This window comes from Sander lucioperca, chromosome 21 (genome assembly GCF_008315115.2).
Source record: "Sander lucioperca isolate FBNREF2018 chromosome 21, SLUC_FBN_1.2, whole genome shotgun sequence".
NCBI lineage: Eukaryota > Metazoa > Chordata > Actinopteri > Perciformes > Percidae > Sander > Sander lucioperca.
Window position 1 is genome coordinate 14,965,105 of NC_050193.1, and position 144,179 is coordinate 15,109,283.

Below are 144,179 nucleotides of genomic sequence, written 5' to 3' on the forward strand. Positions count from 1 at the left end.
CGTCAACAGAAGTGACCATGCAGGAACTCATTGTGCACCTTTTTAAAAACCTGAAATCAATTTCCGTAATGACTAGGGGTGGAACAGAACACTGAAGTCACGGTTCGGTTCATACCTCGGTTCAGACATCACGGTATGGTTCGGTACAATGGAGGGAAAAGCAAAACAAAAATGCAGAAGGCAATTTTTTTTATTGTGCATGTCTCAGGCTGTCCACTGATCTAGCTGTAACAGCTTGACGTGTATAAAGTAAGATGTAAACAGTAAACAATAAGTACCCTGCATCATCTCCAGACTCCATCTGGAACTTATAAACAAAATAAGACAATCAGCTAGTAGTGTGATATGGGAGACGAGCACTGCTCTCATATGTGAATGCACAGAGCAGGGGTGTTAAAAGAGCAGCTTCGGTTACACAGAGCAGTTGACGAGTTTTGGTGTTAGCTTCACACACTAATGGCGAAGCTAACAGCTAATGGTGGAGCTAACAGCTAATAGCGGAGCTAACAGCTAACAGCGGAGCTAACAGCTAATAGCGGAGCTAAGAGCTAACAGCGGAGCTAACAGCTAATACCAGAGCAAACAGCGAAGTAAACGGTCCTGGAGGCCATTTGTAGTCAAGGCGAGAAGGGATACAGCTACGTCGGTGTTTGGTTGTATATGGAAGGGACTAGTTTGCTTCGTGTGGACTCACTGGACCGACTGACTCGACTGAGCTCGGGAGCTTCAGAGCTAAGGGCAGGACTACAGATTATGTGTCCCTTAAGAACCGCATGTCTAACAGTAGTTCCGCATTATATTAATTAATTTGCAGGCAAGTTTTATTTATTTTTATACCGTGTATTCTCCGTGTAAATTCATGTACCGAACCGAGACGCCCATACCGTTTCGGTTCAGTACGAATACATGTACCGTTCCTCCCCTAGTAATGACCATCGTGCTATGTGTGCTGTATTTTTCTGACTCACACGAGTGATCCTTTAAAGGGAACTAGTACATCATATAGGCCTACCCAGTTTAGCTGCTGTTTAGCTGCAGCCTGGCTTGTTTGTGACACAGCGATCAGGTCCAACTTAGTATGTAGCTGCATTTAAAACCCCTGCAAGTTCTCGTTTAGCTAAACCACATCTAAGCTAGTCAGTGGCACAGCAGTTGTTGTATTTATAATAACTTAGTTGCAGCTGGCTTAATGTGTATGGAAAATACCTGTGTTACTTCTGCGTGTATTCAAAGTGTCATCCTCTGCTACCCTAATATTTACCTCAAGAGGTCAGCTTCCTCACAATCAATGCTTGTTGTAAACTTTGGTACAGGATTAAAAAACTGTTTTCAGATCAGTTCAGGCTGTCACCGATTCCACCACTAGAGACTTAAGAGTCTTTGTTTTCTGCTCTCTCTCTCTCTCTCTCTCTCTCTCTCTCTCTCTCTCTCTCTCTCTCTCTCTCTCTCTCTCTCTCTCTCTCTCTCTCTCTCTGTGTTCTAGGTTGCCCTGCTGGATGTAGATATCTGTGGTCCATCTATTCCTAGGATCATGGGCTTAGAGGGAGAACAGGTGAGTTAGCAGCAATACACAAACGTACTGTGATTGTTTATTTTTTTATTTATTATTATTTTATTTTTTAACTTTGTCAGTCATGTTAAGCTTTTACTTCAGAGTAGGTCTGTAATCTGTTCTCTTGTGCACAGGTTCACCAGAGTGGCTCAGGCTGGTCTCCTGTGGTGAGTAAATTCTAACAGTTAGTGTTTGTTTTGAAAGAAATTGTTTTTTTAATAAATGCATGTGTGTGTGTCTGTGTACACTATGTTGCAGTATGTGGATGACAACCTGGCAGTCATGTCTATTGGCTTCCTGCTCAGTAGCCCTGATGATGCTGTCATATGGAGAGGACCCAAGAAGAATGGTATTGTTTTTTTCAAGATTTAAAATCCTTTATTAGTCTCACAACGGGGAAATTCATAATGTTGCAGCAGCAGGGAATAGGGGCAAAAAAAGTATACGCCACTCTAAAGATAAACAAACAATAAATAAATAAAAGTCAGGGTTTCCCGCAGAAAATGTGTTAGTTAAGGTGGTAGGTCTACAATATCTCTGCAGTGCAGACTGTACTACACACTACACTACACTAAATATTATATTTAAATAATAATAAATAATTAATAAATAACCAGCTTTTCAAAATAACAGTTGCAATGTACAACTTTAAGCTCATTAAACTATTTTCAAGTGCTATAACAATTTTACTGGCATTGCTCCCATTATTCTCCGTGACACGCACTCTTCCACTTTGCCCGACAACTCTTCTCCAAAACAAACAGCTCTGAGATAACAGAGCTCAGCCCATAGCTTCACACACTCCAGCAGATAGTATGCGCGAAATAAAAACAGGACACGCAATTTCACTCTGTGTAACCGTGTATTGTGAACCGTGTGTAGTGATAAAAAAAAAAAAAATGGACAACAGTGTCTCAAAGACCAGACAACAGCCGGGACATTGAGAATCCACGCGCAAGAGGTGATGGATAGTTCTAGTCACTTCGTCATGTATTCACTTCGTTGAAACAAGAGAAGAAAGCCTCACTGATGTGAAGAACAGGACCGAGAAACATATATAAATGTTCTCTGCCCACCGTATGCCAACGCTCCGGTAAGTCCACTCACCCCGTCTCTGCCCGGGCATGCCCCAGCTGGCCGCACATTGGTTGACAAATTGGCGATTGTTCTCACGGACACAGCGATATCAACTGGCTAGCTAGTTATCCTCCAGACAGCGACGGACCACGTCTCTTTTTCTTTCTCTCATTTCGGCCGTGTGCCGCGCGTGCCCGCTCGCGGTGTGAAGCGCGTCCGCGCTATTGTCTGAGATGCACTTGACGGCCTTTTGTGCAGCGGTTTTTTTTTTTTTTTTTTTGACGACCTAGTTAAGCGGTAGGGTTCCCTAGCTTAGGCGGCCGCCCAAGCTGCAAAGTGCTGGAAACCCTGTAAGTAAAGAGAATAAATAGTAAAAATGTATCTCACTTTTTTCAAATGTCACACCATTATAACCTGTGTGGTGTTTGTCTAAAATCAGGGATGATCAAGCAGTTTTTGAGGGATGTTGACTGGGGGGAACTGGATTACCTCATCGTGGACACGCCCCCTGGCACGTCTGACGAACACCTGTCAATCGTCCAGTACCTAAGCTCCACCCACGTGGATGGAGCTGTCATCATCACCACACCACAGGTAGCACACACACACACACACACACACACACACACATATAACCCTAATATAAATAGCAATAACAGCGATTGTAAAGGGAAATTATCGTCTGTGTCTAAATTGGCTCCAACTGATTGGCTACTTGAACTTGTACTTGTTGGTGATTTCCTACATTTGAACCACGTGGAGTTCAACTGTTGTTTTTTTTTATGTAACTCCAGAGCATAATAATGATAGTGATAGTAACATTAAAAGCCACAACGGAATTAACATACCGAAAAATGAGAGAGTCACCCCCTATACTCAAAACGCAACATTGCTACAGCCGCCTTGCATTATGCAATCATCTTAGTGCTACTCCCCATGGGGAAACTGTTCTAGCAAAGGTACACTGCTATTTTTAAGACAAACAATGTGAAGTTTGCAGTAAACATTGTGTGTTGCATCTGTAAGTATTTTAAGTAAAGGGCGAGATTTTATTTAATCTCAAATGGAAAACCCCTCGCTTCTATTACTGCTGTGACTGTCACCATTCCTCTCTCCACCTACGTGTTTTACCCACAGCTAAATACAGAAAGTGCCCACCTGTTGTGGGGGGTTATGGAAAGTAGTTCTGGGAAATCTAAGTGCATGAGGCAGGTTGAGAGACAGTGGGCCCAATAAAATTTGTATACGTTAAAGTATATTTGGTAACGCATCTACATAAGAGTAACATGACACTGTCATGAACCCTAACCCTAACTCTAACCAGGGTTTCCCACAGCAAATTTGAAAATTTGTTAGTTAAGGTGGTAGGGTTGGGGGGTTTGCCGTCAGACCGGGAGGGGTGTGTACTTTGTGCGATAGACTACAGACTCTGTACTACATTTAACAATTATTTATTAAACACTAAATATAAAATTTAAATTATAATATATTATAATTAGGGCTGTCAAAATAACACGTTAATTTCGATTAATCTGAGAAAAAATAACGCGTTAAAAAAAATAACGCAGATTAATCCATTCCATATTGACGTTTGACCCGGAGCCGTTCTAGCCACCATTGGACTGTAAAATGAAGGAGGGAGACGAGAATGTGCTGCCTGGATCATTAATTGGAACATTTACTTGTAAAAATCTTCTTTCTGCCAACCCTGGCTACCGAAATCTGGTGTCACTGATATGTCTGCTCTTCTCTCTGATGCTCTGAAACAGACGCACAAACACCGCTGCACGTGACGCTAGTTAACATTATACTCGACAGCAGCTAACGTTAGCCTACCGTTAGCTAGTTAATACTATACTCAACAGCAGCTAACGTTATTATTATTATTAAATCATTTAATTTTGACCATATGGCCTTAGCAATAAACAAGCCGTTCATGGTTTGATAAGGACTTCTGGATTGTTTGTATGACAAGGAATCAAAATGTCTGATGCCATGGCAACGGTACCGACGCAAACCGACACACATATACGCATTGGCATCATAATACATATACAGTACATGCCCATATAATCTTTAATGTTGACAATAATATAAAGTCAGTGCTCCAGTGTCCCTGCTGTCTGATCCAGATCTAATGTTAATGAAGATGGGATTGTTCAGGTCTCCGGTGTGTTCAGGTTAACAATCTGTGCTTGCACTACAGTGTTTTTGGAGTAGAATCTGGTTTTATGAGAAAGAGTTTTTAAACAAATGCACTGACTGTATGTTGCAATAGATTGTAAAGTCTTAACCCTGTACAATGTTCATCACAATGAACGTGTTTACTTGTTTAAGTTGTTAAGTGTCCCTCAATCAATTTGTTTTGATCAGTTTAACTGTACTTAGTGATAGACTTAATCTGAGCAAACACTTCCTAATGCTTAAATTAGACCTGGACCTGTGAGGTCAGAGAGCAGTAGACTCACTTCCTCATTCCATCAGCTCTCACTTAACTAAAACTAACCACACACAGGGTGGGAATTACCCAAACAAAGGAGCCAGTCTTTTTAAATATCAAACGAGCTGCCAAGATCTTGATATCAAAGAGTCAAGATTTCTTTTTTTCCCCACACTCAAAACATTTAAACATATTTACACATGAGAGCTGCTCACTTTATCAGGGCTAACTGCTTTCCCTACGGGTAACCATGACAGCAGTTGTGCAGGGAAGGCAAAACAACTTTCGCTCTTGTCACCAGTGTCTTTGTTTCCTCCCCGGTCTCCTCTCTTGCTTTGCATTTCTCTTTATGTCTTTCCATTTCCGTTTGTCTCTCTCTAGGAGGTCTCGTTGCAGGATGTGCGAAAGGAGATCCGGTTCTGTCAGAAGGTCAAGCTGCCGATCATCGGAGTAGTGGAGAACATGAGTGGCTTCGTTTGTCCTACATGCAAGGTCACTGACAGAGGCACATACGCAGTGTTTTGCTAACAGAGTGTCAGACAAAAAAAACAATCTAATCCGATTAGGAAAAATCATTTAAGCAATACACGCAGACATCTGGGCAGTTTTGCCAAAGAATCATAGGACACATAAAGCAAAGAGGAACAGTGGTTGACGGTTACTGTTCAAGCAAAACAAGCTAGGACTGGCAGTTGCTTATCATCTTCTTTAATGTGTGCTATCAAGATGTTTAAACGGGCTTCCCTTGCAGTCTGAATTGGGTCTAAACACAAGCTAGCACTGTGAACTCAATGAGTGAGTGACCGATTCAAGTCATTGGTTCACAGGAGGAATGGTCTGTGTTTAAGACAGCAAATACACAGCCGCTTGGGGACGGGTTGCTAATTTGAACTGTAGCTGCAGTGACTCTGTAACCAACATGGCATCATGACTTTGCGTAAACATACACGTCACTTTCCTAAAGCCAAATGGCGTGTTACCTGTACGCATTTTGAGCTATCCGCGTATATGTCTACGCTGTATACAGCGGATGTAAACATACACACCACGTAGCGTTGCACGTGTTATCACGAGAACGTGTCGTGCTGTCGCAAGAAAAACGTCACATGCGTGTAAAAAAAAAAAAGGTTGGGTTTAGGGAAAGAACATTGGGAAAGGCTTTAGTAACACTAAAAAAACAACAAAAACACGACGGTGACCAACGTCACACGCTTAGGAAAATAATAAACGGTTGAGTTTAGAAAAAGAACATTGGGGGAGGCTTTATTAAAAAAAAAAAAAAAAAAAAAACGTTGTTTAAACACCACACGCAGGACGCAATCCCGGCTCTCCTGGGCGAAAGTCCTGTGTTTTACCCATACGCCACCCCAACCAACCTCCATCCTTTCATACTACTCGCTACGGCGATGATTCACATGTAATGTAGGTCAATGGAGGCCAAACGGCGTTGATAAACACGCTACAAAACGATTACGCGTCTTGATAACACACAAAAATGGCATACGAATTGCCGTGTCATACATACGCCACTTAGTGAGATCAGTCTGCTGTAACGGATGTAGGTGTAGTGACCTACTTTAAAAAGTGACGTGCAGCGCATCATTAGAATGAGTCATCATTCAATCCTATTGCATCTAGGGGCTCAGTAATCTATCAAAGAAACACTGTTATTTTTGGATACTTTCCAAAAACGATAGAAGCGATAATTCCATGTTTGCTGCAGAGTTAGCCGGCGGATTTAACAGATTAGAATTAGGCTGAGGCTGATCTACTGGAATTTACAGTAGCAGCCAATACAAGTTTGTAACTTGGCCTAGTATGCGCCATGGAGATCCACTCTACACATGCAATAAGAAGCCAGTCTTCTATTTCTTTCTTTTATGGTGAAACACGAGAGCAGAGGATATTAATTGTGTGTTTGCTGATAATTCTGCCAAGGCGGTTCGCCGCACGGTCGGTGTCTCTGTTCATCTTTTCAATCCTTGCCCTTATAAATGCATAATCTATAAGCTCGTTCTGTATATTAATTATTTAAAATAGCGTACATAGCGTTTGTGTTTTGTGCTGCTTAAATGTCAGCTATTACACGGCTATTTAAAACATATGTCACATGGAATATGTTTTTTCTAGTGCTGTCAGTTAAACGCGTTATAAACGGCGTTAATGCAAACCCATTTTAACAGAGTCAATTTTTTTATCACGAGATTAACGTTCTTTTTAACGCTCTTTTTTTTTTTTTTTACATGCTGTTGCAACAACTAGTAAAGTTGGAAAAACTACAACACCACACCGGATCTAGCTAGACCAGAAACTAAACAACAGGCACGCCGCACACACTTGTTTGGGCTTGGGAGCCGGCCAAAGAGTAGTAGGCTAACGTTACGTTTTGAGTGGATGGCGAGCGTGAGACACCGAAGTGGATGCCAATAAGATTCTGAATGGAAAGTTTATTTTTAAAAAGTTGCCAAATGGTTCCATTGACAAGACCAAAGTGATCTGTGTGTTTTGTCATTGTGAACTGAGCTATCATCGCAGCACGTCCAGTCTGAAATACCACTTGAAGGCCAAGCACACAGCTGATGCCAATTCTCCGCCCCCTCGCCAAAGCCAGGCGACAAACGCACAAGCAAGCCAATCCACTTTTCCATGTTGATAAGAGCATTACAATGAGTAAAAATAATGGGACAAAAAGAAATCTAGGGACATTTAGAATAGATAAAAATGTGCGATTAATTGCGAGTTAACTATGACATTAATGTGATTAATCGCGATTAAATATTTTAATCATTTGACAGCACTAGTTTTTCGTAGTAAAATTAACTCTGGTGGTGTGTATCTTGAAAAAAAAGCTGAAAAAAGCCTTTCAAAGTAACAAACGGCTTCAGTCTGTGAAGAAAAAAGTAGTTTAAAACACTATACAATGTGTCCTGTGTTTAAACCAGATGCTGAAAAGTGAGACGTTTATACACAATGATGTCATTTGTTACAGATGTATTAAAATGACATTGATGAAAGGGACTACAACGAAACGAAAGATTATGATGGATTTCAACAATGGCCAGTTTTCCACTTTTCCATTCCTGAGCATGTATAGAGTAGCACAGATCCTATGTATTTTTTGTGTCCAGAGACTCCAAAAATGCTTACTTAACTTGTCCTCTCTCTTGTAGAACACGTCACAGATCTTCCCTCCCACCACCGGGGGCGCAGCGCAAATGTGTGCAGATCTAGATCTACCCCTGCTAGGAAAGGTACCTCTAGACCCGAGGATAGCACGAAGCTGCGACGAGGGCAAGTCTTTCCTCAGTGAAGTACCTGACTCTCCTGCTGCTAAAGTCTACCTGAGTATTGTGCAGAGTGAGTGCTTACAGGAATACAAACACTCCACAAACACACACAAATACACAAGCCTCTCTGACGTGTGTTTTGCCACCATGCGCATCACATCATGTAGATTTTGCTACATTCCTTATAAAGGAAGTTAGACGCACATGCCGCTTCCAGTGAAGTCCCTCGTTATTTTTTGATGACTGGATGGTTTACTTGATGTCCCAATTCCCGATTAAATGTAATGAAAGAAGAAGTGATTCATTTTATAAATGGGAAGCAGTCGCCAATAGAGGAAGAAGAAGAGATCGAAATCAAATAACCGTACTAAAAGATTGAGATTAAAGTTGAGGAATTCAAATGTGGTTTGTATAACCGACGATCTCAACAATTTGCAGGCAGTTGATAAAAAAGCAAACGCATACACTGACACACACCAAGATCTTTTATAGCAGGTGTATTTGTTTTGTTTGTGTCCTTGGAAGTCGCCATCGAGTACATCAAAACTCCCGTAGTTATCATCGTCACCCTTGTCTCCTCTCTCCTCCACCAGGTATTAAGGACTACTGTTCCAACCGTGTGACAGAGGAGCAGAGGTCTGCCTGAACTCCCGATGAGGACGGACATATTGGACCAGAACACTGAGAGAGATCACAGGTTGAGAGTGTGGTAGAAATGATTAACTACTGAATTAGAATCCCACACACATAGGAAAGATAATACCATTAATAATGCAACATTCACCAACGCCTAACAGAATTATTTCCGCATGATTATCAGTCATAAAAAGACCAAAACGACAATGTGTTTCTCAATACCGTCAGCAATACACAAGCCCATTGGTTCATGCTGAAGATGTATGCTTAAACCCACAACAGCTGGGCTCTGTAGTTTGTACTAAATGTTACTCAAACAGGAGTAAACGGTGCATTTATTGGGGACTATTTTCTGCTGTGGATTAATACACATTTGGTGTTCGAGTGAGTGTTTCTAGCAGCAGGATGGAATTGTACTCAGGAGAGACTCAAAATAAACTGCAGGGCCCTGTTCATCATGACAAAGGAAGAGGTTTTTCAGTGCAGCAGTGGCTCAATGATTCTACAGCACAGAGGAAGTTTTATGAGGCTTTGTATTCAAATGCAATACTTCATAAATCAATTTATTGTTGTTTTTGGTCTGTACATGGAAATAGTTGACAATAAGAAAATATGTAGAATATGACCAGACTTATCCATTCACGTTAAAGTTATAGGTGGGGATCTGAGCAGTGCCAGAGACTCGGTCTGGTAGGGCCCCACATGTCATGATGACTTGTGGTTGATTGTCTCTTTGTCCCGGAATCAGACCGCTGTGGTGCGTCCTAAGATACTGACTATTTACAGTTCCTAGTTAGATGAAAATAGGTTTAGACTCTCCCTGTTGTGCTGTAGTAAAGGATATGCTATTCAAAGCTCTGATCATGTAGTAGATCAAGCAGCAGTGTCAAACATTTGACAATATCCTGCAAGGACATTTGGCAACCCTAAATCGTATTTGTGGATCCACCGGTCCTCACTGTCCATGGTTACAGTCAATCAAATGATGGTACCATCAGTGTGATGTAAACCCTAGTTGATCACATCCTCTAAATACAGAGCACAGTATCATTAGCATAGTATCAAATCTCAACTTCTCATTTGATTTAGTTTTCTCAGTAACCATTCCACATGTGTATAGAGATGTTAACCTTTCAAGCCATATAGATTGTTTGCTTTGTTTTCAGCAGGTCTAGTGAATATTAAAAAAAAATATGAAAGTATGAATTTGGGAGATCTACATAATTTACTTTACTATTAGATATGCAATCTGTGCGTGTGAGGAAACTTGACTTTCTCATTTACAGGTCGGAGCCACTGTGTTCATACGTAAAAGCTGTAGGCAAAATGTGTATTTAGTTTTCTTTCAAAGTTGACATACGACTGGAATAACGCAGTTGTCCCTGATTTACAATTACGATTTTTTTGATTAGATTATTCATTTCTTATAAAACATTGGTTTAAACACATATTGTTTTGTGTAATGCACTTGCTTTAACTGACTTGTATAATAAATTACTCAAACATGGAATCACCATAAATCATTTATCTTTTTATGTTACTAAACTATTAATGTGATATCCTTTATCTTTTATCGGTTTATAAATCAAAGATTAAAGGGGCTGTACTCGACATTCAGCACATTAATATAGCAGCTAACACATATTTGCTATGTAAAGATATACTATAGTGGAGTAATGACATCCTAAACTGAGAACCAACTCACACTCCATCTGTGTGTCTCTGTTTTTTGTGTTGTTAGCCGGTCCGGCCGTTTGTGCACGTAAGTTTGTGTGAGCATATTTGTTTGCCGAGGGCCCTGACAAAACGTCAGTATTTGGCGAGTTGGGGAACGGCCTGTGAGAGACGTGTGGAGGCAATCCTAGACCACTTAATTTTTCAGTATTTTGAGTACAGCTACTTTAATTGAGATAACATTGTTTTTAAAGGACAAATCCGGCGCAAAATGAACCTAGGGGTTAATAACGTGTACAGAGTCAACCGTTGTCTGGGATATGTTTTCATGCTAATTGAATGTGACCAGTTTTAGCACAAACCGCTAATTAGCTCATAACGCTAGTCATCGGGGCAGAGGGTAACACCACTAACAAGGCTCAAAATAGCACCACAAAGTTCTCAATGCTTCGGTTTACATGTAGGGACCCTCATTATGCTACCGTGGAAGTGTGGTGCTATTTTGAGCCTTGTTAGTGGTATAGAAATAGCGATTTATTTTTACTTTACCCTCTGACCCGACGACTAGCTTTATAAGCTAATTAGCAGTTTGCGCTAAAACTGGTCACATTCAATTAGCATGAAAACAGATCCCAGAGAACGGTCGACTCGCTACAGGTGTTAATAACCCCTAGGTTCATTTTGCGCCGGATTTGACCTTTTAATATTAAAACAATATAATAAAGAGTATTTTGCCAACATATTTCACTGCTAATGATATTGGCTATTTTCACAGTGTTAGTATAAGTTTTGTAAATGCAGTTTTAGTACTGCCATGCTTGCCACCACGTTTTATTTATGTCTATGAGTGTTCTCGTGTGTACTTTGCTATACATGGCCGTAGTTCCTCCAGGGTTCACTAGAAAACACATGTGAAACTGCATCTGTATCCTGCTAACGGCCAAAACAACAGCAGCCACACAGTCGATAGGTTTCTCACATCTTGGCTCTACTTTTATTTTATGATTGTGTTGGTTGCAGTCTGCTGAATTATGACCGAGCAATGAAATGTTTTCCTCCATGTTTGGCAATTCAGTCTATGTAGAAAAATACAATAATTGCAAAAAATACAGTCCGTTCTTTCCCCTAGAATACAAGCACAAGAATTTTAAGGAATGAAAGACTACAAATTATAATATTAATAACTAATAGATTATGACGCCTAAAAGATTTAATACACAGGAAACCTTATACAGAGGGTACAAAATAGGTTTCTCGCTAAATAAAATCATGTTTTTAATATGGAAGGTTATTAACAAGATATTTGCGCTGCCTTAAGAGTTTAGCAAAGCAGCAGTGTCTTCCATTGTTTTAAATCAATTGTTCTTAACACCGAAGAGCACCAACAGTAGTGGGTGTGGCTGGGGCCATTCAAGAAATGTAGCATTGTGTATATGAGGCATGGCATTTAGGCGTGCATTGTTTAGACAAACCAGTTCCAATGCCAACAACATACTTGTGATTATCATGGTGAGGTTTGCACACTTGAGGTCATGTAGGGACTGAAGGAAAGCACGTGCTGTGTACATCAATGATTGGTTATATGTAAACAGTATGTAGTACAGTATGGCTCTGATTTCAAACCAGTAAGTGTGTGTAAAGCGTAAAATCATGAAAATGGAATGGGTGAGTAGTATTAATTGGAAAATTTAACATGTTTTTTTCGCTATTTTTGTATTCTTTCACACAAGGAAAATGTTCCTTAATCATTGATAACAATGACTCCTCAAACCTGATTTCTTTCAGAAAATCTTGGGTTCCTGTGCAACTTTTATTGTAGACGCTCAGTAATATGAAGTATTATAAGCAATGGATAAATGAAGAATTTATAAACAAATCTAGTATATATGTACTATGGCATGAGTAGAATATAGAAGTGTATGTTGTTGACTGTTAAAATGAAATATAGCAAAATATTGGGCACCATTAGACAAAAGGATTGCTAATTAATTATGCTTAATAAACAACGGGTTATTTTTCAGAAAGATTGATCTAAACAAATGCTCTCCTTGTGTACATATAAGCTTACTTCCTAATAATATTGACATCTCCAGGCCATTAAAGTCTCTCATATACTGTTCATTCCCTCACAAAAAGCTAGACACACACTTCCCCTCAAGCCACACAAACACCTCCCTCTTTTAATGAGAACGCCTTCTGAACAAAAGCATTGTGTCCACTTAAAAAAAACAACCTGAAACTCAATCATCTCTACTAGCAGCTGTCTTTTTTTAGACATTAATGTCCAGGGAGGAGACATTGTCATCGCCGTCGCCATGCCCCAGTTCGAGGAAGTTCTGGCCGGAGTGCGGCTGGCTCTGACCTGGGCCTCTCCTGCTGAGATCCGAGCTCTGCTGGAGGGCTTGGTGACGGAGCAGATCATCTCAGAGGCCTATAGCAAGAGCTTGAGTCGCCACGAATTTACTGAGGGGATTGCGCCTACAGCATGTAAACCAGGATCTGATCGGAGAAATTCTAGAGGATCTACCACCCACTGGAACCTCAACCAAGATCAACTCAGCCAGGTGAGAAACTGTCGGTCATCAGAGTCTACAGAATCTGACCACAACCAGATCACATCGGAGTCTGTGTCGCCAGTGGATGAGCATGACAGCACAAGGTCCAGGTCAAAAAATCATCCACTCTATGAATATCACGTTATTCACGAGAATAATCTGAAACTAATTCAGGAATTGAGGGGGGGACCAGTGATGGACAAACACTTTCTTAATCACAGGCTTTCTTTTACACCGAGAGCATGTGACTACCAATGTGGGCTCGGATTAGATGATGAAATGACAGAACTGCTGAATAGTGCAGAATTAATGCAGAAGCAAGAAAGTGATAATGAAAGAATAGATGAGGGGAATTTGGAATATAAGAAGGAGTGGTTAGAGAAGGTAGAGGAGGCAGCTCGAAGGATAGCAGTCCCTCTGTGGCAGCACTGGGATAGAGGACGAAGGATGTTGCTGCCCCTAGTTCCTGGTATGACTGCTCGCTGTGGAACAAGTAAAACCAAAGTGACAGACAGTGAAGCACACTGCCCTGTTTTAAATATGGAAGAGGAAACGGAGCTTACAATTGCTTGCAGGACATTAGATTTGTACGCTGACAAATTTAAGTGTACAGAGGCGATTGCAGACCTGAACTTCACACTGGATACAGAAGGAGCACAAAAAGGCCTCTGTTTATCTACGTGCGACAGTGTGCCAACAACTGGACTGAACACGGATCATTTCAATATTTCTGGAGCAGGAAGAAATGCCTCACCTGTTCATGCCTGTGTAGCTACAGACACAAACAACAACATCGCAGACAGGCTGGAAGGCGATCTGGATGTCTGCTGGGTAGCTGACAGGACAACAGACACAACAGAAGACCTGCTCTGTTTGATGGGAGGTGCACAATGTGGCACAGATGCAAGATTGACAGAAGACATTGCACATTTATTTTCTCACGCAGATCACTCGTTACACTCCAGCACAGATCACAGCATGACATTAGACAATGTAGAAAATTTTTCCAAGGCTGCTTGTAGTACAAACACGTGCAGCACTGATGGAAAAACAGACTTTTATGAGTATAAAGAAGATGAGGAGAGGATGGATTCACACTGGGGTAGGTTTGCACATCATCATCATATCATGTCCCCTTTTAAGTCTGCTGTGTTTTCTGTTCTTCTATCATCTCTTTAGCTCTGACTGTTCATATGTACAGAGATTGTCTGGGGTAGGAATAGGTATACTGTCACTATAGCACTGAAAGAAATTTATTTTATGTCCAGGATTTCTAGGTCCTTTCCATTTTCCCTTTCATGCTTTCTTTTGTTTATTGCTGTTAGGCAAATCCCTGCAGGATTTGGTAAAAAAAAGGCATGCCTTACTTTCAGTTTCATTTTCATTTTGAGTTCTTCCCAGACTGCAAATATTTTCCAACTATGTGGGACGACAGAGTGGGCCCTGCCAGCGGCGGACTCAGGCTGTTTAAGGGGCAGGGTCGGAAAAAAAAAAGTGTACCAGCTGCATGCTTTGGGGGACCAGCACGCAGAAAGTTTTCCAGCATGTAAGGCAGCCTATATGGCACATCATCATGTTTCCAAAATTTTAAGGCCACACAAGAGGGTATTTTTTTTTTTGGGGTGGTGATGGCGCAGTGGATATGACACATGCCTTTGGTATGGGAGACCAGGGTTCGATTCCCACTGCGATACATCAACCAATGTGTCCCTGAGCAAGACAGTTAACCCCTAGTTACTCCAGAGGCATGCGACCTCTGACATATATAGCAATTGTAAGTCACTTTGGATAAAAGCGTCAGCTAAATGGCATGTAATGTAATGTTTTACTGCAGTTTCTTCAGTGGAAGAGCACTGTAGAGAGCATTTCAATATGTTTTATCTACCATAGAGACATCCAAGAGGGCACTTTTGCTGCCTTTTTTTCGAACATGGGAGCACCAAGGGGTCGGTCTGCCCCACCAAGTCCACCAGTGGGCTCTGCCCTAAACAGATGCACCAAAAAAGAGCTTTGTTGTTTGTCTGTTAGGACAGATACTATTATTATATATTAAATATTGTATACATTTTAATGCCAATCTCACATCTCTGCTGGCTTCAATAATACACCTAGTTCGAGCTTGATAAAGACAGAGAAATTAAAGGGGGGCACATGGTTTCAAGGTTTAAACAGTTGATATCGGTGTGTGTGTGTGTGTGTGTGTGTGTGTGTGTGTGTGTGTGTGTGTGTGTGTGTGTGTGTGTGTGTGTGTGTGTGTGTGTGTGTGTGTGTGTGAGGACCCATTTATCTGTCCTGACTTGGAGTTCTACCAGGTTATTATTGTTTGACTGTAGAAGGGTTGTATGGTTCAACATGAATCAACACACTGATTACATGGAAAACTCCTTCCTTTACCCCATTTTATCGAAACTATGAAGCAGACCGGGTTAATCCCAATAGCCTACTGAATAAACCATAACTTAAATTGCAAAATATACTGCCAAACCTTTTTCTTCAGAAATAATGGGTGTGTGTGGACAACACACACACACACACACACACACACACACACACAAAAAGGTTTGACAGCATTGTATCACTATGTGGGCATACTGGTAATAATGGTATGATGGTATGTGTGTAGCAGCATTGTATCATGTGGGCAGACTGGTAATAATGGTATGATGGTATGTGTGTAGCAGCAAGGCAAAGCCTAAGTGCACTGATTGGCATTGAGAAACAGGTAGGCCAGGTACTTTCCACTTTAGAGCTAAAACACCCAGAGTTTCCTTGTACAGACAGCTAAGGACACCCTGATGGAGGAAAGAGTGCTCAAAAAAACAAAAGATGAACGTTTGTGTGTTATGTAGCATGCACTTATTGAGCTTATATTTTTATTTTTTCAGAAAATAAAGAGTTCCTTAGAAATAATGGAAATAAAGGGAAGTGTAATGAGCTGACCTGGGACAGACCACCCAATAACAATAATATAGTAATGGTACCAATATCCTTAGATAACTGAGACTTAATTTAAAATAAAAGTACATACACAATACTGTATAATAATAACTAAACTGTATCAAGAATATGTAGGCTATAAAAAGGTGAATTTTGAGCAGCAGTGGAAGAAGTACTCAGATCGTTTACTGTCGTGCATTTGGGTCCAAAACTCTTTTCCTGTCTTACACTGTGGTCGACTTTTCTAAAAAGTTGCAATACTACAGTGTAGAAATAAGTAGCCTAAACGTCCTGCATCCAAAGTTTTACTCAAGTAAACGTGCAGAAGTATTAGCATCAAAATATCCTTAAAGTACAAAAGTAAAAGTACTCATTGTGCAGAATGGCCCATTTCAGAATCATATATATTAAAGCAGTGGTTCCCAACCTTTTTTCCTTGGCGCCCCCCCTACTTATGTCTAAGAAAAGCTGAGCCCCCCCTCCGAAACCAAAGTTGAGGTAACTTTCCCTTACTTTCTTTTAATGATACAGAGGAGTTATCAGCACTTTTACGTTTCTCCGCCATGTTTCGTTCATAAAATAGTGATGCCGTGGCGGCAGGAAAAACGAGGATGATAGCAGCTGACTTGATGACAGCAAGGGTCACAGGTTAAGAGGCCTACTAAGTAGCCTGCCTACAAGTTTAAGCAAGAACAAAAATATATAGTTTTTATACAGACTTTTGTATACATTATATATTCTAGTGTATTATCATAATTTCTTTAACATGTGCAAATATTTTTTTTTTTTACCTCAACCTCAAACCAGATAAAGACTTGCGCCCCCCCTGTGATCTTTGCCGCCCCCCTTAGGGGTCCCCGGACCCCAGGTTGGGAACCACTGTATTAAAGTATTACTGGATTATGATCATTGATGAATAAATGTGCAGTTTAACCTATTTATCATAATGTATTAGTTGATTTATATTTTTGCACTAATCGAAATATGCTAAGTAACTAAAGTTATCTTATAAATATAGTGGAGTCAAAAGTAATACCGTATTTACTTAATTAGACACATTGGTTAATGTGGTAAATTACAGTTATTTAGGTTTTCGCTTTGACTGTGCTCCATCACATCAAGCCTACACACAACATCTGTGTCCAGTGATTATGGGCTTTTAAAAAAAACTTTTCATGAAAGCAGTTACATGAAGATCTAAACTGAAACTGCAGTCGGTTCCAGAAACAAAATGCTGCTGCTGGTCCTTATCCGAACTGTCACAGCTTAGCTTGTGTCTACAGTAGTTGCGCAGTTAGTCGAAATGTGAAAGTAAAAGCAGAGAAGCGGGCAGGTGCGCGCCCTGACTAGAGATGCTTTAGGTTATCTGAGGATATATGCAACGTTTGATGTACACACAGCGCCTGGAAGTTCATCGCACTGGGAACACGCAGCAGGAGTTCAGCGGATCATCTAACGAGGTTGGTCCGGCAGGTAAATGTTATCCCGGCTCTGATGGGGCGACTTGGGCGCGTTTTCCCGAAGTAGGCACGCATGGTCAAGGAAAACATGTCGGGGGGGGGGGGGTTCCTTTCTTTGTTGATATGAGCTCCGTTATGGACTTATTTTGAAGTTGTTGTTTTTTTTAACTAAATTACGCACATTGATAAAAGTTTGAACTATGACTTGCATCAACCAGCATAAAGAAAATTAAGTTTTTAAAAATGCTTTTTGCTATATATATATTTTTGCTCATATTGTCTGCCTTTAAATAATATTAATTATACCCAAACTTGAAAATGACTTCGATAGGCTTCTCGCTTTCTTTTTACTGTTATGTTTTGTAAGACTTTACGCTCCAAACTTTCAGCCATAACAATGCGTGTAAACTTGATTACGCATGTGTATGGTGGCTCTACGCCAACATGTCCAACATGTGTAAAATAGTGCATAAGTAAATTAAATGAGAGGTCGTTGTCAGGGAAAGTTAGTGAAAACAGGGTATTTGGAGGGGACTTCCAGGAAATAAAAAGAAAGTTATTTCTTTTCTTAGAATCGCATGCTTCTTTGGCAACACCAAACAAATGCATGCCAATACGCAACGACCTGGGTGTGTATAGGAGTGTGTCTCGAACTTGTAGCAGCAATAATTCATTCATGAGCAACATTTAGCAACATTCAAAGGTTGTTTTTTTTTTTTTTTGCTTTCTTGCAGCTTTTCTCACCCTGACCCTGTGTGGTGCTGCATGTAGAAACGTGCTTGTATTATTTAGGTAGTTGCTGTAACAGGGCATCCAACATGGTGTTCTAGTTCCTCATAGCTGAGGTTTTTTGTTTTCCTGTTATCAGGCAACAAGTCAGCCCCACTGCTATTTTCAAAATGGGCTAAAACAGCATGTGGGCCATAGCCAGGTTTTAGAATTAGTGAGGTCCCGATTTTTTTTCTTTTAATGGAGTCTATTTATTCCATATCTGGACAAGCAAAATTCAAATTACACTTACAAACACAACCCACTACACACAAACTTATTATCTATAATGAAATGCATACAAAGGGACCTGTTGCCAACATACTTTTATTAAAGCTGCATAATTTGCTACTTTATAGTTGTATTTCCTCTTATGTCAGGAAGACTAATTGTACTGTTTACTCCACTACAGTTAATGGTAACACTTTACTTGAAGGTATCAACATAATCGTGACATGACACTGTCATAACTATGACATGACACTGTCATGAATGTGTCATAAACGTTATAAACAAGTCATAAACGTTTATGACTTCTGTCATTAAGTGTTATTCGGTTTTTGTCATGACAAGTTGACATTGTTTGGGTTGTCTTGATTATGACAACTTGACATTAATCAAAGTGACATTACCAGAAGTTGTCTTGGTCATAACAAGTTAACATTCAATCTGTTTGGGATGTCTTTGTAATGACAACTTGACATTAACCAGGATGACATTACCAGAAGATGTCAACTTGACATTACATTTCTTTGGAGTGTCCTTATTAAGACAACTTGACATTAAACAGGATGACATTATGTCAAGTTGTCATAACAAAGACAAGTTGTGATTACAAAGACATCCCAAACAAATTTAATGTCAACTTGTCATGACCAAGACCATTTCTGGTAATGTCACTTTGATTAATGTCAAGTTGTCATAATCAAGACAACCCAAACAATGTCAACTTGTCATGACAAAATCCGAATGATACTTAATGTTTATGTTGTGTTGTGTTAATGATGTTAATGTTAATGTTTAAACGTTTATGACTTGTTTATAACGTTTATGACACGTTCATGACAGTGTCATGTCATAGTTATGACAGTGTCATGTCATGATTATGTCGATACCTTCAAGTAAAGTGTTACCCATTTATTTGACACTAATAGTTACTTTTTACATTGAAAACCTATGATATACAGTACTTATATAGTATGATGCAGTACTATACTAATGTACCCAGTAGTATACAAAGTATCTAAAATTGGCTCCACATTGAAGAACCACAACATCAAAATGTTTTTACATGTATTTGTTACTGATAAAATAATATTCTATAAAAGCATATAATTTTGGGATCCCTGATAGCTCAGTTGGTAGAGCGGGCGCCCATAGTAGAGGTTTACTCCTTGACGCAGAGGACCCAGGTTCGACTCCGACCTGCGGCCCTTTGCTGCATGTCATTCCCTAACCCTAACCCCTTTCATATCTTCAGCTGTCCTGTCAAAAATAAAGGCTGAAAATGCCCCAAAAATAATCATAAAAAAAATTAAATAACATATAACACTTTTAAAAGGAGCCATTCTGCATAATGAGTGCTTTTACTTTTGATAACGTGCTCAGGTAGGCCGGCGGTGTGGCCCGGAGTCTCGCCCGCACAGATAGCTGTCGATAGCTGCCAGTTTCAGACGTTTTCACGTCATTGAGAAGCAGAGAGAGACTGTGTTTTTTTTTTGTTTTTTGTTTTTCTGAAATAATTACTGGTGACCTCATAGCTGGCTATGGCTATGTGCAACTGGTGTATTGTCTTCACAGCAGCTGGTATGTTCAGTGTAACAGGAAACTTTGATGAAGTGGTACACATTCAAGTTTTATTGATTCTCACACAGGGTTTAAAGTCCACAGCTGACGCAGCAGGGCAGGGTTTTGGCTGTCAGTCAGAGTTATGATGAGTTATGTTTGATAAAGGAATAAAAGTGTGTGTGTGTGTGTGTGTGTGTGTGTGTGTGTGTGTGTGTGTGTGTGTGTGTGTGTGAGTGAGCAGGGGGTGACTCCACTGGTTGCAAAGAGAAGTCCATTTCTATAGAAGTCTAAGACCCTACATCTCACTTGATTTATTACCTCAATAAACATTTTGATAATAAGTTTATGGTCTCAGTTGAATACAGCATGACAATTTGTAAACGATGGTCCTATTTGTTTAAAAAATTAAAAGATAAAGCAGAGATAATGCTTTAGGGCGTGCCTACACGCCGACCTGTCAATCCTGCTTAGCAATGCATATCAATGTCATGACCTGGCTCAAAGGACAAAATGACAAGATGTGGAGAACACACGTTTGCTCAATTAAATCAAATTGATTTGATAAACAAAGGTAAACGTGCCATCAGTTTATCAGTAATGTGTGTAGTGTATAGATGTGTGTAGGTGTAGCAATGTTAGAACGCAAAAGTAACTCAACACAAAGTCCAAACAAACCAAGCAACCTTGAGCAATCCAGGCACTCCTATTTATGGACACGTGTGCAATCAGTTCATCCAGGTGTCAACCATCAGTCCTTATTAGCCAATCCCCAGATCCCAGCAACCAAAGAGACTTAATAGACCTTTTTCACGGCGGACATGTTGACATGTCATAGTAGGAAAAGCACAGGTGTATTCAAGACCATTAATGATGGCTGCATTCCACTTAGGAGAGTCCCTGGTATTGTGCATGCTGACTCACTGAGATAGCTCACTGGGACACTTGATGGAATTGTGCCATCGTTAAGGTTATCAGTTTCAGCTGTGCTTTTCCTACTATGACAAGTCAAAATGTCTGCTGTGAAAAAGGTCCATAGGTCTTGAGGCCTAGGAGCCATCACAATGGCACTGTGTACATCGAAATAGCCGTGAACTAGCAAAATATTAAATATCGCAGAATTGCTGCATCATGATATTATCGGTATAGTGAGCCATGTATTGTGTATTGTATCATATTATGAGATACCCTGTGATTCCCACCCCTAAAAACCATGAAGAATTCTAGCTAAATAGAGGCAGATAGGGCAAGTCATGCCTTAACCATCCTAGGGAGAGAAAAAAAAGGAAAATAAACAATTTGCACACCCCTCAAATATGGGCCGTTTACCCCAGAGGCAAAATTGTCTCAAGATTGCCAACAACCCAGCTAAATTGGGTCATCCGAAAGTGCAGTGTTTTGTTGTACACAAATGAATGACAGCTTTTTGGTTCCAGCAGTGATTTAGTTTAACTTCCTGTTCAAGTTTCAAAGCTCATTCTATACCGTTTGATATAAAAATTTTGATATACAAAAAAAACATCTAATAAATATGGGTGTGTCTGAGGAGTCTCTACCTAAAAACCATCAAAGCTCTATCACAGCAGACAACCACAGGACACATTCGAATGTGCTAACTCTTTCAACAATACATGTTTGTCCAAGATGAAGCAGACAGACTGACATCACTGTGTTGCAAGTCAGGGCCAGTTTCAACAATCCTACATCGAGACAAAATAGCCATCTACATTTACCACCCACTATAAAAAGTTGTAAAGTTATAAATTCAATAAAGACTACAATCAAACAAATGATGTTACAGTTTGTGGTCTAACACGCCACAAGGTCCACCCCTCCAGTCTTTAACTGTTAAAACTATCCTGTTCTGAATCATACAGATTGACTCAGATAATGCATTACTGATTATGAACAATGCTGCCGTGTACTGCAGTGTATAGTCATCCCAAAACATGTCTTAGGTGCCTATCAAGTCAAAAGAAAAGAAGATAAATAGATGTTATTCTTGTATTAGGAGTAAAAGAGAAGGATCTTTACTTACAGCTGTCACTGTCAAAAGTTAACTTTAAGAATTTTGATGAGACCTAGGATTGTTATATATGGATTTGTTTGTTTGTTTCTTAGAGGTGCAGGACTACAGCACATGGTTTAAAAGTAAAGTTGCTTTCTTGTAAACTTTTGATTGGATGTTACAGCACACTATGCATTTGTCAATAAAGTGGTACTAAATGCCCTTTATTATAAATTATTATATGCAGACTTTCCATTTATTTTGCTTTCATTGTGGCCACTCTCTTATTAAAGTTCCTTTATCCTTAAGTGTCATTTTTCTCATTCTCTGTGTCTTTTATGTCTTTGTGTAGCGACTATTGTGGTTTTATATTGAGAGCAAAAAGATGCAGCAAGCCCTGCAGTAATGCAAACACATTTTTTTTAATGGTAGCTCTTTCATTTGCTGCATGTCACCGGCAGCACATGAAGCAGCTGGTTTGCGATTCAGACGATTACATTTGGCTCATGATTTACTTCTCCTTCTTCATGTATGTTTAAGAGGACCTTAACAGCAGCATTGTGTTCACATTTTTTTTATTTAGAGCAATGAGGAAATTCTGAAACTTCACATGGCAAGATGTGCAAAGCTTGATAACACAAAAGAACAGTTGTGGCTGCAATGACACTTGCCAAGACACGCCACAAACCCTTATAAGATGCTGTCTGTGGCATTAGTCATTCAGTTCAATACAGGACTCAGGCAACTTCAACATAGCCTGATGCTTTTAATTCTCATGCATTGATATCTTTGTATTATGCATTATAGTAGTATATAATACATGTATCTAATAATGTCACTTGTTTCTCCTTTGATGTGTGTGTGTGTGTGTGTGTGTGTGTGTGTTTGTGTTATATCAGGTGCCAAGATGCAGCACGTGGATCAGGACCCATTTATCTCTCCTGACTTGGGAGTTCTACCAGGTTAGTATTGTTTGAGTTTGAATTTATCATTCATATTGACTGTCTTTTCATGTATGCTGTGTTATTACTGATCTACTTCATTACCTAGACAAATATTTGCACTAACTGTATATGGACTCTTTATTATATTCAGCATTTAGACAGACTGTCTGTTCGTGTTTACTGTGTTATTACTGATCCACATCACTACCTAGACCAAAATTTAATTTGCACTATTTGTATTATGACTCTTTACTACATCTCAGCAGTGTTATAGATTGTCTATTCATGTATATTGTGTTATCACCATACCACTTTTACATAACCATCGACTTACTTGCACCTCACTTTGCGCCGGCTTTGAAATGCCTACTTAATCTGTACTTATGTAGCCTATTGTATTCTGTTTTCTTGTACTATATTGAATGTGAAACTGTATGTTGTCTTGTACGCTTACGCTTTTCTTGGCCAGGTCGCCGTTGCAAATGAGAACCTGTTCTCAACGGCCTACCTGGTTAAATAAAGTTTAAATAAAATAAAAAATTACCTGTCTAGACTGTAGAAGGGTTGTATGGTTCAACATGAATCAACACACTGATTACATGGAAAACTCCTGCTTTTACCCCATTTTATCCAAACTATGAAGCAGGCCGTGTTAATCCCAATAGCCTACTGAATAAACCAAAACATATATTGCAAAATATACTGCTAAAGCATTAAAGGTAATATAGTATGTTTAACATTATTTATTGCATCAGGATTACCACCGCCAAGCTACTGTTGCATCACATAAAGCAATAGAGATGTTAATTGATGGAATTATCGAATCAGTGAACTAATGGGCATGTTCAACAGTAACAGTACTGTAACTAGATCAAGTAAAGCCACAGAGACATTGAAAGGTTGGTCTAGGATCTGGGCTAAGGGGAAGAGATATTTAAACAACACGGGCATTGTATGCACTGGTTTTATTAGTCTACACTAGTAAAAGAAGAGGAGATGAAGAAGACATTTGTTGTTTAGAAAATGTTGACAGGTAGTGTTCTCTGCCTCTATAACCATATCCATCCCTCTGATCACCTACCACCAAGTGTGCAACTTTGGCCTTATTATTACATCCATTGATCCGAACGGTTTCAGCTGCATATCTGAGTCAGGTTCAGGGTAGCAAAGTAGCCCAGATATTGCTTCATATGGGTGCAGTAGCAGCTGGACCTCAAGCTTGTTGTGCTCCTTCTGATCATTCGGACCTGGTTCTACCGTAGGAAAAGGGTCCACAAAAAAAAAAAAAAAAAAAAAAAAGAACTATTGCAGCCTATTGTCTTGATTTACGCTGATAAAATGTTGGTAGGCTACTTTTGATATAAAAATCTTGTAGTCCAGTACAACTCAAAATACGTAATCATGTGGCCGGGTTGGTTCAGTGGGTAGAGCAGGCGCACATTAGAGCTTAGATCGGGCCCAAAAAATCAAGCCCGACCCTACCCGAGCCCGTGCACATTGCGTCCGAGCCCGGCACGGCCCGACACATTAACTGTAATTAAGAGCCCGAGCCCGATTTAAACCCGACAATTTTTTAATAGGCTACGTGGGCCGTTATAACTGACGTTCTCAACTACAATTCCGAGTTGTTTGAACTACAGAAATCTGTTTAGAATTATCTTAATAAATACCGGTAATGCAACAAGGACGAAGCATGTAAACTGAGCTGTTTGTTTATTCAGAATGGAATGGATCGCAGATGGATCCGAATGAAGAAACGTTAAAAAAAAAAAACCTCGACCATAGCTCCCTCAGCCGAATAGTGTGGGTAACAGATCAAGGCAGCAACATAATCAAAGCCCTGGAACCATATAGGAGACTTTCTTGTCTCGATCACCTAATTAATACTGTCCTTCGCCACGGTCTGCATGCTGACGCACTGGCTGACAACAGTGCTGCAGATGGGGGAGACACAATGTAGCACAGTTTACCTCACACTCAAGTCAGTGCAGGACACCCACCCAGAGCTACGGGAGAAGCTGGAGAGGCATAGCTTTCTCCCCACCGAATTAGGCTAATAAAGTAGTGATTAAAAAAACACAAATGCTTGATCAAGGGCCCGGACCGGCCCGGACCGGCCCGGACCCAGGATAGCGGCGGAAAATATCGGCCAGTGGGTCGGGTCCGGTTCGGGCTCAGGCTCGGGCAGAGAATCTAAACTCTAGCACACATATAGGCTACTGAGAGACGTAGCTACGCCTCGACGCAGAGGGCTAGGGTTCGAGTCCGACCTGTGACGATTTCCTGCATGTCTTCCCCCTCTCTCTCCCCTTTCTCACCTAGCTGTCCTATTGATTAATGGCGGAAAAGCCCCAAAAAAAAATCTTAAAAAAAAGAAAAATGTAATCATAATTGAGACTAAGCAACCCCAGAAGCAGACATTGAATTGTGAAATTTAAATGGTTGATTTTCAAATATGAATGACAAAATAGGAAAACAAACTGTTGCAAATGTTTTGTCTTATAATGCTCATTGTTTGTGTTTTAGATGATTTATCGGAATACTTAAATGAAGATTACGTTTTTGCAGGTAAGTTGCAACCAAACATCTGCCCGTTCATTAATTACAGTGAGCAGTATGTTATAATAACACACTTATTAATGGATGAAATGACTAACACATAAATACACATATTCAAGTATGAACGTAAAGGTGATCTTTTGTCTAATTCCCTGTACACTTTTCCTCACCTAGACCCAGATGCGCTCTTTGACAGTCCATTGCTGAATTATGAGGAAATCAGCACCTGCTGTAAGGAGCTCTTCTTTTGTTATTTTGCAGCTGCTGACACATAACAGGCAATATAGAAGAGTAAATGAGGAAGAAAAAGGTCTAAAACTTTAAAACAAACATGTTTATACACAGTGGACAGTGGCTGAAAAATGTATACAGACACACTGAAACATATTGATGGAAAAATTACTTTAATTAGTTTTTTTTACAATGTGTTATATATTAGTTCATGCATACTCCATATAACATACAAAACATAAAATGTTTCTAGAAAAGAAAAATATATATCTGATGTGAATATTTGGAAAAATGTTTGCAGTGGTGTCTGTGAGGCCCCAAACAGCAAGGATGTAAAGTCAATGCCAAAAAACAACAACCAAGGGTTAAGAATTAATCACATCGGTGATATTTCAAGTTACAGTTGCCCTAGGTTTTACCCTGTCTGCCACTTACGTTTTCGAATCTCAAAGATGTTTGGAGAAACATGCTTCGCTGCCCTGAAATGCATGGCAATGACAACCATTTCTGGTTACCGCGTCAGTTAACCGCTTCACTGACTCTTTTACTTCCTTTTACACGCACTTCAGGTGATCTTCCCATGGCAACAGAGCTGCTCTGCCCAGACAGCCAGCAGCAGGGACAGAAGAACAAAATAACAAATAACAGGAGCAAAAGACCCAGAGGTACGTAGATAACCAGCTGCTAACTAGAACCTAATACTGCAGCTCAGCATCTGCTCAGTTGTGTGACACTGTCCTGTGCACCCCATTGTCATATAAAACTTAATTTTAAGATTACAGCTACAACATTCTGCAAGCCTGAACTAAAGGCAAGTTTACATGTTCTATATTTCTCCTCTCCAGCTCCCCGATCACAACGGTGCACTGATGAGAACACACCATCTAGGCCAAAAAGGCAAAGAGCCGCAGGTGACCTACCCAGACTGACTGTTTGGTTTCTGTCTGTAAACTATTTAAGACCTGGCTTCAACTGTAGGACACTGTGAAATATATAACCTGCCCAGTGTCAGGTCCACCCACTAGCCCACCTAATGTTTGGCTAATGTTTTATCATTCTGCAAACCATGCTGATTTGTTTTTGAAGTCACTACGTGTTTGGTGACTGTTTAACCCTTGTAAGGTGTTCATATTTTTGTTACACAGCCAATGTTCCCAGGTCTGGTGGACCCACCACATTATTAGGCTTTTAAATCAATACAGCCATAACAATTTATGTAAAAATACTTAACAGATGTTTACGTTAGCTCAATTACCAATGATATATACATCATTTATGGTTCGTATTTTCCATTTTCCCCCTGTGAGATCACATTTATGATCATATGATCATTTTGGGGTTTTATTGTGATAAAACAAGGAAATTCAATTATAAAACAGGTACAAAAAATAAATAGAAACAAGATTTTTGATCATTATTGGTGCTTATTTCTTAAAACTTAATCAGAACAGGTGAAAGTGCTTGAAATGTAACAATTTTGTATCTTTGTGTGGGAATAGCAGGTGCAGAAAGACAACATTCCCGCACACAGACACCTACACTCAGACACACACACATACAGACGCACAGACACACACAGAGGCGCACAGACACATAGACACACACAGACACACACACACACACACACACACACAGAGGCCCAGTTAGGAGGAGGACACAGTTAAGTTTCATAGCACCTACAATTACAATTACTACAATTACAATTATTACACTCGGGTCCAGTAGACCTGAACACCTCATATGTAATAGTTATGTGTAGGGGGGGTGTACCGTGTGCAGTCATTGAAAATAAGTTATTTTCCATGTTCTTCACAGAAAATGAGCCAAGGCCAATGAGTTTGAATTAGAAGAAATAATAAATAGCATCATTTTTCTTTTAGCAAACATTAAAAAACGGGTCCCACAGACCCGAACACCTTACAAGGGTTAAGGCAGCCATTGGGTTTCACTCATATCAGTTTTTCAAAGTGATGTTATTGCTATGAGATGATACAGTGCAGATTTTTTCAACTCTTGCAGGACGATCAAAAAACAAAGTGGCTAAGCCAACTGTCACTCAAGGTAAGTTTCTAATGTTTCTGCTGTAAAATTATTGCAATCTGTAGAGGAACATTTTTTTTTTTTACATTTAAAGAGGCAATAAGAAAAATGACTCTGTCTCGAATGTGAAAATTTGCAGTAATTCAAGTTATATATATATATATATATATATATATATATATATATATATATATATATATATATATATATTGACATACTAAATATCAGCTACCACTGCACAGTAAAATGCTAATGTAATAGGTTTCATGCAGCTGTAACGTTAAAGAAAATGTTTTAAACAGACCAAAACACCCGAGCACTATTATACACATGAGACTTATATATAGAAATGACATTTTACAGACAAACCATGTGAGGCTAGAGTAGGAACATTAGACTCAAGGGTTAAAGGGATGTTGGGTGGCTATGCATGACTCGGTTCATTCAGGGCATTGGAATGCACATCAAGTAACAGGAAGTTTAATTTTGAAGTCATCAGATAAGAGGTCCCACTAATGAACCAAAAGAAGAACTCCCACCTCACCCGACTTCCTTCAGATCAGTTTGGTGCTTTTTGAATGTCCGATTTTGTTCTCACTGTCATGAAAACTCTTCTCATTCCAGATGAGTTGTTGATGGTTAAGCCCAAGTGCAATTTGTTTTGTTATTCACTTGGAAGATAAACTATCAATTTGTTTTCTTGTCAACCCTTGTTTCTGATACGCTCGAGGTTAACACAACCTGTTGGCAGGGAAAGATAAGGATGTTGTCTCTGCTTCTTTCGCAGGCACTGACACAGGATCAGAGAGGAGTTTAGCAGAGTCGGTGGGCCTCTCCCCCACTCAACAAATCCTTCATATCCATCCCTCCATTCAGTTTATCACCATCCCAGACTCTCCAGCGTATCAGGTGGTTCAGACACTGAGGCTCTCTCCTCCAGTTATTGGACTTCCACTCCCCAACACACCTGCTACACCTAGATTCATATTAGGTGAGTTCAGCACTTACATACATACATACAATGTTGATTGTGTAGAGGAACTAAAGACTCAGATGATGCAGTTTTATTTGCCCTGAAAACTGGATCATCAAGCTTCTTTTAAGACGTGTAGCCTAAATAGAGCTTGTAATTAGCAACCACAGACCTATACCAAACATTCTGTTTGAATGAAACAAGTTGTCCACCAGCAACTTTTCATATTCGTCTTAGTCTCGCTTTGCCAGACCTTCCTCCACAGCGCCGCGGAGGAGGGTCTGGCTAGTCCACACAGCATTCCCGGGATGGGAGAAAAACGTGCTCTGGTTTATTGGCATTTCTTTAAACCAATCACAATCGTCAAGGGCGGTCGCAGGTACGGTGCCGCTGCAAAATAGCCTCGGGAAGGAACTTGTTTTGGTGGAACGTGTGCACGTTCAAAAGTTGTTTTAGTCGTGCGAGAGAAAACTCAGATTGGACAGATAGTCTAGCTAGCTGTCTGGATTTACCCTGCAGAGATCTGAGGAGCAGTTAACCATAGTCCTCAGAAATCAACTGGAGTTTAGAATGCCAACACAGAGAAAGCGGACGGTAAAGAAAAGAGGCGGAATTTCTGGCAGCACCGGAGCAATCCTGGAATTGGAATGTCATGGATATAGACTATATTCGTCTAGATCCTTTTTTTGACAAAATTTTAGTCCTTGGCTTATTGAATATTATGCTGCATTTGGGTCGATTAACTATGTAACGAGATAGACTGAAACTACTTTGTTTCTGTCAGGAATTATGTATCCTGTGGCATGCAGTCTCCCAGGGCTCAATTATTGGTCATCTTTGGTTTAAAGCCCCCAGGCTTTCCCCCAGAAGGAGTGGAACATTTCTGGATTTGGCGACTGCTCATGCTTGTATTAAAAAAAGGACACTGACAAATATGCACGCCAATCCATTTAACATGCAACAGACTAGATAGAATAAACTTCCCAGAGGATTTGGCATTTGTTGTAAATCTAATTCCATATCCTGAACTCCCTATCTATGCCTGTGTTTTCATTTTCAAATGTTCTTTTACAATTCATTTCTGTCTATTTAATTTGGGTTTTATTCTGTTAAATGTGTTAAATTCCTCTTTTAATATTTAATGTATTCTGTGCACTTTGTAAAGCACTTTGTGTATGAAACATGTTAAACATATTACCTTGCTTTGCCTTGCCCGCTCATGCATGTCTGTTTATTGCACATACTGAATCAACAGAACATACTCTTACCCCTATTTCTAATATAGTTCCTGCTGCTTCACCACCCTTCCAACGCCAAGTGCCACCCCTCTCCCCGAGTGAGTAAAAAATTCTTTAAACTGGGATGTGTGTGTGTGTGTGTGTGTGTGTGTGTGTGTGTGCCAGTCTCTACTTCATGTGCATGAATGCAAAGATTTCATTCAGTGGTATGTAGAGTATAGTATTCAGATAACAGTTTTAGCACTGCCTTTTAAGCAACAACATGGAAAGCACTCTCTGCCAACTGTTGTATGTGTGAATGTAGTCTCTTAATTGTTCTTCTCTTGTGTTTGTAGTGGGCGGTGCAGTAGCGCCAGTCCAAATGAGTTCATCCCCACCAGGATCTCTGTCAGACACCGCTAGCAAAGCCATGTCTCACCCATGTGCCTCACCCCTCTCCCCCAGCAATGGTGAGTACCAGTATCTGTCTGATTTCTTTCTCCTTGTGTGTAAATCACCTTGTAGCGTTATTGCCACGTTACAAATATCTTGACGTGTTGCATTTCAGAAATGTCTACATGTAAGGAATCCCCTCTTCCTCCGTCTCCCACTGTCCTTGATATTCCACGTAAGTTAGCATGTGCTTTTATTCCCCTCTGCTGCTTTGATGTAAGATAAATTGTGAAAGTACAAATCATGTTTCGTTAAGTAGCAGGGTTGGAACTCCGTTGTGGGTTTTTTTTCAGCTGTTGTAAAGGACTACATTCAGGAAGCCAAAGCACACATGAATCAAAGCTGCCAGGATATGGGGTCAGACCTTAGCCTGACTTCTCATTATGTGAATGTGCAACTGAGCCAGAGAGAGATTCTTCGCTCTGGAAAAAACACAAACAAAGACCTGGACAAGGAGCTAGTCATCATGGGAGATACAGATCGTCAAAAAAGTTTGTTGGGGCAGAGTCATGTAAGAGTTTCCCTTTAGTTCAATTTAAACATATATAATCATTATTATCATCGAGTGCTTTTTTTTAACACAGCCAAATCCAATAATATGATGTATGAATATTTTGATTTGTTTATATCATGAGGGAAACAGGTCAAAAACATTGTTGTAATCACTTGCTGAAACTCACTGGTAACTATATGTTGGTCTTTTTCCACTCAGATCTTTAAAGGCTCAAACGGCGACAAACCCAGACGCTACATAATGCTACTCGGCAATGCTGGCATGGGAAAAACCACCCTGATCAGGAAACTGTGTCTTGACTGGTCCAGAGACTGCATCCCACAGTTTGACTTTGTCTTCTTTTTAGACGGCAAAGCACTCTCTTTAACGGAGCCGACCAATAGCCTTCAGACCCTCCTATTAAACCTTTCCTCCTTTGCCCCTGTCTGCATGGACCCCGACGCAGTGTACGCTCAAATCCTTGCAGCCACTAAGCGTGTGCTCATCATTTTTGATGGGTTTGGCGAGTTACGGGACTATGAAATTCTTCTCCAGACTCTAGAAAAAGACTTGATATCTTCATTGCAGAAAGACAGTAAAGCACAGACCTACACAGTAAGACAGTTATACTCTGCCATCCTTCAGAGGGTCCTCCTTCCAGGCTGCACTCTTCTGCTCTCAACACGACCAAGAGGCACTGCCAGCCAGCTACTCCGGCGGACGGACAGCCTTTTGGAGGTTTGTGGCTTCACCCCCACAGACATAGAGATATATTTGTCCCAGTACTTCACTGACCCTGGCCTCAGAGCATCTGCTTTGGACCGCTTAAAAAACTGCAGCTATCTACATCTCCTCTGCTGGAACCCTGGACTGTGTCGGTTGGTCTGCTTGGTTTTAGAACAATGCAAAGGTTTAGAGGTCCTACCGAGAACCTTAACCGGGCTCTGCCATCAAGTGCTTCGTCTGAAAATGGAAAAGGACAGTAGGAGCACACACTCGCAGGCTGAAGCTCAATCAGAAATATCTGTGGAATCAGTAGAAAAAACCCAGACACAAATCTCAAGTAGGTCTCAAGTTACGAGGGGTAACAAAAACACCCCGACGAAGTCCAGAGCACAGGTTCACACTCGCTCTCGCAGCCAAAGAGCGAGGGGGTCAAAAAAACAGGAGAACGAGGAAGATGACATTGATGGAGAGGGGATGCAGAGTGTTGTCGGGGAAGTAGATAGAACAGAGGAGAGAGAGTTGCTGTCCCAGCTGAGTTCTTTGGCTTGGGATGGGGTCAAAGCAAACTCCTCCATCCTCCCCACAGGACGGACTGTATCTGCCAAACTTAAGGCGTTCGGCCACAGGACAGGGCTCTTCTTCTCTTACCATCTGAGGACGAGGCAGGTTGTCTCAAGTGGCGAGAGAGAGGGAGGAGGAAGAGAGGACAGAGAAGAAATGGGAGCAGGAGAGGATGGAGAAAAGAGGGGAAACAAGGGGAGGATGGACACTGAAAACGCCGATGCCAGTGATGACCACATCCTGTTGTGGGCCAACCCTTTTCTTCAGAGTTACCTGGCAGGGCTCCATTTGTCTCTGTCAAGGTAAAAGTTTCTTGATTCATCAGAAAAAAATAGTCTTCGATTAGGATTATATAGATAAAAACAGATTAAATGAGAAGTGATTGTTTGATGAATTAGTGAATTGACCGTGTTAGGCTTTTAATCGGTCATAGTATCTTCTTCTTCTTCTTCGTGATTGAAAATGAAAGAGCATATCCCTTTCCACTCCCAGTCTTTTTTCTCTTTTACTTTCAGTTCTCCACTCTCTCTGTATTTCCCTGACTCTTTATTACTTTCTGTTTTCCCAGGACTGTAACAGACCGTGCTTTCCTTCAGACCCTCCCTTTCCAGTCAGGCCAGAAGGGACGTCGGCGACCACAAAGGGAAGAGCTCGAGCTCACTCAGCGATTTGCCGTTGGGCTTCTGTTCTACAACAGGACAGAGCTGCAGAGGCTTCACTCATACACAGAGACAGCCTTCAGAGATATGGTGGCCGCCAAGCAGGCTTTAGTAACAAAACACCTTGAGGGTCTTTCCCATGGTGACCTGAACCCCGCCCAGGTTCTGGAGGCATGTCACTATGTTTATGAAGTTAGTTCCACACATGGTGATGGTAGCAGAAACAGTGGCAGCACGCAATTAGTCGCTCACCTGGCAGCAAATCTCCCAGAAGTCCTGACATTTCATGGAGTTCCACTCAAGCCATCGGACATGTTCCCAGTGCAGAACATACTTGAAAGGGGTGGAACTAAAGGTAGACAGTTCTGTTTGGATCTGGAGAATTCTGGGATACAGATTTCGGGACTCAGATCTCTGGTGGGGCTCAACAACATCAACACCTTCAGGTAAATGTTCCAATTCACAGCTCAAAAAGCTGCTTGGTATTGATTGGGGTTGTTCCCCAAACATCGATTGTCCAATCTTAGCTTAGCAACCCTGATAAAGGGCAGGTCTGTCAAGCTTTGGATTTTTCCACAATCCAGTACAGTAGCACATAACTAACTACATTATAATAGTTATATAATTCAAATAGAGCTTTGCATTTTTTGGCAATTTATTTCTTCATCACTGTCTGATGATATTCTATTGATACCAATGTCAACCATTGGGTATCTTCTAGGGCATGCATTGCTGATGTCATCACCTTATGGGAGCAGTTAGAGCAGAGTGGCGAAGAAGGGCTCCTACAAGGGATGGTGTCCAAATTCAAGATCCACCCTCTGAAGGCCACACAGGTGTGTCACATAGAGCACTTGGCAAAGCTGGTGAACATACATACGCACAAGAAGCTGTCGGACAGGTAAATCACCGCACACGCACGCACACACACACACACACACACACCAAACACACACTCAGTTACACTTCGCAATACAAACTATGAGTTTGGCTACTGATGTGTATGTTGTGTGTACTTGTAATTCCAGCCAATCAGATTCCATCCTGGCCGAGGGAGTACCAGCTGTCAAAGAGCTACACAGGCTGGAGCTTGCGTGAGTAGACGTTTGAAATTGTAATTCATAATGACAATGACGATGACGATGACGACAATGACAACAATGACGACATTATCTTTCTTTGTAGACTTGGTCCAGAGAAAGGTCCCCTGGTTCTTCCCAAGCTGTGGGAGCTCCTGCCAGGTCTACATAACCTACAGCACTTAGAGTAAATATACACACCTTTACTTCTAGTTCTCTCTCAGTGCAGGTATCCCTCTGTCTTTATGTGTTTGTTTCTAGTGTCTGACAATCTCTCTCTCAATCTCTCTCTCTCCTCCTTCAGTCTAGAGAACAGTAAGATAGGGGACAAAGGGGCAGAGAAATTGGCTGATGCTTTAGTCTCACTTGGTTCCCTGGAGATACTCAAGTAAGTACAACATGTTCCTTTCTCGTGTCTCATCTTATGTGCAGTGTGTGTGTTGAACTAAGTGTTTACCCTCTCCTTCTGGTTTCTAGTCTGTCACAGAATTGTATAGGAGACCAGGGGGTGACAAAACTGGCAACCACGTTGAGGGCCCTGCCCAAACTGCACTGTTTAAGGTATATAATATACACACACACACACACACACACACACACACACACACACAAACACACACAAACACACAGAGAGAGACATATAACTACACAACAACACCCACAGTGGCACATACTATAGAGACCCACATCATTTGAAATGTATAGCTGTATGTATGTGAGGTGTGCATCTGTGTGAGTTCGAGTGAATGTGTTTATTTACTACATTTATTTTTATTGCTGCTAACTGGTTTCTGGACATTTTTATTGTATTCACTGTAAAAATTTGACTCCTTTATTATTTTAACTGTTAAAAGCCCTTCTAGGGACAGGTGTTGCGAATTAGCCACGGCTGTAAACACTGTGATACAGGCATCGGATTGTTCTTTATGTTTTTTTTTTTGTATCTGTCCCTATTCAGAAAAACAACAAATAAATTTCACTTCCCTCTTTTCTCACTTTTTTTTACAGTCTCTACAGTAACGTGATTTCTGATGAAGGGGCGGAGAGTTTAGCAGATGTCCTGCCACACATGGCTTCGCTCACTAACCTGGAGTAAGACCATACATTTCACAGTTTCCTTAGACATTCATGATTTCTGTCTGTATGTATACCTCTTTGTTTATTTAATTAATGAGAAAATCTACTGTGATATCCGTGTTTTGGACAGAATGTAATTTTCATTAAACCTTGAACAGACAGTTAAAATGAATACACACACACACACACATACACACACACACACACACACACACACACACACACACATCAAAGGAGGAACCAGTGACATTATTAGATACAAGTTAGATACTAGTAAATGTTGATCAGCTGATCTGTTGGTCTGTAGTCAGTATATGTCAATACAATGATGTGTTTGACATGGTTGTGTCACTATCAGTAGACACAGTACTACACATTGAAGATACATTTAAAGTGTAAGCTGTTTTCTGTTTGACAGTGTGAAGTACAACAAGCTAACAGATGTTGGAGCTCAGAGCCTGGGAGCCAGTCTGAAAAACTGTAAAAAAATGAAGACCTTGAGGTAAGAAGACCTGTGTTTGTGATCATTGTTGCTTCATAAAACACAACCGAAAACTAAAGTATTGTTATCTAATTTCCTCCCAACATAATAACATTTCTTTCCATCACATCCTATCACAGGATGTGGAACCAGTGTATTCCATACGGAGTGTTTGAGAGACTTCAGCAGCACGACAACCGGATCCTTTTGCAGTAGAATGATACGAAACCTCTACCACAAGGCTATGCACTTTTTTATCATGCATCTCAGGCATACATGTTTACACTACACAATGCATTTTCTAAAGCATGTTTGTTAAAGAGAGAGAGAGAGAGAGAGAGAGAGAGACAGAGAGAGAGACAGAGAGAGAGACGGAACTTTAACAGAAAATGCAAAATTATTTGCTGCTTTATTCAACAGTCATTTTTATCAGATTCTTTCAAAGATTCTACTCAGCGACACACAGTAATACTTCATCCTTCAGCGTTACACAGTACTGCATGTATATACTGTATGGGTTAGTGGTAATGGTACAAATTTAAGAAACACATTTGCACTACTTGTTACTTGTCTTTATGCAATTTTATAGATTTGTTGTATTTCATGTGCGTTTTTTCTTGCTATATGAATAGTGTTTTTGTTTTCTCTCTTTCTATGACTGTACATTATACATTGCCTAACACTCACCTGGACCTTTAAAAAATAAAATGTTTCATTTGTCAGGTACATTATTTTCTTCCGGTTTTTTTCACTAGTCATTTGACATGTTTACTGAGTTCATCGGTTCATTAGCAACTTCTTTTCTCTTCCTTCCTAACAGGTTTCTGTTCTCTATTTTGATGCAAACTGACCTTTAGAGTGTTATTGTGTCTGAAACTGCATAGTTGATCACATTACTTTATTTGCATTAAGCCATTTATTTCCACCAAAATGTTAGTCATAGGCAGACTTTCCCCAATTGTGATATCATGGTAAAATAAGTGGGGGAAAGTGAACTTTACTGACAACATGAATACTTGGTTATCACTTGTGATGTTCCTTAAGGTGGCCTCTTTGTGACATTAAGATGTCTGTTGTGATTTATATTACTCTTTAATGGGGTTGGAGACTGCAGTTCTAAGAAGAAAGTCTGTGTTACATTCTGGGTGGTGTGGAGTTTGAAAGGCATAGACATCTACCAGACAGGGAGGCTGTTGAGTAGCATTATGGGAAATGAAGGATCCAGTGTTTGGGGGGGCTTGATATTTGAGATTAAAATCCAATCCAACTTTATTTATAAAGCACATTTAAAACAACCAGGTTGACCAAAGTGCTGGACATTGACATGATTTAGGACAGATTATAAACACACAAGTAACAAAATGAATATTTAAAAAAGTAACAAACTGTAACATGAAAATGCAGAATACAACTCTCAAGCAGGTTTAAAGGCCAATGAATAAAAGTGAGTTTTAAGTCGTGATTTAAAAATGTGAAGGCTGGGGGCCAGTCTGACATGCGGAGGCAATTCATTCCACAGCCTTGGGGCCACGACTGAGAATGCTCGATCTCTCCTATTTTTGAGCCGCGTTCTAGGGACAACAAGGAGTAGCTGGTCAGTAGACCTTAATGACCTCTGAGGAGCGTTCGGCTTCAGTAGTTCAGCAATATAAGCTGGGGCTTGACCATAAAGAGCTTTAAAAACGAACAACAGAATCTTAAAATGTATTCTGAAGCAAACCGGTAGCCAAGGGAAGCAAGAACAGGTGTAATGTGATCTCGTTTACGAGTTCTGGTAAGGAGTCAGTAATCCAGGCGAGTTGTGATAAAAGCATGTATAACCCTCTCAAAATCAGTGAAAGATAAAAATGGCTTCAGCTTTGTAAGCAGCCTCAGTTGAAAGAAACTAGCTTTTACAACAGGATTTATGTTTCTCTAGTTGAAAATCACTGTCCATCTTAACACCAAGGTTAAAAGTCAGGATATCGGAGGTTCTGATGCTTTGGCTTGACAATGTTGATCTTTTTACCAGACTTTCGAACCACCACCCACTACTCAGATTTGTTCATCAGTTCAAATGTATGAAGTGAACAAAAATGGTAATTCAGTCTGATTATGGGGCTAATTTGGGCCACGTTTGAACATTTGAAGTTTTGCATTTTGTCACGTTCGTCATAGATGTGAACCATTTCTAATCTAGCTGATTTTGTTTCAATATTGTGGCTATATAATTGATATGAGAAGGAAGAATACAAGCAGCAGTGACTGTGTAAATGAACAACGCCATACTTAAATCTCCATAAACAGAAAAAGGAAATAGTTGATTTAGATAAATGAGATACTATTAATCCCTGTACATTACTGATAGTTCATGAAGTACTACATGAATGAATTCATGCTTTTTTATGCAGGAACACACACACACACACACACACACACACACACACACACACACACACACACACACACACTTGGTTTAAATCTTGGTATACTGTACGGCTGCATCACAACAATCTCAAATATCACCGGTATTACAGATGAACTTTTTAACCCTTTCCTCAGTGAGAAACAGCAGGAGGCTACAGCATCACATCAGAAAACGTCAGGTAATGTCAGTTGTCAACCACAGACATTATATTCCTGGCATACTCTGCAGATTTTAAATAAATCTGGAGACCAGAGGACTGCTGTGGATTTTCTTTATCAAGCCCCAGCAGCATCAAAACATTGCACCTAGCTCCTGCTGTTCTCTGGTGCACTAATGCTCTCTTGTGGACAAAATGTAAAGCGAGACCAAAAAAGCACACGCTAACAAGTGAACAGTCTGAGATCACTTTTAAAACAATTGTTCTGTCAACTGTAAGATAATCAATGAACACACGTCTAAAGTGACAGTTGAAGGAAACGGTGAAAAAGCTGGTATTTGCAGAAAGTTTATTAAATACACAGTAGAAAATAAAACTCTGTTACCATCCATTGCTTATCATAGCATGTACATGTTTCCAAAGAAGCAGATGTGGAGGGTTGACACAAGCACTGGGTAAAGGCTGCATGTTGATCTGTTACAGTCCTTGGGAAGTATCATAAGTTTCCACTAAACTAAGATGTGAGCAGAATGGATCAAAACCTGACCAGCACAGTGTGGTATCAAGCCCGGGAAATGCCACAAACTTGGTACCTTGTACCTGCAACTATAACACCAGTGATTTATAAACAGTTTTCATACAAAAGTAAGATCTTCCCCATTTCACAGCTGCACTCGCAATTGATTTTCAGAATACGATTCACTGTTCATCAACAGTGAGCCCTTTCCTTGTATTGTTTCCATGATCTTTTTGATCAGATGCCATACAAACATGTTTTACGGTATTTTAACCAATATTAGTATCCTGAGCTTTAGTGTCACGTGATCTAAATGCTGTTTCAGATTCACTTTTATCCCGCCCAAAAATAGATACACTGATTTATACAAACGCATAAACAATCCAAACATTGAAAATGGCAGCACAACATATTGCTTACTGGTAGCCTTAATCCAGAATGAAGAAATAATTTGGTTATAAGTCATAATTAATCAATACTGATTGAATTCTGATATGAATTATTTGAAAAACAGTCTTGCGTGGTAAAAGAAATCAGCTTGAAATTGTAAATATCATAGTCTGTTCATATTAAACTGCGCTGTCGTCAATGTTTTTGACAATCATATTTTAACATCCCTGTCTAGCATGTTTTTTTTCTTTTTCATTCATTTCACAATGTGGTTGTGGGCAATTATCTGGTTATATTTAGTGTGCCATTTGAAATGGCTAAGTGTTGGTGAAAACCCCATCTTGGTGAAAGGTTGTCAGGCAATGAAATCCTGGACTAAAGCTTGTTTAGAGTATGACCAGTGCATGTGCAAATATGTTTAAACGTGTTTTCTCTCTACAACGTCAGTTATTTGGTGGACGACCGTCACCACATTGCAATGACTATTTTAGTTTTATTTTGATATTTGCTTATTCTGGTAGACAGGCGCTGTGAGAAAATACTGGTTCCTCTGTGTTGCCTCCAAAAATCAATGTTAGTTAATCAGCTGGGCTATAAGTGCTCTTCACAGACCTATAGTATGTACAGTACCTTCAAGGCTTGCAAATATATTGTATTGAATTGCCTCATTGCTTGAATTCAGTTTATTATTGCTGCCAAGAAAATACATTTTAACAGAATTCCAAATTCATAACAAACTGAACAGAAGAAGGTGTGATAAAACCAAGCTCTGACAACTAAACCCTTTTTAAAACACACATCTAATATCATGCGTCACATCTTTTCGGTGTCTAACACACATTTGTAACATTAAAAAACAAAAACACGAATGCAACATTTAAAGGATGAAAAAGTCAAATATCCGAAGCACTTCTTCTGAGGTTCTTTTTCATGCTTTAATACTTGCTGTATTGCCGTAAAGAGTGTGGCAAGTGCGGTGTTTCTGATTCATAAGAGAGCTTGAAAAGATTAAGGGTCTCCTATGTTTCACAGCCTGTGTCTCGTATCAGTGTCTCGCCAGTGCACCCACAGTTTCTAACCGTGCTCCTGAGAGTGTGTACATCCCTGAAGCAAATATACAGTATGGATGACCTCAAAAGACACATTTTAAATGTACACCTCAAGGATCTATGAGCCTGCAAAGTAGCAATGCATTCTGTATTCTGAAAACTTAAAAAAAAAAAAGAACAAATAGTTGTACTGTGAGTGATTAAGTATGCAACAGACCTACAGTGGACATCGTTTTCCAACTCTTTGCCAGTGCTTCTGAGATGTCACACTGTGTAGGACGTGACACTGTGACTGAAGTGGCTAGTTTTACTTCACTTCTTCAGCAGTCGAGTACCAGATCTCGAACAGCCTGGGCAGTTGTCCAGTGTAAATGCCAGCCACATCAGGCTACTGTATCTGAACTGGCCGCAATTTAGACGATCTGAGTCATGCTCCACATCTCTGGTAACATTCATTTTACATCCACAGGGATCACTTGTCTCTTTCCATTTAGAGCACATTGTGCTTCCTTTTTTTCCCTTTCATTGTGTCTAAAGTGAACACAAATGCCAGCGCTAACTTCATGGTGTCCAATTGGAGTCAATTGCTATTAGAATGGTATCAGACTAGACCGACAGCTGATCCGGTGCAGAGAGCTCCACCCATGGGACAGTCGCTGATCATGTGGCCGGTGGTGCTGAATCTCTTCCTCAGGCTACCTTCTTTTAGAGAAAACCTAGATATGTGGCAAAAAAAAAAGTTACAGAATATAATTACCAAAACATAGCTTCTCTTACAACATAACATAAAAAGGGTGTATACAAATTTTGTTTAGAATCACAAAACCTCCTGTATGAGTTGCTCCATCAAAATACAAAGTTTGTTTGCTGTTTGCCCTGTGAGGTAACCACTGGATCGAGTAGTAATAATGTTAAATGTAATAATGTTATACTCTTAGTATCTTATTCTGACCATGAAACATAAGAAAAAAACAATACAAAAAAAAAAAAAAAAAAGAAAAACACAGCATGTCTTGTGTTCTCTGCTTACTTTTTCATTGACATGTCTGTGTGAGAAACAGCATCCGCTTTGAGGCATGTTTTCCTCACATCACTGACCAGAGTGTTTACGCTGGTCCAATCTGTCCCGGAAATCTGCATCATCACCACCGCCACTAACATTTATTTTTCTTGCTCCAGGATCGCCCTGTCACTCAAGATACCCCTCAAAAACATCCAGCTCGTTGTCCGTGTCAAAAGGGACAGAGGCCGGGTCGGACAGCACCCCGAGGTCCACCAGCGCCTGGTCCATATCCTCAGGCAGAAATACTATCCCCACATTTAGGACGATGTACTCCATCAGAAAGGCATAATAGAGGATCAGGACGTTCACAAAGAACAGGCCCAGATAAAACATATATGGAAGTTTGTCCAACAGCGATTCTACCGAATCTAGCTGGGCATAAATTGGATGTGTCATAGAAAAAAAAACAGAGAGCCGCGGTTTGGGTTCTTGCGGGGCCAGGATGTGGCGGACTGGAGTTGCTAGTGTCACCACTAGAAATCTGTCTGGGGTGATGGGGCGTCCATTTCGGCTCGTCCCAATCTGCAAACAGTGATTGAGAGGCAGCTTTTAAGTGCTATATTTGTAAGGTCCATAAGAAAACAACAGCAACACAACATTCATAGCTAAAAATAACCGGCAGAACGTATCGAAATACCCCGTTAGCTAGCTCGACGCAGTCTTGACATTGGTTCTTTGGGTTTGCAGAATTCACGCCATGCCAGCTGGCTAGGGCTAAAAACAGTAGCATGCAATGCTAGTGAAAAGAAACGCGAACATTTCTAGAAGCAAAGTTATTTGGAATTTCTTGTATACCGTTAAACATCCGTCCGGGAAATACGAAACATTTAAAAATAGACGCTTCTGCCGATGTTTTTACAGCTAACCGTCCCTAACATTTTAGCCAAGTGCATCAAAACAGTCCTGACCACGACCACAAAGCGACACCTGAAGCCTCGGCAGTTGATTGGCTCGCCGCTTGATAGGCTCTGCTGTGATTGGTCTTTGAGGACGTGTCGCGTGCTTTAACCGTCACTGCTAAACAGGAAGTGAATGTTGTAGTTTTCCTTCACTCGCTGTTGTATGCTGAAATTTGGGGAGAGAACAGCAACTCCCAGACAAACCACACACCAACCTGTTACGTAATGACCCCTCAGCGCTGCTATCGCCGCCTATCATCTTCTGTTTGCTAAGTAGCTATCTGCACGGGAAAGTGGGTGTAATGGATTGATTTGCGGACACTTACGTTTGCGAAATAACGCGCCTGTCAAAACATCACACCCCTTAAAACCACAACCATGTTTGGCCGGTCACGGAGCTGGGTTGGAGGACAAGGAAAAGCGAAAAACATCCACTCCCTGGACCATTTGAAGTGAGTGGCTAACATAAGATATGCTAACGTTATCCTCTATGATAACAGTTTGAGAACGACTGTGTCAGCGTTATTATCATTAGCTAAACGTTAGTTGTTAACAGCTAAAATAACAGTACTCAACTAACTTAACTGTAGCTGTCCAGTCAGCTAACGTTATCTCAAATATATGGTTGCTGTGTCGTTTATATTCTGTTTGGCAAGGTAGATAGACGTGTGAGCTAACGTTAGCTGTTAGCTGAAAATCCACCCTAAAACAGAAACGACACTGTAACGTTACTAACCTTACCTAAATGATTTTGGACATTAAGGCCAGTATTAACCATTAACTATCCATACAAGCTGACAATCGAAGCATCACAATGTAAAAGGCCTGCACAGGTGTTTTCAGTTCTTCTTGCTGATTAGCTAGACCTCCGCTCAGGTTAAGTCAAGTAACGTTAGGGGTGATATGGTGGCAATTACCAATTATAATGACAGAACTTAAAGTTGTCCCACCACAACAGGTGCAACAAATTAAACGAAAGAGTGAGAGAGAAAATCCAGCTCAGTTTGCACACGCCCACAGAGGCAGTGTAATCGGGCAAAATAAATAAAAACGTGTGGGTGTAACTACAGTGTATACACTAGGGGCTTGAATTGGGTGGTTAATACATTACACTACCGGTATTTGGAGATGGCCCGTTGATTCTAAATTAGAAGCTACCTTTGTAGGCTCATAGTAGTAACACATTTATATATTTTTTGACATCTAGATGGGTTTTGTTTGAATATAGGTTGTTTCATTATTATGGTCTGTAGGAGAGTGTCCAGGTATGTCTACATGACACTGCAGCTTTTACCACTGTTTTTCACAGCATCTTTCTTTCATTCATGTCTCTTTATCAGGTATATGTACCATGTCCTGACCAAAAACACCACAGTGACAGACCACAACCGAAATCTTCTAGTGGAGACCATCCGCTCCATCACAGAGATCCTCATCTGGGGGGACCAGAATGACAGCTCTGTATTTGAGTAAGTACCCGTCAATGTTAAATCCCTCGCCTGAAACTACGAATATGTAGCCTAACGCACCAGATGGTTTGTTAACACAGAAATGTATGAGAAGCTGTCAGAGAGAAAGAGAGAGAGAGAAATATGACTCATAATAATTATAGCAGTGGGAATAATGGAATGACACGATGAACAGTGGCAATTATAGTAACAGTAAAGATAATAGAACTATGACTAGTAATAATAGTAGTAGCAGTGTAGGGCGTCGAGCAGGACCACAGCAGCAGTTCAGCATCATTGCTAATAACTGATCCGTCATGCTGCTCTGATCTCTGACTGTGAACCATTCAAGACTATGTAAAACAGTACTTTAACTTTATACTTGTGTGGAAAAATGCCTTTAAAAATGTTAAGATGTATAAGGATGTAAACATATAGTTCATCAAAACTATTCTGGGTAACTAAGATGTTTGTGTTTTGTAAGCCCTCGGACTGACGCATTTCAGTCATCTCTGGGAACTGAAGCTCATAAAACCATTGTCTTTTGTTGCAGTTAGTGCTGCATGTCATCACTTCTGTTTATCCACTTTGTCACCTCTGGCTGTATTATATGAAACAGGAAAACCTATGGTGCAAAGTACTGGAGTGCTCTTGTCTTTCTAAATTTAGTATTTACTGTGATGTAGCTAGGTTTAGCCAGTCTGAGATCAGGTCCAATTAAAATTAGCTTGACGTGATAAACTGCAAGGTGTTTTAGGGTGAAATTAGCATATATCAAAGTGTAGATGCACGTCACAAAATCCTCACAAACATGATGGTTGAACAGGTTCCTGTCTTTCTTTTAAGATTAGTTGTTGGCTCGTTGCCTTTATTAGATTGCTTTAGTATTGATAGACAGGAAACATGGGGATAGAGGAGGGTATAAATGCAACAAAGGTCCATTGTCGTAATCAAATCGGTGACTTTGTGGGTATACGGTATGGGTCTTGACCACAAGTCCACCTGGACGCTGCAAAAGAGAAATATTCTTCTTTTGATAATTCTATATCAATCACCATGAACTGACTCCTGTATGTGTCTGTGTGTACTCTCCTGTGTGTGTTCAGCTTCTTCCTGGAGAAAAACATGTTTGCGTTCTTCCTGAACATCCTGCGTCAGAAGTCGGGACGCTACGTGTGTGTCCAACTCCTCCAGACCCTCAACATACTGTTTGAAAACATTAGCCATGAGACTTCCCTATGTAAGTACTTAAATCAACAATGGTTGAAGAAAAAAAATAGTATTGTATTGTAAATGTGTTGCAAATAAATAGCCCTTTAACATGCAAAACACTTTTTTAAATGTATTTTAGACTGCTGCTTTATTTATTTGTGTGGTGACTCATGGTATGTTTTGAGGCTGTGGGGGTGTTGAGAACACTTCATACTGTAATGCACTTACATTGTATTCAATGGTGTTTCTATTTTGTGTAAGAATATTACACACATCTTACTCTATCTATACAGTGAAAGAAACCCATAATAGTTATAACAGGAGTCTTGTATTGGATTGCCCTAAAATCAACAGCATGTAGATGTGTACATGGTTTGTTATGCATTTTGTAGACTAAACAATGCAAGGCATTTTGCACCGCCTTTCTTTGTTGAAATATACAATGCAGAGCAGCCTGCTGCATTTTTTGTTGTTGCTAGTTAACCAACGACTCAGTAGATGATACACTGCCATTTATACAGTGGCCTGTTATCTTGTATAAAGCAAGGTTTGCATGTAGGTTAATTGAGGTATTAAAAATCACAGTTATGGTATCATCTCAACAGGAATTAATGGTCTTTTCTTATGGTCACTGTACACAACAGTCACTGCAGTAGTCCAAACCTCACTGTTGATCTGATGACTGTAGCGCAAGAATGAAAGTAGTGCAGTGATGCTGTGCACTCTCAGCTTTAGGCGTTTAGTGTGCTTTTCTACAGTCACTGGGCTCCTGGATGGTAAATGGCAAGATTGTCAGGAGTTCACAAAAGGCCAACTTTCTAAAAACAAGTGCTGTGTGAACAAGCTTGATCAAGTCTTTTCTCTTCTCAGATTACCTCTTGTCGAACAACCACGTGAACTCCATCATCGTCCACAAGTTTGACTTCTCGGACGAGGAGATCATGGCCTACTATATCTCCTTCCTCAAGACCCTGTCACTCAAGCTCAACAACCACACCGTGCACTTCTTTTACAATGAGGTGAGGCCATAGACGCATGGGGGGTATTAGAGTGAAGAAAGAGGTAGTGAAAGAAAAGAGACTTAGAGGATCTTTCATTCAATGTCAAATACTTTTATCGTGCACTCTCCATCACAAAGAGGAAGTAAGAGAAAAAAGATTAGAGTCTTAAAATTAAGGGAGGGAGTGCTGAAATGGATAAGTAAAACCAGTGAGGCAGACAGAGAGAGAGAGAAAAATGTCTGTTGCTTTAATTCAGCAACTTAACTACTTGTGATATTTTACAGTGGTGCACAAAACCAATGTCTTGTAAATAGAGCCAGTTATTTTGCTAAAAAAATCGAGTAGCTCATTTGTCACTTGCATTTTTGTGCAAGTCGACATGTGTGTGTACTTATCAGGCTACTTCTATCCACCAGCCTTCAGCAGCACACTTCCCCTGTGAAAACATCAGCTTCCTGTGTGGATGGGTTGATTTAGCCGATATTGTCCACAAGTCATCTCTCTTTTTACCAGCTGAAACAAACACACACGTGTCAATGTTACCTTCATTTGAGGGTTTGAACGTCTCATTTATTATAGTTAGACCACAGTTTTCACAACAAGATAGTGTTTCTCTGAAATGAAGTTTCAAAACTGTTATTCTTGATTTGAAACTATTCATAGAATATTATCTTTTAGGCCTGTTGCTGTGCGTGTCTGTGTGTTGTAATAGATGGTAACACCAAAGACAACTGACCACCTGGTTAATCTCTGATGACGTCGTTGTTACCCTTCAGTGTTTCAGCAGTATCTGTAGTCCTTCCATTGGCCTGTGTGTGCTGGGGAAAGTTATTGGTGTACTGTCGATGGTAGCTTCACCCCTGAAACCAAAACCAGACCCAAGGTGTAGATCTGAGAGTAGTATGTGGTTAAATAACCTATATATATATATATATATAACTATTTTTTTTAGATGCATTTTCCTTCACTTCATCAATTAACAAGTATAGTAAAAGCTGCCTTTTTGGAATGCAAAGGAAGACAATTTCTCATTTCTGGATTTTGAGTTTTAAGTAACTTAGCTGACATTTGGTCAGGCTGAAAGAGAACTATATTTAGAATACAAAAATGAACTCAATTGCAACCTTCTTTTTTCACAATTTACAATAGGCATGTGTATAACTCATGTCTTACTTCATTTATTATAAGTAATATATATTGTATTGCTTTAAAGGTTATTCTCCTCCAGAGGGTGCTATTGGATAGCTGAATACTTTGGCCACTTCTGTTCTGTCAGATCCACACCGTTACATTTTTAAGATCAGAGGACACACTCTTGGTTTGGGTTTGGTGTCAGGGTCAAGTTTCTTTCATTAGCTGTCACCTCGGTTTGTTTCTGGCCCTCAACCGTGATTGGCTGGAGGTTGCAGTGACTGAGGAATGGTTGGGTAGAGGATAGAACTGGGCAATATATCGATATTATATCGATATTGTGATATGAGACTAGCTATCGTCTTAGATTTTGGATATCGTAATATGGCATAAGTGTTGTCTTTTCCTGGTTTTAAAGGCTGCATTACAGTAAAGCGATGTCATTTTCTGAACTTACCAGACTGTTGTAACTGTTCTATTATTTGCCTTTACCCACTTAGTCATTATATCCACATTACTGATGATTATTTATCAAAAATCTCATTGTGTAAATATTTTGTGAAAGTACCAATTGTCAACGCTACAATATCGTTGCGGTATCGATATCGAGGTATTTGGTCAAAAGTATCGTGATATTTGATTTTCTCCATATCGCCCAGCCCTAGTAGAGGATCAGGCACTGGCACAGAGAAAGGTGACTGGAAGATGCAGAGCAGCCGGTTTGTAATACGCACATTTACTAAGTGTAGCATGCTACTATGTTAATACATGTTGCCCATCTAAAGTACTGTTAGATTGTTAGGAGCAGAAGTCCCTTTAGTTAAGCTTGTTTTTTCTTCTGTGTCTGTCATGTTTCAGGATGAGCCAAAACACCCAAATCTAAAGCTTACAATGGGTTCTTTTGCTTGATACTAATCTTTTGATATGAAGTGCAACCTCTAAAATTCAGAGACAAAACCGGCTCACTTATCCATTCAGTACAGCATCCCTATTGTCTGGATTTTAGGAGTCATGAGAAGTCTGTAGGATTTGAGTTGGTCGATAAAGTAAATTGGGGGCTAGTTGTTTACTGAAGGTGAAGACACCCTCCTTCTTTGGCTAATTCTGTCACACCTTAAAATAACTTTGACTTATGTGTATTTTCCCAGCCTGTATTTCTGTAAAAAAACAAACAATTGTAGAACCTTTTCTCAGTTAAAACCTTTCTTATCAAAATACAATACTGGCCAGAATTTCTGCCTCCACTAGCTGCTTTCTCTCGCGCGCGCGCGCTCTGCGGGATGCCGCAATACTGTGCCTTGCTCACCGACGCCCCCTCTCTGTCTCCCACACACAGCACACTAATGACTTTGCCCTGTACACCGAGGCCATTAAGTTTTTCAACCATCCTGAAAGCATGGTCCGCATCGCAGTCCGGACCATCACACTCAACGTCTACAAAGGTGAGTGCCGGGAACACATACGTGTACATGCTAACCATACACACGTGTGCTTACACAAAATGCACACACTCTGGAGATGCTGGGACTGCCTACCGCCTTTCTTTGTACTTCTGCCCTCTTCTTGCTGCTGCTTCTGGTGCATGAGCATGACTAACAGGTAACACTGTGACACACACAAACAGTCTGCTGAATTTCTGGCCTTAAATGTTTCATTGCGTTCTAATGTATGTGATTTATCTTTATTATATTGTAAAAGAGTGGCTCTCTAAAAGTGTGATGTAGTCCAAATAATACCTTTTTTAAGCCGTTATTTAACTATTTGAAGGTTTTCAAAACATCCTGCAACTAAAGTAGTACGTGGAAATCTGTTCATTATTCTCAGCAACCTGTTACTAGTCAAAGAACTTCAAGTATCTATATCAGAATCTATATACAGCTATATCTGGCTGTAACCCTTGAAACTCTTCAGTCAGCCAGCAGCTGTGAGGGTCTTTTTTGTTGTGCAAACATGACACATTGGGGGGATGATTGGTTACTTTGAGGAAAAATGAAGGGCTTTATTCCCTTTTCTTATTCTATACTTTTGTCGTTATCTCACTGCTGAATTCAAACATTTGCCCTTGGTTTTGTTTCTGTTGCAGCAAACCAATTGCGATGCGCAGTATGCAGATATAAGGATAATCAGCATAAAATATCTATGAATAATTACATACTTTTACATTTGTATAGAACATATAATAACAGCAGAAAACCTTTTTGGTTTTTGAAGCCATGTACTTGAGACATCGGCTAACATTTGAACTTGCATGTGTGCAACGTTCAAGGTAGAATTACCACAAGGTTCAGTATCGCTTCAGTATCTGATCTCACGTGCGCATATTTCCTGAGTTTGAAACGAACTAGCTCTTCCGCTAATCCACTCTACCCAGCATGCAAAGTCGTCGTTGAAATCCCTCCACATAAAAATATACTGCAACCTTCCGGTTTTTCTAAATAAATGCCCTACGAGTGCAGGAGCAGGACAACAGTGATGCCGTGAGTGTTAACAACAGGATTGTTCCAAAGGCTGGGTTGCTTTCTGCACTGTGCTGCCTCTATTCCTTCTTCCTGCCGCCTCTCTGCGCTGTCACTCCAGGGGAGGCGGGTGGTGCATTTAGTGGGTTTGGCTTTACTCCACACATCATGCTTCTCTTCACTATACATAACATTTCCTTAACATACAGTCACTGCAACATATTAACTGTGGCGTACCTGTTTGTTTAGCCCTGCATGTAACACTCAACACTGTAGAACTTTGTGTCTTACATTTTTCATAGAGTTTTGTTCATACAGTCTTGATTCTGTGACTCCCAACAACGGTGACGTCATAACAGTTAGCACAACTGACTTAAATCGTAATATGAATATAAGTCATTTATGAAGTAACCTAGTGTTGTGGGGAATGTATCATTGCTGTTTGGCCATGCCATATATGTGGAATCTGTCAAAGAGGGAAGCATCAACTCAATGCAGCAACTCTGACTTTTGTCAGCATCTGAGAATTGTTAGGGGACCACACAGAACATCTGTATCCTGATGTACAGGATGAGACACTGCTGTAATGACTAATATGCATCGCGGTGTAATTTTATGCAGTCAAAGCTGTGTCTTATTGTGGCAAAAGTTCAAAAGACTTAAAACCCCTGCTAATAATTACTTTCCTAAATCAACCCATAACTTAAACACTTGCAGTGTCACAACACTGAAAATGGTTCAGGGTGTTGCAATGAAATCTGCTTTTTTAACATCATAATGTTGAACATGTCACAGTTTGATGCTTTGATATGTCACATTCTACCATAAATGACAACCTGGAAAAGGATTTTATCCTGCAGATATTTTAGTCAAATTGTGTTACTATACTAGCTTTTTTTCTTCGGTATCTTGCTGCTTGTTTCAGTTTTCTCTTGTTGATTTGTTACATAGTGAAAAGCTATGTGATATCCTGAGAACAATTAATAATTTAAAATGTTTAGGTAACGTATAAACTCCTTTGCCAGATGTGCCATTATTTGCAGTTTATTTGTTAAGATACCTGCGGGGTCCTTCCCAACCTCCACCCCTCCACAGCCGCCCCTTTACACACATTAACCCTGTGTCTGTTTCCCCCTCTCCCTCCTCCTCTTCAACAACCACTCCTACTCTTCCTCTCCTTGTCTCTCTCCTCCTCTCCCTCCTCCCTCTGCGTGCCCCATCTGCCTAACTCCAGTTTCATGTAAGTTGGTTCCATTCATTCAGTCTTTTTTTAGGGATGGGTATCCTAGAAACATGTTTTATTTTCTTTCCTTGTACTGTCCAGTTGTTCATACAGTACATTGATGTAGATACAATTCTAAAACAAATGTGTGTATATATATATATATATATATATATATATATATATATATATATATATATATATATATAAATAAGTTTATAAGCCAGTCAAGTTGGTTGATTTTTATCAGTATAGTTGCTATTAATGTGAGACTTGTCTTATATTACTTTAAATACCTCACATTTAAAATGTTTACAAAAATTGGTTTACAATTTGTTATTATTACTTATTACCCAGCCCTATTTGTTCCTAATTGTGTATTTGTAAACAACGTACTGGTATGAATATCCTTGCAATTCTTGTTCTTGTAAATCAATCTGTATCACCTGCCTACATACAGTACAGTACATGCAGAAGCACCTGCATGCCTTTTTATTTATTTTTTCTTGGATTAATTATTCTACAGACTTCATTTCAGCTGAGCCCCACATGGTGGTTTTTTTTTTTTTTTGGTGATGGGTTTAGTCAGTGTCCCCCTCTGCTTTAATTCTCTGTTCATTTACTAAATAGACAAAGCTGGAATGACACTGTGACTCTCAGTAGTGGCAGCTTGTGATTTGTCTTTGTTTTCTGCTATTATGTAATTCATTCATTTGATTTGGCTGCTCATTCGTTACTTTTCTCAGTTTGACCCATGTGGATTGGTATTGTGAAATTACTACCAGCATCTACTGTATTTGCATTTGGACTACTACATGAGAAAGTATTACTACACCAGGACTGTTCACATTTCAAGTCAGTTAAGCTGTCATTCACGGAACAGAAGTCCCTGTCTAAAATGTCAGGTTTTCCCTTAAGTGCTCTATGAACTGCAGTAGGCTCTTCTTCCAGACACATTAAAACAAATGCGTGGAAATATTTGCAAATGCTATGTAACACTGGTGTCAGATTGTTCTGCTCTGTAGTTTCTCTACTGCTGTTCTTGCAGTGTGAATTTGAGACGCATGGATTATTCTGACCTTAACCTACCGTTAACTTTGTATAAAAACAACATTCAGTCTGATATTAGTTTATTTTTAATAAGACCTTTGCCCAGTGTTAAGAGTGCTCCACTGATTTAGCATTGCACTCCTATTGACAGACTCACGACGGACAAAGAGAGAGGAAAAATTGGTGCAGCAGAAATATTGTCTTTTATATTCCATACACACAGTTTGGACAGGGATTTGGGTGTGTTATGCTATTAGCATCTAATGTAGCCTTGAACCTCTAGCCTCAAACAGAGATGAGGAACGGGTCTGGTAAGCTCGCTTCCTTCTAACTCCACACCCTAAGATATTTTTTTTCATTTTCAAACTTCTATTCTTCAGCACTAATTGATGCTTACTCAAGGGACATCACTTGCGGCGATTTATAGTCACGATACTTCATGCAGCTCCCTATGAAGCCACAAAAGGCTGTATACAATTTTATTTTTCACGTGCTGCAGTATTGCCCCTTACACACTCTGACGTGTAAAATCGTTGGAGTTCCCCTTTAACCTTGCTCATGAATAAAATGTATTACATTTTTTAAAACCTTATACTATGACTAATGTTTTGACTTTCGTTACTACAAATACAAAGTTAGATTTTGCTCTTGTCTAAAGAAAACTCCTCTTCAGAAAGCATCAGTGTGACAACTGATGAGTGCAAGCTCCGATCACTGCGAACACGGCGAGATTAGCCCCAGTCACACTGTTGTTTCAGTGGAAAACTCAACTGGCTTTCCTCTTAATCCCACTCCAGTAGTATTCCCTTTATATTGTATTCAAAATGGACCAGGTTATGTACTTTAATTTAACTTCACATGATTGGTTAATTTTCTTAATTTGTCTTTTAATTTTGTTTTTTTTTTGTTTTTTTTTAATCATTAACTGTCACATTCTGGTGATTATCCGGGGATCACCAAGTGTGTGTGTGTGTGTGTGTGTGTGTGTGTGTGTGTGTGTGTGTGTGTGTGTGTGTTACCCGTGGGCAGCCTTGGTAACAACCCTAACCCAGCTCTTGATCTTGACCCTAATCTCTCCAGTGGACAACCAGCACATGCTGCACTACATACGAGATAAGACAGCGGTCCCATATTTCAGCAACTTGGTCTGGTTTATTGGCAGCCATGTCATCGAACTGGACAAGTGTGTGCAGACAGATGAAGAGTAAGTGCCATCTATCGTTCTGTGTTTCTCAGTGTAATTCTCACTGTGGCCTCTAGGGGTCAGGCATATCTCTGGTTTGTAACAGTTATCCTGGTGCTGATAAGATGACATTTCTATTCAAGGGTATGATGTATTGTATACATTACATTATTCTGGAGCCCCCTCAGGGGTCACTGCAAGATTTTTTTGGGGGGGACTAGTTTTGCGTTCCCTCACAATATGTTTTGCGTTACATTGCAAAACTTTTCTCCTTCCATTTTTTCTAAGTCGTGTCTAGTTCTACTCAGCTGCCAAGCGCAATGCTACAGTATGAATCAGCTTGTTTTACTTTGGGCATTATGCTGACATACAGTACTGCTCAATAGGGACATTCATATGTTGTATGTTTTATAATCAATATTTCTTAAATGTATGAAAAGATAATGTGCAATGTCAGAGGTGTCGCATGTGGCGATGGCTACACTGAATTATCAGAGAATCTGCACCTCCCCTCTGCTTTACGGAGCTTTATACAGGTTCCACTCATTTTTTTTGCTCATTTGCTTTTTTAGCCTATTTTAAGTCTCTTGGCTTCAGAGTTATATCAGTATTGATAACTTTGAATGCATTTTAGCAGACCACAGTGAGAGATATACACTAATGTTGGATAGTACTATAGTCCGTCAACAATTCTGTCGTAGAAGTGCTACAGAGAGAGAACGTTAGTTTCGGGACAAAAACGTGAAAATATAGCCTGCACTTGTGGCTACAACCCTTTGTCGCCTGCGTGTTCATTTTCTACCGGTTATACATCAGTAGGCCTATTTCTGTACTGTGTGGGACCAATCTGTTTAATCACATCAGATTTCATAAAATATTTCTAATTACTGCCTGCTCTCTCATTATCGTTGTTTTTTTAATCACTAAATACAGCCTGTATATTTCCTTTTAAGTAGCTTTCAAGTCTGTTTTTTTTTTTTTTCTCTGTACGCCAGTGGAGCAGCTTGACCACTTCCTAAATAACATCTCTTTCTCTCTCTGCCTCTTTGTTGTGTCCCAGGCATAGGAACAGAGGGAAGTTAAGTGACCTCGTAGCAGAGCACCTCGACCACCTGCACTACCTGAACGATATCCTCATCATAAACTGTGAATTCCTTAATGACGTTTTGACCGACCACCTCCTCAACCGTCTGTTCCTGCCCCTCTATGTCTACTCTTTGGTTATCCCTGAGACGGTATGTTTTCTTCCCCTGCATGTCTAAATGAATTAGGTTACACTGATGTTAACAGGTTTCATAGTGGAGAACTTGTGTCGTATAAAAGTATAAGTATAAAATGCTCAAGACCATACCAGTGGTTTTGCACAATCAGCCAAGTAAATCCTATGTGCTTAAACTTTCATTACTGACGACCATTTCCAAATTCATGCAAGTGGTGCTGTCATTTTTAAATGTTTCAGTCATTTTCAATATCAGTGGCGATTTTAGACCCTTTTTAGGGGGCTCAAGCCCTCCTAAATTTCATCTCAGCCCCCCTAAAAATATATAAAATATATATATATATATATATATTTTTTTTTTAATCAATTTTATAGCTTCAAGTTAGAGTTTGCGAACTTGTCTGTTAGTGACACAGGGCAAACAATTACAGGTTCAAAGAAACAGGTTCAATATCCTGTGTCGCTGTCGCCAATGCTATGCACCTGTAACCCAGTCAAGGAAAGTTTTATTATTTATATATTTATTGTTTACACCTCATTATCCTTTTTATATGATTCTGGTAGTCCATAAAGGAGCTTTCGGCTTTTTTTCATATGTTCAATATTTTGCATTTATCCTCTGTTATAATAATAAATACATATATTCATTGTTGTCCAGTGAAATTACTGATTTAGCAGGGGGGAGGGGGTTAATGTTTTTGCAAGGCACTGTATCCGTGTCACATTGTCATTAGGGGCTGAGCCCCCCTGAAGGTCTGATCCTAGAATCGCCCCTGTTTGATACACTATTAAAATCAACTTGCAGAAACTTGAAACTTCCTCAACACATCCAATGCATCATAATGAAACACATCAGCACTGGTTTTTATACATTTGAGTTTTAATAGAGTTAAAATGGCGGAGTGATCTGTGAATCCATCCTGGTTTGTCATCCTTGTCTGATGACAAACCATCACCATCAGCTACCACATAGTATAGCATTCATAAGCTATGATGTTTGGAAACTCAGTTGGGATTACAAACAATAATCAAACATGAATGTCGTAAAAACTTGTTGCATGCGTTGAAAAATAACTAACAGCACTAAGGCAAGGTGTAAACACGTAAAAGGTGTTTGGGTTAACCTACAAAACCACGTACGATCCTGAAATGATTATCAGACTATTGAATAATTCCAGCTCTATGCTTTGTCTCTCCTCACTCTCGCCAGTTTCATCTCATTATACATTTCACTATTCCTTTCATTGTCTTATTTTCTTATTTTCCATTTCTAGGTTGATTGTTTGTTTGATATATGACTGGCCTTTATTTTTTTCTGTTTCTTTAGTCTGAAGAGCGAAAGATTAACCCTCAGGTGTCCCTCTACCTGCTGTCTCAAGTAAGCAACATACACAACATATGCTACTCCCAGCCATCTCCAAAGCACTGGTATATTTTAGTTTTGTGGTTTGACGTTAATCTGCCAAGTCATTCTGCCTATGTACTGTATATTTATCCTTCCGGAAATGTGTTAAACATGGAATATAAATTAATCTCAAAGAGTAAACTCTTTACCACGTTTTATAGAAGTTTGTCCAGTTCTGAAACCCACTACGGACACTTAATTTAGGGATTTTTAAAAAGACTGAAAAAGAGTTCTACATCGTTTGTTGATTTTATTTTATTAATTTATTTTGCTTTTGCTTTACTTTTCCATGTAAGCTATACCTGTGAACCAATTAACTCATTTAGCTTGCTTCAGAGTTAGACTAAAATTCAAAAATATATTGACATGCAGTATAGTTAAAAGAGCAGTAACAACTAAAGCCTACTACACACCAAGCCAATAATCGGCCGTCGGACAGTCTGGCGAGGTCAGGGACTCGAGTCTGTTCGGTGTGTTCCGTGCCGTCGTCCGTCTGAGGGGCCGTCATTTTGGCCGATTTGATATGTATAATCGGCAGGGCGGGCAATGCCGGCAGTCAGACTCAAATGACCCATCTGATTGGTAGAGTGCTAACCTGGAAAGCGGAAATGAATGAGCGTGACTAGAGTCTCTCAAAATCTGACGAAAATCTTTTAAACTGACCTTTGTCGATCTGAAATAAAGACAGATTCAGCAACTGTATGGCCTATTTCTCTCTTAAAATGTTTTCAGAAACACGTTTCGGTGAACTATTTTAGTACAATATGAGATCGTATTCTGAACGAGCCGCCATGACAGTCTGTCTTTGAATTTCCGGAGAAACCAGACCTACGTGACGTGTTCGTCCAATCAGCTGCCGGTTTTAATTTTTGGGCAACAATACAGATTAGCGCCGCCTGCTGTTATGGAGACGTATTACGTCTCGTCGCTTTGGTGTGTTCCGAGGCACTTTTTTGACCAACTCGGGGAGACTGATCAGACCAACTGCCTTTTCTGCCGAGGGTCGGCCGTCTGGTCTGTGTGTCTGGGCCTTGAGTCCACATATCTGTGGGGGATAGACATGTGGGGAAGACATTTTCAAAATACATTTTCTCATAGAGATATGAACTTTACCATACATTTTTTCCACATATACTTGATTCAGTTTTCAATTAACGGTTCTTGTTTTTAAAAATGTTTTTTATTACTTTCTTAATTGTGTATGTCTGTGTATTTTCCAGGTGTTTCTGATCATTCACTATCAGCCAATGGTCAACGCACTGGCCGAAGTTATTCTCAATGGAGATCTGTCTGTCTTCACCCCACAGACGGATATACACAGCACACACAAGAACACGGTAACAAACACACACACACACACACACACACACACACACACACACACACACACACAATTACGCTATATACACACACTGTACAAACCAACATGAAAACCAAAAACAAAAATATTTGACAAACAGCAGTCCCAGAACCATCATTAAAAACCACTAATTTGCAATATATACACACACACACACACACACACACAGCAGACTGTACATTGTGATACAGAGTCACACAAGTACATATACACTGGAGTACAGCACACAAACAAATATACACACAAGCACACCTACACAGGCAACCGCATGTACATGTGCATAGATACACACACACACACACACACACACACACACACACACACACACACACACGCACACACACAAAGAGTGGAGTCAGAGGTGCGTGTAGGCGGTTATGAGATTGCGGGGTCATGGTTTTCTCCATGATTCACCCACATCAAGGCAGCTATATGCTCATTATCTACATTGTTTATTCTTCTTTTTATTTTTCTTCTCCCTTTCCTTGTTTCAATTATTTCTGCCATCTAAGCATTGGATTGAAACGTTCTGTCTGCTGTCTTTGTATCGTCTTTCTCTGAACGTCTCTTTATATTTTACATCTGTATCTTTATTTCCCTTTTGTTTTTCTTTCTATCTCCCCCTTACCTTCCCCATCTAATTCCCCTCACCTCTCATTTTCTAATTCTCTCTTCCTCCCATTTTCTACCCCACACACACACACACACACACACACACACACACACACACGTGAGCTCGCGCGCACACACACACACACACACACACACACACACACACACACACACACACACACACACACACACACACACACACACACACACTCACTCTCACTCTTCTTATTTTTTTGACCATCTGTTTGTAAAGCCAGGTGGGTGTGCTGAGTTAGCTAGTGAGCGTTTCTGAGAACCCTTGTGGTTTGTGTGTGTGTGTCTATGTGTCTGTGTGTGTCTGTAAGAAGCAGCCTACCTTTTCAGTGAATGTGAGTTGAGGCGTGATATATGAACAACGTTGGTCTACCACAACAGGAGGCAGCCAGACCCAAACTAGTACCTGCTAGCTATTCACTCAGCAGTGCTTTTCTGTTTCTGCATTTTGTGTTCTTTAAAAGTGCCACATGTTGCATTTTTAAACATTAGTGTAGCAGTTTTCCAGCAATTAGAGAAGTGTGTGTGTGTGTGTGTGTGTATGTATATATATATATATATATATATATATATATATATATATATATATATACAGTCTATACTGTAAAAGTATTTTCCGAATATGAGGTTTCTCTATCAAATTAAATAAATTACAGAAACAGACTTGAGATGGTTTTACTATCGTGTGGCTTTTTAGAAAGGTAATCCTGCTCATTTTGTTTTGTTCACTTTATTTGTTGTCTACTATTGTGTCACTGATGAACTAGCAACAGGAGCTTTTATGGCTTGCCTTCCTCAGAGGCACAGCAGAATGTAACAGGGCCCTTGACCTTTTCTCCTTTCAGGAGTCAAATAAGGTTGTACTATTCTGAATTGAAGACTGGTTACTAATTCAAACCATTCACTTTCTTTTAACCTGCAGTGATGTGTGAGTATTTGTGTCCTTGTTTATTGCTTAAATGTGCTTTCAAATGCATGTTTTTATTCATTCTGCATGTTTGCAGGCACATAGGACACCTGCATTTTGCAGAATGATTTCTTGTTGAAAAAGCTCATTGATAATTCCTCATAATCCCTAAGAGATAATAAAAAGTCGTACAGAATTACTTTTACTATTAAATAATAGTAAATAATTTTTTTTTAAATATATACATGCATGTTGGATTCTGAATATTAATTGTTTCCGCCACATCAGATAGAACTGCTGTTGTGTTATTGTTTGATTTATTGTAGATGAAACACAGACAGACGAGGCATGGGCTCTGTTTATGCACAGGTGGTCAGTTGGTACTTCCTGTTTGTCTGTGATGTGGCAGGAAATTGGGTCACATGATGGAACACTGACAGAGCTGGCTCACCTAACCTAAATCTCTTTCCTGGAAGAATTTTTTTTTCTCTCTCTCTTTTGTACACATGTTTTCTTGCAAGTGCACCAGTTAGATACATGATGTCACAACATTTGCATGTCTGTACATGTATCTACTGTATCTTTTTACCAAAGCACATGCAGTTGTTTTAGTTGTGTGCATTTAAAGGTATATCTTTGACCTGCAAATTGTGCCCTATTTTGATGTGCTGCAAGGTGTGTTTGTGCAGGGTGTGCGTGTAGGTTTGCCTTACACACTTCCTGACCTCCATTAATTTCTCAGCATAGTCTGAGAGTGTGAGCGGTTTACCAGAATTTAGTCAGCTAACAGGTGCAACACACATACACACTAATGCTAGTCTGTGGTTTATGTCTGACAGCATACACACCGTGTTTTTAGCAGCAACTACAATATAATCCTAAGCGCTCAGACCTGATACAGATGGTAGATGCATAGATCAATGTTTTTGTTGGCTGGCTACAGGACGGATTACAAAGTCTTGAGATGCTAAGGCTTTTTACTCTATTATGCTTCAGGGTTGACTTAATGGACAAGTCCACGCAAAATGAGCCTAGGTGTACCCATGCCCCGACGAATAGCGTTATAAGCTAATCAGCGGTTTGCGGTAGCTTGTTTCAAGCTAGAGACACATTCGATTAGCATGAAAACATATCCCAGAGAACGGTCGACTCGCTAATCGTGTGTTATTAACCCCTTGGTTCATTTTGCGCCGGAATTGTCCTTTTAATCTGAAACACAAACCATTAAACACACATTTTAGTCCGTAACAACCATGTTTTATCTTGTTATTCCCAGTTCAATACAGAATACTTCTGGTAATACATACAGACTGAGCTGAAATTAAGAATGACGTTTTTTAGTGTTTATTCCTTATAAGACCACGTTTCTTCTTGTGAGAACATGGAGAAAAGGCGAAGAGTAAAACAAGAGGGGATGTAGGTGAGATGGACCAGGCAGGAAGGAGTAATAAACAGAGGAATTAAAAAAAAATTAAATAAATAAAACTCTACTACTACTACTGCTGCTACTACTACTACTACTACTAATAGCATTCATGATCATCAAGCAATGAATCGGTTTAGCCAAAGAAACAGACCTAAACATAAGGTATAAGTTTTGGTTTTGATTCATTTGGCACACAGCTCCTTCCAGTAAGTGTGTATGCTGAGAAACTCCAACTGTTCTTGGCACATAAGGAGGATGTGCCCACATCTTTTGACACAATACACCAAGTGTACATTTGTGCATCGATGTACCTACGATTTCACGTGTGTTTGGTGGTTTGTGTTAGCGTAAGAAGTGAAGTTAAAAGGGGCCACCTAGTTTCAACGTGAGATACCTGATCCTCCTCCTCTTTGTATTTGTACCCTTTATATACAAATGAAACCACAGAAGCAGGATTACCGGTACCTTGGCATTCAGTGGCCCTTTATTTTCAGTGGCACTACAGTATTGATCTATCTGTTTATTTAGATCCTGAATAGCTTCTCTTACTGGGGTCCACAGGAAAAAATAAAAGTGAATACACTATTACATGTATATGCATATACATATGTATACACAAAGAGAAATGCATACATGTACATACATACTCAATCAAATTGGCAATTGAATTAAAACCGAGTACAATTACAATCAAACAAATCTACTTACCACAAGTTTGCATGATTTCTCATGACATCACAATATTCAGGCACATTTTTATGTTGCCTGAGCACATCCCACAACAGTTTATGGTGTTAGAAGTGCACTTTTCAGGTTAGCCTGAATAAGTGCAGTAGTAAAATTGGTACTGATGATGGCTCATGTAATGGTACTGTAATAGTAGTTGTAATTATCGTTATGATTCGGACGGTGTTGACATCTCTGCTCAGCATCTTATCATTTACCAGCTGTTTCCTGTGTGCATATCTGGGTTTTGGAGCAAGTTTGAGGGCTATATGTGAGAAGTGGGTTACTTCTAGTTCCAGTATGGCCTCACCGACGTGGCCTCAAAGCCAGTGATCAACTGTGTATGTGTGTGTTTTTTTTATTTGTCGAGTGGTAATTTTCTCTGATAAAGTATATCGGGGAGGAAGAGGTTTTTGTGTGTTAACAGACTTTGATCAACAAGATGGTGCAAGACGGATTTACTGTAAGGCCCTCTGTTTGTGAGCATGTGTGAGAAGATAAAGGCATATCAGTTGTATAAGTGTTTGCATGTGTTTTTATGCTTGTTCATGTTTGTCTGTGTTTTGCACGCACTTCTACCAGTGAAGGGTGGCAGTACTGCTTCCTGGAAACAGGACAGTTTCTTTTAAGTATCCTGCCTCTGTGTGCGTTTACTCCAGATTATCTACTATTATCTGTATTCTATATACAGCACTTTGGAGGTATGGTGTTGTGTTACCACTGTGTAACACTATGGATGTGAAAAACCGAGAAGCAAAGTCACAGAACGGCTACTGCTTTATTTTAACGAAAACCATCTTTGAAAGCACATTATAACAAAATACTCTGACGATTTCATAGTAGAAGAAAGAAATTCAAGTAGCTACAAAACATTAGTTATTGTGGTATACAGCTGGACTGGAGTATGTGACAAGTTAGCTGTTCACTGAATATGATGTGTAAAACCTCGCCCATTTCTAGCACTTAAGGTAATTGTTATGCACTGCTCCCGGGTTGTGACCCAGGTGATCTCTGAATTGTCATGACCAGGGATATACCCATGTTGACTGGCTTGGTTTGAATTTCCAAAAGCAGGGTTGAACCCTGATCAGACAACCTTGGCCCAAAACTGGTCAGCGGTGTGAAAGAGGTGTAATTGTCACTTCCAGGCATATGATGTCTTCCCATCTCACCCCCTTGCCTCTCTGTCCTTCTCTAACTCCTCAGGCCAGTGCAGGAGGTGTGCGTTGCTTCACCAAGCCCCTGGAGTCTCTGGAGCGCTCCCTGGAGCTGTCCCGCCACCGTGGCCGCAAGAGAACTCAGAAGAGGCCTAATTACAAGAACCTAGGAGAGGAGGAGGATGACGAAAGAGCTCGAGGAGGCGGAGGAGGAGTAGAGGAGGGCTGGGACGACGACAGCAGAGGAGGAGAGAGGGAGGGAGGCCGAGAGAGGGAGAAAGGAAAAGGTACAGAGGGAGTAGGAGGAGGGAGTTCTAAGGGAAGCAGAGCGAGTGGGGAGACGGCGGAAGGTGAGTGTGTGTCTCGTAGGACACAGCAGTACAGGACTGTTTGTCAGTGTTTCTTTACTCCCATCAATAAGACACAGTCTCCCATGATGCACCCTGGTTACCCAACAGCCACCACAGCAGCAGTCCTCGTCTCCAAACAAAAAAGAGAGAAACTAACTTTAAAAGACAAAATAACTAAAAACTTAACTTTTACACTAAATGTGCTCTGCTTTTTTTGCTCTTCATTTTGGGCGCTTAATTCAATGTGCACATGACTGTTAATGTCATCTCCATGGATTCACTGTTTATTGTCAAATTCAGACTAGCCTCATCAGACGTAAGACAGTTGTCAAGTTAAGAACATGCTTGATTCCTGAAAAAGGAAGTGTTAAAAACAACAACTGTCAAAGAATGAAAGTGTTAAAATGTAAGCTAAAATAAAATGCAGAAGTAGAAAGAAACTAATTATAATGAAAAATTCCTTTTTGGCTAGTTTTGAGATGAGGTCACCTTCTTTTAGCTGCTTCCTTTTGTTTGGCACCTTTTAATTTCCCCATGGTTACCATGGCTAGCACTGACCACATGTCCAACAAACTATCCATGGCAGCAGCTGACTGTCCATTTCCACGGTGACACATCCATCCTGTGCTCCTCACCTCTCCGCCTGTCTCTCACTCCTGCTCCGTGTGCATGTTTGTGTTCGTTTGTGTGTGTTGTTACGTAAAAATGTCACCATTTCACTCCTCCTGAAAGGATTCCTTCTTACTCTTTATTACTGACTGAATAAACACTTGTTGCCGAGAGTCTTTGTTTAGGGGTACACAATCTTCTTCAGAAGGCGCAAAAGAACAGATATTTTTTGACAGCATTTTTTTTTTGAAAACATGGGTTTTTAACACAAATTGCAACGTGGGCTGCAGAGGAACATATAGTTTCAATATGAGACATGTACCATTTGGGGTGGAAAAACAACACCCACCCTATTTGACTGATTGATAAGAAAAGAGGTAAAATAAGAAATGTTGTGACGCATAGATGGTAAATTAGACATGCTGTATATCATTGATTAGATTTTAATTTGATCCTTACATTTTAATGCTATCAAATAAGGTTTATGCATTGACAATTAATATTTTGTTCCCTAATCAATAGTAAGCAGACACTGTTGGCATGATTTGCTCCTGCTGCCTCAACAAATGTCATTTTTTTAAACCAGTGAAGGATGAGAAGGAAGCACTTCAGACTTTACATTCATATTCACTGGTGACAATAGCTCATTTCTGTCTTCATATCTATGATGGGAGTTTTTGCTGAGGATGTGTGATGTGAATGTGAAAAGCATGTTATAAAATTCACATTTACGGATATTTATGCAAGTAAGGTGTGTGTGTGTGTGTGTGTGTGTGTGCGTGTGTGTGCAGAGATAGAGATGGTGGTGATGGACAAGTGTAAGGTGACAGAGCAGAACATCACTGATGAAGAGAAGACCGCTGCAGCCACCCGCACACACACGCAGAGGAGCAGGTACATGTACACACATATCTGAACACACCAAACTGTTAGATTGGTCTAAGGGCGTTTTCACACCGACAGCCTTTAGTTCAGTTGAATCGAACTAGAGTTCGCTTGCCCCGCTGGTGCGGTTCGTTTGGGCAGGTGAGCACGCGGCAATCGAACTCTGGTGCGCGCCAAAAGCGGACCAAACAAGCGTACCGAGGCCTGCTTGAAGAGGTGGTCTCGGTACGCTTTCAATCGAACTCTGGACCAGTTCGTTTGTGGTGAGAACGTGATCCGTACTCGAACCCACCAACTATATGTACTCCGCAAGTCTGAGCTAATGCCTCCTGTAGTCAGGTGTGTTTAGCAATCTGTGATGCAGCAGAGCAGCAAACTGTATCAGCTTGCAGTGTTTCTATTACAGAAATAGACTGCAGTCAAGCTTGCCATCCGTCACTCATATCTCCCTGGTCAAACCAGCTGCCGCTAAAATTGGAGACAGACACCGGCAGAGCAGAGCGAAGTCTCGGTGACCAGAGCAGACGTAGTAACGTCTCTTGCGAAACAATGTCTGATAATTTTAACGAAATGAGCTGGATTGACCACTAGACCAGAACACAGGACCTTCTTACTGTATTTACTTTCTTGCTCCCGCATAAGAGGGCTGGACGTTCTTGCCTGATTTGTAATGACGCATTTTGGTACGCTTGGATTTTTCCAGGTGTGAAACCAAACCAAACCAAACCGACCGAGGGCAAATTGTTCCAAGTTTACTAACTCACCAACTGATTCGGACCAAAGCAAACGAACTACAGGTGTGAAAACGCCCTAAGACGTGGAAAGAATGAATAAAAGGAAAGACAGACGTGTTTATTGACTGATGGTATCCTCTCTCTGTCTCTGCAGACCATTCTTAGACATGGTGTACAGTGCTCTCGACTGCACCAATGATGACTACCATGCCCTGTTTGTCCTCTGCCTGCTTTATGCTGTCTCACACAGCAAAGGTTGGCCTTTTTTTCATTTAGTGATGAAATGAAGCTAGCTGGCATCCATAGTGGTGGCCAATTTACATGTAGGCTGTGCACAACTGCTTATATTTATATATAAAAACAGGACTTGACTGACTCAACAGAACTGAAAACATTTGGTTCAGTTGTGGGGTGTTTTGGGGACAGAGAACTGTTTCCTACTTTACATGTGAACAAATGTGTTTTAATATACACTCAGTTGCCAATTCATTAGGTACACTTAGCTACAAATAATGCAATCTGATAGAACAGTCATGCGATAAATCCTACCTTCATGAAGGTTTATAATGTTCCGTTTTTGTTAACTGTTTTAGAGAGGTGTCGATTTAACTCTGTGATCGTTTTGGAGGATGTAGTTTGTGGTGCTGTTGAATTGTGTTGTGTTATACTGACACTATTATTTTGTCTACCCCATTTATATCAATGAGAGTAGGCCAAATAGGATTAAAACCTCCCTGTATAATCCATCCATCCATCTTCTTCCGCTTATCCGGTAACGGGTCGCGGGGGTAGCAGCTCCAGCAGGGGACCCCAAACTTCCCTTTCCCGAGCCACATTAACCAGCTCCGACTGGGGGATCCCGAGGCGTTCCCAGGCCAGGTTGGAGATATAATCCCTCCACCTAGTCCTGGGTCTTCCCCGAGGCCTCCTCCCAGCTGGACGTGCCTGAAACACCTCCCTAGGGAGGCGCCCAGGGGGCATCCTTACCAGATGCCCGAACCACCTCAACTGGCTCCTTTCGACGCGAAGGAGCAGCGGCTCTACTCCGAGCTCCTCACGGATGACTGAGCTTCTCACCCTATCTCTAAGGGAGACGCCAGCCACCCTCCTGAGGAAACCCATTTCGGCCGCTTGTACTCTGGATCTCGTTCTTTCGGTCATGACCCAGCCTTCATGACCATAGGTGAGGGTAGGAACGAAAACTGACCGGTAGATTGAGAGCTTTGCCTTCTGGCTCAGCTCTCTTTTCGTCACAACGGTGCGATACATTGAGTGTAATACCGCACCCGCTGCGCTGATTCTCCGACCAATCTCCCGCTCCATTGTCCCCTCACTCGCGAACAATACCCCAAGGTACTTGAACTCCTTCACTTGGGGTAAAGACTCATTCCCTACCTGGAGAAGGCACTCCATCGGTTTCCTGCTGAGAACCATGGCCTCAGATTTAGAGGTGCTGATCCTCATCCCAGCCGCTTCACACTCGGCTGCGAACCGATCCAGTGAGTGCTGAAGGTCACAGGCTGATGATGCCATCAGGACCACATCATCCGCAAAAAGCAGCGATGAGATCCCCAGCTCACCAAACTGCAACCCCTCTCCACCCCGACTACGCCTCGATATCCTGTCCATAAATACTACAAACATGATTGGTGACAAAGCGCAGCCCTGGCGGAGGCCAACTCTCAACTGAAACGAGTCCGACTTACTGCCGAGAACCCGGACACAGCTCTCGCTTTGGTCGTACAGAGATTGGATGGCCCTGAGAAGGGACCCCCTCACCCCATACTCCCGCAGCACCTCCCACAGTATCTCCCGGGGGACCCGGTCATATGCCTTCTCCAGATCCACAAAGCACATGTAGACCGGTTGGGCATACTCCCAGGCTCCCTCCAGGATCCTTGCGAGAGTAAAGATCTGGTCCGTTGTTCCACGACCAGGACGGAATCCGCATTGTTCCTCTTCAACCTGAGGTTCGACTATCGACCGAACCCTCCTTTCCAGCACCTTGGAGTAGACTTTACCGGGGAGGCTGAGAAGTGTGATACCCCTGTAATTGGCACACACCCTCTGGTCCCCCTTTTTGAAAAGCGGAACCACCACCCCGGTCTGCCACTCCTTAGGCACCGTCCCCGACTTCCACGCAATGTTGAAGAGGCGTGTCAACCAAGACAACCCCTCCACACCCAGAGCTTTAAGCATTTCTGGACGGATCTCATCAATCCCTGGGGCTTTGCCACTGTGGAGTTGTTTAACTACCTCAGCAACTTCCACCAGGGAAATTGACGACAATCCTCCATCATCCTCCAGCTCTGCCTCTACCATAGAGGGCCCTGTGGAGGCTGGGGGCATTGAACCCGAGTGGACAATGTTCAAAGTTTCCATTGCTGAAGCTGCGGCGGGGAGCTGTGGTCTTAGGGTCTTAGGTGCCTCAAGGGGCGGTAACCCACGAACACCGTGGTGGACACCGGTGGTCAGGGAAGCCGTCCGACTGAAGAAGGAGTCTTTCCGGGATATGTTATCCCAGAGGACTCCGGAGGCAGTTGCAAGGTACCGAAGGGCCCGAAGGGCTGCAGCCTCTGCCGTGAAAGAGGCAAAGCAGCGGGTGTGGGAGAAGTTCGGAGAAGACATGGAGAAGGACTTTCGGTCGGCACCAAGGTGCTTCTGGAAAACCGTTCGCCACCTCAGGAGGGGGAAGCAGGGAACCATCCAAGCTGTGTACAGTAAGGATGGGACGCTGTTGACCTCAACTGAGGAGGTAATAGGGCGGTGGAAGGAGCACTTTGAGGAACTCCTAAATCCGACTAATACGCCCTCCCTGTATAATGCAATACAGAATAATGACCATACAGCACCTCTCTTAAACAGTGACATACGTTGTTTTGTGCGAGTCCTCATTTCTCCAAATCTCTAAAATGGACGTGGTGAGTGTAAATTTAGCATGATCCATAGAGTCACAGTGGCCACTTTTATGGGAAATATGGGTTGATTGAAATGACGCCACACCTCAGATTATTTTTGAGTAGAGACAGGACTGAAGGCAAAATAGGGTATTATTATAATCTTTTAACAAATCTTTAGTTTATGTATGCCACTGAATCTGCATGGATGTCCATTCGTCTGTAGGTATTAACCGAGATCTTCTGGAGCGTCTGCAGTTGCCAGTTCCTGACCAGGAGAAGAGCTCTTACAGCCTGGTGCTGGTAGAGAGACTGATCAGAGTTATGAGCCAGGCATCACAGCCAGGTAACATACACACGCACGCACACGCACACACACACACACACACACACACACACACACACACACACCTGCCTTTGAGATCATGACATTAAGTCAATATATTTAGTTATTAGATATTTATTTAATTTGCATCTTTTCAAACTGAACATATGAGCATGGACACATTCTTTTAAGCACAATATGTATTACAATTTCTTGTGAATGTAGAAGATGTTGTTAAACTTGTAGCTGAAAAACCAGGTGTACATCTCATGTTATGAACACATTTTGGTCCATTAATTACATATCAGACATTAACATTGAACACATTATTTCATGTAAACTTTGCTTTGTAGAGCCAAGATGGAACTAAAGCATGTTATCCTAAATACTGTGTGTGTGTGTGTGTGTGTGTGTGTAGATGGTAAAGTGCGTCTAGCTACCCTGGAGCTTAGCTGCCTTTTACTGAAGCAGTCTGTGCTCTCTGGAAACCAATGTATAATCAAAGATGTACATCTGGCCTGCCTGGAGGTACAGCACACACAAACATGTACACACTACATCCGTACTCATACATACAGTCCTGTCATAGATCACCCGCACAGAATCAATACTCCCACAAACAGGCATAAAGAATGTCATTGATCAGCGGGTCAGAGGTAGAAAGTTGGATCTTGTGCCATCCATATCAGTTAAACAACCCCTTTACATGTAACGTTATCACTTCCTCAGAACCTGTAGCTGCAGGGTCTCTCAATGAGTGCTACTTTGTGTTTATGACCTAAGATATTGTTCAGTAGAGAGCAGCCGGACTACCCGTTTCCTCATTTACAGCACTCTACTCAAACCTCACATCTTATCTCATTAACGGTCTTCTCCTTCTCATTCACTCCCTCTGACTCCTCTTCCTCTCTCTCCTGCTACCCGCCCTGACTTGCACAGCCCTCGATTAGTCTTCCTTGTCCTTCTGAGAATTTCTTTTATTTCCTCTTCTCTCACATTTCAGGTTAATCCTTCACACCCTCTCTTTCTTTGCATTTCTCTTTTCTTTTTTAACTGGAGTTACATGAAGTAGTTTTGCTACTTTTTGTGTGGTGTTTTTTGCTGGGATTTCATTTTTGAAAAAAAAAAATCCCCATCTGATCTGGCTGAATTTAAAAGAAACCTGACCATTGTCATTTTACAATAATTTTTCCAAAGCCAGGTTTTACCCACTAATATCAGTCATCATTGGTGGTTTCTGCTTGAAGAATTTCCTACCTCTGGTACAGTTTAACATCAATGAAGAGCCCATTTCAATTGGGACAGCACTCCTATGGCTGGAATGATTATGATCATTATTTTTAGTCAAAGTTTATTTTGCTTAATTTTTTGTTGTGGCTTTTGGCTTCTCTCTTATGTGTGCTATTCAATGAAGACACAATACCAAAGAACTGACCTTACTGTTGATATAATGTGAAGTCTGCCCTGACCCTGCCAATTCTCTTTCTGCCTTGCTGGGGGGAAATAGCTGACCAGTCATGTTACTAATGTCTGACAGGAAAACAGGCCGGCATTTATCAGATTTAGTTTTTCAGTGCTAAACAAACACGACTTCACATTGTTGAAGGATTACGGTATCTAAACTACTTTCATTCTAATGTTACTACAGGAAGAACACTGGCTGCCCATAACTGTCCTACGTCTAGCTCTCTGACACATGCTGGAGTGGGTAAACCAGTGATGCATTTATTGCAGTAAAAGGAAATGGCCTTGAATAAACCAGTGCAGGAGTGACGTCATTATTTATTAGTTGCCCGTAAATCAGATCTGATTCCTATTAAGTATGTGATTAGCAGTTATTTGAATATGAGAGGTGTCACCCTTTCTAAGGACAGCCAGTAGAGGGAGGGAGGGAGGGAGGGAGGGAGGGAGGTAGGGAGAGAAGGAGAGAGGGAGAACAGTATATATGAATTTTCTGTAAACTGCTTTGGCAACAATATGTTTTCTTTGTTTATGGCGAATCAAAATTGAGAGGGGGGGGAGAATAGAACATATGTTTACAAATACACAGTTTTCAGTTTAAATAAATAATTATATTAATTATATATTTTCTTTCTGTTAATGTCTGTTCATTTATTGAAGTGTCACAGTTAGGGGAGGCTGTGTTAAGGCCAGCGCTTAAAAACATTAGCGTCTATCCCTTTTTCATTTTTCCTATTTCTGGCAATTCTATTCTTAAGTGTTTATTGTTTGGAAAGACGCATTTAATGAACATAAGGATGTTTAACTTGTATCAGATGAATGATGGTTCAGACTGTGTATTTGCAATTATTTCATACTGTTTATACTTTTATACTTTTTTGTGTTTGCAGGGTGGTAGAGAAGAAAGTCTGCATTTACTGCGGAGATTCTACAAGGTGAGTGTACACAATAACACACACCGACACACACTCTTTAAGATAACCAGACATTTATCTACCCAATGCACGCACACACACACACACACACACACACACACACACGCACCAGTAACCTACATAAATACATGCTTTTCTCCCATCTACCCACACACATACTGTATTTAACCACAAAGTATACGGAAGGACAAGTGAAGTAGCAACTGACAACTGGAAACTCAGTCAGAAGACAAGCAAATTATATTAATGCAAAAATATTTTGCATTCTGCTGACTGCTGTAGCACAGTAGGATTTAAGCTGACAGTGATACCATAAAAAAACTTTGCAGTTCTGGCTGCTAGGACAGAGACGGCTCCTGGGACGAGCAAACAGACAGAAAAAATAGGTTAGGGAGAAAAACAAAGAAAAAGATTAAAGAGCCAGACGGGTAAACAGACCATCTGGTGTTACAATCAGGTCTTCTTGAGATGCGTGTCACAACAAAAGCTGAAACACAATCTACCTGTTAAGTTTCTTTTGTCTGCATGTGTTTACATGTATCCAATTATTATAACTGAAACCATTTCCCTGAAGGTGTAATAGGTCAAACTGAAAGTCTTTCCCATGTATACAATGCAGCATCATATTTTTACTATTCGGCAAAATGTTTTCAGTGCAGTCGATGCTTTCTGTTTCTCTTTGAGTGTCTTTGGATATCGGTTTTGGAATCAGTCACAGGAGTTGAGTTTGGCTGACTTTTTCCCAATTCAACCACATGGATCATGACGGACAAAGAGAGGCAAAAAAAAGTTCTAGTTCATCATTCAGGAGAACTTCAGTGCGATCAACGTGCTGACTCCAAACATAAGCATTGAAAAAAAGAGGCTTCCTGATGAAAGAATGTGGTCATTACTTAGAAATAGTAGTTGCTCTCTTGTTAACTAGCTTTTTGTTCAAAACTGGTACTCTCAAGCAGGTTGAGATAAAAGTTTAAAATGATTTTCAAGTCCTGCTTTAATTAATATTTCCTCTCAAACATCAAGTGGAAACACCTTTGAATGATGAGTCTCATAAAATGAAGTGTTTATTTGATTTAAGTATATTTGGATTAAATAATAAAAATGATGATTAATCTGACATGAAACGGGATGAAATTGGATGTCATTGGGTGTTTATATTGGGAAATATTTTACATATCTTAAGTGCTTCATATTGTAAATAATGTTTATCTTTACTCATTGAATTAGTTTTTTTCATGTCAAACCATATGGTTACATTTCCATTTAGCACGGCACTCACCAATTCAAGAACACTTTTATAATTAAAGTACTAAGTAGTCAGTTAAGTAGTCTCACGCAAACAATGAAAATGTTCTTGATAGATTGAAGTAGTGGATAATGAACAAAAATATTAAAATTTAAAATATTATTTTAAAAATGAAACATCTGGTTGCTGCTTTATTTACTATTTGGTTTTATTTTAACTTGATCAACAACACAAGTGGAATATTTTTTCCTGGACGTATCAGTGTGGTTAGAGGAACACAATAAACATAACACTTTTCCTGTACGCGTAGACGCTAAACTGTGCATGTCCAAACAACTTGTCTTATCTGTTAAGCATTTCCTGTTATGGTTCAAAACATCAACATTTTGTTGATGGAACGTCATTTAAGAATTCATCTGGCATTTTGACAGTTGAGTTTCACTTTATGCAAAAATGAGGTGAAACTCTGAGCCTGAAAGCTTATCTATAGATGTTTTGTCCACACATTCTCTGTTTTATCTTTAACTGGCATCCAAATTGATCATGTCATCACAGGGCGAGGAGATCTTTCTGGACATGTTTGAAGATGAATACAGGAGCATGACGGTTAGTTGGCCTTCATTTAATATCACTTTTTGTTACATTTTTCTCCTTGAAAAATGTAACAAGAATTACCTGAGCTTCCAAGTATATTCTTGGTGTTGCTAATATTTGTGCGGGTGCTGTATGTCATGGGCTTATTTGTACTTGTGTATGTTGCAGAGTAAACCCCTGAATGTGGAGTATCTAATGATGGATGCCTCAGTGCTGCTGCCACCCACCGGTACCCCTCTGACTGGCATCGACTTTGTCAAGAGACTGCCCTGTGGAGACGTGGAGAAGACACGCAGGGTACGTCCACACACTCAACTTGGGCTCAGTTCACAGTGCATAACACTTAAGTTTGAAATCAATAGCTCAAAATACAACAGGTTGTTAGATTCCTGGGAAGTCAGGTCTTGTAGTTGAAATATGAATTATGAAGCCTAAGGCCACATGTAGCAGAATTATTTTTACTTAAATAATAGTTGACATTTTTAAATACCTGTTTAACTACACTGCAACATAGCAGGGATACCTCATCACATCCTTTTGGTTTTGTGTTCTGCCATGCTGCACACAAATGACAGCAGAATGGCGGCACTCCAAAGCACAGATGAAAGATACAATGGATTAGCCTGATTCTGACAGTGATAAAAACATTGTATGATGTTGTGTTTTCTTGTTTGGGACCTCTGCACAGGCAATCCGTGTGTTCTTCATGCTGAGGTCCTTATCGCTTCAGCTTCAGGGAGAACCTGAGACGCAGCTGCCTCTGACCAGACCTGAAGACCTTATCAAGACTGATGACGTCTTAGACCTCAGTAAGACACACACAGAAAAACAGAAGCATACTGTATAATGCTAGAGGACAGCTGACGTGCTTATTTATTTATCATTTTTACATTTTTGGGTAATAGAGTCAAACTTCAGGGTGGGGCACAATAAAGACTGAATTTGGTATAATTAGTGCAATAAAAGTATAACCTAAGAAAGTCAAGAAAAGAAAATTACAGACACTTGCCTCTTTATAAGAGCATGAGAAAACTCTAACCACCCCTACAGTATACAATTCAGTAATTCTCGCTCCCTCTCTCTGTCTATCACACTCACTCTCTCTGCACAGACGTGTGAGTGCAGTGTTAACAATACTAAGACACATGCATATGCAAACATTCACAACCACAACGACAGAGACAATGTACAGGTGCACAGCTTCCCACACACTGAGATAACCCGAACAATCTTCTCTTACTGTACGCAGGTGTGTAGAGGATGTTAAGGAAACTTGTACGTGGTTAGCTCTCTGACTTGCAGGATATCACAAGCACTGCACAGTAATGTGAATAGGAGTTAAGACTGCGTCACACACTTAGTTCACAAAGTTTGCAAATCAGCAAACAAGCAGTCGATACAAATGTAAATATACGACTTTCTGCGATCACAACCCCACAGCACTCCACTTCTCGGTATCTAAAGAAAGGCTGCAACTCAGCTACCTACCAAGAGTGACTTCTGGTTGATGTGTGTGTTGAAATGTAATTAGAATCAGTGTTTCTCTCACATGGGCTGTACTAGGGTGGCTCGCCCCAGTATATTTAAGGATAAGCCTGGTTTCATTTTTATCTCCATATGCCTCTATGTCAAAGACCCAAATACACAAATAAACAAACCATTTACCACATATATATATATATAAATTGGACTACAGGAAGAAAGTGTTCAATTCCAGGAAGGAACCCCCAGAAATTCCAAGCCATGCCGCTCCTCGTTGTCAAGTGCTGATGTGTCTATAGCAAGTGAGCTAAATAATTTGTTTGCTAGCTTTGGGGCCATCGGCAGCCAACAAGTAAGAACAGCTGGAGCAGAGGTTAAAGGAGACCTATTATGCTTTTCCATATTTTTTGTTTTATCTGTCAGGCAAGCTACTGCAGTGTTTACATTGCATACAGTGCCACATGTAGCTACATGCTAATGCCAGGGAAAGCTGAAATTTCTCAGAAAGAAAGTAAGGTTAACCACAAATTCCCCATTATGTCATACAGTATCTATATTAGGTGTATCTTATCAAGCAAAGAAATTCTCTTTTCCACTATCTCTTTTCTTTTCCTCTTTCACACCTTCTTTGTGACATCTCTTCTTCTATCTTTGATTTTCTGTAATGATCAGTAGCACGACCGTAAGGATGAAAATTTAAGAAAATTACACACTATTTGTGAAAGATATTACTTGCACCACTGTACATCATATATACAGTATTAAATCCTATTTGTGATGTCAAATGTTTAAAATTGTGGTAGGTATACTCTTAATATCGATATATACGAAGAGAAGTAAATTCCACTGGGTTGTTTACTTAGCAGTGATGACTGTATCGTCTGTGGCAAATCTAGGTAGCTGTGGCCTTTAAGAGTTATCATATCTGTGATGACTGATCTTCAGTTTTGGTACTTTTTGGAAACACATTTGCAGAACGTTTAAACATTTAATCCTGACAAAAGTGGCCTGACACAGCAGTGTGCCTTTAGATACTGACATGCTTTCGATAGATGTGTCATGGTTGTTTTATTTGTTTCTACACCGGAATATTATATGTTTTCATTTTTGTCATCAGAGTGCAGGAAACTACCATAACTGGCTGTTATCAATAGCTGAGTTTTAATTCTTGAAAGACTTTCCACTTTTGTGATGATACAGACGACCCTTGTGATGGAAACACACCTAATTCTAATATTTCTTAATTTCCCTCTTTTAGGAGGGGGAGGGAGGTATCTCAAAAAAGCACTTAACTAATGGATGGTAACATACCTATTGAAACCAAATGTCTCCCTGCAGGTTTACTTTCAAATCTAATTCAGTGGTTGAAACTGTGACTGTTTTCATAATTCCACATGCCTGTTGAAAGGGTCTGTGGCAGATATAGGTGACATGGCTTCCAGTAATTTTCTGCCACTTGAAAAGATACTGTTAAACAATCTTTTATTTAGTAATTATGATTATCTGTCTTGCATATAACTGTATTCATGTATAGTTAGAAAAAAAATCCCACAATGGATTTACCCTTCTGTTATTTTTTTTAAAACAAATTTTATGTCACCTGTGCAGTGATAGCCGTGGCCAGAGGCCTTATGAGATAAGATAGACTTTATTAATCCCATACTGGGGAAATTCCTGTGCTACAGCAGCTCAAATTTTTTTTTACACACAACAGAATAACACAAATACACATTAATTAGACATAAAAATACACATAAACTATAGGAAATGGAAAAATAGAATATAGTTATAATAATAATATTAGTAATAAAACAACCGTATTTACACAATAAACAACCTTATATAAACAGACCGTATATAAACACAGATATACAGATGAGTAAGGTACGAATTTCATGTTGTCCATCCGTGGGTCATGACCGAAAGAACTAGATCCTGTCAGGATGGTGGTCAGTTTTAAGTGTTCTCATTGGTACTTATGAGATATTCTAGTATCTTGATAAGCATTAAGCCAGAGTGAATGAGTCAAATTAAACAACTCGATGCTTCATCCACACACTATTGTCACAATGTAAGAAAGCACATTGCTCACTTAGCCTCATTTTCTGTAACCATTGAAGCATGGCGGAATCAGCAGGCTAGCTATTTAACTATTTAACTAGCCAGCCACGGATGAGCTAGCACGGACAAGCTAGCTAGCGCCAGCCATCCGTCTCTGGAGTGGCCATCTTCTCTCCTCCTGGCGACATAGTCTACAATGCACTTTGCTGCCCCACTAATGTGTGTTGTAACCATAACAACCATCAACAATCGCCATTTTCTTTTTTACTAGTCAAATGACCACAGCAAACAGTTCGATGTCCGTTCTACTCTTTCTATTTCTGTGGGATAAAATGATGAAGTGAGGGTTTTATATCCCATAGGGCTGCGTATTGGCAAGAATCTGGTGATACGATACATATCATGATACATGGGTCACGATTCAATCTATTGCAATATATTTCGATAATGTGCGTAAGGCGATATATTGGCATTTTTTTAAGGTATAATTTTAGAAAAACTAATATTTAAAAAAAATACATGATTTTCATTAAAGTCAAAGAAGTTTACTTTAGGTAAACAATTCAGTACACAGAACATCAAACTGCCAGTTTGGGATTGTGGTTCACAGGTTCTTAGTGAGAACATTTTTATATGCTAAAGTAGGCCAACGTTCAGCCATAGCTACATTGTTAGCTTCTAGCAAAAAGTCAGGCACTGCTAGGCACTGTTAGGTATTTTTGTTAGTTCTCAGCATAGCCATCTAGCGGTAGGGGGTTTAAACACAACATAAACGTGAACCATTGTCTTACATGAATATTTTTGAATAAATCGATATTGCCTTTTTGAAAATCGATACAGTATTGCAAAATAAAATATCGCGATACTCAAGTGTATCGATTTTTTTTCTTACACCCCTAATATCCCAAAGGTCAACTTCATTGTGCAAAATCACTTTCTCGCCATTATTCAACACCATAACTCAGGAACAGAAGGGGAGACATTTGTTTGGATACTGAATTGGTTACGCTAATCTTGGGCGTCCACATTAAAACTTGTTATTGTATAGACCTGTGCTGCCGGGAAGATGTGTGTGAAGCATTCACGTTTTAGAATTTTAGAGCTTTTTTTAAAGCAACATCCATATTTGAAGCATTGTCTACAACTTTATGTTCTATCCTTTTCTTCTGGTCGTCCACCACAAGCTCATTGGTTTTGCTGATATTGAGCTTCAAGTGTTGTTGCACCATGTGAGAAAGGCCTTGATCAGTCCTCTGTACTCCTCTGAAAAAATAGTCTCTAAGTGAAGACAGCATATTTATCACTGCAATCATACATGTCAATATATTAGTATAGTATAACTTCCATTTTGCCCTAAAATACACTAAATACCTTTTAATTAAATTCCTTCAAACTCGTCACTACATACAAGTCTGGACAGACATGGATCAAAACTGCAACTTGACTGCTATACGGAGGCATAATTCTAGTTTAGAGTACTAAGTCACTGTCAATTTTATTTAAGCAAGGCGGTTGACTAAGAACACACTCTTACAGAGTAATTATAGAGAGAGGGAGGGGTTTTCCTTGTGGTTTGGGGGATTTAAAGCTACAACCTTCCACCCACAAACTCCTTGTTCTGACTATTTGGCTGCTACCGCCTCCATTTTAGCACATCCTCGTAGCTGTTGAATCACAGAACATTTGCTAATATCTATACCTGGAAATTGTTTCCGTAGAGTAGTATCCTTGTGGTTTCAGAGATGGTCTAGCAAGTGGAGTGTCATGTTGCATTCCCATCAACAGGAACTTTACCGAAAGTGTGCTTGAGGAAGTGTCACTATCCCAGGACCATGCAAAGACACAAATTCATTCATTTTATAGACTAAAATGCATCTTGACGCAATTGAATAGACCTACAACCAATCAGAGCAATGAAACAACGTAGCTCTGAGTGACACATGCCGTTGGGGTGGTCTGTTTTGCAGCAGGAAAGAAAATGGTTGCCTGGTCACAAACTTTCTTAAGTTATGCAATACAGTAACAGAATCTTGATTCACATTCGATCAGAACCACACAGTATGAGTTTGTCGAGCCTGGTGCGTTACTCTGGACACAGTATGCCAGTTACATTTGGTAACTGCGTTCGGTAAGCAGGTTCTGAACGGCTGGACGGCTCTGCTTTTACGTGTTATATATTTCTAATAAACCCAAGTGTGACAAGTTATCTCTTGAAGATGAAATGCTCAAGAGATATGAAGCTTGAAACTAAACTAGTGATAAGTTTTGATTTGTTTTTTTCTCATATCATTGAATACAGTCACTCCATTGTCTACTTTCAGTAATGTTTATGCCACATGGCAGGATGATTAGAGTAAGTTGATAGCTCAAGGGAATACTTGCAGGGACAAGGAGTGTTGAACACATACACAGCTCAGGCTGGCAGCTTCACTCACTGCACTGCTGTCTGCTGCTTTTTACTGAACCGCTTCAATCATTTCTTGCTCGATTGTACTTTGGTTGCAGTTAAAAAAGAAGAACAGAGGGTGTCTTACCTAACGACATTTTTGAAGAACTCAGAAGAATGTATGCTGTAAATAGCATTAGCAACTCATTTGCTGAATGAGTTATGATGTAAAACTGATAAATGGAACTCATGACACACCTACATAGGTGAGCTAACCAGGCGCCCCATTCCTTTTATTCTTAACATCCATCTTCTGTTGAATCTAAAAAATTCACCTGACTAATAGATGAAAACATACTTGACACTAAATATTTCATGGAAAGGTGAAAAAAAGTTACTGAATAGAGTCAACTTATCTATTCAATTTTCAAACCTTTTTTACAAAGTTGACCCACTCCCACTTTCTGTAGTCAGAAGTTAAGTAGAAGTTGGGGGTGGGAGGGTTTTTTCCCAGCTGGCCAGGGGATTCAAGCTATCAAACTTCCCCTAATGTCTCTGACCATTTTGCTGTTAGCATCACTTTGCTGCCATAGAAAATTGGGGACTACCTCTCCAGCTGCAGGTACTTTTCCCTGCTCACTGTTTCAGTGGGTAAAGTCAAGTTCCTGGCAACCCCTGTTGATCTTTTAATATTGGTAAGAGAGAAATGCATATAACCAGAAGGCCACACGTAGGATTTACAGCTGTGAAAATATAGCTGCCTCTAGAGCAACCTACTGTACTGAAGGGGCTATTTAAATCAACAAAACCCCAAGTTATGGATCCAACCAGTTTCACACAAATTACATTAGTCACATACCGGTTTACAGATGGATTAGTCAGGATTCTTGAGAACATAAGTGAGACTTTGCAAGAGGAAGAGAAGTTCATCGGGGGCTTAACGTCACTACGGTGTTGCCAGTTTACGTGTAGAGCCAGTGAGAGTGTGGGATATTAAAACCAGTGGTGTAAAATCAGGTCATTATCATTCCACATTTAATGTTTGCCTCTCACTAGTTTTTGTGGTAAACTGTAGATGTGGGCTTATCAGTTCTTCATTGTCCTGCTGGACATGTAAGATAAAAGTCTTCTCTGTCCGTTTAAGTGTCTGTCTGTTTGGACTGACTGTGTGCTTCTGTCTGCCTGCTATATTAATATGTATGTGCTGTGAAATAGTGTGGACACAACAGTATAGTCAAATAGAGCTCAAAAGTAAAACACATGACTACATTTATAAAGAACAGTTTATAATGAATTGAACACCTTTAGTTAATCAGTGTTTTAGGAGAAGCACTACTGTACACCTCCAGGAAACCCTTCAGGTTTTTCTAAAGAAGATGAATCATTGTATTGTCTGGTATGGTGTCATTTCATCTGTAACAAAACAGAAGTACAGTGTCCTACAACAGAAAACTTTTACTAATACTTTTGCATTAGTAATCGTGTGTGCGTTCAACCTTTATTGCTTTAATCAGCGACTTTTTACAGCTTATTTGTGCTTATGTAGAAGTTTTTTAGTAGCCGAGAGGGATGTTTGGCCTATTTCAGCTTTCTTAAGAAGAAAGGCCTCTCCTTTTTTCACGAGATGTTGAGATAGATCTTTTGTTTGTTATGTTGATTCCCAGGAATTTGATGTCGTTGACACACTCCACCGCATCCCCATTTATGTGGAGGAGGTATGTGTGATCTTCCTGGATCTCCTATAGTCAACAATGATCTCATGGTTTTTGTGGTTGTCGGGGCCAGATTATTGTCCGAACACCACTCCTTTCTGTAGTGTGTCTCCTCATTGTCGTATAGAAGTCCCCCTATAGTGGTGTCCTCAGCATATGTCACTATAGTGTTTGGTTCATGACCAAATATGTGCAAAGAATAATGACATTCCCATCAGACTCGGCTGTACTTTGTGGTTAGTGCTTGATGTGGAAAATGTATACTTCTGATAAATTTTTGATTACTAATAGAAAAAACTTGATGAGCCTCAGTGTATGTGTGTATGTATATGTCTATTTAATCTCAAATCTGACATCAGAGGAGATCTTAGTACAACATGTATGCATGGACACAGACATACCAAAAACTTAAAGTAACACTACATTTGCCCCGCTTTACACAGCACGTCCCACGTCATACAGAATTGCGTATAATCACGGCACCAGGGAGGAGGCGCAACAATGTTGGGTAACCTTTGGTCCAGACATCATCAAGGTCCCCATCTTATCCTAACCTCGAGATACCCAGAGCCTCCTCACATAAAGCATGCAGAATGTGAAGGACTCTGAGGCTTCTCAAAATACCAAACCATGACAATGCACAAACCCTACATTTCTTTATCTCTAATACATTTCTGACACTGTGCTAAATAGCAAACGTTAGCATGCTAATGCGCTAACTATGATAGTAAACAAGGTAAACATGATACCTGAACCTAAAACTCAGCATGTTAACATTAACATCATACCATTTTTTTTCCTTAGCATGTTGATGTCAGCATTTAGCATCACAGAAGGGCTAACGATGGATAGTCAAAGTGCGTCTGTGGCCCATCCGTAACACTGTAGCATAGGCCTGGCTCTGCAAAAAGCTATTTTACATTCCTTGCGATTACTACCTTTAATTATTTGAACTGTAAACAGATCATTCCTGTCCTAGCTGTAGACTCTTAGTCTTGTTATCTTGTGCAAACATATTTCATGTTTTGAGTGCAGAACATTGGTCCTAACAGGTCATGTTGTGTACAGACCAGAGGCAGCTATTCAGCCATACCTCAACTTGATTTTCATAGCAGTGATTTACCGTCATGTCTGTCATCTCTTTCAGATAACAGTGACCTAATTGCCTGTATGGTGGTCAGTAAAGATGGCGGCCAGGCCCAGAGGTTCCTCGCTGTAGATGTTTACCAGATGAGTCTGGTCGAACCAGAAACCAAACGCCTTGGATGGGGTGTAGTCAAGTTTGCCGGCCTTCTGCAAGTAAGAGAAAAGTGGTGTGTCCATGCCTGTGTGGATGTGTCTTTGTACAGTACTAAAGAGTGAATGAAATGTTCAGTCATTAAAACCATTGATTTGTGTGCATGTTCATCCTTTTTTTTTTTTGTTATTCCATTTTATTTTTAAACTTTCTCTACTTTCTTCTACCTTTCTACCTTACACAAATGCTTTGTTTTTTGTTTATTTACCTGTCTCTGTTTTTATTGCCAATTCATCCAGTCTCCACTGTATTATTTGAATTTTCAGTTTATATTATTATTTCTTTTTTTATCTTCGTCCCATTGTTTTTTTCTGTCCAAGTTTTCTATATTCCCCCTCTCACTTCCACCAAGTTGTCCCTGTTTCTCTATTTTTTGTTCTCTTCTTTATTCATCAGATGTTTATTTGTTGTTGCCTGAGCCCTTCATGTCATTTTTCTCCAGAGAAATGCTAGAAATATGACTCGATAAAGCGTACAGTAACTTTCACTTCTGGGTAATTTTGATGAGTGTCAGCATGTTAAGTCATGTATCTGTATCAGTAGGGTCTTATCTTTGGAAGTGATATTGCATTTCATTTTTCTAACGCAATTCTGAAATGAATTGCAGAATATATCTAGTGTGCTGTTGTGAAACGGCTATAGATAAAAGTGTTATTACAATGTGTTGCCTGCTTTTTTTATCTTAATCTATGATATAATGTTTCCTTCCTTTTTCTACTAACTACTACTTTTTTGGGATCCGGACATATGGTCTGAACTTGTGAATGCAGCTATGGTCAAAGTTTATGTCCCATTTATCTGTCTCTCAACTCACTTACTATCCATTTGTATCTCGTTCGGTTTTCCTCAACTTATTTTCAATTTCTTTTTTGCGTTTGTTCTTTCTTGTTTTTCCATCTTTTTTGTCTGTCCTTGTCCCACTGTTCTTATTGTCCCTCACTTCTTTATTCCCACTTTGTCCATTTTCCTCTTCTTTACCTCTCTCTCTCTCTCTCTCTCTCTCTCTCTCTCTCTCTCTCTCTCTCTCTCTCTCTCTCTCTCTCTCACTCTTTCTCTCTCTTGCGGTATATTCTCTCTAACACTCTCCCCCACTCTTTGTTCCCTCTCTCTCCTTCTCCTCACTCCCTCCCTCCCTCTCTCAACAGGACATGCAGGTGTCTGGCGTTGAGGATGACAGCAGAGCATTGAACATCGTCATCCATAAGCCCAGCTCCAACCCCCACGCCAAGCCCCTGCCCATCCTGCAGGCCAACTTCATCTTTGCCGACCACATCCGCTGCATCATCGCCAAGCAGAGGCTGGCCAAGGGTCGCATCCAGGCCCGACGAATGAAGATGCAGAGGATTGCAGGTGAGCCCTCGCTCAATTGGTCAATATGACCCTTTCCTCTTTGTATAGGACAGCAAATTTTACTCTGCCCCTGATTGGCTTGTACTCATTGCCTTCGGTTGGTTGGGTTGGTTAGGTTTAGGCATGAGGAGTGAGATTAGTTAGTGTAAGAACGCAGAGGCTGGAAGTGTTTCAGAAGATACTCTGAAATGACAGTACATTTGATTTTTACAATAAAGCCCATGAGGTGTTAGCCAGAGAGCAATGAGTGAAAATAAAACTCTTAAAAACAAGTACAAAATATAATTATGGAGAATCGAATCAAGTCAATATTAATGTACAGCCACAGTTTAACAGCTAGCACTGCTTCTAGCTAATGTTTTGCAAGGCTTCCACATTCACAACAAAAGGATAAAGCCCACAATGAAGTGACAGATAATATGTATTTACTAAGAGTTTCACGGTATTAGTCATTTTCCTGATTCCGGCAGTGTCCTTCTATTCTTGCCGCTCACTTGTTATTAATCAATTAATAGATTTTTTTCAATATTACTTCCTCATTCTCCAAGTCTTTTGTACTGTAAAGGCTGATGGATTTACCCATCAGTCACTTGTACTTCCCCTCCCGGTCTGGTTCTTTAGAATTACGCTAGAGTAATAACAGAAATCTGAAATCTTGCCAATGCAGCAAAATACAGTAAAAGAGGATGTGGACCCTGCCAAAATAGCCACTGTAGTGTCACAGTCTGTCAGATTGTTTCTCAATGGCTAAAGAGTAACGCATAAAAAACAATTCTAGTGTTATTGAATCTTATCATAGTAACAAATACAGGGGATACCATTTTCCCCCAGGTTAGACGTGCTCTCCGAGTTTGAATTTAGTAGTAGTAGTAGTAGTAGTAGTAGTAGTAGTAAGTAATTTAGTAATTTCACATGAAGTCCCAAAGCTTGACATTATAAAGACGGTGTGTTCATGTCCCTCCTACACTCTCCACTTCCAGCTCTGTTGGACCTGCCTGTGCAGCCCAGTGCGACGGAGGTGTTGGGTTTCGGTCAGACAGCAAACGCTTCACCCAGCGGCCTGCCTTTCCGGTTCTACGAGCAGTCAAGACGGGGGCCCAACGACCCCACAGCAAATAGAGCAGTGTTTGCCTCTGTCGATAAAGTACCAGGTGACATACAGATACCACCGCCTACACACACTGCTTCAGCCTATACACTTCTTCAGAGATCCATATAGCAAAGTATACAGTATATCCAATAGCAAAGTGCCTGTAATCTAGATCTGAACGATCATACAAATGTCATAAAACAATAGCAGTAAACTCAGGCCCCTGGTTGACACAGACTGGATACTTTGGGAAATGTTATAATAGTCAATAAAAGAACATCGGGTCATTAAACATGTATTAGGACCTTTCTTTTTGAGTCTTTGAGAAAACTTTCTCCGTTGCCCTAATCATCAAACAAAATGGTGATAGTATCTTTAGTGTAGATGTCTAACTAGCCTGGTTGACACCAGACCCTTCTCATTTGTAACTGAGAGTCCGTCTGGGCAAGGTTCATTCACAGCTCATTTCCAAAGGGGCGTCACCAACGGACGCCGCTCAAATGCCTCTGGGCGCAACTGGGTAGTCCTTCAACCAATCAGACCAACGATCCGGGTGACGTAGCAGCGACAGCGGCTTCAACGGGTTGCTGCGCTTCGCTGGCCGTCATGTTGAATGTAAACAAAAAGCCGCTTGCCGTCGCTGCGCTATCGTCATCGTGTAAAGCCCGCCTCAACGGTTGTGATTGGTGCCTCGATTTGGAGAAATTGGAAATGGGCTTGAATGGGCTCTTGGCCAGACTGACTTGAAGAGCAAATCTCAAATTTGCCGGAAGTTCGTCAGGGTTTTCCCAGGCTAGAAGTCTAAAAGTAGGTCAGTCTTGTTTCTACTAGGAGAGTTGGGCTAGAGACTTTGTGAAGAAATATGACTCCTGATAATACAACTGAAAACTGTCCTGACCTTGCTTTCATTTTTTTTATAAATTCATGTATGTTCTTTAATGTTAAATACCATTTGCTATAGTTTTACTTAAGGTATACTTCTGTTGCATTGCCCCTGCTAAAACCTTTTCACAGCTTTATAAAACGTGTTGCAGTTCCTGAATAGGACTCTTTGTTTGTCTCAGCAAGGACACCTGCTCCTATTTAAAATGTAAAGGTCCTGAAATCGAAATAATAGCAAGCTTCTTTTTAAGTATAGTAAAGTTATTTATGGACACTTTAAAGGTCAACAAAAGTCAACATGATTCCCCCTAGTTTTAATGTGCTGTATGTTTTCAATGAATTGCAGTCATATTTTACTGTTCATTTTTAAGTGTGTATATCTCTCTCTCAGAATTAAACAAATTTAAGAACACACATAAGCATACACGTGCACATATGCAAGAAACTGCACCTGACACATAAGTCTCTTACTGTAGGTCCATGTGTGTATATATACTGTGTGCCACACAATAGTTCAGACTCTCTCAACTTGTGTCGATGGGGCTAGATATGGTCAGGTGAAATCATTTCCCAGCCATGGTAACACATGACTGTATTGTCTGTGCGTGTGTGTCTATGTTCAGGTTTTGCAGTGGCTCACTGTGTGTCGCAGCACAGTCCCTCGCCCCTCTCCTCCCCCTCGCCTCCCTCCAGTGGGAGTGGGAGCACAGGAAGATGTGACTCTGTTACTGCAAGCACTATATCAGCTCAGAGCCCCACAGGTAGCTCACACACAGTACATCCACATTTCCTACATACAGTAACACACCGATAAAGAGGCACATATGGGGCAAGGCGTGGATTCTTGACTATAATGTAATTGTGGAGCTGAGGTGTGGTCAACACAGTATATCTGCACTATACAGCACATACATATCTCCTATGAGTATTGGGTGTAACCATGGTACATATTTGCACACACCACAAAAACCATGATAGTTTGCAGTAGTGTCAGTTGAGCTGTTGGTATATATGTAGTATATAAGTAGTACAGGGACACACAGGGCACATAAGCCTGCTACCACTGTCACAGGGTCATATACAGCAGGTGTGTTGTTTCTTTGTGAATGTAAATAATCACACATCTACCCTTTAGAGAACCCGTTACACACGGGTTTACTCAAATTCCTGCTATAGATGATTCAGGGGCATATGAACACGCAGTCACTTTCACCTTAACTCAATTGAACATAGCTGAACTGAATAGCAGAGCAGGTAAAAGTTACACCAAGGAAGGTTGGGTACTCGGACTGGAATGATCAAATTTAAAAAAGAGTGTAAGGGTTCCCACTGGTTATGGGATTTATCTTGAAATTGTGAGAGTTATGTTCTAGGCAAAGGATTTTCTGAAATTTAAATCCTCTGCTGGAAAGTACACTTTTTACCCCTTTAGATCATCTCGGTGCACAAAATGAACATTAACAAAGCAGGACAAACATTTTTGGAAGGCTTTGTTGAAGAAAAGCCACATTCTTTTACTAAAAATGGCTTCCTCTGGCCGCCCGGATAGCTCAGTTGGTAGAGCGGGCGCCCATATATAGAGGTTTATTCCTCGACGCAGCGGGCCGGGTTTCAACTCCGACCTGCGGCCCTTTGCTGCATGTCATTCCTCTCTCTCTCTGTCGGTCTTCCTCTGAGTTCACCTGCCTCACTCTTTCCTCTGCTTTCCTCTAGATGATGGTACGTTTTTGGACCACACCCCACCCTCCGCCTCTGGCGGAGAAGGGGAAGGAGTAGGTGGAGAAGTAATGCTTGTCGCCTCTACTCCCTCGGCCCCAGTCACGGCTCCGGCCCTGGCCCCAAGCCTCACCCCGGCGTCCCAGCCTAACATCTCCCTCCTTACAGACAACAACGCAGAGACACTCAGCGTGGAGTCGCTCACGCTGCTGCCCCCAGCAGGCTCACCACACCTGCACCCCTGTGCCAGCCACATTCCCGCAGCGCACTCCCTCCAGAGACCAGACGCCTCCATCGCGGAGGAGGAGGAGGAGGAAGAGGGGGATAGGAAAGAAGAGCAAAGAGAAGAGGAGGGGCAGCAAGAGGAAGAGGGGTCGCCGATGGATGAGACGGAGACAGATGCGACGGTAAAAGAGGAAACCACGACAGCGGAGTTGGTCACCCCCACTGACGAGGAACCAGAGGGAGTAGATAAGCCAGAAGGTGAAGACACACCTCTAGAGGTGAATATAGACCAACTCTCGGCTGCAGAGCTGCAAGAAAGAGACGACTCAGAGTATGTAGAGAACACAGAAGATACAGAGATGCACACTGACACACAAGACTCGCCTGAACTGGATTAAGCAACACACACTCAATCATGGTCATGCATTTAGACTTGTCTCTAAGAGGACAGTGAAGTGTGATAGTTAATCTATCCAGCTTGACTGCAGAATATTTTTATGTTGAGACCTGTAGATAAGGATAGGATTTTGGAGGCATCTCAAAATTTGTGTTTCACATGATGGAAGACTTTTTTTTTTTTTTTTTTTTTTTTTTTAATAGAGACACTGGTCGAACTCGAGGAAGGCTTGAAGCACATTTGGGTTTCTGTGCACTTGAGTATATCCGGTTGTGTTTTAAGCGAGCGTGTGCAAAGGCGCGCAACCAGCAACGTTTTTTACTCATTCTGATCGATTGTTTGTCAGCTCAAAGAAACACACACATTACGCCACATGCTGCTGTCGTGAGCTCTTTATCCACTTTAAAAAAGACCTGCTCTGTTTTTGTGTTCACCGCCAATGTTTTGTGGTGGTTGTGGTCACTTCTACGCTAAACACACACACACTATACATACAGTCTACACAGAGTCAGCTGCACTTGCCTTTTAACCGCTGCATGTCAAGACGTTAGCAGTTACTGCCACCTAGAACTGCCAATGGGTTTGATTTTGTGTGTGTGTGTGTGTGTGCGCTACATGTTTAGTTGTTATTCTTCCAGGTGTAAAGTAATGATCCATTCATTTACTAACTGGTGTCTATTATAGAAAATGTATTACATCATCTGCAGCATCTTGAGCAAGGAGGGAGCAGGTCTCATACTGTAAACGATAATTTGATGTTAACGTGACGTTGTAGCTGTTGTGCCCTGCTAGTAAACATTTTGATTCCTACATCTTGGAATGTGAGGTGTGTGAAAGCAGCTCTTTGCTTGTCATCACAGCCAGCAGTTGGTTTCCATCATAGTTCATATTAATCTCTTGGGCTGACAGTTTTGTACGGGTTGCTTGAGTGCAGTGTAACAAAGCATTTCTTCCCCGATATGCAACAGTATTTAACAAACCTTGACCTCGTTGGATTTGCTTTTATTTTCAACTTCCATTCTAGATCACTAACTTCCTTCCCATATCCATACTGTAGATCATAGCGTGCAGGGATTAGATAGATGTGTGTTCATTCAGAGAGGCGATTCACCAATCAGCAACCTGACCTACACTAGTTATACATAATGGACAGCAGTTCACTGATTAATAGTAAATAATTCACTGAGTCCATGCAGGCTGTCATTCATTCTCTACATAAAGAGTTTCTGTCTGTAGCAACACAGGTGAACTGCTATTTTACTCATTGAAAAGCTGAGTATCATTTGATGTATTTAGGAATATAAAAAAAAAGTTAATTTGCTTGGTTAAATGAAATTCTGACAGCCTCATAGAGGGATACAGTTTAATAGATATCAGGGATGTTAGACGTGCCGACTTCAAAGAGTCATGAGACAACGTTTGAAATAACATCTGCGTTTTTAGTTCCGCACTCTGCCACAACAGCACTGCGTTGAATGTATCTGCTGGTTGCCCCTCAGCCACTGACCTGAGCTCAGTTTTACTCTCCATTGTTTCTGGGAACGGGCTTCAATAGATATGCTGCGTTCCAGTTACCTCGGAGGTCGGAGTTTGGAACTGGGAATGACGTCACACCCGAATTGATTTGTGTTCTAGTAACGACTCGTAAAACCATTATATTTAACGGGTTGATAACAATTCATTATGCTGTATTTTGCATGTACAAATGCCATAGCAACATTTCCACAGATAGAAGATGGACAGTAACGTGTCCACGACTGATTTAATGAGACACAAATAAGACAGAAGTGCTAACAAACAGTACATTGATACAGCTTTCGCTACTGCTGATGCTCGGAGCAGCCATGTTGACTTGTGATGTCGGGGGTTCTCCAGACTTTCCGAGTGGGAAATCCAGACTTTCAGGGGGGGGGCGTTCCAATTGCCATGTCCGACTGGGAACTCAGAAACTTTGACTTCCCAGTTCAACTGGAACGCACCAAAACGTGCTCTGAAAACTCCGATTGCTGTTGGGAACATCCTGTCTATAATTTGATAAACTGTCTGTCAACACACGATGCTGAGAACGATGCGGGGAAAAAGAATTCAAATAATATTGGTAAACCATATAATACCCATTCTCCAGGAAAGACGAGCAGGAGTGTAATTTGGATGTTACCACCCCAAAAAAACCCTAAAGCACAGTGTTGCAAAGTTGCATTGTCATCTCAAAGTGGGCGCAAACTAGGGCTGGGCGATATGGAGAAAATCAAATATCATGATATTTTTGACCAAATACCGATATCGATTCCGCAACGATATTCTAGTTTTGACTATTGATGCTTTCACTAAATATTTACACAATGAGATTTTTGATAAATAATCATCAGCAATGTGGATATAATGACTAAGTGGGTAAAGGCAAATAATAGAACAGTTACAGCTCTCTGGGAAGTTCAGAAAAGTCCATCACTTTACTGTAATGCAGCCTTTAAAACCAGGAAAAGACAACACTTATGCCATATTACGATATCCAAAATCTAAGACGATATCTAGTCTCATATCACGATATTGATATAATATTGATATATTGCCCAGCTCTAGCGCAAACCGTGGTCCCAAAGAAACAAAAGCACTCGTGGAAAACCAACATTCATTTCTTCAGATGGTGTTTTAAGGTCAGTGTAGAGGGGCTAACCCCTCCTCCTCTAACCAGCTGAATAAAGCTTTACTACTGCAATAATCTAAAGAGCTAACCAGTGAGGGGAGAGATGAATGTAACAAACAACTTATCTCTGGTGTTATTTGATTGTTTTGAATGGGATCAGTGTATTTTTTTTTTTCCTTAATTAAAGACTTGATATGTAAATCTTAGGAGCAGAAGCAGTGTCACCGATTCTTTAGAACATACTCTATCGCCGCATCCTTTTTAGTCCTTTTATTAACTTCTTCCTCTTTTCTCTTTCGCCTTTGCTTTCGTGCTCTTTTCTATGCCGTTATCTTACAGCTAAAGACTTAATGCTGATCTTCTTTTTCTTTTTTTAACTCGGTACAGTCATCAAAACGTTTATGAAGGTGACATTCAGAGCAATACTTTTCTTTTTGAGTCGGTCTCCTTCCATCTTGCTACTGTAAATAGCAGAAGAATGATAGTGGTGACCACTGGTGTGCTGAGAGCAGTTTCTGATGGTTTGAAGGAACATGACGGCATGTTTGAAGACAACATGACGGCATGTCGCCTGTAACCGTTGGCAACTTCTATCGAAACATGACGTGAAGCTTCCATTATTGTCTCTGATTGTAGTATGTAATATTTGTATGCTCTGTAAATGCTTTTTGCTTTTAAACCTGTAATTATTGTTAATGAACTGAAACAGAGAATAAATAAAGAACTGCAATAAATTATTCTACTTAACAACAGTGAGGCCGCTGCATGGCTGTTGTTGCGTTTGCAGGCAGCTGGGTGTTGTTTTTTTCCACTGCTCTCTTGCTCATGTTTTTTCCCCGTCTTCGTCTTCTTCACAGTAGTAACAGCAGAGGAGGTTCTCCTTAGTGATTGAGCAAGAAAACCACAGGAAATATTAGAAAAGAACTGCCAACCCCAGGAACACATACACACCCGTGTATACTATATGACATGGAGTGTGTGTGAGTGTGTGAAGGCTTCCACTGATTGTGTTTCATGGCTTTAAAAGCTGTAAAGATCCACCATACACTGCAGTTCCGTGTGTGTGTGTGTGTGTGTGTGTGTGTGTGTGTGTGTGTGTGAGATGGCATTGCCTTTACACTTTCTACCTTTGTGATGTGTTACTGTGGCTGCTGCAGGAGCCCTCAGTCATCTCCTCAGCCATCTTGTGGTCTGTATGTGTTGCTTTTATCGCGGTTCCTCTCTTCAGGGAAGTCTGGTTATGTGTGCGTAAACATTTGAATGGGTTCCTGGTACTGCAACGATACTAACATGTGCGTGTGTGTGTGTTTCTCTGTATTAAACCACGATCACAGCTTTCAATAAAAGTTTTGACTGTAGAGATCTTGGACAGATTTGAAGGTGTGCAGTTGTACTGTTCAAATCTGCACGCCCCCGAGTTTAAAACTAGATGGCACTTTATGTATGCCAGTTCTGAGTATTAGCTGTTAACCAAAGATCAATAACCTGTACATCCCCCTCTGTGGTGTCCTCAGAGTTAACTCTTCCTAGCTTCTGATTGGTTAGTTGTGTTGTGAGCGGGGTGAACAGTAGGCTTTTTCTTAGGACAGCAAAGGCATGATCTGCCCTACTTTGCCTCTGATTTGCTAGAACTAGTTGCCTTCGTTGGTTGGGTTGGTTGGGTAGGTTAGGTTATGGCATGAGAAGTGAGATTGGTTAGGGTAAGTATAACAGGGTAAACCAATCAGAGGCAGGGTAGGGTCATGCCTTCCCGTTGATCAAAAAATGCTCAGTTTCTTCTCATTAAAAATGATCCAACCACCACATATTAAACCCTCACCTAACATATATTTAAAGGCCTCTATGCCAAAGGTTATACCAACCGGCAAAACATTTGCTCAGTTTACCACAAAGACTGGAAATGGGGGTTGGGGGGCAGCTAACTCTGTAAAAAAGTAACAAAACCTTCCTGGAATCTTGTCGTCACAAGACAACGAGAATAGAAAGTTACTGCACCAAGCCACGAAGTACGAAGTAAGTACAACCCCTCGTAAAAGTACAGCCTGTCTATTTTACAATTTGTTTTTATATGGATTAAATAAATGAGACATACCATGTTAATAAGTAAGCGTTGGAGGTGCTTTTATGCAGATTTTGTTACCTTTGGACAGAGCCAGGCTAGCTGTTTCCCTCTGTTTCCAGACTTCATGCTAAGCTAAGCCAACCTGGTGATTGGTAGCAATCTTGTCATCTAACTCTCCAACACCATCGTTGCTGTGAGAAAGTTTGAGTATAGAAGTTGGGGAATTCTTGGAGCCATGGTCTAGCTGCTGTTTGAAGAACTACTACATTACACATCCACACTGGATTTAGTTAAAGCTTGTCTGTTTTATTGTGTTAATACATGTACATGTACAGTACATTAAATTCTTTGGACGTTCTATGTCTTTTGTTGATGAAGTGTTGAAACTCTTTCTTCTAATCTGATGACCAACATTTCCACTAAGTTTCCTGTATATCAGATGTCATCATACTGGGAATTCTGAGATATCCCACTAACAAGAATTGGTGGGTAAAAAAAATCAATAGAAAAGCCTGAAGAAACCACGGAACCTGGTGACTAAGTCAGGAATTTGTTTGGTCATAGGAAAGCCAAGAACATACAAGATCAGTGAAGCTAGGATAACTATATATAATTTCAATTGTTTGTGTGTGTGTGTGTGTGTGTGTGTGTGTGTGTGTGTGTGTGTGTGTGTGTGTGTGTGTGTGTGTGTGTGTGTGTGTGTGTGTGTGTGTGTGTGTGTGTGTATATATGTGTGTATATATGTGTGTGTATATGTGTGTGTATATGTGTGTGTGTGTGTATAAAGGACAGAAAACTCCAAGCAGAGGACTCCACAGAAATCAGCTGATAAGCATACAATCACAGAACACCTCACTTCACCTTTCACTTCTCAAAATAGTAGTCGGGAATGTCCTGAAAACTGAGAAGCTATGAATGAAACTGCTACATATGATTCACTCGCCCCCCCACAATTTGTGCTTAAACCAATGATCTCATTTTCGAGGTAAAGCTTAAAAAAAATGAGGATTGAAAACAAGCACGCCTATAAAAAAATTAAGATATTGCAATCGCAGTGTGTATCTCACTGACGAGAGAGAGAGAGAGAGAGAGAGAGAGAGAGAGAGAGAGAGAGAGAGAGAGAGAGAGAGAGAGAGAGAGAGAGAGAGAGGAGAGAGAGAGAGAGAGAGAGAGAGAGAGAGGAGAGAGAGAGAGAGAGAGAGAGAGAGAGAGAGAGAGAGAGAGAGAGAGAGAGAGAGAGAGAGATATGTGTGTGTGGCTACATTGTCTAGACCCAAGAGGATCAAACAAAAATCCCCGAAAAAAGATCACAAAGCCTTATGGTAAGGTTTGGTTTTAGCGTTGGAGTTCTGGTTAGGTATGAGGAAGGGTTACAACCTCAAGTTAGAAATTATAACTGTACACTACATTGTCTAAAAAAAAGTGACATACTCTCACAAACGTCATGAAATGGCAAACTTTAAGCAAATGATTATGCTTTCTAAAGATACATCTAGCTTACTGCACCCACATGTTCTGTAAAACATGTTCTATTTTTAACATTGACGTGACTGTGTTTTTTTTACCTTTTACTAATACAAACTTGGCTTTCAATATAACTAAATCAACCCTGTGAATAGCAGTGGGGCAGTAAAGTATGCAAGGTGACAATTTTAGGACATTATTTTTTGGGAAAAGACTTTCTTCCCGTGTGTGTCAGGAATTAAGTGTTCCGCAACAATGACATGAAAACACAATGAAATTTGTAACAGTTGAACTTTTAAACTTGTGATTCCGACAAGAAGAAAGTTACATCAATTTCTGCTGCAACTTTACAACAGTTTGGATAAACGCAACGGCTCTGTGTAAGAATGTGTAAAAAGTGTGTAGGGTTCCTGTTTACACCCTGCCTCTGATTTGTGCCACATGCCGGTCCCACCAGTTTAAGCATCATTTCTAAAGACTATAGTCTCAAGAGGAGCATTCAGCTGGGCTTTGCTCCAATGTGATTGCAAATATATCGTGCATACAGTATGTTTGTCAAACAGGTGAGTCATACATTTAAAGCAAGTACACCCACCTGAATCAGTGTTGCCTCCATTGAAGAAAGGACATTACAGCCAGTGTGTAGTGAACAATGGCATTCCTTGTTTGAAAGTCATCTTTGGAATCTCTTCTTCGTGCACTAGATTAGAAGGGCTTTCCTGTACACTGTGTACAAAGTATTTTGACATCTTGTATGTCTTTCCACCTGCTTTCTTGTATTATTTATAGTATTTAAATATGTGCTACATAGAAAATGTTTATCCTAACTCTAAAATGAAACGCAAACTGTAACTTTAACCGTGACCTTGATCTAACATGTCTCTGTCAAACCACTAACCCCCCCCAAAATTTCCCACTTCCTCCTGAGGAAATTTGAATCTGCATTGGGCCCTTATTAGGTTAAATGTACTACACACACACACACACACACACACACACACACACACACACACACACACACACACACACACAAATAGACACAATCACACGTCACCTCTGCCCGTTTCTGGTAAGTGTGTGTGTGTGTGTGTCTAAGCGTAACAGTCCATTTACTACCAATGGGACCCCACCCACCTGTCACTTTCACCTACACAGATGATTCACTGTGGTGAATACTGTACACTACCGAGTCACACTTCCTGTCTGTCTGTCTGTCTGTCCTATTGTCTGTAACACAGCGAGGACAAAGTATGTATGACTGTGTGTGTTTGTCTCTCCCTCTTTCTCCACCCCTGCTAGCTCCTACCTGTCCCCGCACATGACATGAGTTGGGGAAGAGAAATACCACAGTCAAAAAGTAACTGAAAATCGAGCAAGGTTGGTTTAAATAACTTTTATTTCAAATATAATAGCAAATAAAAAATATAAAAAATATTCTTGTATATCTGATTCAGTAAAGACAAACTGGTTACACTTTACTTGAAGGTATCTACATAAGAGTGACATGACAAGGTCATGAACATGTCATAAACATAAACAAGTCATAAACCTTTATGACATAACGCTTCTGTCATAAGTGTCATTGGGTTTTTGTCTTGACAAGTTATGGTTAGGGTTAGAGTTACGGTTAGGGTTCATGTGTCATGACAGTGTCATGACACTCTTATGTATATACCTTCAAGTAAAGTCTTACCGACAAACTTATTATCTGCCTGGCAGAGATGGTTGAGTAAGAGGCGATGTGCCTCCACATACAGTACAACTTAGCACCAGACCTCGTGACCCCAACACCCTCTGACATCTTCTACAATATTTCATCTGGGTGCAGATTTTAAAAAAGACATCAAGTGGTATTTGAGCCATCAGTGCTGGCAAACATTCGCGTGTGATGTAAACATTTAACAACATTAGAGTATTAAAGTCTGCTACAAAAGTCAATTCGACTGGTACCACTGCCCGTACCCTCCCACAAGTCCACTCTGTTGATGCCCTTAAAGTCTTTCCACAATCCACTTTTAAATATGTTTGGGTCTCTAGTGGCCACAAATGGGCAACAACAGACCCTACAGTTTCTAGTAGAGTGATCACAGTTGACCACACCCGTTCTTTTATCTCTCTAATAGCTCTATTGTGGCTGTAGATTTCTCTTAATGCAGCTTTTTCCAGCTTTTCATGCTTCCTCATGACCAGAAGGCGCGCTGTCCGTGTGCAAGTTGAATCTCTGGAGGTAATGTATGTTGAAATGTCATGCCCGGGCCCATTGAACAGTGCATGTACTTGACTGTGGTCATAATGTCTCTTGTGAAACATTTTGTGGCTTTTTAGCTCAAAAAAGGGAGACGGTTGTATGTGTAACCAAGGCGATGCAGGCTTAACATCCAACACATGATGGGCAGGTTTTAACAAACACTCCTCCTGTTTACTGTTACTTGGTAAAAACTGCCTTCTTGAAATGAAAAATAATACTATCAAAACTTTATACGGCAAGCTGGTCATAGTTTGTAAGGGAATTCCAACAGGAAGTCTTGGACAACATGGGTGAGTGGCAACTCCGACACCCGGCTTACTCCGCCACACAGCTCCATGATGCGCTTCCTGCACAGCTCCTGCAGCGTCGGCTTCCATTTCCTGTACGGAATGCTCAGGCTCTTCTTGGGAGAATTGATGTAATGCTCCAAGAGGGCAAAGAGTGTCGGAAAGGAGCGCTCGTTGCCCGCCAGTGAGAACTTTTGTCGCTTGTAGTCAATGCGCACGCTGACCGGGCCGCTCTTGCAGTGGTAGGACAGCGTGAAGAAGACGTCTTTCTGCCGGCTGTCGCGGATGAGGAAGCTGCCCAGCGGTGCGTCCCGCAGCATGCGATGGGCGTCCTCCACTCCCAGAGGACCCCAGTAGAAGGCGCTGCGCTCGAGCTTGGCCGCTGTGTCTGTGATGATCTTGCAGTCCTCCTTGCAGGAGAACGTGGGGAAGTGGGTCAGATACACAGAAGGGACTAGAGCGGCCCGATGCTGAAGCTGCTCCAACTTGGTGCGCTGTGAGCTGAGAGCGAGCTCGCGCCTAGCCAGCGGTGAAGACAGGGACGATGATGAGGATGCCGACGGTGACGACGATGAGCTTGACAACTTGGTCTTGTCATGGCCTTCCACTGTGCTGTCGGCTACCATCCTACAGGGGAGAGAGGCCCCAGACCCTCTCCCATCTCTAACCACCACACTGACATCCTGAGAGAGACGAGACAAGACAGAAAGAGTTATTATCAAACAGTAATGTATTACTAAGTAAAGCAAATTACATTTTTAAACCAAAATCAGTTAAGAGTTACACCTTTCTGACAAAAACTATCAGGACAGTGGCGGTGAATCTCATCATTCACAAGAACAACACACAACCCTTAGGCAATGACCATTTAAGACCCTAGAGCTCTAAAAAGAGAACGATTTGTAATATTGAAACGTGTGTGTGTGTGGGTGTATACACAATTCAGTGACTGTCTCAGTGTTTAGGTTAGATATTCATTTGAGTTTCCATGGAACTATGTTTGATATGACTTGAATCTGCGGTTAGGCCAAAATACAGTCAGCTGTATACTGCCTGGAGACACTCACACACACACACACACACACACACACACACACACACACACACACACACACACACACACACGCACACACACACGCACACACACACACACACACACACACACACACACACACACACACACACAAAGGTTATAGTGCTTATAGCAGTATTTATGCTGTATCATTTCTGCCTCAATGACTGAAATACCTGGTTGAAATCAAAATTTTCCAAGCCAATGACAAATACAAAAAAATGACTAAATAAATGTATACATTGCGAACTGAAAGTAGTATTTGAGTTGTTATTTTTTTTTTTTTCATAAACGGTCTCAACCTGTTAGATTGGATGAGGGGATACACATCTTATGATACACAACAGCTGGGTACAACTGACATATTGTCTGTGTCATATTAATAGGCCTATCCTGTATCCTTCTCCCTGCGTAGTTCAAACGTTCAATGTGAATGACTTTGTGTTTGAGTTAACTTTGAACTTTGAGCCCCCCCCCCCCAAAAAAAAAAAAAAAAAAAAGATTAACAGGTGGTGATGTGTTTTGCAATTCTGGGGACTGTTTAGCTTCAATGTCAGGCACATTACAAACAGCCATGGAGATGGATCACATTCAAAGTATAATCATTTAGAAGAAAAAAAAAAAAGTTGTGGAGTAGCCTAGCCTACGTGTTTCTCTTTGTATTTCATTGTCTGCGTTGCCTCATAAAGTTTTACAGTTCCCACTGCATGCTGCAGTTAAAATCTGGACAATGGGAATCAAACAAGGGAAAAGAGTGAAACTCCAGCATTCCATTTCCTTTCCCCAAAAAGTCCTCAGAGGCACAGCTTAACATTTAACTCCCTTATGTTTCCAATGCACAAGGCCAAGGAAAAAAAAAAAAAAATCAGGCATGAATCCAAACCCACCCAACAGCAGCCTACAGCATAATTCCAGTTCGAGAAGTCTTACCGTTTTGTTCTAACGACAGCGGCTGTTTAAAGATCCGTTGCGCAAACAACCGCGATCAGTGAGTCCAGTTAATGTCCAGCAGGTAATCCGTGACGCAGCGCAGTGATGGAGGGTAACCATCAATTTGACAGCTCGTAAGTAACTCTGTCGACCTGCTGGCTGTGATTCCCCACCCGTTAAATCATACGCTGGTATATGTGTGCTAGCGTGGTAATACTCCTTGACTTTATAGCTCCGGGCCTGTTAGCTCCGCCTGTTTGGTCTGCTTCCCCTAACAGCAGGATCGCTTTAGCGGCAGGCAGCCGGTTTCTCTGAAACACAACCGAAAGTGAAACTGAGCTCAGAGCAGCCCCTATGCTCTTTCAGTTCATTTGAACGCAGTTATTATTTGGAGAATTTCGAGAAAACCGCAAAGCCACATGACAGTAGGACGTTTACAGAAAGACAGGTAACGGATCCGATTAATGCATAATACACAAGGTTGGGCGTTTTATGAGAGGATTTTAATGATGGCGCTGTATAGTCAGCTCTTTCTCTCTCTCTCTCTCTCTCTCTCTCTCTCTCTCTCTCTCTCTCTCTCTCTCTCTCTCTCTCTCATTCTCTCTATCTGTGTGTTTTTCATAAGAATTGTTGAATCATTATTTGTTCTCATTCAGATACGTAGGCCTATAATTAAACATGCATACGTCAAAACATCAGTCATTTCAGAAGAGCACAGGATGTGCTCAGTTTATTATGTGGGATGGCCCTGTCTGGAGCGGTTTAAATCAAATGACATATCAAGTTAAATGTCTTTCATGTCTGGTGTTGGCATTACAGTCTCAGTTGATAGTTCAAGCTGCTTTTGCAGATGTTCCTGATAAAAATCAGGTGCATTTTTGCACTTTGCCCAACATGGTAAGTTCCATTATGATAATGATCATAATCAGAAAGCATTCAAAATAAGTCACACAAGAAAAAATGTTTGATCTTTCTGATAAAAAAAAAAGAAAAAAAAAAAAAAAGAAAAAGAAGTAGTGAACAAATCAGTTGACTGGAGCCACGAGGGAAACCAAATCAGCGCCTCTGCGGCTGCACTTCTTCATTTGTTGTTAATAGTAGGCTCTTCTGCAGAAAAAGGTCCAACGGGGCCTTTACATGTGGGGTGATTCAGCCAAGAAATGCTCATATTGTGACATTCCAACAGTCATTTCATTACTTGACTTTCAACACCAAAGCCACATCAGGACACTTCCCATGTGAATCCCATTTTTTATATATATATATATATATATATATATATATATATATATATATATATATATATATATTTATCACTATATGTAGTATTAATGGGACGCTGATAACATATCATAGTATAGTTCATATTCCTCTTTAGCTGTGGGCATATGGTGGTTATTGCATGACCTGAGCCAGGGAGGTGTGTTGTTTCCAAATAGGATAAGTGCCAACTATTTCACATGAAGTCAAATCACTCTGCGGTCATAAACTCCCGCCTATTTATGATGCTTTCTAATTATATCAGTTACAGTAGAACCAGTTTGTGCCAAAATTACAGTTGGACATTTATCACATCTCACTTTAACTTTATTCAGAGAGCTTGTGTGTGTGTGTGTGTGTGTGTGTGTGTGTGTGTGTGTGTGTGTGTGTGTGTGTGTGTGTGTGTGTGCGTGGCAGACGATTGTGCATGACTTAATCAGTGTTTTTTTAATGCCATAAGTTAATTCTAAATATACCTGCATTGCATCACCTCGTCATAATAATCTTGTCAAATGTCTGCACACACACACACGCACACGCACGCGCACACACACACACACACACACACACACACACACACACACACACACACACACACACACAGAAAGTTAAGGAAATTAAGACCCAAGGACAGCTGGCATTGCCTAAAGAGGCAGAGACAGACAGGCAGGCAGGGAGGCAGACAGACAGAATCAGAATCAGAAAGGGCTTTATTGCCAAGTACGTTGCACATACGAGGAATTTGTCATGGTGTTGTTGGAGCATGTCACACATACAAATATAAGAAGGATAAAAAGATATAAACAATATAAGTATAAACATATACACACAGTACGTATTAATAATGATAAAAGAAATTTAAATAAATAGTAAAATAAGTTAAACAGTAGTGAAAAGTGACCTCTGACATATATAGCAATTGTAAGTCGAAGCAACCTTTTTTTTTTTTACTTTTAACTAGTGTGTTGAACGGTATGTGCACAATGCAAAGTTGGAGCATGCGGAATACATTTAGATCTGTGCAGCGAAATGTGATTCATGTAAGACGAGAGACTGGAGGGAGAGAGGGAGGACTGAGTTTACTGCTCTCTTATTGACTCTGCTTAATCAGAAACACACAGTACCCCTGGATGTCTGCCACAGCTGCCTCTGTCTGGAAGTTCTTACGTGCATTGCAGACATATTCTAAATTACCATCGTCTCATATTGTACAATGCAGTTTGTAACATGTGTGCATGTCTCTTGCGTGCTTATTGTTGCGCACTCAGTGTTTATTTGCATGTATGTGCGAATGTACTCCATGAGTTTCATTTCTGTGAAACAGGGAGAGAAACAAGAGCCTGAAACATAGGCAGATTAACATAGTCCTTGCTGTGCCTAATTACAGATCCTTATTGAGTGTATAAGAGTGTATGAATGCAGCGGTTATGCACACATGCATTTAGTTATTCAAAAGGTATTTGTTGCTGTAGCCACATGGGAATTTGGTAACTTAAGCGTATTGGTTTTCTGTTTCTTTTATTTAGCATGAGAGCCTACAGTGTGGGAGGGCTCATCGATGGATGACAAATGGATGAAAAATGCAGCATAATGCAAAAAATCTATATTTGTTGTTTTAGTCCTGTATTAAACCATATGAGCTTTGTTGGAGTCTGTCTGAGCAGCTTGCATGTTTGATCTGAGGCATGACTGCTGATTACCAGCAGTGGTTGCTGAATATTAGCAGAAGAAACATGTTATGGCACATGCACTCAAGTTTCTGCAGGAGCGAGCTGATGCTTTGGTGTTATTGTTTTTCACTTTTAGTATGGGCTCTGCAGAGATCATCTGAAGTTTCAGTGTACTAATTTATTTGTCGACCTGCAATTTTTAGCTCACAAAAGATCAGCTAGTGTTTTGTAAAGTACACACCTGAGAGCAAAGACAGATATTAGATGATGCACTGGACCTGTATGGGTGTGTCCTCAACCATGGCTTTATGTCAGGTCAATTCAAACTTCCCACATCCCAAGGTGTTCTGGTCAAAAGCGACTTCCTGTCTCAGAAAATCTGCACTTCCTTGTGTGGAAAACAGGAACTTTCTTCAGTGCTTATCTCTTTATCTTCTTGTTTGACTGTGGCTAACATTTGCACAGCTGACAGAAGTGACTAAGGGGGTTGCTGATTGGAAATGAGTGTGTGCATGTTGTTTTTTTGCCATTCACGTTGTACACCTTTTGTTCTCTTGGTACAGTAAATGTTGTGTCACTGTCCACCTTTAGTCCCCATTTTGTATTATATCCTGGTAGTTTTCAATGCTGTCCCATCGGTATTGTCTGTAGTTGAACATATTGTTTATAGTCTAGCAGATAATCACTGCTGTTACTGTAAGGGTGACATTACATTTGTACTCACATGCACTTGCTCCATAGCAGAATCCACTTTCAATATGAGGACAATCTGACAATTATGATATAATGTACCTTAAATTATTGCTTTCAGTTTGCTGTATACTTTCATTTGTATGTACTGTACATTTTGTGATAACGATTGCTGATAATCTGTTCCTTAATGGCCAGCAACAATGGTAAGACTTGAATGGCTGTTAAAGTGAATAGTTAACTGTTATCATCTAGTAAACATTACAAAGCACACATGTAAACCTGCTGTAAAGCTTTGGTTCTGTAGATGTTATGGAGTATTCTGGCACACTAAACCAACAATTAAATTGGGTTTGTATGTGTGTGAGTGTGGGCTTGTTTAACTATATTCATGGGGTCCAAAAACCGGGAGTCCAGTATACTTGTGGGGTCCCGACAGCTTTGTGGGGCCAAAATGCTGGACCCCACAAGGTTAAAGGGCTGTTTGAGGGTTAAGACTTGGTTGTAGGATTAGGGTTAGAATTAGGTTATGGTTAGGGTGAGGGTAAGGGTTAAGGTTAGGCATTTAGTTGTGATGGTTAAGGTTAGGGTAAGGGGCTAGGGAATGCATTATGTCAATGATGCACTATCCCCACAAAGATAATGCCACAAACCTGTGTGTGTGTGTGTGTGTGTGTGTGTGTGTGTGTTTGTGTGTGCGTGCGTGCGTGCGTGCGTGCGTGTGCACGCTCGTGTGTGTGTTCTACAGTTTCATTTTGAATGGCTCATTATCACAAACCTGTATATGTTTTTATGATGACAAGAAGGCATGACACAAATGTGGTAGTGAAAGAACACAGAAGCACAAAAAACTGAAGATAATGAATGAAGAATAATTTAACACATTCATGAGACTGGTTTTCATAATTATGTATGATGCTGCGTTAAAAACAAGACTAGGAAAGTTTGTTGAAGAAGATATGACATATTGTATTCTGGGAGATTATCATGTTTATGCTTGTTGGATACTGTGACAAGGCAATGCTATTGTTGCCTTTTTTTTTTTTTTTTTTTTTTAGCTCTTCAAACACTCATTCACTTATTCATATTTCCCAGCCTCTTTGGCAAGCAGACCATAACGTCTCAATGACCTGCAGCCAACAATATTAAACTCAGCCAGGTGCCATTGTAACCATGGCAGTATCTCCTTTCTGAATGTTATTGTATACAGGAGTTGGTCAGAGGGGAGACAGGAACCATCAGGCCTTGGCAGCTCCTGACAAGTTCCAATTCAGTGAATTTGATCCAGTACTTCCTGTATTCATCTGTCAAATACACAATTGATTTGGGATGAAAGTGGAAGTAGAGCTGCTGTGAAATGAGAAGCTGCATTTCAGTGAATCTTTAGTGATTATTGTAAGGAGGTTGTAAAAAAAAAAAATAATCAATGGGACATGTATTACTTTCATATTCACAAAGCAGTCAAACTCGTACAGTTATCTGGTGCGCAATCTAAATGTAATAAAGGTTATTCTGCTGAATGTGAAAGAACAATGTCTTCCATGAATTACTGGTGCTTATGAGAAGAACTGAAGCATTTTTATATTTACTGCTAGCCAATAAAATCGCTCAGGCCACAATATTTTCCAGTGCTGCCCGATGGGAAACATGTTCATGTCATCAGGCTGCCACGATGCATATTAAATGTTGATGGGGGCAAATCTCTGCTCACATCTCTTAAAAATCTTCTCGATCAGTGATTTTTTCTTTAACCCTTGTAAGGTGTTCATATTTGTGTTACACAGCCAATGTTCCCGGGTCTGGTGGACCCACCACATGAGTAGGCTTTTAAATCAATACAGCCATAACAATTTATGTAAAAATACTTAATATATGTTTACTTTAGCTGAATTACCAATGATATTTACATCATTTATGGTTCATATTAGCCATTTACCCCTGTGAGATCACATTTATGATCATTTTCGTTTTTTGTGAGAAAATAAGGAAATTCAATTATAAAAAAGGTTAAAAAAAAAATAGAAACAAGATTTTTGATCATTATTGGTGCATATTTCTTAGAACTTAATCAGAACAGTTGAAAGTGCTTGAAATGTAATTTTTTTTTACTTTGTGTGGGAATAGCAGGTGCAGAAAGACAACATAGTTTCATAGCACCTACAATTAAATACACTCAGGTCCAGTAGACCTGAACACCTCATATGTAATAGTTATGTGTAGGGGGGGTGTACCGTGTGCGGTCATTGAAAATAAGTTATTTTTTAAGTTCTTCACAGAAAATGAGCCAAGGCCAATGAGTTTGAGTTAGAAGAAATAATAAATAGCATCATTTTTCTTTTAGCAAACACAGACCTGAACACCACACAAGGGTTAAGGTCAGAGTTGGTAAACTGCAAATTCATACAGAGAACTCAAAGTAGTCACTATCTGGAAAATAATAACTAAAGCACTCAGAAAAATCTCAAAAAACGTTATATATATTCCATATACGTATATATCCCTCATTTGCTCATTTTGCCGGTCGTCCCCCAGTCATATTTCAGTAACTGAAGAGTCTTCTTTTCCTGTGTACTCTGACAGAACAATGCCATGTTATTGTTGTCGACTTGCTCTTTCCACAAAGTGGGCAGCAGAACAGTGCACAAACAACTCTGTAATCGAATCATTGTTCTGCTGCAGGACACATCTTCAGGGCTGAAATCACGACATCTTCCTAAAAAAATTAACTCACTTAAGTGTCGTGGCCCTTCTGTTGAAATACAAAGGTCATTCAGCAAGAGAAACAATTTACAGTAATACAGCTGCAGCAAGTGAATCAACAGGTTTACTTGAAAAGCCAGAGTGGCTCTGAGAAACCAGTCCGACAGCTGTACTGAATAGAGGTCTAATTGGAGCCTTCCCATTACAACATGAAGTTTCTGATGAAATGTCTTATATCTTCTCATTTCCTACTAATGTGCTGCTCCCACTATGCCGGACAAATGCATTGGCCTGCTGCCAAGGTCCAAGATTAACATTTGATTGATTAGTCGATATCAGAATCTCACTGTTGTCCATGTGTGTGATGAGTGAAACGGGGTGAAGAACTCTGGGCCTGTTCCATGACGAGCAGACAAACTGAGTGTGTTGTAAGTTTGGGTGAATGTTTTTATCCACATGGCTGACATCAGCATTTAGAGAGAAATCACACTGTATGTGTTTTGAAAGGAACAATGTATCTAATATTGTCATCTTTTTGTCTTGCACCTTACGTACACACACTTGGCCAGTCTTTGATATTGTCTGTACCATCTACTTACATTTTCAAAAATGCCCTGCCAACTGATATACTACTGATGTATATATATATATATATTACTTGTGTGAACTTTAAGCACAATGTCCTTAACACCAACGAAAGGGTCATTTTTGCTTTTGTGTTCTAAAACACAAAAGCAATAAGTATTAGGAAATAAGTATTCAGATCTAAGATACTAAGTTAAAGTCCTGCTTTCAAACCCTTAAAGTGATAGTTTGGATATTTTGAAGTGGGGTTGTATGAGGTACTTATCCATATTCATTGTATTACCTACAGTAGAAAGTGATCGACACGTCCCCAGTTTGGAGAAGCAGACAGGAGTACCATCACGGAAGAGAAGCAATGTTCTGCTGTGGACGGGGGCAGCAGATAAGCATATTTCCTTTTCAAAAGATCCAAACTATCCCTTTAAGTACTTGAGTAAAAGTACAGAAGTGTTATCAGCAAATATATTTAAAGTATACACAGTAATAGTAATAATCTTTATTCATAAAAAAAATGTCCCTGTGACTGATGTGTAATTATACATGACATGATTCAATTGTTAATACAGATGCATCAATGCACAAGCACCATCGTAATGTTGATCTTCCAGTCATTATTCTGCCACACTGTTTACACTTCTCGTGAAAGGCAAAAGCCAGTAGTCACCTCCACCACATTCAACTTTGGTCTCCTGCCCTGCTTCTACAATCTAAAGACACAAGCCACCTCAATGTCACAGGCCCAGCAGGCGATTAATACATACTGTGCGAAAAAACTTCCCCTCAATAGAAAAATCTTTTACAAATTTCTGCTTGCGGATGCTACTGTGCACACAGCTGTTAATCTACTCAGCGTCAACATGTCTGCTGAAATAAGTTCTGCCCAGATTCACATTTGGTTTGAGACTTGCTGCCACATGCTCTTTCCAAAAACTCAAAAAAAACACAAAATGTGAGGCTCTGTAGCTGCAGGGCTACCAGGCAAATTCTCTGTTTCAAAGTGGCTTGGTTGGTAAGTTGCCCATGTTTAGTGTGAAACCTAGCCACCTGATAAAACAAAAAATCGTTACGATTTAGATGCATTGGCTTGAATCCAGGGTGTTGTCAAAGAGGAGCCAGTTCTCAGAATGAAACTGAAATCTAACCACCTGACCCATAGAAAGTTTAAAGGTCTTTAGTTTGTTGAGATGAGGGTTTGAGTCCTGTTAAGTTATAGTTTCCTGCTTCCTCCTTCTCTTACTAGGAAAGGAGGCTACTGTTTAAGAAGTGAAGCAAAGCATGGATTAGTGGAGGGAGGAGTATGTGCAGAGAACATGTTGTCAACAGCACATTTATCTGCATTGTCAGTAATCAGTAAACACAATCACTTCTAGTATGAGCGGTACATTCTGCTCCTGTTTCACTTGTTATTATTACTCAATGTACTTTGCTTGAGGCCACTGTGATCCTAACTATCTTATAGTTATGGCTTAAGCTAAATAAGCATACACCAAACACACACTTGGTCTCTTATGGATACCTTTTACATTCTTATTTATCTACAAATAGTAAGAACATTATTCTACACTTAGAAGTTGTTTTGTGTATGTGTGTATGCTTTGTGTTTGACTTCATACCAAACAGTGCGTGTGTGCAGTAAATGTATGGTAAACAGCCTATTTGTGTTTGTCTTAAATTGTGGTTTGTGTCCAGCTCAGAGTACGCACTGTGATAGAAATGCTCCGTTTTCTAGGAACCCGAAAGTGAAAGTGATCTCTTTTGCGGGCAACCCTGTGGACGCATGGCAACAGATGATGCAACAGTGCTTGTAAAAATCCTCATTGGCTCTTTGTTCTTTGTGCTGCCTTCAGGGTCCGTTGGAAAGTGAACAATCAATAGATTTTAAGTTTGAAAGCTGTTTCAGGAAGGCTTGTAAATTGTATTTCTTCAAAACATGCACAGAAGACCAACTTGATTAAAAAAATGATTTAAGGCAAAAATTAATGGTGTGTTGTAAGTTTAATCTGCCACTGCCATTTTCCTACTATATTTGCTTCTTGATTTCTGCAATGTCCTTTTCCTGGAATCACGAGTTATTATATATTGAAAGATAAGAACATGACTCAAAGGGAAGTATTGGTGGGCTGGTTCATTTAAAAAGACTTCTCTGGAATAGTGAGTTGACATCTAGGGTCTTTGGGGGGGGGGTTTGAATGTCCGTGCAACGTGAACGACCAAAGGACAAGAGTTTCAGGTTCCTTGGAAAAGTTTTCATAAAACTATCATTCAGCAGAAACACTCAAGATAAGGCAAATCTGTAAAGATTGTTAGATTGTTAACAGTCCTGTCTGTGTTTCCTCACCACAGAGTGCTGTAATCCCTGCTGTATAAAAAGTGAGGCAGGTACACATTTATGGGCCATAAAGCAGTCCTTCTAGTCCTTTGTTTATTCCTTGCAGCCGCCAATGTGACGTCCGGCTAATTCAAAATAGTGATGCCAGGATCCTGATTTCCTTCTCCTTCTGCATTGTTTGTTTGCATGATAACATAATAAACTGGCGTGATACTTTAAATTGTATTGTCTACTGTCCTGCACAAATGTGAATGCAAACACACAAGCAGAAAGTCTGGCCCTTTTGTTGTGACTTACTCAGGATTTAATCCCCCACAGACTATCAAGTGTAACGAAGCCATGCAACATGAAACCGCAGGTCATCACACACAGTTTACTCTTTATTCCAAACCATTGTTAAATATTTTGCTCTTTTTGTCTGTTTCATTAATTATCTCCTAAATAAACAAAAGCAACTTGCACGCAGCTTACTTAAAGGAGAACTTCGGCCAATTTTTACGTTAATCTTGATCACTATAACTATGTCAGTACTGTCGATAGCAAAAAAAAAACAAACAAGCCGAATCGGTCCTAGCAAACTGGAGTTTCTGCAGCTAATGCCCAGAGCTCCCAGTGAGCAAAAACGGTAGTTTTGGGGGCATATCATAAAGAGTGCCTTTGTGCCTCTTAACAGATACAAAATACAATTAAAATGTCTGTGAAACAGGGCCCTTACATGACAACAAGATGCATTTTCAACTCAGACATTGTTTAAATTCACCTACCCTGTTAGCTGCTAGCTGCCGTCTGGGATGAGTGAGTGCGTTCAGCCCAGCTTCAGTGATAATCAACTAGTTGTATTGTTGTCGACCGCACCAGGCGAGGAAGGCGGGGAGGAATCAGAAGCAAGGATGCCGCCGGGCGGGCCTGCTAGCACGGCTAAGGAAACTACCACATAGATCACCACTGCCAAGACTCATACTCACCAACGCCAGATTGTTCACACACAAAATGGATATATATGCTACAAATACACACGGAACTGCTGCTTGTTGATTATCACCGAAGCCGGGCTGAACACACTCACTCATCCCAGACAATGTCTGAGTTGAAAACGCATCTTGTTGTCATGTAAGGGCCATGTTTCACAGACATTTTAATTGTATTTTGTGTCTGTTAAGAGGCACAAAGGCACTCTTTATGTTATGCCCCCAAAACTGCCATTTTAGCTCACTGGGAGCTCTGGGAATTAGCTGCAGCAACTCCAGTTTGCTAGGACCGTTTCAGCTCATTTTTATTTGCTATCGACAGTACTAACATAGTTATAGCGATCAAGATTAACGTAAAAATTGGCCGGAGTTTAATTAATTAGTCCTTTAACGGTTTGAAAACTGTCATCCTGTGGGAGTGGAAATGCTTGCGGCAGGGGAGTCAAACCAAATCTGTGATTTGTACTGACTAAGGAAGACTGCCACGACTCATATTTAGCCAAATAAAAAAGACAGAAAAAGGCAAAATGTTTGGTCCAGACTGTCTACAAGTCAGTGTGTCATGTGTGATTTTCCAAGATATCTGATGGCTATCAGATGTTCAATGGCTCAGAGTACAAATGAAAAAAGGGTGGCTTTGAAATGGAGATTGTATTTGCATGCTTCAAATCCGCGACCCGAGACCGGATAAGCGGACGAAGATGGATGGATGCTTCAAAGTGTTTTAGTGCAGTCCATGGTGCACATCTTGTGTTTTCATGTGTTTCAATGTTTTAGAAACCTTTTTATATAGGCCTATGTTATATCATTGACATTGTGTCATTTGTACCTCTTTTATATAACGTCCAAGAAGGGTTATATGTCTAATGATACCAACACTGTGGCCACTTCATTCTACACTTTTCCTCTCCAGGATTAAACACCTCACTGTGCATGTGGATCGTTGGGCAGACCGCAGGTGGTGAGGGTGGGCGGGCACACTTCTTCCACCTTTATCCTAAACACCGGAGCACCCCAGGGCAGTGTGTTAAGCACCCTGCTGTACTCCCTTGATGACACAGCTGTGGTGGGTCTGATCACTGACAACAATGAAAAGTCCTACCTGAAAGAAGTAGAGGACCTGACTCGCTGGTTTCAGGCCAACAACCTACTCATGAATGTCAGCAAGACTGAAGACATAGTAGTGGACTTTGAGAAGAAACAGAAGAGGACCTACGCCCCCCTTAATATCAAAAGGTCCTTGGTGGAGAGGGTGGACATCTTCAAGTACCTTGGTGCCCACATCATCGAGGGTCTGACCTAGGGTCTGCATACTGACTCTTTATATTCCCTTAAATACTGAACAAATTCTTCTCCTGCACCATTGCTAGTATCCTGATGGGGAACATCACTGCCTGGAACGGATATGGCACCAAAGAGGGCACCAAGGCACTGCAAAGAGTGGCTAGTTTGGCTGAACATACAGTAAGCTGTGCCCTACCCTGCCTAAAGGATATTTACACAAGGCACTGCAAGAAAATGCTAGAGAATCATTAATGATCCAAGCCACCCGGTAATAGCCTTTTCTACCCTCAGGCCACTAGGATCTTAAATGAGGACACTGCCTTATATGATTACAGGTGACAAATAAAATTGATTGACTCATATGACTGCTGACCTGATAATATGCCTCCTATCATACCACTACTAACTACCTATACTTTTGCTATAATTACACTACTACTAATCATATTACTGCATACAAAATGAGTTATCTCATATATTTGACTTAACTCAAATATCTTGGCTCCGCCTCTGCTCAGGACCATCAAAACGAATGACTTACAGGAATACACACACTTGTGTGCGAGTGCACACACACAGTTGAAGGTTTACCGTCTATAGTTCATATCGTAATTCTAATCTTTCCACTAAACAGTCTCAGTCATAAGTTAACCCTTGATAAATACACACAAACCCACATACATAGACACCCACACACACACACACACACGCCGACACACCACAGCTCTGTGGTTGTCCCCCTTTCGCATTGACTCAGTTTCAAGAAGACATGAGACATTCTATCAACTTGGTTGTATCTGGTACTTGTTATTATTCCCCCAATTACCCAAAAGGCCATGTCAGTGTGTGTGTGTGTGTGTGTGTGTGTGTGTGTGTGTATATACACATATATATATATATATATATATATATATATATATATATATATATATAAATATATATAAATATATATATATACATATACATATACATATATATATATATATATATATATATATATACATATACATATATATATATATATATATATTTACAATTTTTACTTTTAAAGAAATGAAAGGATGAAATGAAAGTGATGTCAGGGACATGCTGCAGGTTATATACAATGACTCTTTATGGTGGTCAAATATTTTGTGTGTTTGTGCAGACTGTATATTCTGTGCGCGTGTGTATTAGTTTGGTGCTTGAAACCATTGAAAAAAGGAAATGGCACTTCTCTATGATAATGTAGCATTTCAGAAGAAGAGGATCTATGTAAACCATTTACAGTAAGTAGACACAGAGACGGATAACAACATCAAGCGTCCATTTATTATGAAAATGTTACAACTCTTAAGAAGGCTCTTTTGGAGTTTCACTTGTGTTTTGACAACCGATGTCAATAATCGTTTGGTGACGGAAAAATAATAGATCATTAAGCACTGACAATGTGTCTGCATGAGATTAGACTCTAGATTGGCTAATAGTGAACAGTCTCAACACAAAGACGTGATGATAGGACAGGGCTGCAATAACAGAAATGCTAATTATAATGAACTTTATTTACATAACATTTTCCAAAACAAGTTACAAAAGTTTTTAATATGAGGTGTATTCACGCTCTCTTTCAGGCCGTGAAAGATTTACTAATAGGCCTATTTCACAGGAAAAGCACAGGTGTAAGTGTAAGTGAATTATTAATGGCTGAATTCCATTTAGCTGCTCCAGTTTCAGGGTCCCTGTATTGATTGTAGTGTTACACTGTTATAGGTGAATTATACTGGACGCATCCAAGGTGGCGCGCGCCATCGTGACGTCAAAATGATGTCATATCCTGCCGGCGCGTCCGATTTATAGATGCCAGGGCTCTCATAGTGACTGCTAGTCTCTCTTGTAAATTTACTGGCTTAAGATGAGTTCTTTTATGGTGAATGAAAGGCTTGATACGACGAAGTAGGTCATCCAATCAAATCAAAGCATTGACGGCAATGCTGCAGCCAGTTCTGTCGTTTACTTTTTCTTCTTCTTCTAGTCTGTAGAAAGAGCAACGTCGGTAGCCTTTGCTCATTAGCGCCACCTCTGTTCAAGAGAAGACTGCAACTAGTGTCGTGAGCACCAGCGTGGGTATAAATGGTCACGGCGATCCCATGACGTCACATTTGTACGCGCCAGCTGGGCTGCGTCCAGTATATAAGAGCCTTTACACTATCATGATTTACTGGGACACTTATACAGAACAGAGACATTGTTACTGTAATTAGTAACACCTGTGCTTTTCCTTCTATGATACGTCAAAATGTCTGCTGTGGAAAAGGCCTGAAACTGTACTTCATAGGTGAAAAATCACCAAGACTACTTTTTGTTCCTGACATGTCCTGCATTTAAAAATAAAACAATTATAGTGGTGCTATGATTCGACTTTTAAGCGAATAGTTTGGCATTTTGTGAAATACAGTTGTTGGTCTTCTGGCTGAGAGTTGGAAGTGTGATACCATTCTCTCCACTGTCTATATGGGTATGTGAAGTTGGAGCCAGCAGACAGTTAGCTTAGCTTAGCACAAAGGCTTGAAACAGATAGAAACAGCTAGCCTGGCTTTGTCTGAAGGGGACAAAATCCACCTACCGGGACCTCCAAAGTTCAATATTTAACATGTTATATTTCATTTGTTTAATCCGTACAAAAACTGAAGAGTACAAACGGGGGGAAATGTGTTGGCCTATTTTGGTCAGAAAGTTAAAGGCCAAGAAATAGTTCTGCACATAACCCCCCATATTACCACAGTGTCATTTTAACACTTTGGTTTTTCATATTTTTTATATTTTATAACTTTCTAAAAGAAACCAAATAAGTGTATTTCCAAAAATATTGAACTATTCCTTTATTCTTACAGCATATGTTTGATGAATGAAGCTAACCATAACTGTAACATCTGCTGACGGGAAGTCCGACCTCAAGCTTTTTTTGTAAATGTCATCAAAGGTAAATGTGTGTCAATTGATACATTTGCCAGAGAACAGAGGGGCTTTTTGATTATGACGGCTGGCACAAAATCAGTCGTGGAAATGAGAAAGTTATGGATCATTAGATGACTTCATAGTTACATGTATTTTAAAAATGTGCAGGTGCATCTTGTTTTGTCATCTAACAAATATGCATGTTTCAATTTCATTTTGATGAATTTGGCAAGCAACTGTCATTGATTAACATAGCATGAGTATGGAGTATACTTAGAAAGAAAGTTGGGCAATAAAGGGGCATTATTGTATGATTGCATACAGTATGTGTATAGGCCAATACTAAAGAGTTTATATGAGTGCACAAGTATTGATTATATGAATCCATGCATGTGTGGTCACCTCAGACATGAACTGTACTCAACAGTAAGCTGAGCTTACCTGTTTGCTTGTGAAAATCAAAAATCACATTTGAATGAGATTAATAAAGTCACTGTGGATCCCAGACAAATCACAGCCCAATACAACAAAACAAGTTCTGGAAAATTCTGAACATCACAGACTAAAGAAAGCTAACAATTTGGGTGTTTCCTCAAAATACACCTGTCTAGTGGCGTGCCATACTCCAATCAGTCACAGCAGTGGAGTCCGGGTGGAGAAAAAGAAAAATGATTGCAACTATTAACTGCAGTTTTAAATGGGAATGTGCACTTCAACCAGGTGATCTATTCCCACCAGTTTTGGTGTAGCTACTGCAAAAAGTATCAGACTGGTTTTGCTGGTTTTGCTGAAAATAGAGCATGTAAGAAAGGAACTACTGGAACAAACATCCAAACATAAGACAGATAATCTGAGAACATGTTAGCATCATTGATATATACAGTATATGTAAAAAAATGACTGTAGGTTGAACTTATAAAACTAGAATATAACTATACTTTGTGGTTTGACAGGAATTACAACTGTGAATGTGGTTTGCTTAATTTAAGTAGCTGTTAATCACATGTTCAAGGACCAAGATATAAAACCAGTTTTTATGGCTCATTTAGAGCTTTTTGGTTTATGGATGGTTATTGTCCTTGAAAATAAATGAACAAGATAAATAAGTGGTCAGGTACTGTGTACTCTTGCTAAAATGAAATCTAAGTTTGGCTTTGCTTTGCTCAACCTTTCTCTGTCCTGTCACCCTAGCATTTGGAGAGATTTCAAGTGGTCAAGTTACAGTAATATAAATATATTTCTTGTGTTCAAGATAATGCTAACTCCAGATTAGTCATATAGGAATGATACAGTTGAAACTTACCAAACTATTGCTTTGTAAACATATCCGAAATTAGTATCAACATGCCAGTATTACAAATGTCCTGTGACCCATTGTGCTTATTAACTGACCCATGTGCAATGAGAAATTAAACCCTATATGCTAGAGTTTGGCAGTGAGCACAGACAGTGTCAGTTTAAGGTACAGCATCATGAATGCAACTAATATATGGCTCTGTCTCCCTCTATTGACAGTTGAGAATTTATACACTGGGCACAAAACCAAGGACTTTATAGAGTTTGTTGTATGCATTATTATGTGAATAAATACATTATGAAATTAATTTGAAACTTTCACATTTCTGAAAAGATTTGCAAAATTTGGTTACTAAAACAAAATACAAAAATCACAGGCAGAATGAAAGAAATCAAAGAGTTCTTTCTCTTTTCCTGACAACATGACAAAAAATGCGAAAGAAATAAAACAAGGCATAGAATAGAAGATAAGATAGGAATGTGAAACCATCATGAGGCACTGGAAGACAAGATTACGGTTTATTAGCTCCCAACTACAACTTGTGGCCACTAGAGTGCACCATTTTGTCATTTGGGATTAATTTATGTGCTTCAGAAGAGAGAGAAAGCAAGAGAGAGAGAGAGAGAGAGAGAGAGAGAGAGAGAGAGAGAGAGAGAGAGAGAGAGAGAGAGAGTTGTGTGGGGGGAGGGGGGGTCATAATGAGGTGCTCTGTGGGCATGTTTTGCAAGATGAGAGATGGAAATCGCCACCAGGCTGGAGGTAGAAAGTCACTCACTATTTTCTCCCCTTCTCTTTTTTTAACTCCATCTACATCTCGCTATCTCTCAATTCAATTCAAAGGGGCTTTTTTTGGCATGGGGAACAGACATTTACATTGAGCAACTGTGAAAAAAATGTACATACAATAGGTAAAGATCTACTTGAACAAGGTGCATTATCTATTTCATAAATAGCCGTACTGTACAGAGTGTAATGAGTGTTTTCTTTCTTGATTCCTCATTGCTCGTATGATGTGTTCAAAGATCAAAGAAGTGTAGTAATTATTGTTAGTGCACAGTCTTGAGTGGGTAGAGGACACAGCGGAAAATCAGCTTTCTATCACATTCACCTCGCAAGACAGTTGCAAAAATAGAAGCTCATGTGTAACTATTATGTTGTGATCATGTGCAATGACATCTCTCAAGTTGAGAATGTTATATCCCTCCTACTGTGAAAAGGTCAGCATGCATCCCATCGAACACAACTAGAAGTCATCCCGGCGGGAAGCCAGTGAGGGACTGTGTTCTTGTCACTGCACTGGTGATTCCTACAGGGCCTGCGTCTGTGCTGAGGGTAGCTGGATGTGAAGGGGTTAGTCTCACTTTGCCAGACCTTCCTCCACAGCGTTGCAAAGGAGGGTCTGGCTAATCCACACAGCATTCCGGGATGGAAGAAAAACGTGCTCTGGTTTATTGAGCATTTCTTTAAACCAATCACAATCGTCTTGGGCAGCGCTAAGGACTGGACAGAGCCAGGATGCCGCTGAAAGGGAAGTTCCTCAGGAAGGAACTTGTTTTGGTGGAACATGTGTACGTTCAAAAGTTGTTTTAGTCGTGCAACAGAAAACTCAGATTGGACAGATAGTCTAGCTAGCTGTCTGGATTTACCCTGCAGAGATCTGAGGAGCAGTTAACCGTAGTCCTCATAAGATTAGAGTTTAAAATTCCAACACATAAGAAAGCAGAAGGTGACGGATATCCGGGCGAAAACAACGTGATCCGGCAGAATTTTCGGCAGCACCGGAGCAATCCAGGAAGTGGAACGTTGTGGATATAGACTAGAAGGGGTTAATCTGAACCTCCATGCATGTTATTTTCTCCTGGTGAAACTCCTCTCCGACAGGTGAAACAAAGCAGCTGGCACAAGTCCACCCGCTTCAATGTTGTTCACACCCTCCCCGGGCCAACAGTGGGAGTTAGCAGCAACAAGAACTACAGTGTGAGGGGAATTGGCTGTCCCAATGTGGGAGAAAACGGGATAATGTGCAGAAAAAATACAAGAATAAAATGTGAGATGTCCTCCAGCAAATCATGATATTGTGTGCTTTTTGCCTTAGCAGCTTTGCCCACACATGTGCGCTGAGACATTAAGGTGCACACACGTTCACAAACGTCAACAATTGTTGATTTTACTTTTATTTTTCATCAGGAGCTTTTCAAATCTCCATTGTGATTTCAACATGTGTATCTGTCTTATGTGTAACATGTTTATTTGTATTTTTATTTTATATTGTTTGTGTGTGGATAATATCAAACATATTTTATGCTTGGAGAAATGCTTTTATTTTAGGGAAGAGGAAGAAGGAAGGGTGGAGGTCATCAAACGTTGCACATTATTATAATACATTCATTTTGTAACCCCACTGGCATCAAGAAACAATTGCTAATGATGGGTAACGATGGTATAACAATAGCTCCCAAAGTTCCTAAAGGACCAACACAGTCTGAGGATGTTTTGCTAGCTAGTCTGAAAGTGGATAAGTACCACAGCCTTTGAAAGCCACACAAGGTGACTTCGAACAAAATAGTAAAGCTGTACCGTGTCACATCAGTCATGTGTAGAATGTCTTGAACAACATTTGAACGTTTAGAAATAAAAAAGACCTACCTGAGATTCATCAGTGCATATCTGAAACAAATGGATTCTACCCTCATGAAGACAACTGTTATGTAAGCAAAGTCTTATGACTCAGGACTTAAACAGCAAGCCAAATGTGCTTCAACTTCAATTTTCAGCAGTCCTTTTGCAATAGATTACTGCAGATGTGATGTTTGTTGATTTTTAAACCCCATTTTGCTACAAACTTTGTTTGACTTTAGATTGACTAAAAAAGGAACAATGAACTTGCCTTCAGCAGATTTTCATCAAACAGTGCAGCAACAACTTTGTAACACGTTACTACACATGTATTTTGAACTCTGCGTGCTGAATTGGCAAAACTTGAAAAATACAACCCATGTGCATACTGTCGAGGTTTTTTACCTCTGGAACTGTGTGTATGCATGTGCATGTTAGGATTGGTTTTGACCAGCCCTCATGTTGTACCTTGATTGATAAGAAACCAAGAATATTTTAGTCTTGAGCACAGATCCAAGGCTGACCTGTTTGTGCTGCTCAGAGGGAGTAAACAGGATTTCTTTGACCTCATTATGAATGAAGCCATCACCCTTTGCCAATTATTCTGTAAAGAATCACAGCTGTAAGCCACTAAGTCTGAAACCATGAATGAGTCTAATACATATTACCTATGAAATTAAGCTGCATTGCCAAATGTGAGGAATTCTATGAGAATATGAATTATGCTCTTGTTGTGATCTTTCAAAACACAATAAGCACAGTGAAAATATGCAGAATTATAATATACACGTGAATCTGTGTGTTAACCGGTCTCAAAAATGTACAGTTTGCTAAATAGTAGCATCTAAGGATGTAATGCACGCACACGCACACGCACACGCACACACACACACAATTCTAACCTGATAATTAAAACAGGACTTTGAAGGTCTGACTGAAGTTGAGGACCAGCCAAAATGTCCTCCCTTTCCAAAATACATAAAAAAAATTGTTATCACAAAGATAGATGTAGAGTACAAGTACACACGCGCACACACACACACACAGATACTGTAAAGAATCAATTACAATTTAACATTTTTACATATTACTGTTCCCTGTTCACACATCATCCACATCTGCTGCCAGTGCTGCTGGAGGCGTCAAACAGTAACAGCCACAACCAGCTTTAAACATGTTATGCACAATAAACACATTTATGCAACCACATTCAGACACACACTTGTGCACTAAAACAGAGAGAGAGAGAGAGAGAGAGAGAGAGAGAGAGAGAGAGAGAGAGAGAGAGAGAAGCGCAAATATGCAAATGCCGTGTGAAAGCAGAAGAATGATCTCTCTGTGGTTTCAGATCAATGACGTTTGAGCCGTATTTAACAACTCCTAAAATGACGGAGAGACAGGGGCTGCAGAGGGAGAGAGGCAGAAAACAGACAGTGAAAAGATTAGAGGCGAAGATAGGGTGAGAGAATGAGGCAGAAAGGAATAGAGTCACTAGAGACACAAAAGTTACATAAGTGAGGTAATTGTGCCTGTAAGTGTGGGTTTGATACATACTTTTAAGAAACATATCTGTGTGTGTGTGTGTGTGTGTGTGTGTGTGTGTGTGTGTGTGTGCTATGCAATACAGCAGGACTTAACCCTCCACCGACTGACTGCTATAGGCCACAAAGAGTGTGTGGAAGTAGGTAGACAAAATGTGTTTATGTGTGTGTAAGGGTTATAGCTTCAGTGGTGTAGTTGTGCTAACGGCTGGCCGCGTGTGTGTCAGTGTGTTTACGCATGTGGAGGGGTGGAGAGTGTCTGTACATTTCCGCTATCTTTGTAACCAGAAAGAGATCCAGAGATGAAAGCATTATGCTTTATTAGAAGGTTAAAAAAAAACAAAGAACCGACTCAAGACAAGGGATCATAACTCAATACAACAATAGCAGCATAGTTGGTGTGTGAGCATATGTGCATGCACTTGTGTGACTGTATTTATGCGTCAGAGTGCATTCTGTGCTGTAGTCACTGGATGACGAAGGAAACAACAGGTTTATATAACAACTCCCTCCCTTTATGGAAGAAAAAGATGAGAAAAAGGGAAAACGGGATTGGAGAGGAAAATATAGAGAGAGATATATAGTAAAAATGGAGCATTGATACAGAAAATGAGGAGGTAACAGTGAGACAGAAAGACAGAAATCAGCAGACAAGAAAGACAGAGAAGACAGGTGATCTTTTGGAGGACATGAGAAAAAGAATGGAACAATGAAAAAACAGAAAGCAAGAGATGAAAAGTTCAAGAAAAACAGAAACTGGATGCAGCTCCCAGGGGAGACACACATGAGGGAGAGAAACACCTGTATTTGTTTTACATTTTCACCTTAGATTGTAGTTTATTAAAAAAAAAAACCTCTAATTACTCCTCACTTATTTCAGCATTAACTCTTCTTACTTTCTTCTTTGTAACTGCTTTCCCCCCAACATCTACTTTCAGTAGAGTTTCAGTCAACTATTTCCTTCATTTCCCAGAATGCCTTTGAACAGACTCCAGTAAAACAGGCTTTGGCCTAATCCCAATGTTCACACTCACAGATTTTAGGGCAGATTCCTGCAAAATCCGGCTTAGGGCTGTCCCACTGTCAAATCGTCAAATGCATGAGGGCTCTCTCGCAGATATTTTGAGCCCTTTTAGACACACTTTTCGTAAGTCTGCATCTCTGCAGACCTTGCCTGAGGGAATTACCCACAATTCATAGTGTTGTGACGTTAAATAAGAGGATGGCAGGGGAAGCCTGAATGTAAAAAACTAAACAAAAATGTAAACATGGGAGGCGCAACCGTACCTATCTGTTGCAGTAATGATGCTGTTTTGACAAAAATTAGTAAATTGATTATGTGACAATTACCTTGGGTATTGTCAGTTCTTTTCCTTTCTGTTCAACTTACCCATAAGATAAATTAAATCTCGTTGCACCTTCAACTTCTGAGTCTGCGTCTGAGTCCAGATAAACTGAAAACCTAACAGTCGGTGAACCTAACCATATTATGAAAAATCACTTTTTCTGGGATTTGGCAGTCCTTCCAGAAAAATGCCGAGTTTTTTTGTGATTGTTGCAGGCAAAAATCCTTGATTATGCGGAATGTTTTCTTAAAAAATGTGATGGAATATGCAGGATATTTATGCAATTTTATGCATGAAGTTGCGGGAACTTGCAAAAACTGCGGTTTCATCATGGCTTCATTGTGGGGTTTGCAGCTTTTCGATGATGTTCACGTCGCGTAATTACGTCACTTCATAACGTTCCCATGGCAACAGGGGAAAATGGCTGCTTTTGTGTGAAGTAAACGCAACATTTTTCAACTTTCTGCTAAGATATATGTGACTTTTTTGCAAAGAAAATGCGGGGATTATGAAATCATGCAAGCCCCGCATATTTTGCGCGGAAATCGGCAATTTATGAGGCAAAAGTGCGGCTTATTTGAAAAAATGAGGTCCCCGCATAAATATGCGGACTTTGGCTGATTATGCATTGAATTATGCGATCGCATAATCACATTTTTCTGGAGGGACTGATTTGGGGTGTTATTTTGTGTCTCTGGTGCTTCCACACGCATACAAACTTTGAAAAAAAAAAAACATCCATGCAGTTTTGAGTGAGATACGGGTTTCTGAATGTGTCCTGCCTTCAGTCTCCTGGTGAGCTGTTCACAATCTGCACGGCTTTCTACGTAACTAGCCGAGACGAGGGGCTTAGGGGGCTAACCGTTAGCATGCTAGCGCTAGCATGCTAGCTCATTCTCAATGGCAAAACACTGCTACAACACACACAAATTCACCCTAATCTACAAAATAAATTGTATAGAACTACTTACATGTCCCTGTTCTGCAGGAAGTGCGCCCTCATTTAGAAGAAGTTTCCCAGCTAATCCTGCCTTGTACAGGCCGAAGTTGCAGAAACAGCTAGCTAGCTCATGTAATCCTTACCTAGCTACTGAGCATGTGCGACTGACAACAAAGATGTTACAGAAGTTGCGAGGTCTCACTCTGTAGCTAAAACAGAGACCTGACACAGGGTGAAAAGAGGAGCTGCAGCAATGTGCAGTACAACAAAAATATGGTGTTTTTTGAAAATTAAACCATGTAAACCTATTCTGATACAATCTCAAATTACAATTATGAACCTGAAAATGAGCATAATATGCCCACTTTAAGTGCCTTGGTCGTGAAAAAATAAAAAAAATGTAAATAAAAAGTCTCCAACTCACAATTGTACGTAACATGCTTTGGTGTCATCAAGGTAACATTATATGTCGCCATTTCCATTTTATACCATTTTGAGCCCTTGCAGCCTCTCACACTCAATCACTTACCAGGTGAGGTAATTTTAGTTTCTCATAGCAGACATTTTGACTCATCAAACACAGGTGTAACTGATAACTTTATGGGGGTGTACTCCATTTGGGTATGCCATTGCAAGGTATTGTACCCGAACGCTTACTGACCTATCTGGCTGGATAACTAAATGGAACAGAGCCATCGTTAATATTCTTCTTCAGCTCTAAAATGTCAAAGAAAGGTCTTAAGTTATAATGTAAAACAAAGAGAAAGAATGGGAGTGAAAGGGATGGCACACTCAAAATAAGTCAGTAACAATGCTAAACATGTGATCCACACCCTTTAGTAACTATATCTTGTAGCTTGCATTCTGGTCAATAGGCATTTTTCACTGAAGACATTTTGAATTGTCACAGTAGGAAAAGCACAGGTGTAAGTAATGAAATTAATGATGGCTGAATTTCATTTAGCTGCTTTGATTTCAGGTTCCTGGTATCATGCATGCTGGCTTACTGTCATTCTCCCTGGAACACATAAATATAACATAGCCACTGTTAGTGTTATCAGTAACACCTGTGCTTTTCCTATGACAAGTCAAAATGTCTGCTGTGAGAATGTTACTGGTGAAGTTTTCTTAGCATTTTTTTTGAGTTTTCATAGTAAGCTAAGCACAGGTGCAACAGATAAAGCTAACGATGGCTTCCATCTAGCTGTGTCAGCAGGCCATGTGTTAGGCCTGCTGCTGCTGCTCCTACTGCTGCTAGGTAGCTCTCTCTCTGCTCTCCCCCTCCCCTCTGTCTGTCCTTAATTGCAGGAGTGAAGTCTGGTGTGTGGGAGTCAGGGTTCCAGCTGCAGCTCATTCACCATAATCACCTCAGCTTTAAATACCCGGTCAAACTTGCCACTCATCGTCAGATCATAGTCAAGGTGACCATGTTAGGCTCGCTGCTAATGCAACCTGTTTGCTTTTTGTGCTTTTTGTGCTTTTTGTGCTTTTTGTGCTTTTTGTGCTTTTTGTGCTTTTTGTGCTTTGTGTGTGTGTGTGTGTGTGTGTGTGTGTGTGTGTGTGTGTGTGTGTGTGTGTGTGTGTGTGTGTGTGTGTGTGTGTGTGTGTGTGTGTGTGAGTGTGTGTGTGTGTGTGTGTGTGTGTGTGTGTGTGTGTGTGTGTGTGTGTGTGTGTGTGTGTGTGTGTGTGTGTGTGTGTGTGTGTGTGTGTGTGTGTGTGTGTGTGTGTGTGTGTGTGTGTGTGTGTGTGTGATATTTCTCCTGTGCCACAGAATATTGGAACCTGACTCTTGCCTCCGCTTCACTCCTGCCACCACCATCCTGCTTGCCACAACTGGACATCACATTGGACTCACCACGGACACTAGGACTGTACGGTACCACTCCTGCTCAGAACCCCTGGATCCGTTACCCCCCCTGTAGACCTGGACTTGTTCTTCCCCTTTTTTGAAAACCTGGACTACTTAACATTGAAATAAACCTTCTCCGGCTCTGTGTAGTTGTCTGCATTTGGGTTCAAATTCAGTTTCAATTGTAACACCATGCTGTTATTAATTTTAATAAGCTACACCTGTATTTAGGGAGTCAAGTGAGACTGTGAAACACGTACTTGTATCTGTTACCTTGATTACATGTACATGTTTATTTTGAAAAACGGAGACATTTCCCTTCATTTGTGCCCTTCGTTTACACAGAAACGGGGAATTCGCCTCAAACGATTCTTTTCTAAAAACTCCGGCCAGAGTGGCGATTTTGGAAAACTTAATTTGCATGTAAACTGGGAAAAACGGTTTATTTCATCTATGTTCAAAAGAGAGGAAGTGATTCGTTGCTGTTGCTATTTTCGGGGTTCTGATTAGCTAACGTGGGCTTGCGCTTCTCGTTACACTGCCACCTACAGGTTTGGCATGCTCTTCACGGCGTTGACGGCATATGTACACTGGTACGTGTAAACATTTTTCTGAAAACTGACAGGTGTGCACAATGTTATTTTTGAAAACAGAGGGTGAAATAAGTTTGTGAAATAGCCGGCCATGTGTAAACGTAGCCTGTATCTATTCTACAATGGACTTCTCACTGTAATATTGCTGGAGGTTGACACAACATGGCGAGTGAAAGACATACTTAGGAAAGCTCTGAAATGTTCTATTAATGTTTATAGATTGTGAAAACATATTTTTGTAAAAATATAATGGCAGCAGAATGAAAAAACCCTGCTAAATGTTTACAATAAGAATGGAAATGTGACTTGCAACTCCATTAGCTTTATAGCCATGCTATGATTTGGTTTATAACCAAAGACAAGCAAAATTAATTTTCATTCACCTTAGCTTTACTTTGTTTAGAGCTAATTGGCAAATATTAACATGCTAGCAAGCTAAATTAAAATGGCGAATTTGGTAAACATCACACCTGCTAGACATCAGCATGTTAGCACTGTCATTGTCATAGACCGTAAAAGAATGGACACAGCAACGCCTTAGACTCCGACAGAGACCAGTGAAGTCATTTAGAAGCACTTTTCCGGTGATGGCTGAGCGTACTACGCAGCCTCAAACTGAGCTTGACGACGTAGATGTGACGTGAGCAACCTGTCTGAAAAGTTGTAAGTCTTCTGGTAGCTGTGCCAAGAGAAATCTCAATCATTCCCAATCTTGCAGAGACGGAGAGTGTAGGTATATGTAAGGTGATAACATGGGCACAGGCTAATTATTGCTAACTAAAATGCTAGTTAACATTAGTAATTAAACTTAAACAGCTAAGGTGATTACTATTTTGACAAACTGCTGCTACGGCCATAATGTGAGATACAAGGTAATGGAGACTTTTATACACTGTTTCTTTAGAAATAAACAATGGACAAATAGTCTTTAAACGCTTCAGATGTAAAGTTATTCGCTGTCAAAGTGAGGCCAAAATGAGTGGAAGTCAATGGAATGCTAACGGCAGGTGATGGCTTGTTAGCCTACAATCTCCCCATAGGAGGTACGCTTTCCGGATGCTCACTTACCCTTTTGGTCATTGTGTGCATGTTAGCATGTTGACATTGGCATTTAACGTTAGCTCAAAGCTCAAGTGCAGCATCACAGAGCTGCTAGCATGACTGTGGCATGTCTTGTTTAAAAAAAAAAAAAAGATCTTTAAGAGTGATTTTAGTGATAACACCAGTGACATACCTGCTGTCATCCACATGTTATTGGACATCCAAGCTGGCTCGCCAGCATAGGCATCCGCCCTAGTTCAATGGCCCAGGGAAATAGTTACATAACATCCTGTGTATTGATGAAATTGAAAGAGATTATGGTGCGAAATGATAGGTCACTGTGTCACCATCTATACATACACACAGGCCCAGTCAGTTTCCCGCAGGGTATGCTTACATCACTACCAGTCTCTTGATGCATGGTATCATTGCAAATTAGGGTCTCATCATTTCACAGTCTGCCAGCCATCTAGACAGATGGTTATGTCACAATGCCTCTAATGTTAGATTGTACTTGTATGAATGAATAAGCGAGGTAATAGGGACCAGAAAGGTTACAAACTGACATCTGAGCTGCTAGCTAAATCTACAGTAAACATTGTATTGATTAAATCAGGGTAAAACTCACACTGTTATCAGTCCTGCAGCTAAATCAATCTCATCTAGGTCATTCACTGGCAGCTGACTGCCATGATGCACAGCATGGACCAGTTGAGACTATGGTTGTCACTCTGGCTGAGATTCTGTGGCCTTAAAACAGGTAGGAGATCAATACTACTACTATATCAGTTGTTAATATGTCTTGTTTATATATGAAGGATATGTCATTGCCACAGCAGTGATGGTTAAACAGGTTTCTTGGCATCATATTTACAGATCAAATGACTCAGGAAGTAATATAAATGAATACCTTAAATGCATCTCGGAAAACTTGACGTGACATGAAATTCATCCAACAATCGCAGATGATCCTCCGAAATCCCTTCAAAAGCTAAGTTCTTAAGATGAGTCAGAACTCAGCAACTGTGCTTGCTTTCAATGGCAGCACTCTGACTTAAAGAGTTTGTGTTATCTTCCTTCCCCAAATGGAAGATATCTCTTTTTGGAAATGAGCAATTTCAAATATTGAACGTGATTCTTTGTGTTTACTGTTGGCTGTACGGTATATATTGCAGATTTAGGAAATTGTTTATTCTGCTGTTCCATATAGGCTACAGTCAAGGGCGTAAATCCCAGGGGGTCGGGGGGGTCAGGACTCCCCCCATCTAAGGGTTGTCCCCCCCCTAGAAAACCATGCTGTGTATTGTAAATAACATTAAGATGTATACTTAAAATATCTGTGTAAGTAGTAAAACAATACAAACCCCAAAAAAATGCTCTAAGTTTAGGAACATTTTGAGTGAGTTTGCCTCACAGTGGTTTGGTCCACTGCCTGCTGTACGTTAGAGAGAAGACACACCAGCCCGATAATCGGGCGTCGGGCCGTCTGGCGAGGTCCGTGACTCGGCCGTCCGAGGAGCCGTCGGCCTTCATTTGGGCCGACCCGACATGTTCAGTCGGAGACAGGGCAGTCTGGACTCACCCGGAAATGGGGAGCGGATGAGCCGCTCAAAATCTGACGAAAATCTTTTAAACTGACTCTAAGGGAATGGATCATGCATCATCATTTTGCATGTAAAGGCGAGCAGTTGGAGCATGTAACGGACGTTTAAAACTCCTTTTAAATGTGTTTTCAGACTGAGGTCCTTGACACAATCTACAGATGAAGTTCTATGTAGTGTAATGCAGCTGTGACATGCAGAAAGTTTACATGAACTCACAAGTTCCATATGAAGGAAGTGGTGGATAAGATGATGATTGATATCTATTGCTTTAGTGGTGTATTAGTAGCCTGGTCCTACCAGACTCTCGTACATTTCATTTGTACAGAGAGTCTGGCCTCTCTCCATTGACAAGTGTTAACTTCCTTGAAGGAAGTTTAAAACTATTGGATCTGCCCAGAGCCACTCTGGATCTGCCATAACCAATCGCTAACATTTGGTCGTGACGTATGTCATGCGCATGTACAACAAGAGGGGAGACCGACAACAACTATCGGCTTATATTTAGCATTAGCATCGCAAGCGTTAGCCTTAGCCAACTCCTTCACCACTAACGGAGCGAGCTGGAAAATCAAACTTTTCCCGAACCCCGTCGGGAGGAGGGCCACAACATCATGGCCACCAACACAACTCAGCAAAGATTGTTCCTGCTCAGGCTTTAACTTCTGGATATTCGGCAGCGTTGCAGCCACAACGGACCGAATGGCTTCGCTCGCATCTTTCTAGTGCACGACCTCAATGTCATCGTTCTCAGCCACTCCCTCTGTTCGCTGATTGGACCTACAAATATTTGACCGGAGAAAACCCAATAATATACTGCAAACCCAGATGGAGTACTGAAGGGAAATGAAAATTGAGCGGAAGTAAGTAGGAGGGCGGAGCCAGGCTAGTGTATTAGACCATTGTGGACAATATTACAAATCAATGAGCAGGACTGCATGGATATGCTGGATTTCAATATGTTTAAAGGAGAGGTTTACAATTTTTCAAGTGTATCTCAATACAACACTGACATGCCATTGTGTAAATTGAAAGGGTTATTGCAGTAATTGTTGTCCTGTCAATACTGACTGCAAAGAGATCCCTTCCTAAAGTGATGGGAGGTGATGGGAATGAAATCCACAGTCTTCGTTTCATGCATACATTTTAAAATTCAGCGAGGCTTTAGCAGTCTGACTGATCTCCATAAACAGACATCTGCATATGAATGCAGAATCTGTAGGCAACGGGACAACGTTTTAGTATCGGAAGTGTTCTGGTTTGCGTTTGTAGTCCGAGTAGTTTTGACAAATCACATTTGGGCGGACTTTGGTTACATGCAGGTAAACAGTCCGTGTGGAGAGCAAAAGAGGCGGAACACATTGGCCAAAATGCAAACTCGGAACCCATCGGCTATCGTCTGACGACGATTTAACTTTTTATTTTATTTATTTGCATTCATATTCAGATATCTGTTTATAGAAACGTTATCTCTCAACTCAAAATCCATTCTCGCGTCTCAAGTTGCTTATTGGACCAGGCGCATGGAAGAGGAACTCTTGGCCCGGATATCTGCTGCCTACACCAGAAACCCCCAAAATATTTGCCGTTGCCCCCAGAGGCTAAACCGTCGTCAGACCAATAGCTGATGGGTTCCGAGATTGGAGTTAGACAAATCAAGTGGGTATCTTCCAAGGTCTCAGTCAATGGAATCAAAGAGGGAATTTCATACTAAAAAGACTCAAACTTTGGAAGATAACTACTTGAGTTGTCTAATTCAGACTGTGAAGGCTTCAACCTGAAGCAGCCTGAACTTTGGAGTGCATTTTAGCACAGACCGAGGACTGTGGATTGTTCCCTATCACTTGACACATTTAGTTGACATACCCATTAAATTAGCATTAGGAAGATATTTCTTTACGGTCAGTCTAGACACAACAAGAACAATAACAGCAACCAAAACCCATTTCAGTGTACATGGGCATGTCAGTATTGTTTTAAGATAGACTTGTCTGATTATTTAATCCATAAAGATTTACTATGCCCCGATGTATTATGAATATTGCAATGTAAAACACATTTAGGCTGTGGGGCTAGATGATTTAATCCATATCACCCACTCACGAGGCAACACTCATTTCATTAACATTAAATAACCAGGCATTTAACAAAAAGGATGATCTTCAGATTAACACTTTAAATGTTAGCATAACCTTTAGTAGGCCTATGACAGGAAATTGATAGGGTAAAAAGAAATCCATAATACAGATTCTTTTATAATATTTGATATGCTTAAGCACCCATTCAGCTTTGTGAATGCTTGGTTTTTGAAAGTCGCATTTAACGAACTAATTAAACTACACTTTTAGGTAGAAAGTGTCATGGCGTGGTGAGATAGCCTAAATGAGCTTTAATGGTTTACAGTTCAAACTCTCCAAATAGCTCTTAAATGTCAAGACAAGGTGGGCCAAAGGAAGTGAAAGCTCTCCCTCTTACGGTAGCCTACTCTCTCCTCCCCCCCCCCCTCTCTCTCTCTCTCTCTCTCTCTCTCTCTCTCTCTCTCTCTCTCAGTCAACTGCTCTCTGTGAGCTCAGAAGAAAAGGAGGAAGCGGAGAGAGAGCAGCGCAGCGGCAGCTCGTCTACTCTGAAAGACAAGATAACAAAAACCCAAACAAACCGAAAGCTAACTATCAGCTGATCGCAACACCGACCGTTTTAAATCCTCTGCTCGGAACAACGCGCGAGAAGCGACTTTTGCAACCCCAGAGACGCCAACAACTTGCGTTGGTTAGTTAAAGTAAAAAAAAAAATAAAGACAGTTGCACAGATAGTCGGAGAATGGCAGACTCTGCGGCGGCCAACAGCGACGGGGAGGACGGACCCCGCGAGCCCATGCGGGGCTTCGCGCGCCAGGGAGCCCTCCGTCAGAAGAACGTGCACGAGGTGAAGGACCACAAATTCATCGCGCGCTTCTTCAAGCAGCCCACCTTCTGCAGCCACTGCACCGACTTCATCTGGTGAGGAGCGGACACAGGGATGGATGGAGGGGGCTCACAGGAGAGCAGTTTAAAAAATGAATTGCATTCAGTTAATGTAATGTTTTTTTTTTTGTGCTGTTATAGATTTAGTTAAAGAAATATAAGATATGGCATATTGTTAAAAAAAAATTGACAGATATTTAAGTTTGACATGAGTGGGTGCACCTAGAGATGGAATATAAAGGTTAAAGAAGGGAGAGAATGACAGGACAAGTTGAGTTTAGTATAGTTCATGATTTAATGGCAATTTAAATTAAACAAGTGCAGAGAAAGGGAGAGATGAGGCCTATTGAAATGAAAAAGACAAAATGGCTGTAGTGTTTGATAGTAGCCTAGGCTATTACATCATAAAGTTACAGCAGGAATAAAAGTGGGAGGGCTGCACTGACTGCACAGATTTCTCAAAATAAACATTGATTTTGACTTATTCTTGTACTTGTTGATGCTATATGGGTAGGGCAGGAGGGAAGACGGAGAGATATGTGGGCTGCACCAATAAGGAAGGAATAGCTGCAGACCATTGTTTGATGGTATTACTGGAAGTAGGCAGAGCAACTGAGAGGCTGAGCAAAAATGGAACATCCTCCAAAAGCAGTGAATTGCAGTCAGAGTGGTAACACATGGGTCAAACACTGACACAACGTCAGCCATCATTTCTCCTGCTGCTCCTCTTTCTCTTGTCATTGTCTCTTCTAAATCACCTGTGCAGACATGTCACCATGCAACCCCCAAGGGTTTACTAGACAGTGTCTGCACTTGGGTTATTAAATGAGTTTCCGGCTCTAGGTTGGCCTAATTTGTCCAGTTTATTATTATCTGTGCTGTGCACTATTCCCAAAACGGCCATTATTTAACTCCTGTGATGGGCTTTTTAATTTGTGAATGGCTAAATGATTTGACCTAGAAGATTGTGTGTGCACGTTCATGGGAATATAATGGGGTGGTCTCATTTGTAAATATTAAATAGAGGAACACTGTGCACCCTGTATAAGTGTTTGACCTGTTTAGATTATCAAATTGACTCTCTCTCTCTCTCTCTCTCTCTCTCTCTCTATCTCTCTATCTCTCTATCTATCTATCTCTCTCTCTCTATCTATCTATCTCTCTCTCTCTCTCTATCTCTCTATTTATCTGGGTCAATAAGCATAATGAAAAAACAATGAGAAAACTGAGTGATTTCACACCTATTTGTAGTCAAAATATGAAAATAAGCAAGGCTGAATGTATGTTCACGCAAGTGTTTGTGCGTGTGTATGCATGCATCTGCAGGCATCCCAGCATTCCCCATACCATTGACTAGGTGTAGTTGACTATTTTGCCCTGGGGCATCTGCAGCCCTGTCTAACAGAATAGTATGTGTGAGTGTGTTTGTGTAAGTTGACCTCAGTACATGTACTGTTCATACAATAATCAAATGTCCTCACTGCTTGCATCTTTCAGTGTGTATGTGTTTAATTTGTGCTCTTTTGGATGAAAAGCTTTAGAGCTACACACAAATGGCAGACAGTATTTGGCATTTGCTTCTATGGAAATGTCTTAAGGCGCAAATAGAGGGTTTCAGATTTCCTGTGTGTGTGTGTGTGTGTGTGTGTGTGTGTGTGTGTGTGTGTGTGTGTGTGTGTGTGTGTGTGTGTGTCTGCCCTGTTCCTGTACAATGTTTAACCTGTTTTCTGTGTGTGTTGTCTTTACAGGGGTTTTGGCAAGCAGGGATTCCAGTGTCAAGGTAGGAGGAACACACACACACACACACACACACACACACACACACACACACACTTCTTTCTCTTTACTTATTTCCCTTTCCAGAGTGCTCAAGCAAACATAAGTTCTAAGCTCCTTTTTTCAATCCAAAGTCACAAATTCTTTAAAAAAAAATCACAGACACATGACAAAAACTTGCATTTAAAGAAATGAGAGCATTCCATTGTTTATTCAGTGTCATTATATCAAGTGGGTTTTAATGAACACCATTTATAAAAGCTCAAATCTTGACTCAAAATGTCACTAGCTTGACAGGCCAGTCAGCCTCCCTGCTGTGCAAATCATTTAAAGCATAGCAGTTTAAAATAGTCTTGCAACTCCATGAGATTTGATTGGTTGATTGAACAATTTGTTTTCTACATATTTAAATATATGTGAGATGAGACCTTTTTTTAAATAATGGGACTTGTGGATTTAGCTAAGTCTGGAAGTGGAGGCAGGAGTTTGGTGCTTTGTTCATGGTAAAGCATACTATAGGTGTAGATTTAGGTATTAGTTGAAAAGTGACCAAGGATGTAGAAGGAAGTGAGTCAGCATAAAACACTGCTTTTATGCTGACTCATAAAAGCAGTGAAAATTGTATTTATTTTTAAAAAACGTCAAATGTATAATAAGATTTTGACATAGTATAGTAGGAAAAGCACAGGTGTTACTAATAACATTAACTTTGGCTCTGTTCCATTCAACTGTCCCAGTAAGCCACGATAGTGAGACAGATGGGCCACATAAAGGACTCTGAAACTGAAGCAGCTAAATGGAATTCCGCTATTGTTAAAGCTTTAGTGCGTAACGTTTTGATATTAATAAACGTCCGTTACATTCAAGACATTGCCAAATGAGTTGGTACAAAGCTAATTAAGACTATCGGCTCCACACAACTCTCTCTGGATTTCTCAGTATGACTATGTTCAGAAGATTGTGTCATCCGGTGACTTTCCCGCACAGAAACTCAAGTGAAGATAATATCCTCTTCTGAAGAGTCCATCATGTTTTTTTAATCCTCCATGTCCTCCTTAGCTGCTTAAAACTGAGTGGAGGAGGGGTGGGGGCGTGTGCGCGATCACGTAAGGCTTGTATCATGTGGACGTGCCGACAGTTTTGTTGTCATTACTTAGAATTCCTCATTGGGGCGACAGAAACGACGCACTATAGCTTTAATTTTATTATTTGCAGTACATCCATGCTTTCTACTGTGTCAAAATATTTTCTGAGAAAAAGGCCTATTGTTTAAATGACTTTAAGAGACGTGAGCAAGAAGTGCTATGTCACAAAGCTCAAAATGAAACTCTGTGCACCCATTATGGAGAATAAAGTAAGAGGTTTAAGTTCGCTCATTTTGGATCACTTCATCAATAGAGATAGAGTGTTCACTTCCTGAAACGATAAAGCTTAGCGAGACATCTGATTTTGTAGCTGTTGCTGGTTTAATCTACCTCAGAAAAGACTGATAAAAATCTGTAGTGCTTGGTGCCATTTGACCCACCATACTGACGAATAAACCTTGATCTTTGCTTTTCTTTGCTTTCTTCTCCGATCCCTGTCTCGTTCATCCACCATCTCTGTACAGAAGAGACAGATCCAGCACCGGCTTTGTTGGCTTTTCCACAGGACATGACATAAGCTATCAGAGAAACACATCCAGTCCACACAAAAAAAATATTGTGGTGCTTTTGGCTTTTGTGTTTTTTTATCAATTTGCTTGAAGTCTATGTCTCTTCCACTTGTATTAACAGCCAACTGGATGTGTTCAAGGATTTTTACGTCTCCTAGCAACAGTGAAATATTGAAGATGCAACCATCTATATGCTGTAGGATAGAAGAGTTGCTGTTTAGCACAGCAGTGGGTTAGCTGGTAATTGGCCCATTTGTATACATAATGGGTCAATAGTAGTTTAGAGGAAGCATCCGCTGCACTGTAGGGATCCTCGGTTCCTCTGGAGAGAAATGGGTGTGGTTGCAGGTGTTGGGTCCCCTACTGTAAGCACTCTGATACCAGGACTGAGGGAGGGCACTGGTAGATCGATGGACAAATGAGGAAAAGGGAAGGAGAAGTTATTAAAATTATGAAATTAAAATAAATTGTTATTTGCGTTCGTGCGTGCGTGCGTAAGTGTGTGTGTGACTTAGCAACACTTTGCACTTAGCTTTTATGGTGGTGTGTGCGTCGTTGGTGTGCATGTCCTGAGTTGCTCTCCGACCCATTTGTTCATCTTGAGCAGGGTATCACTTCCGTAGAGCTCGGGGAGAAAGGGAATTCCTCTGCAAGGACACACACACACACACACACACACACACACACACACACACACACACACACACACACACAGAGTGAGGTCAGTGTTTAGATGTGCTTTGTCCCTTGGGTTTACATAGTTGTGTTTGTTTGTGTCACATAGTCCTCACAGAACTAAATGGACGGTATTTGTGTGTATGCAGCATGATATATTGTAGTGTATAATTAGATTATTTTATATCTGAATCATATATTGTTGTATGAATAATGCAAAAACAGTGTTTACATGTCTTTCAGTGAAAGGTCAATAGGGTTGGCAGGCTGTGTATTCTACAGCTCCTCTGTCTCTTGTGAGTTTATCAGTAGTTTGAGACCTGAGAGGACAAATCGGTCGGCGCCATTACTGTCTCACACGGTGTTTGTGGATTGTTTGTTTGCTCTCGCTACCTGGATCAGATCTTGTTATATTCCACGGGTCACTCTGAAATGATCTTATTTTCAAGTTTTTTTTCTCTTTACTTTTCTCATCCCTTCTCTCTTACCTGATAATTGTAGCATCACAGGGTTTTGAAGCTCTACCTTTGACCTCCTCAGTTTTGGTTGCTTTAAGTGTCAGTGATCAAGAAGAGGAAGAATATTTTAGCAAATGTTAATTTCATGGCCAACATGTACCATTGTGACATGTGTTCCTCTTGGTCTTCATTCTGCCTCGTCATTGATGAAAAAAAAGGTTAGATTTGCCTCTGCTACATCAAGAAGATATATTTTAGTTGCTTTTTTGTTGACAAAGTAATAGTTTATGAGAAAATTATTGATTTGCGCCCACAGTTTAGTCTTCCTTGCTTTGTTGTAAACGTTAAAAAGCTTACTGCACATTATATCAGGAAGACTCTTGTCATAAAGTCAAATGTATGAATTGTTATACAGTGTTTGGTGGTACAGGTAATGCCGTATCAGTCCAAGCAGCGTGCTGTAGATTGAGCAGGAGGCTGTGGGGCTGGACAGAGAACCCAGAACCCCTAACAGTAGCTTTTAACGTGTTCCAGTGAGCAGCAGCTTGTGGTCGTATACCCAAGAAGGATGTGGTGTAGAGCGTGATCAGCTTATATTTCCTGCCCGACTAACATAAAAGTTGGATTGTTTAGTTTGATTTCAGTGATATTTAAACTTTCCATTACACACCATATCTGCTGTTAAGAGTGCAGTTTGTTGTGGAAAAAAGGTGTCCAAAGAAACTTGTAGCATAATTGACTACTCTACTGTCCATCTGTATGCCCAATATCTATCAAATCTAAGCTGACAACAGCCACAATTCTTTATGACGGACAAAATGTAACTCCAAATTTAGCCACATCTGCAGGGGGTGAGTTTTAGATGCTAGTAATTCAGATTTTGGACGAAAAACCCAGCTGTTTGGGTAGTGTTTTACTGTGAATGCAAGCAGTGAGGCTGGCTGGGTTTTGCATATTGTGTAACTCTATATACAGTGTTGCTGGTCAGAGCAGCTCACTGCCTCAGTGTTGCTGTAGCTGTAAACAATAAATGATAATGTCTCCGTGAGATTCTGCAGTTTAGTTTTCCATACACCAGAAAGAGGGCAGTACTCAAAGGGTAGCAGCTTGTATGTGTGTGTTTTGAGAATATTTTATACTTCTTTGTGTTGGGAGTTTGTGTGTGTGTGTGTGTGTGTGTGTGTGTGTGTGTCTGTGTGTGTGTGTGTGTGTGTGTGTGTGTGCACACTGTGCAGTGCATGTGCTTCATGTTCAATTAAATGAGCTGGTGAGCTCTTATTTCCTTAATGGCTGTTTGTGCAGAACTCTGTGGTTGTGTGTGTGTGTGTGTGTGTGTGTGTTGTGTGTGTATGTGTGTGTGTGGGTTTCAGTGTGTAACAGGCTGTCGAGTGTCCTCCGCTGTCTCCTCACAGACTTGGGATAATTGACAAATTATCCCTTCAGAGAGCTTGAGGGATGGAGGGGGGGCTGAGTGTAAGAAATGTAGCAAATAGGGCAATAAGGAGGGGAAGGGAGAATTAGATGGAGAAAACAATGTTAGATGCTTGCAAATATGGAAAAGAAGGATGGCGAGATGAGAAGGAGAGGAGGGAGAGGCAAAGGAAGATAAAGTGGGGGTGGAATTCATAGAGGGAAGAGGGAGAGACAGAAGGGGGAGAAAGTGAGTGGGAAGGGTGTAGGAAGGAGAGGATTACATGTGAAAGTTCGTAGCGCATAGCAAGCGCAGGGAAAAACAGAAGGATGAAAAGCATGTTCCATGTCCTCAGAGAGCAGTAACAAAAAAGTGCTGTTTTCACTGTGGTCTTGTAATGTAACAGAATGTAATAGGAAACCTAATATACAGAGAACATACAGTACAGTCTACAGTAACAGAATACAGGGAAAAAAGAGAAGGCTAGGCTTGAAAAAAGAGGAATTAAAGAAAAGGTTTGAGGAAGGGTAAATTAGGGCAGAAATAGAAGAGATGCACGCTCTGTAAAATTCTCCATAATGTATTCAATCCACCATTCTATCCAGCATCCTAAATATAATCCTTTTATCGTGTATATATGAGGTCTGCTTTTGCATACGATATCATGCTGTGCTGTTGCTGATGATGCCATCAAGACAAATTGCTGTACATTTTTTTGCGGTCTGTTTGAATTTAAAGAATTCAGATCATGTTTGTTCAAGAGAGTTGCACAGAACTCAAGTGGTATGTTCCTGCAGTCAGAGGACAATTACATATATATATATAAAAAATAGAATAAATTAAACAAGGCAGATGGTTGAAAATTAATGAGAAAGGTATGCTGGAATGACACTCAGGCAGAGAGGTGGTGGGTGAGATGTTTCTGCCAGGCAGAGGAGATAATGGACAGGGAAGAAGAGGTAGAACATAGAGACAAGAGATAGAGAGGAATAGGGAGAGATAAAATGGTGTAGCCATGGAGTGTAGATTACACCTTAAACAAGCCCATAAAGGTGTTGTTTGCTGCAGCTATTAGCAATCTTTAAAAGGCAAGAATGTATATATTTATAAAAAGGCACTATTTAAGCTTCCTTTTGACTCATGGTGTCTTTTGTGTTTTGGTTTAATCGGGCGTCTCTTTCATCAGCAACCATCAAGCTGCTGTTTGGCACGGTGCCCACAGTTCCTCTGGATTCACATAATACGTTTTCCGCCTTTTCATGAGCCTATTCAGGTTCAAATGAGTTAGTGAACATTTGCAAACACTGGCGGTGCAAACACAGCTCAGGTGCTACTGCAACTGCAACCTGTGTGGGTGGGAGGTCGCCGGATCCAAATCTGCCTCCTACACACACAAACACACACATGCACGTGCGCATGCATGCACACACACACACCCACAGATCACACAAATGCATGCACAAAAACAAAACGGCTATTCATGCACAAACACATCAAACAGAAAAACTCACACACACACACACACACACACACACACACACACACACACACACACACACACACACACAGCTGATGTTGAGGTGTATCATTGAGATCCTGAGGCAAAGGGAAATGGATAAAAACATATCTGATTCTGTCATCCAGTCTTTCATTTTTCCACCTCCTCTGTGCTCTTTGTTTCCCCGATTTCTTTTGACCTATTGCTCTCTCCTTTCTATCTCACTCCCTCTGTTTTCTCTTTCTCTTCCTCATCTTCTGTTCTTTCCCCCATTTCTCTGCAGCTTTCGTCCCATTATTCCCTTTTCTTACCCTTCATCGTTCTTCCTCAATATTTCTCCCTCTCTTTCTCCCTCCGTGTTTGTCTTAGCTCCCCCTCTCTCCCTCTCTCCTCCTTCCACCATTTCTCCAGCTCCCCACTTCTCCCGCCATCTCACTCTCTATCTCCCCCTCTTTCTCTCTAGTGGCTGTGTGTTGGAAGCTGTGGGCTTTGATGCTTTTATAAATAGCCCAAGTGATCCACTGAGAGTTCCACCAAATGGGATGGATGGATGGATAGATGGATGGGGGAGTGGAGAGGGGGATGGAATAGGAGGTGGGGCTGAGTGTGTAGGTGTGAAGGGAGAACATTGAAAAGCGCCAGAAAAAAGGAAAAAGATTAAAAAGCGACAGCGGCAAACAGAGGTGTTTATTGAGATAACAGAAAGCACTGGTCGGAGAATAAAGATGTGAAACTGTGTGGTTCTCAATCACGTGGCCTGTGGTTCAAACGGCAGAACATTTTTATATTGTATTTTAAAATGTTTTCTTTTTAAATAATTAGCTTTCTCCTGACATGTATACTACTACTGAAATCAGAAATTTTGGAAAATTGGATTTACTTTTTTGATGTCTTATTTTCAAAACATATACATTATGAAGATTATGTAAGGAGATTTCAATTCAAATGATCCAACACTCAGTTGTTTGAAGTTCATCATTTGTCTCAACTATAGTAAGTCAGCAAAGCACATACCACAGTGATTCTCAAAGTGGAGTCCGGGGTCCATGGCACTTTGCCAGGGGGTCAGTGATTTTGACAGCCCTAAAGTGATCACAATTCATCCTGAGGAGGACAAGAATGTTAGTACAAAAATTGACATGGGACTCCATCCAATAGTTGTGCATAGATTTCCCTAAAAACCACATATATCAACCTCATTGTGTGGCTAGAGGAAATGTCACCTAAGTCAGTAGCATTCAACATCTGGGGAGCATAGACGTCTGTACAAACTTTCATGGCATTCCATGCAATAGTTGTTAGACCGAACGACCACCAGAAATAATAGTCATTCTGCAAGCATGGCTTAAAATACCAGCTTCAGTATTGGGTTTCAAAAACCTGTGTCAAGCAAATCCTCACTATAGCAGAAAACCTTTCAAAATGTTGTTTTTTTGTTAATATTTTTTAACCTTCATTTAGCCAGAAAGATCCCATTGAGATACAGGATCTCTTCTTCCAAGGAGTCCTGGTCAAGACGGCAGCATAATCAGTTTCACGTGAAAACAATTTCACATCTTAGAACCAAGCAGTAACTTACGGTCCTGAAAAGTGAAGCCAATGCTAAGTGCCTTAAACCTGCATCTTATTTCCAGCAGGGGGCGAGTTTATTGTCTCAATTGCTAGTTTCAAGTCATTTTGAAATAGCAGTGAACTTGTTTTGGGTGTTGTCCATGTTTTCATCTTAAAACGTTGACCCTCTCACTGTGTGTTTTCATTTCATCAAAGTTAAATGGAACATTTTGGTCACCTAAAAATGTCTTGTTCAGCGTTCGGTAACCTCTTTAGCATTTAGCTTAGCGTGGCTCCATTAAAACCACATACAACACTGTCTTAGTTGCGTCATCCTCCCCAGCTCCGCCCCCTTGTCCAAATATGGTCACTTCTGGCTCCAACATATCAAGATGGCGACGGTCAAAATGCAAACTCCCTGCTTTAAAACGGCAGTTCGCAAAACAATGGGTGACATCACTGATGCTACGTCCATCTATTGTTAGAACACATACAATACATAAAAGCAACACAAGGGAACTATTAACAGTATAGTTGTCGATGCATCCTGTGAGTTCTTTAAATCTGTCTTCTGATTATTTTCAGTGAAGCATTGACCTGCTCCAAACAGATGTTCAAGGACTTTATTTTCAGCATTTTCAATGGTTCATGTTATATAACACTATTGTGCAGTCTTTCATGCCATGCCAGTGTAGTGCATATAACCACTCTGATAGTGAGCCTCAGTCGGTTTATTGATGGAGCCAAAAATATTGCAGCATTATAGTGCATTGATTTTTCCTTCGTTCCCCTGGTGCTTTTCAGACACAACAAATTAGCATCATAAACAGCTTGTGCTCAAGGTACACAACAACATAATATGAATCTTATGTTCTATGTGGGAAGACTCATTCTGATTATTACTAGAGGAGGAGACTCTGCTGTGTAGGAAATTAATTTAGAATTTTCCTCTACTGCCGCACCCATCTGAAGCTACAGATTAGAGCAGTTAGCCGATTGTGTACAGCGTAAATGTGAATGTGATGCATGACATGGCCTAATTTAAAAAGAGTAATTCAAGAAGTGGAGTCGAACCATATTTAATTCATTCATGCAATACATTGTTGTTGCAATTTCAACTATATATGCATGTAAACTGAGGCTCTATTGTGGCTTGTTTATAGTATTTTTTCTAATAGTCATTCTACAGTTACATGCAGTGTTTCCTCCCATAGCCGTTTCCTCTTCTCAGTTTATTGTGGAGGGTGTTAAAGAGCTGTTTGTGTGTGTGTGTGTGTGTGTGTGTGTGTGTGTGTGTGTGTGTGTATCTGTCATCTGTCAGTGTGTGAGCATGTTTGAGAATCTAATGTGAGAGATATAGATTAAGAGGTATATATGTGTATGCCTTGTTCGGTTAACCTATATAGAAAAGTGAGTGAGAGAAGCCAACTTTGAAACAGGAGTTTTGTCTGTTTATCAGCCGTCAGTGGTGGCTATCTGATAGGTCTGTGTGTGTATTTGTTACACCACAGGTGTGTGTGTGTGTGTGAGAGAGACCAAGTCTAATTTTACTTGTCAGTGAGGGCCAGCTCCTTTTTGCTAAGACTCTGATCACTCAGAATGTGTGTTTGGTTGTGTTTGTGTGCTTGTGCTTATTTTCAGTTACAGATTGACACACTATCTCCTTTATGGCTTGGTTGTCCTTGCTGCTAACATTTGCGGCAATAGTACACCCGTTGCCATGGTGACACCTTGGAGACATATCCTGATGGATAAGAGCCAATGTGGGTCAAGCTTGTCCGGCATCACACACACACACACACACACACACACACACACACACACACACACACACACAGTGTACACCAGCTACTAATTACTTATACTACTAATTTATAAGTAAGCAAAATGTAAATTATCACTTCACTAGTTCGAAGGGAAGATATTATCACAACTATGTTCTATCAAATTTGAAAAAGGTCTCCAGCCAAGCCTGCAGCTGTGCGGCTGTACTAAGGCACAGTGTTTTGAGCTAAATACTAACAATGACAAAGCTAACATTATGATGTTTAGCAGGTAAAATTGTTACCATGTTCATTATCTTTGTGTAAAATGTATTGATGCTCATACATACTAATTAGCACTAAACACAAAGTTAAGCCGAGGCCAATTGGAATGCCATTAGGTTTGCAAATATTTGAGCACAAAGTACTGGACAAATTATAAATTTGAGCTGATAAATAGGTCTGCTGAGAGGGTGATTGGCTGCAATCTGCCGTCTCTCCAGGACCTGTACGCCTCCAGGACGCTGAGGCGGCCAGCAAAAATTGTAGCTGATCCCTCTCAGCCCGGACACAAACTGTTTGAACCCCTGACCTCTGGCAGGAGATTGCGGTCCATCAGGACCAAAAAATCACGCCACAAAAACTGTTTCTTCCCTTCTGCAATCAGCCTTATTACCAAGGCCCCGGACCCCCACTGACTTTGATACTTTTCTATTTCTGATTCTGAAAGTGAAGGGATCACCAAAGTGATTACAATTAATCCTGAGGGAAACATGAATGTCTGTACCACATTTAATGGAAATCCGTGGAATAGTTGATGAGGCATGTCACAAAAAACAGGTGGACCTTATGATGTAGCAACCAACAAACTGACAGACTGACTTTGCCACCCTTAGAGCCATGCATGACCAACAAAAAACAAGGAGATAGAAAGCCAAGACCTAATTATGTGCCATCTTCAGCAAACACTATGAAACTTAACCTATAGCAATCATAGGCTTTCCTCACTAGACAAAATCCTTAAAATGAGCTTTTCTTTTCTGACATGCAACCTCTTGCAAGTTTGCAAATGTTGACTGTCCTCTCTTTCCATTGTTTCTTTTAATTTTGACAGTGATCTTTACATGACTGAAACCAAGTAGTTTCAGTTGCCTAAACATAACCATACCCTAACCAGATGGGTTGCAGAAAAGAAAACTCTACTTTGCATCATTTCTGGAAGAGTAATAGTAGAGTAACTTTGAAAGGCACTCAAAAAAGACATGCTCAGTCATTTAGGTTCTCAGCCTGCACTGACTAAGCTATATCAGTGGTTAGGTTGGACAGATGTTGCACCATCATCTTGTATCTTGTAATACTGTTCATACCCTTCTATATAATTTTGAAAAAGCTTACTTTTTACAATTATTTATTTTTATTATTGTTTAGCTTTGTGCGATAATATTGTGACAGAGGTAGAAACACTGTATTTTAGTGTAAATATACTGCACTACTGCACTCTCAGTAAAGAAGCCAAAGGTGTGTTTCTAACTCCATTCCACCCACATTGCTCTCACCACAATAACATCATATGTTCTCTCTAGTAGTTCTCTGCTAGTTCATTCTTTAATTATTCACTTTGCCACCACTTGTCTCCTCTATGATCACTGTCACAGGACCTTTGCCCCACTCTGTATTTGTTGTTTGCAGGGCAATTTGACGCAATGAGCTAAATGTCTAAAACGTGAATCACGGTGTGTAGGTGGGATGGCCCACCTGGATTACTAACTGCTGGGGGAGAGATGCTGCTGTGCTGCTGTTGTGGGTTTGAAAATGTACAGTGATATAATTTCTTGGGCAAAAGGTCATTCAGTTTCTTGGCGGAAAAATAGTTCACAGACTGAATACTGGTGTTGAATTTGAAATCTATTTTCACCAAGATGGATATACAGTCGCAACTTATACAAGTTTACGAAGGTGCTGCCTATCTTTAACATTTATCAGTGTTTTAAGACCCCTACGTCTCCTTCCAGGCAGCACTAGGATTAGGCAATGGTTATGGTTATGGTTATGGTTATGGTTAGGTGCCTTGAAGTCAACGGTCACAGCGTTGCCTGGAAGGAGCCGTTGGGGGCTTAAAACACCATTGAGCGTCTTTAGCATCTGTAGTGGATCTGTCTTTTTATAACAAACTACATAAAACACAAATGTAGCACTGGATCTGGACAAAAATGAGCAGCCGTTTTTATGTAGACCATATAATGCATGTCCAAAACACAGTTAGAACAATCAGGTTTTTGAAGTTTAACAAAATGTTATTGGAAGGTTTGTTTAGTGGTAATTTGATCTTGTTTACGGCACAGCGTTTAACTTACAAGCAATTCTGGCAGTAAAAACAATGTATTTGTCAGACCTAACACAGTGGTTCTGTTCAGTTCACAGGAAATCTAAGTGGGGATAAATACAGTTTTCATCATAGCGTGTGTGTGTGTGTGTGTGTGTTATTGATAGTTGACTGATGGAGACCAGCTAACTATGTCACTGTTGCTCCTGAGATACTTTAACCCATTAATCTATGGATGGTAACCTAGCAACAGGCACACGAGCCGACAGGAGTGCAGTGATCCCAGAACTCTTTATCTGCCTCCCTCCATCTTTGTCTCTTTCTTTTTTTTGACTTTCTAGTTTTGCGTCACTCTCCCTTCACATCTCTTGCTTTTTCTCTCTCACCTGACATCTGTCCCACTTCCACTTTAACTCCAACAGGCTGTCTCCCAACCCTGCTCACCCCTCACTATTTTCCTTTTTTTGTTTCCTGTCAATCAGTTTACGAATATAATATTGTTGAGTTCGAGACATTATGCTTTTTATGAGAAAGTAGGAGTCAGAGAGGGTGTATTGTTTAAATACCATCCACCCACTGCATCTTCAATTTGACATCATCATCTTTTATTTCTTCTTCATAGATTAATATACCTGTATAACCATGATGGTGTATTTCCTGTTACACCATTTATGTTTTAGAATGACAGAGGAGCATACAGAACAAGATATTGTCTATATGTGTTTATTATTTTGTGTATATGCATAGTTATGTGTGACTGTCTGCACATGTAAAAAGGATAACAGGCAGCCAGGCAGCACTGGTCTGTTGCCAAGCATTGAGCGAGTTGTGGTAGACTTTGTCCTGCCTTGCCCTCAAAAAAACAAACACACACACACACACACACACACATATACACATATGTATGCTTTGTTAATTTTCTCCCTCTCCTAACACAATCAGATTCAGAATAACTGTACACACACACACACACACACACACACACACACACACACTGCCATGGAGTTACAATTGTAACTGTCAGTCGTTGATTATTAAAATAATCCTAATCCTGTTTTGTAGCTATAGTTAGTTATTATGGTTTTACTGTCTGCAGTTTTTCCTACAGTAATACAGGTAGGGGAGAGCGGGGTAAGTTGTCACATGGGTAAGTTGTCACACTGTTCATAACTCCAACACTAGAGGCTCTATCTCAAAAATCAAATAGCCACTTTATGTGACTTCTTCTTCTATAGTCAACTTCCTGTTCACATGTGGTCAAGATCACTCTAATCTGAGGTTAGCACAATTTTCTTATTTTTCTGCTTAAAAAGTAAAAAAATTGCACTTTACATTTTATGCAATACAACTTTGTTAGGTATGAATGTTTAAAATGATTAATTTGCACAAAATAGAGGAGACAGTAACGTGTCTTTTGATACTTTAGCTAAAGTGATATGTTGAGCTAAACTTGAGATTTAGCCAACATTAGCACACATGTCAGTATGGGGCAAGTTGTCTCAATGACTTTGGGGAAAGTCGTCACATGTGACAACTTGCCCCTGTACAAAAAAACACATAGAACATGCTCAAAAAACATGATAAATTGTGATATTGTAATTTATTTCTAATTGCAATAAGGTGTTTGAAAGAAGGAAGGAAGGAAGGAAGGAAAGGCAGGAATTAAGGAAGGAAAGACAGGAAGGAAGGAAGATGGTTCGAAATTATCAACGAAAGACAGAGCATGGCAGTACACCACCTGACATAATGTTAAAGGCAGTCAGGCAGGTAAAGGTAAAGTTGCAGAACAAATCCATCAGAAGTACAGCAAAGGATTTTGACATAAATTACCGTACTCTGACTTGGTATTGTCAAAAGATTACCAGAGCAGAAATTGAAAGTCAGACAGCCATACCAACAACAATGGTTGGTTATACAACGCCACGGAAGATTTTTTCACCTGATTTGGAAAAGCAGCTTGTTGCATATATTACTAGGTCAGCTGACATTTATTTTGGTCTGTCACCAAGTGAGGTCAGAAAGCTTGCCTACCAGTTTGCTGTGGCACACCAGCTGAATTTTGCGCCTTTGTGGGCAGAAAAAGAAAAGGCTAGCAAAGACTGGTTTACAGGCTTCTTAAAGCAGCATACAACGCTGTCACTGAGAAAGCCAGAGGCAACTAGCCTTGCCAGGGCAAGTAGCTTCAACAGAGAGAATGTTAATGCTTTCTTTGACAACTTAGAGATTGTGTTACGCAAATATGAGTTTGGACCAGGAGACATTTGGAATGTTGATGAAACTGGGGTCACCACTGTACATAAACCAGACAAAGTGGTGGCCAGACGTGGATTCAAACAAATAGGGTCACTGACCTCAGCTGAAAGGGGAACCCTTGTCACACTGGCCTGTGCCGTCTCAGCCACAGGGAATAGTATACCTCCATACTTTATTTTACCCCGTGTCAACTTCCGCGATCATTTCCTGATCAATGGGCCACCTGGCAGCAAAGGAGGGGCAAATTCCTCCGGATGGATGAAAGACACACACACACTTTGTTGACTTCCTGAAACATTTCAGTGAACAAACAAAGTGCTCAAAGGAGAAGCCCTGTTTACTCCTTTTGGACAACCACGAGTCTCATCTTTCCATTGATGGACTCAATTATGCCAAAGAAAATGGCATAATCATGCTGTCATTCCCACCCCACTGCTCACATCGGCTCCAACCATTAGACAGGTCTGTCTACGGGCCACTAAAGAGGCACATCAACAGCACATGTGATGCCTGGATGAGGAACAACCCTGGGAAGACAATGTCGATTTATGACATTCCTGGGATTGTGGCAATTGCCTATCCTCTGGCTGCAAGCCCCTTAAACATTCAGGCTGGCTTTAGGGTGGCTGGGGTTCAACCTTACAATAGAGATATATTTATGGAAACCGAGTTTGCACCATCCTACGTCACCGATCGCCCCATTCAGAACCCTGTGCTGCCAGGCCCCAGCACCAACCCTGCCTTGCAAGGCTCCAGCACCAACCCTTCCATGCCAGGCCCCAGCACCAACCCTGCCCTGCCAGGCTCCAGCACCAACTCTGCACTGCCTAGCACGCCCAGTTATGCTTCTGCTATCACCAGCTCACCCTTACCCAGCAATGCTATTGCTGACAGTGGGCTACCAACTCCAGAGGACATCCGGCCATATCCAAAAGCTGGCCCCCGAAAACCAGCCAGCAAAGGAAGAAAATGACGCAAATCAGCAATACTTACTGACACGCCAGTGAAGCAGCAACTAGAAACAGAAAAGAATAAGCCTCAATCTAGCAAAAAGCTGTTTCAAAAGAAAGGGAAGCATCTGGACCTACGAAAAACAAGGCAGCTAAAAGAAGAAAAATCATGCAAGAGTCATCATCAGATGATGAAGAGTGCTTCTGCCTCGTCTGTGTAGAGCCATTTTCAAACAGTCATCCAAAGGAGACCTGGGTAAAATGCAACAATTGGGCCCATGATGCTTGCACCTCAGGCCAGGCAATTTATGTGTGCCAGAATTGTGACTCTGGAGATGAGTCTGATTAGTCAGATACAGGGCATCTGTTCTGTTCAGAGGTGAAACATGTTAAGTTAAGCAAGTTATCTGCAGCATTCCATTCAGTTATCAGGATCTATGTGCAAGCCATAGAACGTTTGAGTTTGAAGTTCAAAGTAAAGTGGTCTTGCCACTTAATGTGCTTTGATTGAAATGTGCATTGTTTGGATTGAAATAATTGTTTTTCCAGATTCTCCAGGCACAAATATTTATATTTCCAGTTCTGGTTTGAGTCTAAAAATTAAAATCAATATCACA

At 40.5% G+C, this 144,179-nt stretch overlaps 6 protein-coding genes and 2 long non-coding RNA genes across 22 annotated transcripts in view; 5 read left to right on the plus strand and 3 right to left on the minus strand.

Moving 5' to 3' along the window:
• The window catches only part of nubp1 (nucleotide binding protein 1 (MinD homolog, E. coli)), a 15,041-nt gene extending 4,868 nt beyond the window's left edge, over positions 1 to 10,173 (plus strand). The window contains exons 4-10 of the mRNA XM_031320860.2: positions 1,484 to 1,552; positions 1,687 to 1,719; positions 1,811 to 1,901; positions 3,069 to 3,223; positions 5,451 to 5,561; positions 8,240 to 8,426; positions 8,950 to 10,173. Of these exons, the coding sequence (XP_031176720.1) occupies positions 1,484 to 1,552; positions 1,687 to 1,719; positions 1,811 to 1,901; positions 3,069 to 3,223; positions 5,451 to 5,561; positions 8,240 to 8,426; positions 8,950 to 9,002 (699 nt within the window). The 3' untranslated portion in view covers positions 9,003 to 10,173. The remainder of the gene's footprint in view (positions 1 to 1,483; positions 1,553 to 1,686; positions 1,720 to 1,810; positions 1,902 to 3,068; positions 3,224 to 5,450; positions 5,562 to 8,239; positions 8,427 to 8,949) is intronic.
• Positions 10,174 to 12,898: 2,725 nt separating this feature from the next.
• On the plus strand, positions 12,899 to 36,354 carry ciita (class II, major histocompatibility complex, transactivator). 3 transcript variants are annotated; one of them, XM_031320848.2, is made up of 22 exons: positions 12,899 to 14,323; positions 23,079 to 23,141; positions 25,650 to 25,691; positions 25,857 to 25,913; positions 26,483 to 26,578; positions 26,759 to 26,824; positions 27,933 to 27,974; positions 28,741 to 28,944; positions 30,212 to 30,262; positions 30,500 to 30,613; positions 30,712 to 30,771; positions 30,890 to 31,107; positions 31,309 to 32,678; positions 32,945 to 33,481; positions 33,757 to 33,936; positions 34,058 to 34,129; positions 34,221 to 34,301; positions 34,419 to 34,502; positions 34,592 to 34,675; positions 35,123 to 35,206; positions 35,610 to 35,693; positions 35,813 to 36,354. In XM_031320848.2, exons 1-22 carry the CDS (start codon positions 12,982 to 12,984, stop codon positions 35,886 to 35,888), a joined length of 5,007 nt encoding a protein of 1,668 aa, XP_031176708.1. In that variant the 5' UTR covers positions 12,899 to 12,981; the 3' UTR covers positions 35,889 to 36,354. The 3 variants fall into 3 exon arrangements, with proteins under 3 accessions (XP_031176708.1, XP_031176709.1, XP_035852496.1); XM_031320849.2 differs by having other exon boundaries at positions 34,064 to 34,129; XM_035996603.1 differs by lacking the exon at positions 12,899 to 14,323 and adding an exon at positions 17,468 to 17,631.
• Positions 36,355 to 38,568: 2,214 nt separating this feature from the next.
• On the minus strand, positions 38,569 to 43,035 carry dexi (Dexi homolog (mouse)). 7 transcript variants are annotated; one of them, XM_035996614.1, is made up of 3 exons: positions 42,891 to 43,035; positions 41,223 to 41,777; positions 38,569 to 40,891 (listed from the first exon to the last, which is right to left on the minus strand). In XM_035996614.1, exons 1-2 carry the CDS (start codon positions 42,930 to 42,932, stop codon positions 41,382 to 41,384), a joined length of 438 nt encoding a protein of 145 aa, XP_035852507.1. In that variant the 5' UTR covers positions 42,933 to 43,035; the 3' UTR covers positions 38,569 to 40,891; positions 41,223 to 41,381. The 7 variants fall into 7 exon arrangements, with proteins under 7 accessions (XP_035852507.1, XP_035852508.1, XP_035852509.1 ...); XM_035996615.1 differs by having other exon boundaries at positions 42,896 to 43,004; XM_035996616.1 differs by lacking the exon at positions 42,891 to 43,035 and adding an exon at positions 42,170 to 42,249.
• On the plus strand, positions 42,346 to 88,692 carry clec16a (C-type lectin domain containing 16A). Of its 5 annotated transcripts, none has more exons than XM_031320851.2 (24): positions 42,350 to 42,606; positions 43,495 to 43,623; positions 44,709 to 44,842; positions 45,685 to 45,833; positions 48,283 to 48,388; positions 50,637 to 50,642; positions 52,755 to 52,878; positions 53,918 to 54,092; positions 55,404 to 55,454; positions 56,702 to 56,818; positions 61,752 to 62,052; positions 63,453 to 63,555; positions 64,435 to 64,535; positions 67,404 to 67,523; positions 67,921 to 68,030; positions 69,854 to 69,898; positions 71,700 to 71,750; positions 71,907 to 72,035; positions 72,427 to 72,547; positions 80,527 to 80,678; positions 81,822 to 82,026; positions 83,007 to 83,177; positions 84,622 to 84,759; positions 85,712 to 88,692. In XM_031320851.2, exons 1-24 carry the CDS (start codon positions 42,533 to 42,535, stop codon positions 86,335 to 86,337), a joined length of 3,438 nt encoding a protein of 1,145 aa, XP_031176711.1. In that variant the 5' UTR covers positions 42,350 to 42,532; the 3' UTR covers positions 86,338 to 88,692. The 5 variants fall into 5 exon arrangements, with proteins under 5 accessions (XP_035852499.1, XP_035852497.1, XP_031176711.1 ...); XM_035996605.1 differs by having other exon boundaries at positions 42,352 to 42,606; positions 61,752 to 61,989; XM_035996606.1 differs by lacking the exon at positions 84,622 to 84,759 and having other exon boundaries at positions 42,346 to 42,606.
• LOC116065391 lies at positions 88,425 to 89,483 on the minus strand. Its single transcript, XR_004108722.2, has 2 exons — positions 88,927 to 89,483; positions 88,425 to 88,559 (listed from the first exon to the last, which is right to left on the minus strand). It is a non-coding gene; the product is annotated as an uncharacterized LOC116065391 (long non-coding RNA).
• On the plus strand, positions 88,931 to 111,372 carry LOC116065387. The gene is made up of 3 exons (XR_004108719.2): positions 88,931 to 88,997; positions 107,789 to 107,799; positions 111,362 to 111,372. It is a non-coding gene; the product is annotated as an uncharacterized LOC116065387 (long non-coding RNA).
• Positions 94,752 to 97,279, minus strand: socs1a (suppressor of cytokine signaling 1a). Its single transcript, XM_031320865.2, has 2 exons — positions 97,047 to 97,279; positions 94,752 to 95,727 (listed from the first exon to the last, which is right to left on the minus strand). The coding sequence occupies exon 2, from the start codon at positions 95,668 to 95,670 to the stop codon at positions 95,002 to 95,004; it is 669 nt and encodes a 222-aa protein (XP_031176725.1). The 5' UTR covers positions 95,671 to 95,727; positions 97,047 to 97,279; the 3' UTR covers positions 94,752 to 95,001.
• Positions 111,373 to 126,854: 15,482 nt separating the features above from the next.
• Positions 126,855 to 144,179, plus strand: part of LOC116065376 (protein kinase C beta type) — a 107,101-nt gene continuing 89,776 nt past the window's right edge. For all 3 annotated transcript variants that reach the window (XR_004896172.1, XM_031320858.2, XM_031320857.2), the window contains exons 1-2: positions 126,855 to 127,286; positions 128,999 to 129,030. Coding sequence is in view for 2 of the 3 variants with exons in the window: in XM_031320858.2 (XP_031176718.1) it covers positions 127,108 to 127,286; positions 128,999 to 129,030 (211 nt within the window). In the remaining variant the exon portion in view is untranslated. The remainder of the gene's footprint in view (positions 127,287 to 128,998; positions 129,031 to 144,179) is intronic.

Excerpts from the sequence above, each read along its gene's own strand:
- ciita (XM_031320848.2), top strand. The coding sequence starts at position 12,982 with ATGCCCCAGTTCGAGGAAGTTCTGGCCGGAGTGCGGCTGGCTCTGACC. Across the intron at positions 25,692-25,856 it reads TGAAGATTACGTTTTTGCAG|ACCCAGATGCGCTCTTTGAC; the intron begins GTAAGTTGCAAC and ends TTCCTCACCTAG. Across the intron at positions 34,503-34,591 it reads GGTTCCCTGGAGATACTCAA|TCTGTCACAGAATTGTATAG; the intron begins GTAAGTACAACA and ends TCTGGTTTCTAG.
- dexi (XM_031320872.2), bottom strand. The coding sequence starts at position 41,985 with ATGCTACTGTTTTTAGCCCTAGCCAGCTGGCATGGCGTGAATTCTGCA. Across the intron at positions 41,778-41,892 it reads GCGTCGAGCTAGCTAACGGG|ATTGGGACGAGCCGAAATGG; the intron begins GTATTTCGATAC and ends CACTGTTTGCAG.
- clec16a (XM_031320851.2), top strand. The coding sequence starts at position 42,533 with ATGTTTGGCCGGTCACGGAGCTGGGTTGGAGGACAAGGAAAAGCGAAA. Across the intron at positions 68,031-69,853 it reads TACATCTGGCCTGCCTGGAG|GGTGGTAGAGAAGAAAGTCT; the intron begins GTACAGCACACA and ends TTGTGTTTGCAG. Across the intron at positions 80,679-81,821 it reads AGTTTGCCGGCCTTCTGCAA|GACATGCAGGTGTCTGGCGT; the intron begins GTAAGAGAAAAG and ends CTCTCTCAACAG.
- socs1a (XM_031320865.2), bottom strand. The coding sequence starts at position 95,670 with ATGGTAGCCGACAGCACAGTGGAAGGCCATGACAAGACCAAGTTGTCA.